Below are 144,179 nucleotides of genomic sequence, written 5' to 3' on the forward strand. Positions count from 1 at the left end.
AACTACTACTGGTCTTCTAGGGAACGATCAAAGCGTAGACTGTTAGAGACATTACTCCCATGGAGGAAAGTGCGCATGGTGACTGTTGTATTCAATCCCGATTCAATTTCTGTGTTTCATCAAGACTCTGATAATCCACAGATTACAGAATACCACCAGATGTGCACCGGAAACTACTACTGGTCTTCCAGGGAACGATCAAAGCGTAGATTGTTAGAGACATTACTTACATGGAGGAAAGTGCGCATGGTGACTGTTGTATTCAATCCCGATGCAATTTCTGTGTTTCATCGACACTCTGATAGTCTACAGATTACAGAATGCCACCAGATGTCCATCGGAAACTACTACTGGTCTTCCAGGGAACGATCAAAGCGTAGACTGTTAGAGACATTACTCCCATGGAGGAAAGTGCGCATGGAGACTGTTGTATTCAATCCCGAAGCAATATCTTTTTTTCATCAACTCTCTGATAGTCTACAGATTACAGAATGCCACCAGATGTGCATCGGAAACTACTACTGGTCTTCCAAGGGACGATCAAAGCGTAGAGTGTTTGAGACATTACTCCCATTGAGGAAAGTGTGCATGGTGACTGTTGTATTCAATCCCGATGAAATTTCTGTGCTTCATCAACACTCTGATAGTCCACAGCTTACGGAAAGCCTCCAGATGTGCATCGGAAAGTACTACTGGTCTTCCAGGGAACGATCAAAGCGTTGACTGTTAGAGACATTACTCCCATTGAGGAAAGTGCGCAAGGTGACTGTTGTATTCAATCCCGATGCAATGTCTGTGTTTCATTAACACTCTGAAGTCAACAGATTATAGAATGCCTCAAGATGTGCATCGGAATCTACTACTGGTCTCCCAGGGAACGATCAAAGAGTAGACTGTTTGAGACATTACTCCCATGGAGGAAAGTGAGCATGGTGACTGTTGTATTCAATCCCGATGCAATTTCTGTGCTTCATCACCACTCTGATAGTCCACAGTTTACGGAAAGCCTCCAGAAGTGCATCGGGAAGTACTACTGGTCTTCCAGTTAACGATCAAAGCGTAGACTGTTAGAGACATTACTCCCGTGGAGGAAAGTGCGCATGGTGACTGTTGTATTCAATCCCGATGCAATTTCTGTATTTCATCAACACTCTGATAGTCCACAGATTACAGTATGCCTCCAGATATGCATCGGAAACTACTACTGGTCTTCCAGGGAACGATCAATGCGTAAACTCTTTGAGACATTACTCCCACGGAGGGAAGTGCGCATGGTGACTGTTGTATTCAATCCCGATACAATTTCTGTGTTTCATCAACACTCTGATAGTCCACAGATAACAGAATGCCACCAGATGTGCATCGGAAACTGCTACTGGTCTTCCAGGGAACAATCAAAGCGTAGACTGTTTCAGACCTTACTCCCATGGAGGAAAGATCGGATGGTGACCGTTGTATTCAACCCGATGCAATTTCTGTGTTTCATCAACGCTCTGATAGTCCACAGATTACAGAGTGCCACCAGATGTGCACCGGAATCTACTACTGGTCTTCCAGGGAACGATCAAAGCGTAGACGATTTGAGAATTACACCCATGGAGGAAAGTGCGCATGGTGACTGTTGTATTCAATCCCGATGCAATTTCTGCGTTTCGTCAACACTCAGTTAGTCCACAGATATCAGAATGCCTCCAGATGTGCATCGGAAACTACTACTGGTCTTCCAGGGAACGATCAAAGCGTAGACTGTTTGAGACATAACTCCCATTAAGGAAAGTGCGCATGGTGACTGTTGAATTCAATTCCGATGCAATTTCTATGTTTCATCAACACTCTGATAGACCACAGATTACAGAATGCCACCATATGTGCATCGGCAACTACTACTGGTCTTCCAGGGAACGATCAAAGCGTAGACTGTTTGAGACATTATTCCCATGAAGGAAAGTGCGCATGGTGACTTTTGTATTCAATCCCGATGCAATTTCTGTGTTTCATCAACACTCTTATAGTCCACAGATTACAGAAAGAATCCAGATGTGCATCGGAAACTACTACTGGTCTTCTAGGGAACGATCAAAGCGTAGACTGTTAGAGACATTACTCCCATGGAGGAAAGTGCGCATGGTGACTGTTGTATTCAATCCCGATTCAATTTCTGTGTTTCATCAAGACTCTGATAATCCACAGATTACAGAATACCACCAGATGTGCACCGGAAACTACTACTGGTCTTCCAGGGAACGATCAAAGCGTAGATTGTTAGAGACATTACTTACATGGAGGAAAGTGCGCATGGTGACTGTTGTATTCAATCCCGATGCAATTTCTGTGTTTCATCGACACTCTGATAGTCTACAGATTACAGAATGCCACCAGATGTCCATCGGAAACTACTACTGGTCTTCCAGGGAACGATCAAAGCGTAGACTGTTAGAGACATTACTCCCATGGAGGAAAGTGCGCATGGAGACTGTTGTATTCAATCCCGAAGCAATATCTTTTTTTCATCAACTCTCTGATAGTCTACAGATTACAGAATGCCACCAGATGTGCATCGGAAACTACTACTGGTCTTCCAAGGGACGATCAAAGCGTAGAGTGTTTGAGACATTACTCCCATTGAGGAAAGTGTGCATGGTGACTGTTGTATTCAATCCCGATGAAATTTCTGTGCTTCATCAACACTCTGATAGTCCACAGCTTACGGAAAGCCTCCAGATGTGCATCGGAAAGTACTACTGGTCTTCCAGGGAACGATCAAAGCGTTGACTGTTAGAGACATTACTCCCATTGAGGAAAGTGCGCAAGGTGACTGTTGTATTCAATCCCGATGCAATTTCTGTGTTTCATCAACAATCTAATAATCCACAGATTACAGAATGCCTCCAGATGTGCATCGGAAACTACTACTGGTCTTCCAGGGAACGATCAAAGCGTAAACTCTTTGAGACTTTACTCCCATGGAGGGAAGTGCGCATCGTGACTGTTGTATCCAATCCCGATGCAATTTCTGTGTTTCATCAACACTCTGCTTGTCCACAGATTACAGAATGCCTTCAGATGTGCAACGGAAACTACTACTGGTCTTCCTAGGAGGAATCAAAGCGTAGACTGTTTGAGACATTATTCCCATGAAGAAAAGTGATCATGGTGACTGTTGTATTCAATCCCAAAGCAATTTCTGTGTTTCATCAACACTCTGATAGTCCACAGATTACAGAATCCAACCAGACATGCATCGGAAACTCCTACTGGTCTTCCACGAACGATCAAACCATAGACTGTTTGAGACATTACTCCCGTGGAGGAAAGTGCGCATGGTGACTGTTGTATTCAATTCCGATTCAATTTCTGTGTTTCATCAACACTCTGATTGTCAACATATTACAGAATGCCACCAGATGTGCATCGGAAACTACTACAGGTCTTCCAGGGACCGATCAAAGCGTAGACTGTTTGAGACAGTACTTCCATGGAGGAAAGTGCGCATGGTGACTGTTGTATTCAATCCCGATGCAATTTCTGTGTTTCATCAACACTCTGATAGTCCACAGATTACAGAATGCCACCAGATGTGCATCGGAAACTACTACTGGTCTTCCAGGGAACGATCAAGGCGTAGACTGTATGAGACATTACTCCCATGGAGGAAAGTGCGCATGGTGACTGTTGTATTCCATTCCGACTCAATTTCTGTGTTTCATCAACACTCTGATAGACCACAGATTACGGAATCCCACCAGATGTGCATCGGAAACTACTACTGGTCTTCCAGGGAACGATTAAAGCGTAGCCTGTTTGAGACATTATTCCCATGAAGGAAAGTGCGCATGGTGACTGTTGTTTTCAATCCCGACGCAATTTCTGTGTTTCGTCAACACTCAGTTAGTCCACAGATATCAGAATGCCTCCAGATGTGCATCGGAAACTACTACTGGTGTTCCAGGGAACAATCAAAGCGTAGACTGTTTGAGATATTACTCCCATGGAGGAAAGTGCGCATGGTGACGGTTGTATTCAATCCCGATGCAATTTCTGTGTTTCATCAACACCCTGATAGTCCACAGATTACAGAAATAATCCAGATGTGCATTGGAAACTACTACTGGTCTTCCAGGGAACGATCAAAGCGTAGACTGTTAGACACATTACTCCCATGGAGGAAAGTGCGCATGGCGACTGTTGTATTCAATCCCAATGCAATTTCTGTGTTTCATCAACACTCTGATAGTCCACAGATTACAGAATGGCACCAGATGAGCATCGGAAACTACTACTGGTCTTCCAGGGAACGATCAAAGCGTAGAGTGTTTGAGACATTACTCCCATGAAGGAAAGGGAGCATGGTGACTGTTGTATTCAATCCCGATGCAAGTTCTGTGTTTCATCAACTTTCTGATAGTCCACAGATTACAGAATGCTTCCAGATGTGCATCGGAAACCACTACTGGTCTTCCAGGGAACGATCAAAGCGTAGACTGTTTGAGACATTATCATATGGACGAAAGAGGGCATGGTGACAGTTGTATTCAATCCCGATGCAATTTCTGTGTTTCATCAACACTCTGATAGTCCACAAATTAAGGAAAGCCTCCATATGTGCATCGAAACTACTACTGGTCTTCCAGGGAACGATCAAAGCGTAGACTGTTAGAGACATTACTCCCATATAGGAATGTGCGCATGGTGACTGTTGTATTCAATCCCGATGCAATTTCTGTGTTCCATCAACACTCTGATAGTCCACTGATTACAGAATGCCACCAGATGTGCATGGGAAACTACTACTGGTCTTCCAGGGAACAATCAAAGCGTAGACTGTTTGAGACATTACTCCCATGGAGGAAAGTGCGCAAGGTGACTGTTGTATTCAATCCCGATGCAATGTCTGTGTTTCATTAACACTCTGAAGTCAACAGATTATAGAATGCCTCAAGATGTGCTTCGGAAACTACTACTGGTCTCCCAGGGAACGATCAAAGAGTAGACTGTTTGAGACATTACTCCCATGGAGGAAAGTGAGCATGGTGACTGTTGTATTCAATCCCGATGCAATTTCTGTGCTTCATCACCACTCTGATAGTCCACAGTTTACGGAAAGCCTCCAGAAGTGCATCGGGAAGTACTACTGGTCTTCCAGTTAACGATCAAAGCGTAGACTGTTAGAGACATTACTCCCGTGGAGGAAAGTGCGCATGGTGACTGTTGTATTCAATCCCGATGCAATTTCTGTATTTCATCAACACTCTGATAGTCCACAGATTACAGTATGCCTCCAGATATGCATCGGAAACTACTACTGGTCTTCCAGGGAACGATCAATGCGTAAACTCTTTGAGACATTACTCCCACGGAGGGAAGTGCGCATGGTGACCGTTGTATTCAACCCGATGCAATTTCTGTGTTTCATCAACGCTCTGATAGTCCACAGATTACAGAGTGCCACCAGATGTGCATCGGAATCTACTACTGGTCTTCCAGGGAACGATCAAAGCGTAGACGATTTGAGAATTACACCCATGGAGGAAAGTGCGCATGGTGACTGTTGTATTCAATCCCGATGCAATTTCTGCGTTTCGTCAACACTCAGTTAGTCCACAGATATCAGAATGCCTCCAGATGTGCATCGGAAACTACTACTGGTCTTCCAGGGAACGATCAAAGCGTAGACTGTTTGAGACATAACTCCCATTAAGGAAAGTGCGCATGGTGACTGTTGAATTCAATTCCGATGCAATTTCTATGTTTCATCAACACTCTGATAGACCACAGATTACAGAATGCCACCATATGTGCATCGGCAACTACTACTGGTCTTCCAGGGAACGATCAAAGCGTAGACTGTTTGAGACATTATTCCCATGAAGGAAAGTGCGCATGGTGACTGTTGTATTCAATGCCGATGCAATTTCTGTGTTTCATCAACACTCTTATAGTCCACAGATTACAGAAAGAATCCAGATGTGCATCGGAAACTACTACTGGTCTTCTAGGGAACGATCAAAGCGTAGACTGTTAGAGACATTACTCCCATGGAGGAAAGTGCGCATGGTGACTGTTGTATTCAATCCCGATTCAATTTCTGTGTTTCATCAAGACTCTGATAATCCACAGATTACAGAATACCACCAGATGTGCACCGGAAACTACTACTGGTCTTCCAGGGAACGATCAAAGCGTAGATTGTTAGAGACATTACTTACATGGAGGAAAGTGCGCATGGTGACTGTTGTATTCAATCCCGATGCAATTTCTGTGTTTCATCGACACTCTGATAGTCTACAGATTACAGAATGCCACCAGATGTCCATCGGAAACTACTACTGGTCTTCCAGGGAACGATCAAAGCGTAGACTGTTAGAGACATTACTCCCATGGAGGAAAGTGCGCATGGAGACTGTTGTATTCAATCCCGAAGCAATATCTTTTTTTCATCAACTCTCTGATAGTCTACAGATTACAGAATGCCACCAGATGTGCATCGGAAACTACTACTGGTCTTCCAAGGGACGATCAAAGCGTAGAGTGTTTGAGACATTACTCCCATTGAGGAAAGTGTGCATGGTGACTGTTGTATTCAATCCCGATGAAATTTCTGTGCTTCATCAACACTCTGATAGTCCACAGCTTACGGAAAGCCTCCAGATGTGCATCGGGAAGTACTACTGGTCTTCCAGGGAACGATCAAAGCGTTGACTGTTAGAGACATTACTCCCATTGAGGAAAGTGCGCAAGGTGACTGTTGTATTCAATCCCGATGCAATTTCTGTGTTTCATCAACAATCTAATAATCCACAGATTACAGAATGCCTCCAGATGTGCATCGGAAACTACTACTGGTCTTCCAGGGAACGATCAAAGCGTAAACTCTTTGAGACTTTACTCCCATGGAGGGAAGTGCGCATCGTGACTGTTGTATCCAATCCCGATGCAATTTCTGTGTTTCATCAACACTCTGCTTGTCCACAGATTACAGAATGCCTTCAGATGTGCAACGGAAACTACTACTGGTCTTCCTAGGAGGAATCAAAGCGTAGACTGTTTGAGACATTATTCCCATGAAGAAAAGTGATCATGGTGACTGTTGTATTCAATCCCAAAGCAATTTCTGTGTTTCATCAACACTCTGATAGTCCACAGATTACAGAATCCAACCAGACATGCATCGGAAACTCCTACTGGTCTTCCACGAACGATCAAACCATAGACTGTTTGAGACATTACTCCCGTGGAGGAAAGTGCGCATGGTGACTGTTGTATTCAATTCCGATTCAATTTCTGTGTTTCATCAACACTCTGATTGTCAACATATTACAGAATGCCACCAGATGTGCATCGGAAACTACTACAGGTCTTCCAGGGACCGATCAAAGCGTAGACTGTTTGAGACAGTACTTCCATGGAGGAAAGTGCGCATGGTGACTGTTGTATTCAATCCCGATGCAATTTCTGTGTTTCATCAACACTCTGATAGTCCACAGATTACAGAATGCCACCAGATGTGCATCGGAAACTACTACTGGTCTTCCAGGGAACGATCAAGGCGTAGACTGTATGAGACATTACTCCCATGGAGGAAAGTGCGCATGGTGACTGTTGTATTCCATTCCGACTCAATTTCTGTGTTTCATCAACACTCTGATAGACCACAGATTACGGAATCCCACCAGATGTGCATCGGAAACTACTACTGGTCTTCCAGGGAACGATTAAAGCGTAGCCTGTTTGAGACATTATTCCCATGAAGGAAAGTGCGCATGGTGACTGTTGTTTTCAATCCCGACGCAATTTCTGTGTTTCGTCAACACTCAGTTAGTCCACAGATATCAGAATGCCTCCAGATGTGCATCGGAAACTACTACTGGTGTTCCAGGGAACAATCAAAGCGTAGACTGTTTGAGATATTACTCCCATGGAGGAAAGTGCGCATGGTGACGGTTGTATTCAATCCCGATGCAATTTCTGTGTTTCATCAACACCCTGATAGTCCACAGATTACAGAAATAATCCAGATGTGCATTGGAAACTACTACTGGTCTTCCAGGGAACGATCAAAGCGTAGACTGTTAGACACATTACTCCCATGGAGGAAAGTGCGCATGGCGACTGTTGTATTCAATCCCAATGCAATTTCTGTGTTTCATCAACACTCTGATAGTCCACAGATTACAGAATGGCACCAGATGAGCATCGGAAACTACTACTGGTCTTCCAGGGAACGATCAAAGCGTAGGCTGTTAGAGACATTACTCCCATGGAGGAAAGTGCGCATGGTGACTGTTGTATTCAACCCCGAGGCAATTTCTGTGTATCATCGACACTCTGGTAGTCCACAGATTACAGAATGCCACCAGATGTGCATCGGAAACTATTACCGGTCTTCCAGGGAACGATCAAATCGTAGACGGTTTGAGAATTACACCCATGGAGGAATGTGCGCATGGTGACTGTTGTATTCAATCCCGACGCAATTTCTGTGTTTCGTCAACACTCAGTTAGTCCACAGATATCAGAATCCCACCAGATGTGCATCGGACACTACTACTGGTCTTCTAGGGAACGATCAAAGCGTAGTCTGTTAGAGACATTACTCCCATGGAGGAAAGTGCTCATGGTGACTGTTGTATTCAATCCCGATGCAATTTCTGTGTTTCATCAACACTCTGATAGTCTACAGATTACAGAATGCCACCAGATGTCCATCGGAAACTACTACTGGTCTTCCAGGGAGCGATCAAAGCGTAGAATGTTAGAGACATTACTCCCATGGAGGAAAGTGCGCATGGTGACTGTTGTATTCAATCCCGAAGCAATATCTTTTTTTCATCAACTCTCTGATAGTCTACAGATTACAGAATGCCACCAGATGTGCATCGGAAACTACTACTGGTCTTCCAAGGAACGATCAAAGCGTAGACTGTTAGAGACATTACTCCCATTGAGGGAATTGCGCAAGGTGACTTTTGTATTCAATCCCGATGCAATTTCTGTGTTTCATCAACAATCTAATAATCCACAGATTACAGAATGCCTCCAGATGTGCATCGGAAACTACTACTGGTCTTCCAGGGAACGATCAAAGCGTAAACTCTTTGAGACATTACTCCCATGGAGGGAAGTGCGCATGGTGACTGTTGTATTCAATCCCGATGCAATTTCTGTGTTTCATCAACACTCTGCTTGTCCACAGATTACAGAATGCCTTCAGATGTGCAACGGAAACTACTACTGGTCTTCCAGGGAACGATCAAAGCGTAGACGGTTTGAGAATTACACCCATGGAGGAAAGTGCGCATGGTGACTGTTGTATTCAATCCCGATGCAATTTCTGCGTGTCGTCAACACTCGGTTAGTCCACAGATATCAGAATGCCTCCAGATGTGCATCGGAAACTACTACTGGTCTTCCAGGGAACGATCAAAGCGTAGACAGTTTGAGACATTACTCCTATGGAGGAAAGTGCGCATGGTGACTGTTGTATTCAATCCCGACACAATTTCTGTGTTTCATCAACACTCTGATAGTCCACAGATAACAGAATGCCACCAGATGTGCATCGGAAACTACTACTGGTCTTCCAGGGAACGATCAAAGCGTAGACTGTTTCAGACCTTACTCCCATGGAGGAAAGTGCGGATGGTGACTGTTGTATTCAATCCCAATGCAATTTCTGTGTTTCATCAACACTCTGATAGTCCACAGATTACAGAATGGCACCAGATGAGCATCGGAAACTACTACTGGTCTTCCAGGGAACGATCAAAGCGTAGGCTGTTAGAGACATTACTCCCATGGAGGAAAGTGCGCATGGTGACTGTTGTATTCAACCGCGAGGCAATTTCTGTGTATCATCGACACTCTGGTAGTCCACAGATTACAGAATGCCACCAGATGTGCATCGGAAACTATTACCGGTCTTCCAGGGAACGATCAAATCGTAGACGGTTTGAGAATTACACCCATGGAGGAATGTGCGCATGGTGACTGTTGTATTCAATCCCGACGCAATTTCTGTGTTTCGTCAACACTCAGTTAGTCCACAGATATCAGAATCCCACCAGATGTGCATCGGACCCTACTACTGGTCTTCTAGGGAACGATCAAAGCGTAGTCTGTTAGAGACATTACTCCCATGGAGGAAAGTGCTCATGGTTACTGTTGTATTCAATCCCGATGCAATTTCTGTGTTTCATCAACACTCTGATAGTCTACAGATTACAGAATGCCACCAGATGTCCATCGGAAACTACTACTGGTCTTCCAGGGAACGATCAAAGCGTAGACTGTTAGAGACATTACTCCCATGGAGGAAAGTGCGCATGGTGACTGTTGTATTCAATCCCGAAGCAATATCTTTTTTTCATCAACTCTCTGATAGTCTACAGATTACAGAATGCCACCAGATGTGCATCGGAAACTACTACTGGTCTTCCAAGGAACGATCAAAGCGTAGACTGTTAGAGACATTACTCCCATTGAGGAAAGTGCGCAAGGTGACTTTTGTATTCAATCCCGATGCAATTTCTGTGTTTCATCAACAATCTAATAATCCACAGATTACAGAATGCCTCCAGATGTGCATCGGAAACTACTACTGGTCTTCCAGGGAACGATCAAAGCGTAAACTCTTTGAGACATTACTCCCATGGAGGGAAGTGCGCATGGTGACTGTTGTTTTCAATCCCGATGCAATTTCTGTGTTTCATCAACACTCTGCTTGTCCACAGATTACAGAATGCCTTCAGATGTGCAACGGAAACTACTACTGGTCTTCCAGGGAACGATCAAAGCGTAGACGGTTTGAGAATTACACCCATGGAGGAAAGTGCGCATGGTGACTGTTGTATTCAATCCCGATGCAATTTCTGCGTGTCGTCAACACTCAGTTAGTCCACAGATATCAGAATGCCTCCAGATGTGCATCGGAAACTACTACTGGTCTTCCAGGGAACGATCAAAGCGTAGACAGTTTGAGACATTACTCCTATGGAGGAAAGTGCGCATGGTGACTGTTGTATTCAATCCCGACACAATTTCTGTGTTTCATCAACACTCTGATAGTCCACAGATAACAGAATGCCACCAGATGTGCATCGGAAACTACTACTGGTCTTCCAGGGAACGATCAAAGCGTAGACTGTTTCAGACCTTACTCCCATGGAGGAAAGTGCGGATGGTGACTGTTGTATTCAATCCCGACGCAATTTCTGTGTTTCGTCAACACTCAGTTAGTCCACAGATATCAGAATCCCACCAGATGTGCATCGGACACTACTACTGGTCTTCTAGGGAACGATCAAAGCGTAGTCTGTTAGAGACATTACTCCCATGGAGGAAAGTGCGCATGGTGACTGTTGTATTCAATCCCGAAGCAATATCTTTTTTTCATCAACTCTCTGATAGTCTACAGATTAAAGAATGCCACCAGATGTGCATCGGAAACTACTACTGGTCTTCCAAGGAACGATCAAAGCGTAGAGTGTTTGAGACATTACTCCCATGGAGGAAAGTGTGCATGGTGACTGTTGTATTCAATCCCGATGCAATTTCTGTGCTTCATCAACACTCTGATAGTCCACAGTTTACGGAAAGCCTCCAGATGTGCATCGGGAAGTACTACTGGTCTTCCAGGGAACAATCAAAGCGTAGACTGTTAGAGACATTACTCCCATTGAGGAAAGTGCGCAAGGTGACTTTTGTATTCAATCCCGATGCAATTTCTGTGTTTCATCAACAATCTAATAATCCACAGATTACAGAATGCCTCCAGATGTGCATCGGAAACTACTACTGGTCTTCCAGAGAACGATCAAAGCGTAAACTCTTTGAGACATTACTCCCATGGAGGGAAGTGCGCATGGTGACTATTGTATTCAATCCCGATGCAATTTCTGTGTTTCATCAACACTCTGCTTGTCCACAGATTACAGAATGCCTTCAGATGTGCAACGGAAACTACTACTGGTCTTCCAGGGAACGATCAAAGCGTAGACGGTTTGAGGATTACACCCATGGAGGAAAGTGCGCATGGTGACTGTTGTATTCAATCCCGATGCAATTTCTGCGTGTCGTCAACACTCAGTTAGTCCACAGATATCAGAATGCCTCCAGATGTGCATCGGAAACTACTACTGGTCTTCCAGGGAACGATCAAAGCGTAGACTGTTTCAGACCTTACTCCCATGGAGGAAAGTGCGGATGGTGACTGTTGTATTCAATCCCGATGCAATTTCTGTGTTTCATCAACACTCTGATAGTCCACAGACTACAGAATGCCACCAGATGTGCATCGGAATCTACTACTTGTCTTCCAGGGAACGATCAAAGCGTAGACGGTTTGAGAATTACACCCATGGTGGAAAGTGCGCATGGTGACTGTTGTATTCAATCCCGATGCAAACTCTGCGTTTCGTCAACACTCAGTTAGTCCACTGACATCAGAATGCCTCCAGATGTGCATCGGAAACTACTACTGGTCTTCCAGGGAACGATCAAAGCGTAGACAGTTTGAGACATTACTCCCATGGAGGAAAGTGCGCATGGTGACTGTTGTATTCAATCCCGATGCAATTTCTGTGTTTCATCAACACTCTTATAGTCCACAGATTACAGAAAGAATCCAGATGTGCATCGGAAACTACTACTGGTCTTCTAGGGAACGATCAAAGCGTGGACTGTTAGAGACATTACTCCCGTGGAGGAATGTGCGCACGGTGACTGTTGTATTCAAACCCGATGCAATTTCTGTGTTTCATCAACACTCTGATAGTCTACAGATTACAGAATGGCACCAGATGTGCATCGGAAACTACTACTGGTCTTCCAGGGAACGATCAAAGCGTAGATTGTTAGAGACATTACTCCCATTGAGGAAAGTGCGCATGGTGACTGTTGTATTCAATCCCGATGCAATTTCTGTGTTTCATCAACACTCTGATAGTCTACAGATTACAGAATGCCACCAGATGTCCATCGGAAACTACTACTGGTCTTCCAGGGAACGATCAAAGCGTAGACTGTTAGAGACATTACTCCCATGGAGGAAAGTGCGCATGGTGACTGTTGTATTTAATCCCGAAGCAATATCTTTTTTTCATCAACTCTCTGATAGTCTACAGATTACAGAATGCCACCAGATGTGCATCGGGAACTACTACTGGTCTTCCAGGGAACGATAAAAGCGTAGAGTGTTTTAGACATTACTCCCATGGAGGAAAGTGTGCATGGTGACTGTTGTATTCAATCCTGATGCAATTTCTGTGCTTCATCAACACTCTGATAGTCCACAGTTTACGGAAAGCCTCCAGATGTGCATCGGGAAGTACTACTGGTCTTCCAGGGAACGATCAAAGCGTAGACAGTTTGAGACATTACTCCCATGGAGGAAAGTGCGCATGGTGACTGTTGTATTCAATCCGGATGCAATTTCTGTGTTTCATCAACACTCTTATAGTCCACAGATTACAGAAAGAATCCAGATGTGCATCGGAAACTACTACTGGTCTTCTAGGGAACGATCAAAGCGTAGACTGTTAGAGACATTACTCCCATGGAGGAAAGTGCGCATGGTGATTGTTGTATTCAATCCCGATGCAATTTCTGTGTTTCATCAACACTCTGATAGTCTACAGATTACAGAATGGCACCAGATGTGCATCGGAAACTACTACTGGTCTTCCAGGGAACGATCAAAGCGTAGATTGTTAGAGACATTACTCCCATTGAGGAAAGTGCGCATGGTGACTGTTGTATTCAATCCCGATGCAATTTCTGTGTTTCATCAACACTCTGATAGTCTACAGATTACAGAATGCCACCAGATGTCCATCGGAAACTACCACTGGTCCTCCAGGGAACGATCAAAGCGTAGACTATTAGAGACATTACTCCCATGGAGGAAAGTGCGCATGGTGACTGTTGTATTCAATCCCGAAGCAATATCTTTTTTTCATCAACTCTCTGATAGTCTACAGATTACAGAATGCCACCAGATGTGCATCGGGAACTACTACTGGTCTTCCAGGGAACAATCAAAGCGTAGACTGTTAGAGACATTACTCCCATTGAGGAAAGTGCGCAAGGTGACTTTTGTATTCAATCCCGATGCAATTTCTGTGTTTCATCAACAATCTAATAATCCACAGATTACAGAATGCCTCCAGATGTGCATCGGAAACTACTACTGGTCTTCCAGAGAACGATCAAAGCGTAAACTCTTTGAGACATTACTCCCATGGAGGGAAGTGCGCATGGTGACTATTGTATTCAATCCCGATGCAATTTCTGTGTTTCATCAACACTCTGCTTGTCCACAGATTACAGAATGCCTTCAGATGTGCAACGGAAACTACTACTGGTCTTCCAGGGAACGATCAAAGCGTAGACGGTTTGAGGATTACACCCATGGAGGAAAGTGCGCATGGTGACTGTTGTATTCAATCCCGATGCAATTTCTGCGTGTCGTCAACACTCAGTTAGTCCACAGATATCAGAATGCCTCCAGATGTGCATCGGAAACTACTACTGGTCTTCCAGGGAACGATCAAAGCGTAGACTGTTTCAGACCTTACTCCCATGGAGGAAAGTGCGGATGGTGACTGTTGTATTCAATCCCGATGCAATTTCTGTGTTTCATCAACACTCTGATAGTCCACAGACTACAGAATGCCACCAGATGTGCATCGGAATCTACTACTTGTCTTCCAGGGAACGATCAAAGCGTAGACGGTTTGAGAATTACACCCATGATGGAAAGTGCGCATGGTGACTGTTGTATTCAATCCCGATGCAAACTCTGCGTTTCGTCAACACTCAGTTAGTCCACTGACATCAGAATGCCTCCAGATGTGCATCGGAAACTACTACTGGTCTTCCAGGGAACGATCAAAGCGTAGACAGTTTGAGACATTACTCCCATGGAGGAAAGTGCGCATGGTGACTGTTGTATTCAATCCCGATGCAATTTCTGTGTTTCATCAACACTCTTATAGTCCACAGATTACAGAAAGAATCCAGATGTGCATCGGAAACTACTACTGGTCTTCTAGGGAACGATCAAAGCGTGGACTGTTAGAGACATTACTCCCGTGGAGGAATGTGCGCACGGTGACTGTTGTATTCAAACCCGATGCAATTTCTGTGTTTCATCAACACTCTGATAGTCTACAGATTACAGAATGGCACCAGATGTGCATCGGAAACTACTACTGGTCTTCCAGGGAACGATCAAAGCGTAGATTGTTAGAGACATTACTCCCATTGAGGAAAGTGCGCATGGTGACTGTTGTATTCAATCCCGATGCAATTTCTGTGTTTCATCAACACTCTGATAGTCTACAGATTACAGAATGCCACCAGATGTCCATCGGAAACTACTACTGGTCTTCCAGGAAACGATCAAAGCGTAGACTGTTAGAGACATTACTCCCATGGAGGAAAGTGCGCATGGTGACTGTTGTATTTAATCCCGAAGCAATATCTTTTTTTCATCAACTCTCTGATAGTCTACAGATTACAGAATGCCACCAGATGTGCATCGGGAACTACTACTGGTCTTCCAGGGAACGATAAAAGCGTAGAGTGTTTTAGACATTACTCCCATGGAGGAAAGTGTGCATGGTGACTGTTGTATTCAATCCTGATGCAATTTCTGTGCTTCATCAACACTCTGATAGTCCACAGTTTACGGAAAGCCTCCAGATGTGCATCGGGAAGTACTACTGGTCTTCCAGGGAACGATCAAAGCGTAGACAGTTTGAGACATTACTCCCATGGAGGAAAGTGCGCATGGTGACTGTTGTATTCAATCCGGATGCAATTTCTGTGTTTCATCAACACTCTTATAGTCCACAGATTACAGAAAGAATCCAGATGTGCATCGGAAACTACTACTGGTCTTCTAGGGAACGATCAAAGCGTAGACTGTTAGAGACATTACTCCCATGGAGGAAAGTGCGCATGGTGATTGTTGTATTCAATCCCGATGCAATTTCTGTGTTTCATCAACACTCTGATAGTCTACAGATTACAGAATGGCACCAGATGTGCATCGGAAACTACTACTGGTCTTCCAGGGAACGATCAAAGCGTAGATTGTTAGAGACATTACTCCCATTGAGGAAAGTGCGCATGGTGACTGTTGTATTCAATCCCGATGCAATTTCTGTGTTTCATCAACACTCTGATAGTCTACAGATTACAGAATGCCACCAGATGTCCATCGGAAACTACCACTGGTCCTCCAGGGAACGATCAAAGCGTAGACTGTTAGAGACATTACTCCCATGGAGGAAAGTGCGCATGGTGACTGTTGTATTCAATCCCGAAGCAATATCTTTTTTTCATCAACTCTCTGATAGTCTACAGATTACAGAATGCCACCAGATGTGCATCGGGAACTACTACTGGTCTTCCAGGGAACGATAAAGCGTAGAGTGTTTTAGACATTACTCCCATGGAGGAAAGTGTGCATGGTGACTGTTGTATTCAATCCTGATGCAATTTCTGTGCTTCATCAACACTCTGATAGTCCACAGTTTACGGAAAGCCTCCAGATGTGCATCGGGAAGTACTACTGGTCTTCCAGGGAACGATCAAACGTAGCCTGTTAGAGACATTACTCCCATTGAGGAAAGTGCGCAAGGTGACTGTTGTATTCAATCCCGATGCAATTTCTGTGTTTCATCAACAATCTGATACTCCACAGATTACAGAATGCCTCTAGATGTGCATCGGAAACTACTACTGGTCTTCCAGGGAACGATCAAGGCGTAGACTGTTTGAGACATTACTCCCAAGGAGGAAAGTGCGCATGGTGACTGTTGTATTCCATTCCGACTCAATTTCTGTGTTTCATCAACACTCTGATAGACCACAGATTACAGAATCCCACCAGATGTGCATCGGAAACTACTACTGGTCTTCCAGGGAACGATTAAAGCGTAGGCTGTTAGAGACATTACTCCCATGGAGGAAAGTGCGCATGGTGACTGTTGTATTCAATCCCGACACAATTTCTGTGTTTCATCAACACTCTGATAGTCCACAGATAACAGAATGCCACCAGATGTGCATCGGAAACTACTACTGGTCTTCCAGGGAACGATCAAAGCGTAGACTGTTTCAGACCTTACTCCCATGGAGGAAAGTGCGGATGGTGACTGTTGTATTCAATCCCAATGCAATTTCTGTGTTTCATCAACACTCTGATAGTCCACAGATTACAGAATGGCACCAGATGAGCATCGGAAACTACTACTGGTCTTCCAGGGAACGATCAAAGCGTAGGCTGTTAGAGACATTACTCCCATGGAGGAAAGTGCGCATGGTGACTGTTGTATTCAACCGCGAGGCAATTTCTGTGTATCATCGACACTCTGGTAGTCCACAGATTACAGAATGCCACCAGATGTGCATCGGAAACTATTACCGGTCTTCCAGGGAACGATCAAATCGTAGACGGTTTGAGAATTACACCCATGGAGGAATGTGCGCATGGTGACTGTTGTATTCAATCCCGACGCAATTTCTGTGTTTCGTCAACACTCAGTTAGTCCACAGATATCAGAATCCCACCAGATGTGCATCGGACACTACTACTGGTCTTCTAGGCAACGATCAAAGAGTAGTCTGTTAGAGACATTACTCCCATGGAGGAAAGTGCTCATGGTGACTGTTGTATTCAATCCCGATGCAATTTCTGTGTTTCATCAACACTCTGATAGTCTACAGATTACAGAATGCCACCAGATGTCCATCGGAAACTACTACTGGTCTTCCAGGGAACGATCAAAGCGTAGACTGTTAGAGACATTACTCCCATGGAGGAAAGTGCGCATGGTGACTGTTGTATTCAATCCCGAAGCAATATCTTTTTTTCATCAACTCTCTGATAGTCTACAGATTACAGAATGCCACCAGATGTGCATCGGAAACTACTACTGGTCTTCCAAGGAACGATCAAAGCGTAGACTGTTAGAGACATTACTCCCATTGAGGAAAGTGCGCAAGGTGACTTTTGTATTCAATCCCGATGCAATTTCTGTGTTTCATCAACAATCTAATAATCCACAGATTACAGAATGCCTCCAGATGTGCATCGGAAACTACTACTGGTCTTCCAGGGAACGATCAAAGCGTAAACTCTTTGAGACATTACTCCCATGGAGGGAAGTGCGCATGGTGACTGTTGTATTCAATCCCGATGCAATTTCTGTGTTTCATCAACACTCTGCTTGTCCACAGATTACAGAATGCCTTCAGATGTGCAACGGAAACTACTACTGGTCTTCCAGGGAACGATCAAAGCGTAGACGGTTTGAGAATTACACCCATGGAGGAAAGTGCGCATGGTGACTGTTGTATTCAATCCCGATGCAATTTCTGCGTGTCGTCAACACTCAGTTAGTCCACAGATATCAGAATGCCTCCAGATGTGCATCGGAAACTACTACTGGTCTTCCAGGGAACGATCAAAGCGTAGACAGTTTGAGACATTACTCCTATGGAGGAAAGTGCGCATGGTGACTGTTGTATTCAATCCCGACACAATTTCTGTGTTTCATCAACTCTCTGATAGTCTACAGATTACAGAATGCCACCAGATGTGCATCGGGAACTACTACTGGTCTTCCAGGGAACGATAAAAGCGTAGAGTGTTTTAGACATTACTCCCATGGAGGAAAGTGTGCATGGTGACTGTTGTATTCAATCCTGATGCAATTTCTGTGCTTCATCAACACTCTGATAGTCCACAGTTTACGGAAAGCCTCCAGATGTGCATCGGGAAGTACTACTGGTCTTCCAGGGAACGATCAAAGCGTAGACAGTTTGAGACATTACTCCCATGGAGGAAAGTGCGCATGGTGACTGTTGTATTCAATCCGGATGCAATTTCTGTGTTTCATCAACACTCTTATAGTCCACAGATTACAGAAAGAATCCAGATGTGCATCGGAAACTACTACTGGTCTTCTAGGGAACGATCAAAGCGTAGACTGTTAGAGACATTACTCCCATGGAGGAAAGTGCGCATGGTGATTGTTGTATTCAATCCCGATGCAATTTCTGTGTTTCATCAACACTCTGATAGTCTACAGATTACAGAATGGCACCAGATGTGCATCGGAAACTACTACTGGTCTTCCAGGGAACGATCAAAGCGTAGATTGTTAGAGACATTACTCCCATTGAGGAAAGTGCGCATGGTGACTGTTGTATTCAATCCCGATGCAATTTCTGTGTTTCATCAACACTCTGATAGTCTACAGATTACAGAATGCCACCAGATGTCCATCGGAAACTACCACTGGTCCTCCAGGGAACGATCAAAGCGTAGACTGTTAGAGACATTACTCCCATGGAGGAAAGTGCGCATGGTGACTGTTGTATTCAATCCCGAAGCAATATCTTTTTTTCATCAACTCTCTGATAGTCTACAGATTACAGAATGCCACCAGATGTGCATCGGGAACTACTACTGGTCTTCCAGGGAACGATAAAGCGTAGAGTGTTTTAGACATTACTCCCATGGAGGAAAGTGTGCATGGTGACTGTTGTATTCAATCCTGATGCAATTTCTGTGCTTCATCAACACTCTGATAGTCCACAGTTTACGGAAAGCCTCCAGATGTGCATCGGGAAGTACTACTGGTCTTCCAGGGAACGATCAAAGCGTAGCCTGTTAGAGACATTACTCCCATTGAGGAAAGTGCGCAAGGTGACTGTTGTATTCAATCCCGATGCAATTTCTGTGTTTCATCAACAATCTGATACTCCACAGATTACAGAATGCCTCTAGATGTGCATCGGAAACTACTACTGGTCTTCCAGGGAACGATCAAGGCGTAGACTGTTTGAGACATTACTCCCAAGGAGGAAAGTGCGCATGGTGACTGTTGTATTCCATTCCGACTCAATTTCTGTGTTTCATCAACACTCTGATAGACCACAGATTACAGAATCCCACCAGATGTGCATCGGAAACTACTACTGGTCTTCCAGGGAACGATTAAAGCGTAGGCTGTTAGAGACATTACTCCCATGGAGGAAAGTGCGCATGGTGACTGTTGTATTCAATCCCGACACAATTTCTGTGTTTCATCAACACTCTGATAGTCCACAGATAACAGAATGCCACCAGATGTGCATCGGAAACTACTACTGGTCTTCCAGGGAACGATCAAAGCGTAGACTGTTTCAGACCTTACTCCCATGGAGGAAAGTGCGGATGGTGACTGTTGTATTCAATCCCAATGCAATTTCTGTGTTTCATCAACACTCTGATAGTCCACAGATTACAGAATGGCACCAGATGAGCATCGGAAACTACTACTGGTCTTCCAGGGAACGATCAAAGCGTAGGCTGTTAGAGACATTACTCCCATGGAGGAAAGTGCGCATGGTGACTGTTGTATTCAACCGCGAGGCAATTTCTGTGTATCATCGACACTCTGGTAGTCCACAGATTACAGAATGCCACCAGATGTGCATCGGAAACTATTACCGGTCTTCCAGGGAACGATCAAATCGTAGACGGTTTGAGAATTACACCCATGGAGGAATGTGCGCATGGTGACTGTTGTATTCAATCCCGACGCAATTTCTGTGTTTCGTCAACACTCAGTTAGTCCACAGATATCAGAATCCCACCAGATGTGCATCGGACACTACTACTGGTCTTCTAGGGAACGATCAAAGAGTAGTCTGTTAGAGACATTACTCCCATGGAGGAAAGTGCTCATGGTGACTGTTGTATTCAATCCCGATGCAATTTCTGTGTTTCATCAACACTCTGATAGTCTACAGATTACAGAATGCCACCAGATGTCCATCGGAAACTACTACTGGTCTTCCAGGGAACGATCAAAGCGTAGACTGTTAGAGACATTACTCCCATGGAGGAAAGTGCGCATGGTGACTGTTGTATTCAATCCCGAAGCAATATCTTTTTTTCATCAACTCTCTGATAGTCTACAGATTACAGAATGCCACCAGATGTGCATCGGAAACTACTACTGGTCTTCCAAGGAACGATCAAAGCGTAGACTGTTAGAGACATTACTCCCATTGAGGAAAGTGCGCAAGGTGACTTTTGTATTCAATCCCGATGCAATTTCTGTGTTTCATCAACAATCTAATAATCCACAGATTACAGAATGCCTCCAGATGTGCATCGGAAACTACTACTGGTCTTCCAGGGAACGATCAAAGCGTAAACTCTTTGAGACATTACTCCCATGGAGGGAAGTGCGCATGGTGACTGTTGTATTCAATCCCGATGCAATTTCTGTGTTTCATCAACACTCTGCTTGTCCACAGATTACAGAATGCCTTCAGATGTGCAACGGAAACTACTACTGGTCTTCCAGGGAACGATCAAAGCGTAGACGGTTTGAGAATTACACCCATGGAGGAAAGTGCGCATGGTGACTGTTGTATTCAATCCCGATGCAATTTCTGTGTTTCATCAACACTCTGATAGTCTACAGATTACAGAATGCCACCAGATGTCCATCGGAAACTACTACTGGTCTTCCAGGGAACGATCAAAGCGTAGACTGTTAGAGACATTACTCCCATGGAGGAAAGTGCGCATGGTGACTGTTGTATTCAATCCCGAAGCAATATCTTTTTTTCATCAACTCTCTGATAGTCTACAGATTACAGAATGCCACCAGATGTGCATCGGAAACTACTACTGGTCTTCCAAGGAACGATCAAAGCGTAGACTGTTAGAGACATTACTCCCATTGAGGAAAGTGCGCAAGGTGACTTTTGTATTCAATCCCGATGCAATTTCTGTGTTTCATCAACAATCTAATAATCCACAGATTACAGAATGCCTCCAGATGTGCATCGGAAACTACTACTGGTCTTCCAGGGAACGATCAAAGCGTAAACTCTTTGAGACATTACTCCCATGGAGGGAAGTGCGCATGGTGACTGTTGTATTCAATCCCGATGCAATTTCTGTGTTTCATCAACACTCTGCTTGTCCACAGATTACAGAATGCCTTCAGATGTGCAACGGAAACTACTACTGGTCTTCCAGGGAACGATCAAAGCGTAGACGGTTTGAGAATTACACCCATGGAGGAAAGTGCGCATGGTGACTGTTGTATTCAATCCCGATGCAATTTCTGCGTGTCGTCAACACTCAGTTAGTCCACAGATATCAGAATGCCTCCAGATGTGCATCGGAAACTACTACTGGTCTTCCAGGGAACGATCAAAGCGTAGACAGTTTGAGACATTACTCCTATGGAGGAAAGTGCGCATGGTGACTGTTGTATTCAATCCCGACACAATTTCTGTGTTTCATCAACACTCTGATAGTCCACAGATAACAGAATGCCACCAGATGTGCATCGGAAACTACTACTGGTCTTCCAGGGAACGATCAAAGCGTAGACTGTTTCAGACCTTACTCCCATGGAGGAAAGTGCGGATGGTGACTGTTGTATTCAATCCCAATGCAATTTCTGTGTTTCATCAACACTCTGATAGTCCACAGATTACAGAATGGCACCAGATGAGCATCGGAAACTACTACTGGTCTTCCAGGGAACGATCAAAGCGTAGGCTGTTAGAGACATTACTCCCATGGAGGAAAGTGCGCATGGTGACTGTTGTATTCAACCGCGAGGCAATTTCTGTGTATCATCGACACTCTGGTAGTCCACAGATTACAGAATGCCACCAGATGTGCATCGGAAACTATTACCGGTCTTCCAGGGAACGATCAAATCGTAGACGGTTTGAGAATTACACCCATGGAGGAATGTGCGCATGGTGACTGTTGTATTCAATCCCGACGCAATTTCTGTGTTTCGTCAACACTCAGTTAGTCCACAGATATCAGAATCCCACCAGATGTGCATCGGACACTACTACTGGTCTTCTAGGGAACGATCAAAGCGTAGTCTGTTAGAGACATTACTCCCATGGAGGAAAGTGCGCATGGTGACTGTTGTATTCAATCCCGAAGCAATATCTTTTTTTCATCAACTCTCTGATAGTCTACAGATTACAGAATGCCACCAGATGTGCATCGGAAACTACTACTGGTCTTCCAAGGAACGATCAAAGCGTAGAGTGTTTGAGACATTACTCCCATGGAGGAAAGTGTGCATGGTGACTGTTGTATTCAATCCCGATGCAATTTCTGTGCTTCATCAACACTCTGATAGTCCACAGTTTACGGAAAGCCTCCAGATGTGCATCGGGAAGTACTACTGGTCTTCCAGGGAACAATCAAAGCGTAGACTGTTAGAGACATTACTCCCATTGAGGAAAGTGCGCAAGGTGACTTTTGTATTCAATCCCGATGCAATTTCTGTGTTTCATCAACAATCTAATAATCCACAGATTACAGAATGCCTCCAGATGTGCATCGGAAACTACTACTGGTCTTCCAGGGAACGATCAAAGCGTAAACTCTTTGAGACATTACTCCCATGGAGGGAAGTGCGCATGGTGACTGTTGTATTCAATCCCGATGCAATTTCTGTGTTTCATCAACACTCTGCTTGTCCACAGATTACAGAATGCCTTCAGATGTGCAACGGAAACTACTACTGGTCTTCCAGGGAACGATCAAAGCGTAGACGGTTTGAGGATTACACCCATGGAGGAAAGTGCGCATGGTGAATGTTGTATTCAATCCCGATGCAATTTCTGCGTGTCGTCAACACTCAGTTAGTCCACAGATATCAGAATGCCTCCAGATGTGCATCGGAAACTACTACTGGTCTTCCAGGGAACGATCAAAGCGTAGACTGTTTCAGACCTTACTCCCATGGAGGAAAGTGCGGATGGTGACTGTTGTATTCAATCCCGATGCAATTTCTGTGTTTCATCAACACTCTGATAGTCCACAGATTACAGAATGCCACCAGATGTGCATCGGAATCTACTACTTGTCTTCCAGGGAACGATCAAAGCGTAGACGGTTTGAGAATTACACCCATGGTGGAAAGTGCGCATGGTGACTGTTGTATTCAATCCCGATGCAAACTCTGCGTTTCGTCAACACTCAGTTAGTCCACTGATATCAGAATGCCTCCAGATGTGCATCGGAAACTACTACTGGTCTTCCAGGGAACGATCAAAGCGTAGACAGTTTGAGACATTACTCCCATGGAGGAAAGTGCGCATGGTGACTGTTGTATTCAATCCCGATGCAATTTCTGTGTTTCATCAACACTCTTATAGTCCACAGATTACAGAAAGAATCCAGATGTGCATCGGAAACTACTACTGGTCTTCTAGGGAACGATCAAAGCGTGGACTGTTAGAGACATTACTCCCGTGGAGGAATGTGCGCACGGTGACTGTTGTATTCAATCCCGATGCAATTTCTGTGTTTCATCAACACTCTGATAGTCTACAGATTACAGAATGGCACCAGATGTGCATCGGAAACTACTACTGGTCTTCCAGGGAACGATCAAAGCGTAGATTGTTAGAGACATTACTCCCATTGAGGAAAGTGCGCATGGTGACTGTTGTATTCAATCCCGATGCAATTTCTGTGTTTCATCAACACTCTGATAGTCTACAGATTACAGAATGCCACCAGATGTCCATCGGAAACTACTACTGGTCTTCCAGGGAACGATCAAAGCGTAGACTGTTAGAGACATTACTCCCATGGAGGAAAGTGCGCTTGGTGACTGTTGTATTCAATCCCGAAGCAATATCTTTTTTTCATCAACTCTCTGATAGTCTACAGATTACAGAATGCCACCAGATGTGCATCGGGAACTACTACTGGTCTTCCAGGGAACGATAAAGCGTAGAGTGTTTTAGACATTACTCCCATGGAGGAAAGTGTGCATGGTGACTGTTGTATTCAATCCTGATGCAATTTCTGTGCTTCATCAACACTCTGATAGTCCACAGTTTACGGAAAGCCTCCAGATGTGCATCGGGAAGTACTACTGGTCTTCCAGGGAACGATCAAAGCGTAGCCTGTTAGAGACATTACTCCCATTGAGGAAAGTGCGCAAGGTGACTGTTGTATTCAATCCCGATGCAATTTCTGTGTTTCATCAACAATCTGATACTCCACAGATTACAGAATGCCTCCAGATGTGCATCGGAAACTACTACTGGTCTTCCAGGGAACGATCAAGGCGTAGACTGTTTGAGACATTACTCCCAAGGAGGAAAGTGCGCATGGTGACTGTTGTATTCCATTCCGACTCAATTTCTGTGTTTCATCAACACTCTGATAGACCACAGATTACAGAATCCCACCAGATGTGCATCGGAAACTACTACTGGTCTTCCAGGGAACGATTAAAGCGTAGGCTGTTAGAGACATTACTCCCATGGAGGAAAGTGCGCATGGTGACTGTTGTATTCAATCCCGATGCAATTTCTGTGTTTCATCAACACCCTGATAGTCCACAGCTTACAGAAAGAATCCAGATGTGCATTGGAAACTACTACTGGTCTTCCAGGGAACGATCAAAGCGTAGACTGTTAGAGACATTACTCCCATGGAGGAAAGTGCGCATGGTGACTGTTGTATTCAATCCCAATGCAATTTCTGTGTTTCATCAACACTCTGATAGTCCACAGATTACAGAATGGCACCAGATGTGCATCGGAAACTACAACTGGTCTTCCAGGGAACGGTCAAAGCGTAGGCTGTTAAAGACATTACTCCCATGAAGGAAAGTGCGCATGGTGACTGTTGTATTCAACCCCGAGGCAATTTCTGTGTATCATCGACACTCTGATAGTCCACAGATTACAGAATGCCACCAGATGTGCATCGGAAACTACTACTGGTCTTCCAGGGAACGATCAAAGCGTAGACGGTTTGAGAATTACATCCATGGAGGAATGTGCGCATGGTGACTGTTGTATTCAATCCCGACGCAATTTCTGTGTTTCGTCAACACTCAGTTAGTCCACAGATATCAGAATCCCACCAGATGTGCATCGGAAACTACTACTGGTCTTCCAGGGAACGTTCAAATCGTAGACTGCTTGAGACATTACTCCCATGGAGGAATGTGCGCATGGTGACTGTTGTATTCCATTCCGACTCAATTTCTGTGTTTCATCAACACTCTGATAGTCTACAGATTACAGAATGCCATCAGATGTCCATCGGAAACTACTACTGGTATTCCAGGGAACGATCAAAGCGTAGACTGTTAGAGACATTTTTCCCATGGTTGAAAGTGCGGATGGTGACTGTTGTATTCAATCCCGAAGCAATATCTTTGTTTCATCAACACCCTGATAGTCTACAGATTACAGAATGCCACCAGATGTGCATCGGAAACTACTATTAGTCTTCCAGGGAACGATCAAAGCGTAGACTGTTTGAGACATTACTCACATGGAGGAAACTGCGCATGGATACTGTTGTATTCAATCCCGATGCAATTTCTGTGTTTCATCAAAACTCTGATAGTTCACAGATTACAGAAAGCATCCAGATGTCCATCGGAAACTACTACTGGTCTTCCAGGGAACGATTAAAGCGTAGACTCTTAGAGACACTACTACCATCGAGGAAAGTGCTCATGGTGACTCTTGTATTCAATCTCGATGCAATTTCTGTGTTTCATCAACACTCTGATAGTACACAGATTACAGAATGCCACCAGATGTGCATCGGAAACTACTACTGGTCTTCCAGGGAACGATCAAAGCGTAGACTGTTTGAGAATTACTAGCATGGAGGAAAGTTCGCATGGTGACTGTTGTATTCAATCCCGATGCCATTTCTGTGTTTCATCAACACTCTGATACTCCACAGATTAGAGAATGTCTCCAGATGTGCATCGGAACTACTACTGGTCTTCCAGGGAACGATCAAATCGTAGACTGTTTGAGACATTACTCCCATGGAATAAAGTACGCATGGTGACAGTTGTATTCAATCCCGATGCAGTTTCTGTGTTTCATCAACACTCTGATAGTCCACAGATTACAGAATGCCTCCACATCTGCATCGGAAACTACTACTGGTCTTCCAGGGAACGATCAAAGCGTAGAGAGTTTGAGACATTACTCCCATGAAGGAAAGGGAGCATGGTGACTGTTGTATTCAATCCCGATGCAATTTCTGTGTTTCATCAACACTCTGATACTCCACAGATTACAGAATGCTTCCAGATGTGCATCGGAAACCACTACTGGTCTTCCAGGGAACGATCAAAGCGTAGACTGTTTGAGACATTATCATATGGACGAAAGAGGGCATGGTGACAGTTGTATTCAATCCCGATGCAATTTCTGTGTTTCATCAACACTCTGATAGTCCACAAATTAAGGAAAGTCTCCATATATGCATCGAAACTACTACTGGTCTTGCAGGGAACGATCAAAGCGTAGACTGTTAGAGACATTACACCCATATAGGAAGGTGCGCATGGTGACTGTTGTATTCAAGCCCGATGCAACTTCTGTGTTTTATCAACACTCTGATAGTCCACAGATTACAGAATGCCACCAGATGTGCATCGGAAACTACTACTGGTCTTCCAGGGAACGATCAAAACGTAGAGTGTTTGAGACATTACTCCCATGAAGGAATGTAAGCATGGTGACTGTTGTATTCAATCCCGATGCAATTTCTGTGTTTCATCAACACTCTGATAGTCAACAGATTATACAATGCCTCCAGATGTGAATCGGAAACTACTACTGGTCTCTCAGGGAACGATCAAAGAGTAGACTGTTTGAGACATTACCCCCATGGAGGAAAGTGAGCATGGTGACTGTTGTATTCAATCCCGATGCAATTTCTGTGCTTCATCAACACTCTGATAGTCCACAGTTTACGGAAAACCTCCAGATGTGCATCGGAAAGTACTGCTGGTCTTCCAGGTAACGATTAAAACGTAGACTGTTAGAGACATTACTCCCATATAGGAAAGTGCGCATGGTGACTGTTGTATTCAATCCCGATGCAATTTCTGTGTTTCATCAACTCTCTGATAGTCCACAGATTACAGAATGTTACCAGATGTGCATCGGAAACTACTACTGGTCTTCCAGGGAAGGATCAAAGCGTAGGCTGTTTGAGACATTATTCCCATGAAGGAAAGTGCGCATGTTGACTGTTGTATTTAATCCCGATGCAATTTCTGTGTTTCATCAACACTCTGATAGTCCACAGATTACAGAATGCCACCAGATATGCATCGGAAACTACTACTGGTCTTCCAGGGAACGATCAAAGCGTAGACTGTTAGAGACATTACTCCCATGGAGGAAAGAGCGCATGGTGACTGTTGTATTCAATCCCGATGCAATTTTTGTGTTTCATCAACACTGTGATAGTCTACAGATTACAGAATGCCACCAGATGTCCATCGGAAACTACTACTGGTTTTCCAGGGAACGATCAAAGCGTAGACTGTTTGAGACATTACTCACGTGCAGGAAAGTGCGCATGGTGACTGTTGTATTCAATTCCGATTCCATTTCTGTGTTTCATCAACACTCTGATTGTCAACAGATTACAGAATGCCACCAAATGTGCATCGGAAACTACTACAGGTCTTCCAGTGACCGATCAAAGCGTAGACTGTTTGAGACAGTACTCCCATGGAGGAAAGTGCGCATGGTGACTGTTGTATTCAATCCCGATGCAATTTCTGTGTTTCATCAACACTCTGATAGACCACAGATTACAGAATGCCACCAGATGTGCATCGGAAACTACTACTGGTCTTCCAGGGAACAACCAAAGCGTAGCCTGTTTGAGAAATTATTTCCATGAAGGAAAGTTCGTATGGTGACTGTTGTTTTCAATCCCGACGCAATTTCTGTGTTTCGTCAACACGCAGGTAGTCCACAGATATCAGAATGCCTCCAGATGTGCATCGGAAACTACTACTGGTCTTCCAGGGAACAATCAAAGCGTAGACTGTTTGAGATATTACTCCCATGGAGGAAAGTGCGCATGGTGACTGTTGCATTCAATCCGGATTCAATTTCTGTGTTTCATCAACACCCTGATAGTCCACAGATTACAGAAAGAATCCAGATGTGCATTGGAAACTACTACTGGTCTTCCAGGGAACGATCAAAGCGTTGACTGTTAGAGACATTACTCCCGCGGAGGAGAGTGCGCATGGTGACTGTTGTATTCAATTACGATTCAAATTCTGTGTTTCATCAACACTCTGATAGTCCACAGATTACACAAAGAATCCAGATGTGCATCGGAAACTTCTACTGGTCTTCCAGGGAACGATCAAAGCGTAGACTGTTATAGACATTTCTCCCATTGAGGAAAGTGCGCATGTTGACTGTTGTATTTAATCCCGATGCAATTTCTGTGTTTCATCAACACTCTGATTGTCCACAGATTACAGAATGCCACCAGATATGCATCGGAAACTACTACTGGTCTTCCAGGGAACGATCAAAGCGTAGACTGTTAGAGACATTACTCCCATGGAGGAAAGAGCGCTTGGTGACTGTTGTATTCTATCCCGATGCAATTTTTGTGTTTCATCAACACTGTGATAGTCTACAGATTACAGAATGCCACCAGATGTCCATCGGAAACTACTACTGGTTTTCCAGGGAACGATCAAAGCGTAGACTGTTTGAGACATTACTCACGTGCAGGAAAGTGCGCATGGTGACTGTTGTATTCAATTCCGATTCCATTTCTGTGTTTCATCAACACTCTGATTGTCAACAGATTACAGAATGCCACCAAATGTGCATCGGAAACTACTACAGGTCTTCCAGTGACCGATCAAAGCGTAGACTGTTTGAGACAGTACTCCCATGGAGGAAAGTGCGCATGGTGACTGTTGTATTCAATCCCGATGCAATATCTGTGTTTCATCAACACTCTGATAGACCACAGATTACAGAATGCCACCTGATGTGCATCGGAAACTACTACTGGTCTTCCAGGGAACGACCAAAGCGTAGCCTGTTTGAGACATTATTTCCATGAAGGAAAGTTCGTATGGTGACTGTTGTTTTCAATCCCGACGCAATTTCTGTGTGTCGTCAACACGCAGGTAGTCCACAGATATCAGAATGCCTCCAGATGTGCATCGGAAACTACTACTGGTCTTCCAGGGAACAATCAAAGCGTAGACTGTTTGAGATATTACTCCCATGGAGGAAAGTGCGCATGGTGACTGTTGTATTCAATCCCGATGCAATTTCTGTGTTTCATCAACACCCTGATAGTCCACAGATTACAGAAAGAATCCAGATGTGCATTGGAAACTACTACTGGTCTTCCAGGGAACGATCAAAGCGTTGACTGTTAGAGACATTACTCCCATGGAGGAAAGTGCGCATGGTGACTGTTGTATTCAATCCCAATGCAATTTCTGTGTTTCATCAACACTCTGATAGGCTACAGATTACAGAATGCCACCAGATGAGCATCGGAAACTACTACTGGTCTTCCAGGGAACGATCAAAGCATAGGCTGTTAGAGACATTACTCCCATGGAGGAAAGTGCGCATGGTGACTCTTGTATTCAACCCCGAGGCAATTTCTGTGTATCATCAACACTCTGATAGTCCACAGATTACAGAATGCCTCCAGATGTGCATCGGAAACTACTACTGGTCTTCCAGGGAACGATCAAAGCGTAGACGGTTTCAGAATTACACCCATGGAGGAAAGTGGGCATGGTGATTGTTGTATTCAATCCCGAAGCAATTTCTGTGTTTCGTCAACACTCTGTTAGTCCACAGATATCAGAATCCCACCAGATGTGCATCGGAAACTACTACTGGTCTTCCAGGGAACGATCAAAGCGTAGACTGTTTGAGACATTACTCCCATGGAGGTAAGTGCGCATGGTGACTGTAGTATTCCATTCCGACTCAATTTCTGTGTTTCATCAACACTCTGATAGTCTACAGATTACAGAATGCCACCAGATGTGCATCGGAAACTACTACTGGTGTTCCAGGGAACGATCAAAGCGTAGACTGTTTGAGACATTACTCACATGGAGGAAACAGCGCATGGATACTGTTGTATTCAATCCCGATGCAATTTCTGTGTTTCATCAAAACTCTGATACTCCACAGATTACAGAAAGCATCCAGATGTGCATCGGAAACTACTACTGGTCTTCCAGGGAACGATTAAAGCGTAGACTCTTAGAGGCACTACTACCATCGAGGAAAGTGCTCATGGTGACTCTTGTATTCAATCCCGATGCAATTTCTGTGTTTCATCAACACTCTGATAGTACACAGATTACAGAATGCCACCAGATGTGCATCGGAAACTACTACTGGTCTTCCAGGGAACGATCAAAGCGTAGACTGTTTGAGAATTACTCCCATGGAGGAAAGTTCGCATGGTGACTGTTGTATTCAATCCCGATGCGATTTCTGTGTTTCATCAACACTCTGATACTCCACAGATCACAGAATGCCTCCAGATGTGCATCGGAACTACTACTGGTCTTCCAGGGAACGATCAAATCGTAGACTGTTTGAGGCATTACTCCCATGGAATAAAGTGCGCATGGTGACTGTTGTATTCAATGCCGATGCAGTTTCTGTGTTTCATCAACACTCTGATAGTCCACAGATTACAGAATGCCTCCAGATGTGCATCGGAAACTACTAATGGTCTTCCAGGGAACGATCAAAGCGTAGAGTGTTTGAGACATTACTCCCATGAAGGAAAGGGAGCATGGTGACTGTTGTATTCAATCCCGATGCGATTTCTGTGTTTCATCAACACTCTGATACTCCACAGATCACAGAATGCCTCCAGATGTGCATCGGAACTACTACTGGTCTTCCAGGGAACGATCAAATCGTAGACTGTTTGAGGCATTACTCCCATGGAATAAAGTGCGCATGGTGACTGTTGTATTCAATGCCGATGCAGTTTCTGTGTTTCATCAACACTCTGATAGTCCGCAGATTACACAAAGAATCCAGATGTGCATCGGAAACTACAACTGGTCTTCCAGGGAACGATCAAAGCGTAGACTGTTAGAGACATTACTCCCATGGAGGAAAGTGCGCATGTTGACTGTTGTATTTAATCCCGATGCAATTTCTGTGTTTCATCAACATTCTGATAGTCCACAGATTACAGAATGCCACCAGATATGCATCGGAAACTACTACTGGTCTTCCAGGGAACGATCAAAGCGTAGACTGTTAGAGACATTACTCCCATGGAGGAAAGAGCGCATGGTGACTGTTGTATTCAATCCCGATGCAATTTTTGTGTTTCATCAACACTGTGATAGTCTACAGATTACAGAATGCCACCAGATGTCCATCGGAAACTACTACTGGTTTTCCAGGGAACGATCAAAGCGTAGACTGTTTGAGACATTACTCACGTGCAGGAAAGTGCGCATGGTGACTGTTGTATTCAATTCCGATTCCATTTCTGTGTTTCATCAACACTCTGATTGTCAACAGATTACAGAATGCCACCAAATGTGCATCGGAAACTACTACAGGTCTTCCAGTGACCGATCAAAGCGTAGACTGTTTGAGACAGTACTCCCATGGAGGAAAGTGCGCATGGTGACTGTTGTATTCAATCCCGATGCAATTTCTGTGTTTCATCAACACTCTGATAGACCACAGATTACAGAATGCCACCAGATGTGCATCGGAAACTACTACTGGTCTTCCAGGGAACAACCAAAGCGTAGCCTGTTTGAGAAATTATTTCCATGAAGGAAAGTTCGTATGGTGACTGTTGTTTTCAATCCCGACGCAATTTCTGTGTTTCGTCAACACGCAGGTAGTCCACAGATATCAGAATGCCTCCAGATGTGCATCGGAAACTACTACTGGTCTTCCAGGGAACAATCAAAGCGTAGCCTGTTTGAGATATTACTCCCATGGAGGAAAGTGCGCATGGTGACTGTTGCATTCAATCCGGATGCAATTTCTGTGTTTCATCAACACCCTGATAGTCCACAGATTACAGAAAGAATCCAGATGTGCATTGGAAACTACTACTGGTCTTCCAGGGAACGATCAAAGCGTTGACTGTTAGAGACATTACTCCCGCGGAGGAGAGTGCGCATGGTGACTGTTGTATTCAATTACGATTCAAATTCTGTGTTTCATCAACACTCTGATAGTCCACAGATTACACAAAGAATCCAGATGTGCATCGGAAACTTCTACTGGTCTTCCAGGGAACGATCAAAGCGTAGACTGTTATAGACATTTCTCCCATTGAGGAAAGTGCGCATGTTGACTGTTGTATTTAATCCCGATGCAATTTCTGTGTTTCATCAACACTCTGATTGTCCACAGATTACAGAATGCCACCAGATATGCATCGGAAACTACTACTGGTCTTCCAGGGAACGATCAAAGCGTAGACTGTTAGAGACATTACTCCCATGGAGGAAAGAGCGCATGGTGACTGTTGTATTCAATCCCGATGCAATTTTTGTGTTTCATCAACACTGTGATAGTCTACAGATTACAGAATGCCACCAGATGTCCATCGGAAACTACTACTGGTTTTCCAGGGAACGATCAAAGCGTAGACTGTTTGAGACATTACTCACGTGCAGGAAAGTGCGCATGGTGACTGTTGTATTCAATTCCGATTCCATTTCTGTGTTTCATCAACACTCTGATTGTCAACAGATTACAGAATGCCACCAAATGTGCATCGGAAACTACTACAGGTCTTCCAGTGACCGATCAAAGCGTAGACTGTTTGAGACAGTACTCCCATGGAGGAAAGTGCGCATGGTGACTGTTGTATTCAATCCCGATGCAATATCTGTGTTTCATCAACACTCTGATAGACCACAGATTACAGAATGCCACCTGATGTGCATCGGAAACTACTACTGGTCTTCCAGGGAACGACCAAAGCGTAGCCTGTTTGAGACATTATTTCCATGAAGGAAAGTTCGTATGGTGACTGTTGTTTTCAATCCCGACGCAATTTCTGTGTGTCGTCAACACGCAGGTAGTCCACAGATATCAGAATGCCTCCAGATGTGCATCGGAAACTACTACTGGTCTTCCAGGGAACAATCAAAGCGTAGACTGTTTGAGATATTACTCCCATGGAGGAAAGTGCGCATGGTGACTGTTGTATTCAATCCCGATGCAATTTCTGTGTTTCATCAACACCCTGATAGTCCACAGATTACAGAAAGAATCCAGATGTGCATTGGAAACTACTACTGGTCTTCCAGGGAACGATCAAAGCGTTGACTGTTAGAGACATTACTCCCATGGAGGAAAGTGCGCATGGTGACTGTTGTATTCAACCCCGAGGCAATTTCTGTGTATCATCAACACTCTGATAGTCCACAGATTACAGAATGCCTCCAGATGTGCATCGGAAACTACTACTGGTCTTCCAGGGAACGATCAAAGCGTAGACGGTTTCAGAATTACACCCATGGAGGAAAGTGGGCATGGTGATTGTTGTATTCAATCCCGAAGCAATTTCTGTGTTTCGTCAACACTCTGTTAGTCCACAGATATCAGAATCCCACCAGATGTGCATCGGAAACTACTACTGGTCTTCCAGGGAACGATCAAAGCGTAGACTGTTTGAGACATTACTCCCATGGAGGTAAGTGCGCATGGTGACTGTAGTATTCCATTCCGACTCAATTTCTGTGTTTCATCAACACTCTGATAGTCTACAGATTACAGAATGCCACCAGATGTGCATCGGAAACTACTACTGGTGTTCCAGGGAACGATCAAAGCGTAGACTGTTTGAGACATTACTCACATGGAGGAAACAGCGCATGGATACTGTTGTATTCAATCCCGATGCTATTTCTGTGTTTCATCAAAACTCTGATACTCCACAGATTACAGAAAGCATCCAGATGTGCATCGGAAACTACTACTGGTCTTCCAGGGAACGATTAAAGCGTAGACTCTTAGAGACACTACTACCATCGAGGAAAGTGCTCATGGTGACTCTTGTATTCAATCCCGATGCAATTTCTGTGTTTCATCAACACTCTGATAGTACACAGATTACAGAATGCCACCAGATGTGCATCGGAAACTACTACTGGTCTTCCAGGGAACGATCAAAGCGTAGACTGTTTGAGAATTACTCCCATGGAGGAAAGTTCGCATGGTGACTGTTGTATTCAATCCCGATGCGATTTCTGTGTTTCATCAACACTCTGATACTCCACAGATCACAGAATGCCTCCAGATGTGCATCGGAACTACTACTGGTCTTCCAGGGAACGATCAAATCGTAGACTGTTTGAGGCATTACTCCCATGGAATAAAGTGCGCATGGTGACTGTTGTATTCAATGCCGATGCAGTTTATGTGTTTCATCAACACTCTGATAGTCCACAGATTACAGAATGCCTCCAGATGTGCATCGGAAACTACTACTGGTCTTCCAGGGAACGATCAAAGCGTAGAGTGTTTGAGACATTACTCCCATGAAGGAAAGGGAGCATGGTGACTGTTGTATTCAATCCCGATGCAATTTCTGTGTTTCATCAACACTCCGATTGTCCACAGATTACAGAATGCTTCCAGATGTGCATCGGAAACCACTACTGGTCTTCCAGGGAACGATCAAAGCGTAGACTGTTTGAGACATTATCATATGGACGAAAGAGGACATGGTGACAGTTGTATTCAATCCCGATGCAATTTCTGTGTTTCATCAACACTCTGATAGTCCACAAATTAAGGAAAGCCTCCATATGTGCATCGAAACTACTACTGGTCTTCCAGGGAACGATCAAAGCGTAGACTGTTAGAGACATTACACCCATATAGGAAGGTGCGCATGGTGACTGTAGTATTCAAGCCCGATGCAATTTCTGTGTTTTATCAACACTCTGATAGTCCACAGATTATACAATGCCTCCAGATGTGAATCGGAAACTACTACTGGACTCTCGGGGAACGATCAAAGAGTAGACTGTTTGAGACATTACTCCCATAGAGGAAAGTGAGCATGGTGACTGTTGTATTCAATCCCGATGCAATTTCTGTGCTTCATCAACACTCTGATAGTCCACAAATTAAGGAAAGCCTCCATATGTGCATCGAAACTACTACTGGTCTTCCAGGGAACGATCAAAACGTAGAGTGTTTGAGACATTACTCCCATGAAGGAATGTGCGCATGGTGACTGTTTTATTCAATCCCGATGCAATTTCAGTGTTTCATCAACACTCTGATAGTCAACAGATTATACAATGCCTCCAGATGTGAATCGGAAACTACTACTGGACTCTCGGGGAACGATCAAAGAGTAGACTGTTAGAGACATTACTCCCATGGAGGAAAGTGCGCATGGTGACTGTTGTATTCAATCCCGAGGCAATTTCTGTGTTTCATTAACACTCTGATAGTCCACAGATTACAGAATCCAACCAGACGTGCATCGGAAACTACTACTGGTCTTCCAGGAACGATCAAAGCGTAGACTGTATGAGACATTACTCCCGTGGAGGAGAGTGCGCATGGTGACTGTTGTATTCAATTACGATTCAAATTCTGTGTTTCATCAACACTCTGATAGTCCACAGATTACACAAAGAATCCAGATGTGCATCGGAAACTACTACTGGTCTTCCAGGGAACGATCAAAGCGTAGACTGTTAGAGACATTACTCCCATGGAGGAAAGTGCGCATGGTGACTGTTGTATTCAATCCCGAAGCAATATCTTTTTTTCATCAACTCTCTGATAGTCCACAGCTTACAGAAAGAATCCAGATGTGCATTGGAAACTACTACTGGTCTTCCAGGGAACGATCAAAGCGTAGACTGTTAGAGACATTACTCCCATGGAGGAAAGTGCGCATGGTGACTGTTGTATTCAATCCCAATGCAATTTCTGTGTTTCATCAACACTCTGATAGTCCACAGATTACAGAATACCACCAGATGAGCATCGGAAACTACAACTGGTCTTCCAGGGAACGGTCAAAGCGTAGGCTGTTAAAGACATTACTCCCATGAAGGAAAGTGCGCATGGTGACTGTTGTATTCAACCCCGAGGCAATTTCTGTGTATCATCGACACTCTGATAGTCCACAGATTACAGAATGCCACCAGATGTGCATCGGAAACTACTACTGGTCTTCCAGGGAACAATCAAAGCGTAGACGGTTTGAGAATTACATCCATGGAGGAATGTGCGCATGGTGACTGTTGTATTCAATCCCGACGCAATTTCTGTGTTTCGTCAACACTCAGTTAGTCCACAGATATCAGAATCCCACCAGATGTGCATCGGAAACTACTACTGGTCTTCCAGGGAACGTTCAAATCGTAGACTGCTTGAGACATTACTCCCATGGAGGAAAGTGCGCATGGTGACTGTTGTATTCCATTCCGACTCAATTTCTGTGTTTCATCAACACTCTGATAGTCTACAGATTACAGAATGCCATCAGATGTCCATCGGAAACTACTACTGGTATTCCAGGGAACGATCAAAGCGTAGACTGTTAGAGACATTTCTCCCATGGTTGAAAGTGCGGATGGTGACTGTTGTATTCAATCCCGAAGCAATATCTTTGTTTCATCAACACCCTGATAGTCTACAGATTACAGAATGCCACCAGATGTGCATCGGAAACTACTATTAGTCTTCCAGGGAACGATCAAAGCGTAGACTGTTTGAGACATTACTCACATGGAGGAAACTGCGCATGGATACTGTTGTATTCAATCCCGATGCAATTTCTGTGTTTCATCAAAACTCTGATAGTTCACAGATTACAGAAAGCATCCAGATGTCCATCGGAAACTACTACTGGTCTTCCAGGGAACGATTAAAGCGTAGACTCTTAGAGACACTACTACCATCGAGGAAAGTGCTCATGGTGACTCTTGTATTCAATCTCGATGCAATTTCTGTGTTTCATCAACACTCTGATAGTACACAGATTACAGAATGCCACCAGATGTGCATCGGAAACTACTACTGGTCTTCCAGGGAACGATCAAAGCGTAGACTGTTTGAGAATTACTAGCATGGAGGAAAGTTCGCATGGTGACTGTTGTATTCAATCCCGATGCCATTTCTGTGTTTCATCAACACTCTGATACTCCACAGATTAGAGAATGTCTCCAGATGTGCATCGGAACTACTACTGGTCTTCCAGGGAACGATCAAATCGTAGACTGTTTGAGACATTACTCCCATGGAATAAAGTACGCATGGTGACAGTTGTATTCAATCCCGATGCAGTTTCTGTGTTTCATCAACACTCTGATAGTCCACAGATTACAGAATGCCTCCACATCTGCATCGGAAACTACTACTGGTCTTCCAGGGAACGATCAAAGCGTAGAGAGTTTGAGACATTACTCCCATGAAGGAAAGGGAGCATGGTGACTGTTGTATTGAATCCCGATGCAATTTCTGTGTTTTATCAACACTCTGATAGTCCACAGATTACAGAATGCTTCCAGATGTGCATCGGAAACCACTACTGGTCTTCCAGGGAACGATCAAAGCGTAGACTGTTTGAGACATTATCATATGGACGAAAGAGGGCATGGTGACAGTTGTATTCAATCCCGATGCAATTTCTGTGTTTCATCAACACTCTGATAGTCCACAAATTAAGGAAAGTCTCCATATATGCATCGAAACTACTACTGGTCTTGCAGGGAACGATCAAAGCGTAGACTGTTAGAGACATTACACCCATATAGGAAGGTGCGCATGGTGACTGTTGTATTCAAGCCCGATGCAATTTCTGTGTTTTATCAACACTCTGATAGTCCACAGATTACAGAATGCCACCAGATGTGCATCGGAAACTACTACTGGTCTTCCAGGGAACGATCAAAACGTAGAGTGTTTGAGACATTACTCCCATGAAGGAATGTAAGCATGGTGACTGTTGTATTCAATCCCGATGCAATTTCTGTGTTTCATCAACACTCTGATAGTCAACAGATTATACAATGCCTCCAGATGTGAATCGGAAACTACTACTGGTCTCTCAGGGAACGATCAAAGAGTAGACTGTTTGAGACATTACCCCCATGGAGGAAAGTGAGCATGGTGACTGTTGTATTCAATCCCGATGCAATTTCTGTGCTTCATCAACACTCTGATAGTCCACAGTTTACGGAAAACCTCCAGATGTGCATCGGAAAGTACTGCTGGTCTTCCAGGTAACGATTAAAACGTAGACTGTTAGAGACATTACTCCCATATAGGAAAGTGCGCATGGTGACTGTTGTATTCAATCCCGATGCAATTTCTGTGTTTCATCAACTCTCTGATAGTCCACAGATTACAGAATGTTACCAGATGTGCATCGGAAACTACTACTGGTCTTCCAGGGAACGATCAAAGCGTAGACTGTTAGAGACGTTACTCCCATGGAGGAAAGAGCGCATGGTGACTGTTGTATTCAATCCCGATGCAATTTTTGTGTTTCATCAACACTGTGATAGTCTACAGATTACAGAATGCCACCAGATGTCCATCGGAAACTACTACTGGTTTTCCAGGGAACGATCAAAGCGTAGACTGTTTGAGACATTACTCACGTGCAGGAAAGTGCGCATGGTGACTGTTGTATTCAATTCCGATTCCATTTCTGTGTTTCATCAACACTCTGATTGTCAACAGATTACAGAATGCCACCAAATGTGCATCGGAAACTACTACAGGTCTTCCAGTGACCGATCAAAGCGTAGACTGTTTGAGACAGTACTCCCATGGAGGAAAGTGCGCATGGTGACTGTTGTATTCAATCCCGATGCAATTTCTGTGTTTCATCAACACTCTGATAGACCACAGATTACAGAATGCCACCAGATGTGCATCGGAAACTACTACTGGTCTTCCAGGGAACGACCAAAGCGTAGCCTGTTTGAGACATTATTTCCATGAAGGAAAGTTCGTATGGTGACTGTTGTTTTCAATCCCGACGCAATTTCTGTGTTTCGTCAACACGCAGGTAGTCCACAGATATCAGAATGCCTCCAGATGTGCATCGGAAACTACTACTGGTCTTCCAGGGAACAATCAAAGCGTAGACTGTTTGAGATATTACTCCCATGGAGGAAAGTGCGCATGGTGACTGTTGCATTCAATCCGGATGCAATTTCTGTGTTTCATCAACACCCTGATAGTCCACAGATTACAGAAAGAATCCAGATGTGCATTGGAAACTACTACTGGTCTTCCAGGGAACGATCAAAGCGTTGACTGTTAGAGACATTACTCCCGCGGAGGAGAGTGCGCATGGTGACTGTTGTATTCAATTACGATTCAAATTCTGTGTTTCATCAACACTCTGATAGTCCACAGATTACACAAAGAATCCAGATGTGCATCGGAAACTTCTACTGGTCTTCCAGGGAACGATCAAAGCGTAGACTGTTATAGACATTTCTCCCATTGAGGAAAGTGCGCATGTTGACTGTTGTATTTAATCCCGATGCAATTTCTGTGTTTCATCAACACTCTGATTGTCCACAGATTACAGAATGCCACCAGATATGCATCGGAAACTACTACTGGTCTTCCAGGGAACGATCAAAGCGTAGACTGTTAGAGACATTACTCCCATGGAGGAAAGAGCGCATGGTGACTGTTGTATTCAATCCCGATGCAATTTTTGTGTTTCATCAACACTGTGATAGTCTACAGATTACAGAATGCCACCAGATGTCCATCGGAAACTACTACTGGTTTTCCAGGGAACGATCAAAGCGTAGACTGTTTGAGACATTACTCACGTGCAGGAAAGTGCGCATGGTGACTGTTGTATTCAATATCGATTCCATTTCTGTGTTTCATCAACACTCTGATTGTCAACAGATTACAGAATGCCACCAAATGTGCATCGGAAACTACTACAGGTCTTCCAGTGACCGATCAAAGCGTAGACTGTTTGAGACAGTACTCCCATGGAGGAAAGTGCGCATGGTGACTGTTGTATTCAATCCCGATGCAATATCTGTGTTTCATCAACACTCTGATAGACCACAGATTACAGAATGCCACCTGATGTGCATCGGAAACTACTACTGGTCTTCCAGGGAACGACCAAAGCGTAGCCTGTTTGAGACATTATTTCCATGAAGGAAAGTTCGTATGGTGACTGTTGTTTTCAATCCCGACGCAATTTCTGTGTGTCGTCAACACGCAGGTAGTCCACAGATATCAGAATGCCTCCAGATGTGCATCGGAAACTACTACTGGTCTTCCAGGGAACAATCAAAGCGTAGACTGTTTGAGATATTACTCCCATGGAGGAAAGTGCGCATGGTGACTGTTGTATTCAATCCCGATGCAATTTCTGTGTTTCATCAACACCCTGATAGTCCACAGATTACAGAAAGAATCCAGATGTGCATTGGAAACTACTACTGGTCTTCCAGGGAACGATCAAAGCGTTGACTGTTAGAGACATTACTCCCATGGAGGAAAGTGCGCATGGTGACTGTTGTATTCAATCCCAATGCAATTTCTGTGTTTCATCAACACTCTGATAGTCTACAGATTACAGAATGCCACCAGATGAGCATCGGAAACTACTACTGGTCTTCCAGGGAACGATCAAAGCGTAGACTGTTTGAGACATTACTCCCATGGAGGTAAGTGCGCATGGTGACTGTAGTATTCCATTCCGACTCAATTTCTGTGTTTCATCAACACTCTGATAGTCTACAGATTACAGAATGCCACCAGATGTGCATCGGAAACTACTACTGGTCTTCCAGGGAACGATCAAAGCGTAGACGGTTTCAGAATTACACCCATGGAGGAACGTGGGCATGGTGATTGTTGTATTCAATCCCGAAGCAATTTCTGTGTTTCGTCAACACTCTGTTAGTCCACAGATATCAGAATCCCACCAGATGTGCATCGGAAACTACTACTGGTCTTCCAGGGAACGATCAAAGCGTAGACTGTTTGAGACATTACTCCCATGGAGGTAAGTGCGCATGGTGACTGTAGTATTCCATTCCGACTCAATTTCTGTGTTTCATCAACACTCTGATAGTCTACAGATTACAGAATGCCACCAGATGTGCATCGGAAACTACTACTGGTGTTCCAGGGAACGATCAAAGCGTAGACTGTTTGAGACATTACTCACATGGAGGAAACAGCGCATGGATACTGTTGTATTCAATCCCGATGCAATTTCTGTGTTTCATCAAAACTCTGATACTCCACAGATTACAGAAAGCATCCAGATGTGCATCGGAAACTACTACTGGTCTTCCAGGGAACGATTAAAGCGTAGACTCTTAGAGACACTACTACCATCGAGGAAAGTGCTCATGGTGACTCTTGTATTCAATCCCGATGCAATTTCTGTGTTTCATCAACACTCTGATAGTACACAGATTACAGAATGCCACCAGATGTGCATCGGAAACTACTACTGGTCTTCCAGGGAACGATCAAAGCGTAGACTGTTTGAGAATTACTCCCATGGAGGAAAGTTCGCATGGTGACTGTTGTATTCAATCCCGATGCGATTTCTGTGTTTCATCAACACTCTGATACTCCACAGATCACAGAATGCCTCCAGATGTGCATCGGAACTACTACTGGTCTTCCAGGGAACGATCAAATCGTAGACTGTTTGAGGCATTACTCCCATGGAATAAAGTGCGCATGGTGACTGTTGTATTCAATGCCGATGCAGTTTCTGTGTTTCATCAACACTCTGATAGTCCACAGATTACAGAATGCCTCCAGATGTGCATCGGAAACTACTACTGGTCTTCCAGGGAACGATCAAAGCGTAGAGTGTTTGAGACATTACTCCCATGAAGGAAAGGGAGCATGGTGACTGTTGTATTCAATCCCGATGCAATTTCTGTGTTTCATCAACACTCCGATTGTCCACAGATTACAGAATGCTTCCAGATGTGCATCGGAAACCACTACTGGTCTTCCAGGGAACGATCAAAGCGTAGACTGTTTGAGACATTATCATATGGACGAAAGAGGACATGGTGACAGTTGTATTCAATCCCGATGCAATTTCTGTGTTTCATCAACACTCTGATAGTCCACAAATTAAGGAAAGCCTCCATATGTGCATCGAAACTACTACTGGTCTTCCAGGGAACGATCAAAGCGTAGACTGTTAGAGACATTACACCCATATTGGAAGGTGCGCATGGTGACTGTTGTATTCAAGCCCGATGCAATTTCTGTGTTTTATCAACACTCTGATAGTCCACAGATTACAGAATGCCACCAGATGTGCATCGGAAACTACTACTGGTCTTCCAGGGAACGATCAAAACGTAGAGTGTTTGAGACATTACTCCCATGAAGGAATGTGCGCATGGTGACTGTTTTATTCAATCCCGATGCAATTTCAGTGTTTCATCAACACTCTGATAGTCAACAGATTATACAATGCCTCCAGATGTGAATCGGAAACTACTACTGGACTCTCGGGGAACGATCAAAGAGTAGACTGTTTGAGACATTACTCCCATAGAGGAAAGTGAGCATGGTGACTGTTGTATTCAATCCCGATGCAAATTCTGTGCTTCATCAACACTCTGATAGTCCACAGTTTACGGAAAACCTCCAGAGGTGCATCGGAAAGTACTACTGGTCTTCCAGGTAACGATTAAAGCGTAGACTGTTAGAGACATTACTCCCATATAGGAAAGTGCGCATGGTGACTGTTGTATTCAATCCCGATGCAATTTCTGTGTTTCATCAACTCTGTGATAGTCCACAGATTACAGAATGCCACCAGATGTGCATCGGAAACTACTACTGGTCTTCCAGGGAAGGATCAAAGCGTAGGCTGTTTGAGACATTATTCCCATGAAGGAAAGTGCGCATGGTGAATGTTGTATTCAATCCCGAGGCAATTTCTGTGTTTCATTAACACTCTGATAGTCCACAGATTACAGAATCCAACCAGACGTGCATCGGAAACTACTACTGGTCTTCCAGGAACGATCAAAGCGTAGACTGTATGAGACATTACTCCCGTGGAGGAGAGTGCGCATGGTGACTGTTGTATTCAATTACGATTCAAATTCTGTGTTTCATCAACACTCTGATAGTCCACAGATTACACAAAGAATCCAGATGTGCATCGGAAACTACTACTGGTCTTCCAGGGAACGATCAAAGCGTAGACTGTTAGAGACATTACTCCCATGGAGGAAAGAGCGCATGGTAACTGTTGTATTCAATCCCGATGCAATTTCTGTGCTTCATCAACACTGTGATAGTCTACAGATTACAGAATGCCACCAGATGTCCATCGGAAACTACTACTGGTTTTCCAGGGAACGATGAAAGCGTAGACTGTTTGAGACATTACTCACGTGCAGGAAAGTGCGCATGGTGACTGTTGTATTCAATTCCGATTCCATTTCTGTGTTTCATCAACACTCTGATTGTCAACAGATTACAGAATGCCACCAAATGTGCATCGGAAACTACTACAGGTCTTCCAGTGACCGATCAAAGCGTAGACTGTTTGAGACAGTACTCCCATGGAGGAAAGTGCGCATGGTGACTGTTGTATTCAATCCCGATGCAATATCTGTGTTTCATCAACACTCTGATAGACCACAGATTACAGAATGCCACCTGATGTGCATCGGAAACTACTACTGGTCTTCCAGGGAACGACCAAAGCGTAGCCTGTTTGAGACATTATTTCCATGAAGGAAAGTTCGTATGGTGACTGTTGTTTTCAATCCCGACGCAATTTCTGTGTGTCGTCAACACGCAGGTAGTCCACAGATATCAGAATGCCTCCAGATGTGCATCGGAAACTACTACTGGTCTTCCAGGGAACAATCAAAGCGTAGACTGTTTGAGATATTACTCCCATGGAGGAAAGTGCGCATGGTGACTGTTGTATTCAATCCCGATGCAATTTCTGTGTTTCATCAACACCCTGATAGTCCACAGATTACAGAAAGAATCCAGATGTGCATTGGAAACTACTACTGGTCTTCCAGGGAACGATCAAAGCGTTGACTGTTAGAGACATTACTCCCATGGAGGAAAGTGCGCATGGTGACTGTTGTATTCAATCCCAATGCAATTTCTGTGTTTCATCAACACTCTGATAGTCTACAGATTACAGAATGCCACCAGATGAGCATCGGAAACTACTACTGGTCTTCCAGGGAACGATCAAAGCGTAGACTGTTTGAGACATTACTCCCATGGAGGTAAGTGCGCATGGTGACTGTAGTATTCCATTCCGACTCAATTTCTGTGTTTCATCAACACTCTGATAGTCTACAGATTACAGAATGCCACCAGATGTGCATCGGAAACTACTACTGGTCTTCCAGGGAACGATCAAAGCGTAGACGGTTTCAGAATTACACCCATGGAGGAAAGTGGGCATGGTGATTGTTGTATTCAATCCCGAAGCAATTTCTGTGTTTCGTCAACACTCTGTTAGTCCACAGATATCAGAATCCCACCAGATGTGCATCGGAAACTACTACTGGTCTTCCAGGGAACGATCAAAGCGTAGACTGTTTGAGACATTACTCCCATGGAGGTAAGTGCGCATGGTGACTGTAGTATTCCATTCCGACTCAATTTCTGTGTTTCATCAACACTCTGATAGTCTACAGATTACAGAATGCCACCAGATGTGCATCGGAAACTACTACTGGTGTTCCAGGGAACGATCAAAGCGTAGACTGTTTGAGACATTACTCACATGGAGGAAACAGCGCATGGATACTGTTGTATTCAATCCCGATGCAATTTCTGTGTTTCATCAAAACTCTGATACTCCACTGATTACAGAAAGCATCCAGATGTGCATCGGAAACTACTACTGGTCTTCCAGGGAACGATTAAAGCGTAGACTCTTAGAGACACTACTATAATCGAGGAAAGTGCTCATGGTGACTCTTGTATTCAATCCCGATGCAATTTCTGTGTTTCATCAACACTCTGATAGTACACAGATTACAGAATGCCACCAGATGTGCATCGGAAACTACTACTGGTCTTCCAGGGAACGATCAAAGCGTAGACTGTTTGAGAATTACTCCCATGGAGGAAAGTTCGCATGGTGACTGTTGTATTCAATCCCGATGCGATTTCTGTGTTTCATCAACACTCTGATACTCCACAGATCACAGAATGCCTCCAGATGTGCATCGGAACTACTACTGGTCTTCCAGGGAACGATCAAATCGTAGACTGTTTGAGGCATTACTCCCATGGAATAAAGTGCGCATGGTGACTGTTGTATTCAATGCCGATGCAGTTTCTGTGTTTCATCAACACTCTGATAGTCCACAGATTACAGAATGCCTCCAGATGTGCATCGGAAACTACTACTGGTCTTCCAGGGAACGATCAAAGCGTAGAGTGTTTGAGACATTACTCCCATGAAGGAAAGGGAGCATGGTGACTGTTGTATTCAATCCCGATGCAATTTCTGTGTTTCATCAACACTCCGATTGTCCACAGATTACAGAATGCTTCCAGATGTGCATCGGAAACCACTACTGGTCTTCCAGGGAACGATCAAAGCGTAGACTGTTTGAGACATTATCATATGGACGAAAGAGGACATGGTGACAGTTGTATTCAATCCCGATGCAATTTCTGTGTTTCATCAACACTCTGATAGTCCACAAATTAAGGAAAGCCTCCATATGTGCATCGAAACTACTACTGGTCTTCCAGGGAACGATCAAAGCGTAGACTGTTAGAGACATTACACCCATATTGGAAGGTGCGCATGGTGACTGTTGTATTCAAGCCCGATGCAATTTCTGTGTTTTATCAACACTCTGATAGTCCACAGATTACAGAATGCCACCAGATGTGCATCGGAAACTACTACTGGTCTTCCAGGGAACGATCAAAACGTAGAGTGTTTGAGACATTACTCCCATGAAGGAATGTGCGCATGGTGACTGTTTTATTCAATCCCGATGCAATTTCAGTGTTTCATCAACACTCTGATAGTCAACAGATTATACAATGCCTCCAGATGTGAATCGGAAACTACTACTGGACTCTCGGGGAACGATCAAAGAGTAGACTGTTTGAGACATTACTCCCATAGAGGAAAGTGAGCATGGTGGCTGTTGTATTCAATCCCGATGCAAATTCTGTGCTTCATCAACACTCTGATAGTCCACAGTTTACGGAAAACCTCCAGAGGTGCATCGGAAAGTACTACTGGTCTTCCAGGTAACGATTAAAGCGTAGACTGTTAGAGACATTACTCCCATATAGGAAAGTGCGCATGGTGACTGTTGTATTCAATCCCGATGCAATTTCTGTGTTTCATCAACTCTGTGATAGTCCACAGATTACAGAATGCCACCAGATGTGCATCGGAAACTACTACTGGTCTTCCAGGGAAGGATCAAAGCGTAGGCTGTTTGAGACATTATTCCCATGAAGGAAAGTGCGCATGGCGAATGTTGTATTCAATCCCGAGGCAATTTCTGTGTTTCATTAACACTCTGATAGTCCACAGATTACAGAATCCAACCAGACGTGCATCGGAAACTACTACTGGTCTTCCAGGAACGATCAAAGCGTAGACTGTATGAGACATTACTCCCGTGGAGGAGAGTGCGCATGGTGACTGTTGTATTCAATTACGATTCAAATTCTGTGTTTCATCAACACTCTGATAGTCCACAGATTACACAAAGAATCCAGATGTGCATCGGAAACTACTACTGGTCTTCCAGGGAACGATCAAAGCGTAGACTGTTAGAGACATTACTCCCATGGAGGAAAGAGCGCATGGTAACTGTTGTATTCAATCCCGATGCAATTTCTGTGCTTCATCAACACTGTGATAGTCTACAGATTACAGAATGCCACCAGATGTCCATCGGAAACTACTACTGGTTTTCCAGGGAACGATGAAAGCGTAGACTGTTTGAGACATTACTCACGTGGAGGCAAGTGCGCATGTTGACTGTTGTATTCAATCCCGATGCAATTTCTTAGTTTCGTCAACACTCTGATACTCCACAGATTACAGAATGCCTCCAGATGTGCATCGGTAACTACTACTGGTCTTCCAGGGAACGATCAAAGCGTAGACTGTTAGAGACATTTCTCCCATATAGGAAAGTGCACATGGTGACTGTTGTATTCAATCCCTAAGCAATATCTTTGTTTCATCAACACTCTGATAGTCTACAGATTACAGAATGCCACCAGATGTGCATCGGAAACTACTACTGGTCTTCCAGGGAACGATCAAATCGTAGACTGTTTGAGACATTGCTCCCATGAAGGAAAGGGAGCATGGTGACTGTTGTATTCAATCCCGATGCAATTTCTGTGTTTCATCAACACTCTGATAGTCCACAGATTACAGAATCCATCCAGACGTGCATCGGAAACTACTACTGGTCTTCCAGGAACGATCAAAGCGTATACTGTTTGAGACATTACTCCCGTGGAGGCAAGTGTGCATGGTGACTGTTGTATTCAATTACTTTTCAATTTCAGTGTTTCATCAACACTCTGATAGTCCTCAGATTACACAAAGAATCCAGATGTGCATCGGATACTACTACTGGTCTTCCAGGGAACGATCAAAGCGTAAACTCTTTGAGACATTACTCCCATGGAGGAAAGTGCGCATGTTGACTGTTGTATTCAATCCCGATGCAATATCTGTGTTTATCAACACTCTGATAGTCCACAGATTACAGAATGCCACCAGATATGCATCGGAAACTACTACTGGTCTTCCAGGGAACGATCAAAGCGTAGACTGTTAGAGACATTACTCCCATGGAGAAAAGAGCGCATGGTGACTGTTGTATTCAATTCCGATGCAATTTCTGTGTTTCATCAACACTGTGATAGTCTACAGATTACAGAATGCCACCAGATGTCCATCGGAAACTACTACTGGTTTTCCAGGGAACGATCAAAGCGTAGACTGTTTGAGACATTACTCACGTGGAGGAATGTGCGCATGGTGACTGTTGTATTCAATCCCGATGCAATTTCTTAGCTTCATCAACACTCTTATGGTCCACAGATTACAGAATGCCTCCAGATGTGCATCGGAAACTACTACTGGTCTTCCAGGGAACGATCAAAGCGTAGACTGTTTCAGACATTACTCCCATGGAGGAAACTGCTCATGTAGACTTTTGTATTTAATCCCGATGCAATTTCGGTGTTTCATCGACACTCTGATAGTAGACAGATTACAGAATGCCTACACATGTGCATCGGAAACCACTACTCGTCTTCCAGGGAACGATCAAAGCGTAGACTGCTTGAGACATTACTCTCATGGAGGAAACTGCGCGTGGAGACTGTTGTATTCAATCCCGATGCAATTTCTGTGTTTCATCAACACTCTGATAGCCCACAGATTACAGAAAACATCCAGATGTGCATTGGAAACTAGTACTGGTCTTCCAGGGAACGATCAAAGCGTAGACTCTTAGAGACATTACTCCCTTGGAGGAAAGTGCTCATGGTGACTGTTGTATTCAATCCCGATGCAATATCTTTGTTACATCAACACTCTGTTAGTCTACAGATTACAGAATTCTTAAGATGTGCACCGGAAACTACTACTGGTCTTCCAGGGAACGTTCAAAGCGGAGAGTGTTTGAGACATTACTCCCATGAAGGAAAGTGAGCATGATGATTGTTGTGTTCAATCCCGATGCAATTTCTGTGTTTCATCAACATTCTGATAGTCCAGAGATTACAGAGTGCCTTCAGATGTGGATCGCAAACTACTACTGGTCTTCCAGCGAACGATCAAAGCGTAGACTGTTTGAGACATTACTCCCATGGAGGAAAGTGCGCATGGTGACTGTTGTATTCAATTCCGATTCAATTTCTGTGTTTCATCAACACTCTGATAGACCACAGATTACAGAATGGCACCAGATGTGCATCGGAAACTACTACTGGTCTTCCAGGGAACGTTCAAGTCATAGACTGTTTGAGAATTACTCCCATGGAGGAAAGTTGGCATGCTGACTGTTGTATTCAATCCCGATGCAATTTCCGTGTTTCATCAACACTCTGATACTCCACAGATTACAGAATGCCTCCAAATGTGCATCGGACGGTACTACTGGTCTTCCGGGGACGATCAAAGCGTAAACTCTTTGAGACATTACTCCCATGGAGGAAAGTGCGCATGGTGACTGTTGTATTCAATCCCGATGCAATTTCTGTGTTTCATCAACACTCTGATAGTCCACAGATTACAGAATGACTTCAGATGTGCATCGGACACTACTACTGGTCTTCCTGGGAACGATCAAGGCGTAGACTGTTTGAGACATTATTCCCATGAAGGAAAGTGCTCATGGTGACTGTTGTATTCAATCCCGAGGCAATTTCTGTGTTTAATCACCACTCTGATACTCCACAGATTACAGAATGACACCAGATGTGCATCGGGAACTACTACTGGTCTTTCAGGGAACTATTAATGCATAGACTCTTAGAGACGTTATTCCCATGGAGGAAAGTGCGCATGGTGACTCTTGTATTCAATCCCGATGCAATTTCTGTGTTTCATCAACACTCCGATAGTCCACAGATTACAGAATGACCCAGATGTGCATCGGAAACTACTACTTGTCTTCCAGGGAACGATCAAAGCGTTGACTGTTTAAGACATTACTCCATGGAGGAAAGTGCGCGTGGTGACTGTTGTATTCAACACCGATGCAATTTCTGTGTTTCATCAACACTTTGAAGCTGCACAGATTACAGAATGCCTCCAGATGTGAATCGGGAACTACTACTGGTCTTCCAGTGAACGATCAAAGCGTAGACTGTTTGAGACATTACTCCCACGGAGGAAAGTGCGCATGGTGACTCTTGTATTAATCCCCATGGAATTTCTGTATTTCATCAACACTTTGATAGTCCACACATTACAGAATGCCTCCAGATGTGCATCGGACACTACTACTGGTCTTCCAGGGACGATCAAAGCGTAAACTCTTTGAGACATTACTCCCATGGAGGAAAGTGCGCATGGTGACTGTTGTATTCAATCCCGATGCAATTTCTGTGTTTCATCAACACTCTGATAGTCCACAGATTACAGAATGACTTCAGATGTGCATCGGACACTACTACTGGTCTTCCTGGGAACGATCAAAGCGTAGACTGTTTGAGACATTATTCCCATGAAGGAAAGTGCTCATGGTGACTGTTGTATTCAATCCCGAGGCAATTTCTGTGTTTCATCATCACTCTGATAGTATACAGATTACAGAATGCAACCAGACGTGCATCGGAAACTACTACTGGTCTTCCAGGAACGATCAAAGCGTGGACTGTTTGAGACATTACTCCCGTGGAGGAAAGTGCGCATGGTGACTGTTGTATTCAATCCCGATGCAATTTCTGTGTTTCATCAACACTCCGATAGTCCACAGATTACAGAATGACCCCAGATGTGCATCGGAAACTACTACTTGTCTTCCAGGGAACGATCAAAGCGTACACTGTTTGAGACATTACTCCCATTTAGGAAAATTTCGCATGGTGACTGTTGTATTCAATCGCGATGCTGTTTCTGTGTTTCATCAACACTCTGATACACCACAGATTACAGAATGCCTCCAGATGTGCATCGGAAACTACTACTGGTCTTCCAGGGAACGATCAAATCATTGACCGTTTGAGACATTACTCCCATGGAGGAAATTGCGCATGGTGACTGTTGTATTCAGTCCCGCGGCAATTTCTGTGTTTCATCAACACTCTGATAGTCCACTGATTACAGAATGCCACCAGATATGCATCGGAAACTACTACTGGTCTTCCAGGAACGATCAAAGCGTATACTGTTTGAGACATTACTCCCGTGGAGGCAAGTGTGCATGGTGACTGTTGTATTCAATTACTTTTCAATTTCAGTGTTTCATCAACACTCTGATAGTCCTCAGATTACACAAAGAATCCAGATGTGCATCGGATACTACTACTGGTCTTCCAGGGAACGATCAAAGCGTAAACTCTTTGAGACATTACTCCCATGGAGGAAAGTGCGCATGTTGACTGTTGTATTCAATCCCGATGCAATATCTGTGTTTATCAACACTCTGATAGTCCACAGATTACAGAATGCCACCAGATATGCATCGGAAACTACTACTGGTCTTCCAGGGAACGATCAAAGCGTAGACTGTTAGAGACATTACTCCCATGGAGAAAAGAGCGCATGGTGACTGTTGTATTCAATTCCGATGCAATTTCTGTGTTTCATCAACACTGTGATAGTCTACAGATTACAGAATGCCACCAGATGTCCATCGGAAACTACTACTGGTTTTCCAGGGAACGATCAAAGCGTAGACTGTTTGAGACATTACTCACGTGGAGGAATGTGCGCATGGTGACTGTTGTATTCAATCCCGATGCAATTTCTTAGCTTCATCAACACTCTTATGGTCCACAGATTACAGAATGCCTCCAGATGTGCATCGGAAACTACTACTGGTCTTCCAGGGAACGATCAAAGCGTAGACTGTTTCAGACATTACTCCCATGGAGGAAACTGCTCATGTAGACTTTTGTATTTAATCCCGATGCAATTTCGGTGTTTCATCGACACTCTGATAGTAGACAGATTACAGAATGCCTACACATGTGCATCGGAAACCACTACTCGTCTTCCAGGGAACGATCAAAGCGTAGACTGCTTGAGACATTACTCTCATGGAGGAAACTGCGCGTGGAGACTGTTGTATTCAATCCCGATGCAATTTCTGTGTTTCATCAACACTCTGATAGCCCACAGATTACAGAAAACATCCAGATGTGCATTGGAAACTAGTACTGGTCTTCCAGGGAACGATCAAAGCGTAGACTCTTAGAGACATTACTCCCTTGGAGGAAAGTGCTCATGGTGACTGTTGTATTCAATCCCGATGCAATATCTTTGTTACATCAACACTCTGTTAGTCTACAGATTACAGAATTCTTAAGATGTGCACCGGAAACTACTACTGGTCTTCCAGGGAACGTTCAAAGCGGAGAGTGTTTGAGACATTACTCCCATGAAGGAAAGTGAGCATGATGATTGTTGTGTTCAATCCCGATGCAATTTCTGTGTTTCATCAACATTCTGATAGTCCAGAGATTACAGAGTGCCTTCAGATGTGGATCGCAAACTACTACTGGTCTTCCAGCGAACGATCAAAGCGTAGACTGTTTGAGACATTACTCCCATGGAGGAAAGTGCGCATGGTGACTGTTGTATTCAATTCCGATTCAATTTCTGTGTTTCATCAACACTCTGATAGACCACAGATTACAGAATGGCACCAGATGTGCATCGGAAACTACTACTGGTCTTCCAGGGAACGTTCAAGTCATAGACTGTTTGAGAATTACTCCCATGGAGGAAAGTTGGCATGCTGACTGTTGTATTCAATCCCGATGCAATTTCCGTGTTTCATCAACACTCTGATACTCCACAGATTACAGAATGCCTCCAAATGTGCATCGGACGGTACTACTGGTCTTCCGGGGACGATCAAAGCGTAAACTCTTTGAGACATTACTCCCATGGAGGAAAGTGCGCATGGTGACTGTTGTATTCAATCCCGATGCAATTTCTGTGTTTCATCAACACTCTGATAGTCCACAGATTACAGAATGACTTCAGATGTGCATCGGACACTACTACTGGTCTTCCTGGGAACGATCAAGGCGTAGACTGTTTGAGACATTATTCCCATGAAGGAAAGTGCTCATGGTGACTGTTGTATTCAATCCCGAGGCAATTTCTGTGTTTAATCACCACTCTGATACTCCACAGATTACAGAATGACACCAGATGTGCATCGGGAACTACTACTGGTCTTTCAGGGAACTATTAATGCATAGACTCTTAGAGACGTTATTCCCATGGAGGAAAGTGCGCATGGTGACTCTTGTATTCAATCCCGATGCAATTTCTGTGTTTCATCAACACTCCGATAGTCCACAGATTACAGAATGACCCAGATGTGCATCGGAAACTACTACTTGTCTTCCAGGGAACGATCAAAGCGTTGACTGTTTAAGACATTACTCCATGGAGGAAAGTGCGCGTGGTGACTGTTGTATTCAACACCGATGCAATTTCTGTGTTTCATCAACACTTTGAAGCTGCACAGATTACAGAATGCCTCCAGATGTGAATCGGGAACTACTACTGGTCTTCCAGTGAACGATCAAAGCGTAGACTGTTTGAGACATTACTCCCACGGAGGAAAGTGCGCATGGTGACTCTTGTATTAATCCCCATGGAATTTCTGTATTTCATCAACACTTTGATAGTCCACACATTACAGAATGCCTCCAGATGTGCATCGGACACTACTACTGGTCTTCCAGGGACGATCAAAGCGTAAACTCTTTGAGACATTACTCCCATGGAGGAAAGTGCGCATGGTGACTGTTGTATTCAATCCCGATGCAATTTCTGTGTTTCATCAACACTCTGATAGTCCACAGATTACAGAATGACTTCAGATGTGCATCGGACACTACTACTGGTCTTCCTGGGAACGATCAAAGCGTAGACTGTTTGAGACATTATTCCCATGAAGGAAAGTGCTCATGGTGACTGTTGTATTCAATCCCGAGGCAATTTCTGTGTTTCATCATCACTCTGATAGTATACAGATTACAGAATGCAACCAGACGTGCATCGGAAACTACTACTGGTCTTCCAGGAACGATCAAAGCGTGGACTGTTTGAGACATTACTCCCGTGGAGGAAAGTGCGCATGGTGACTGTTGTATTCAATCCCGATGCAATTTCTGTGTTTCATCAACACTCCGATAGTCCACAGATTACAGAATGACCCCAGATGTGCATCGGAAACTACTACTTGTCTTCCAGGGAACGATCAAAGCGTACACTGTTTGAGACATTACTCCCATTTAGGAAAATTTCGCATGGTGACTGTTGTATTCAATCGCGATGCTGTTTCTGTGTTTCATCAACACTCTGATACACCACAGATTACAGAATGCCTCCAGATGTGCATCGGAAACTACTACTGGTCTTCCAGGGAACGATCACAGCGTAGACTGTTTCAGACATTACTACCATGGAGGAAACTGCTCATGTAGACTGTTGTATTTAATCCCGATGCAATTTCTGTGTTTCATCAACACTCTGATAGTCCACAGATTACAGAATGCCTCCACATGTGCATCGGAAACCACTATTGGTCTTCCAGGGAACGATCAAAGCGTAGACTGCTTGAGACATTACTCTCATGGAGAAACTGCACGTGGAGACTGTTGTATTCAATCCCGATGCAATTTCCGTGTTTCATCAACACTCTGATAGCCCACATATTACAGAAAGCATCCAGATGTGCATCGGAAACTAGTACTGGTCTTCCAGGGAACGATCAAAGCGTAGACTCTTAGTGACATTACTCCCATGGAGGAAAGTGCTCATGGTGACTGTTGTATTCAATCCCGATGCAATATCTTTGTTACATCAACACTCTGATAGTCTACAGATTATAGAATTCCTAAAGATGTGCACCGGAAACTACTACTGGTCTTCCAGGGAACGTTCAAAGCGGAGAGTGTTTGAGACATTACTCCCATGAAGGAAAGTGAGCATGGTGATTGTTGTATTCAATCCCGATGCAATTTCTGTGTTTCATCAACACTCTGATAGTCCAGACATTACAGAGTGCCTTCAGATGTGGATCGGAAACTACTACTGGTCTTCCAGGGAACGATCAAAGCGTAGACTGTTTGAGACATTACTCCCATGGAGGAAAGTGCGCATGGTGACTGTTGTATTCAATTCCGATTCAATTTCTGTGTTTCATCAACACGTTGAAGTTCCACAGATTACAGAATGGATCCAGATGTGCATCGGAAAATACTACTGGTCTTCCAGGAATCGATCAAAGCGTAGACTGTTTGAGACATTTCTCCCATGGAGGAAAGTGCGCATAGTGACTGTTGTATTCAATCCCGATGCAATTTCTGTGTTTCATCAACACTCTGATAGTACACAGATTACAGAATGCCTCCAGATGTGCATTGGACACTACTACTGGTCTTCTGGGGACGATCAAAGCGTAAACTCTTTGAGACATTACTCCCATGGGGGAAAGTGCGCATGGTTACTGTTGTATTCAATCCCGATGCAATTTCTGTGTTTCATCAACACTCTGATAGTCCACAGATTACAGAATGACTTCAGATGTGCATCGGACACTACTACTGGTCTTCCTGGGAACGATCAAAGCGTAGACTGTTTGAGACATTATTCCCGTGAAGGAAAGTGCTAATGGTGACTGTTGTATTCAATCCCGAGGCAATATCTGTGTTTCATCAACACTCTGATAGTCCACAGATTACAGAATCCAACCAGACGTGCATCGGAAACTACTACTGGTCTTCCAGGAACGATCAAAGCGTGGACTGTTTGAGACACTACTCCCATGGAGGAAAGTGCGCATGGTGACTGTTGTATTCAATCACGATGCAATTTCTGTGTTTAATCACCACTCTGATACTCCACAGATTACAGAATGACACCAGATGTGCATCGGGAACTACTACTGGTATTCCAGGGAACGATTAAAGCATAGACTCTTTGAGACATTATTCCCATATAGGAAAGTGCGCATGGTGACTGTTGTATTCAATCCGGATGCAATTTCTGTGTTTCATCAACACTCCGATAGTCCACAGATTACAGAATGACCCTAGATGTGCATCGGAAACTACTACTTGTCTTCCAGGGAACGATCAAAGCGTAGACTGTTTAAGACATTACTCCATGGAGGAAAGTGCGCGTGGTGACTGTTGTATTCTACCCCGATGCAATTTCTGTGTTTCATCAACACTTTGAAGCTGCACAGATTACAGAATGCCTCCAGATGTGAATCGGGAACTACTACTGGTCTTCCAGTGAACGATCAAAGCGTAGACTGTTTGAGACATTACTCCCACGGAGGAAAGTGCGCATGGTGACTGTTGTATTTAATCCCCATGGAATTTCTGTATTTCATCAACACTTTGATAGTCCACACATTACAGAATGCCCCCAGATGTGCATCGGAAACTACCACTGGTCTTCCAGGGAAAGATCAAAGCGTAAACTGTTTAAGACATTACTCCCTTGGAGGAAAGTGCACATGGTGACTGTTGTATTAAATCCTGATGCAATTTCTGTGTTTCATCAACACTCTGATAGTCCACAGATTACAGAATGCACCAGATGTGCTTCGGAAACTGCTACTGGTCTTCCAGGGAACGTTCAAATCATAGACTGTTTGAGAATTACTCCCATGGAGGAAAGTTCGCATGCTGACTGTTGTATTCAATCCCGATGCAATTTCGGTGTTTCATCAACACTCTGATACTCCACAGATTACAGAATGCCTCCAGATGTGCATCGGACACTACTACTGGTCTTCCCGGGACGATCAAAGCGTAAACTCTGTGAGACATTACTCCCATGGAGGAAAGTGCGCATGGTGACTGTTGTATTCAATCCCGATGCAATTTCTGTGTTTCATCAACACTCTGATAGTCCACAGATTACAGAATGACTTCAGATGTGCACCGGACACTACTACTGGTCTTCCTGGGAACGATCAAAGCGTAGACTGTTTGAGACATTATTCCCATGAAGGAAAGTGCTCATGGTGACTGTTTTATTCAATCCCGAGGCAATTTCTGTGTTTCATCAACACTCTGATAGTATACAGATTACAGAATGCAACCAGACGTGCATCGAAAACTACTACTGGCCTTCCAGGAACGATCAAAGCGTGGACTGTTTGAGACATTACTCCCGTGGAGGAAAGTGCGCATGGTGACTGTTGTATTCAATCCCGATGCAATTTCTGTGTTTCATCAACACTCTGATACTCCACAGATTACAGGATGACACCAGATGTGCATCGGGAACTACTACTGGTCTTCCAGGGAACGATTAAAGCATAGACTCTTTGAGACATTATTCCCATATAGGAAAGTGCGCATGGTGACTGTTGTATTCAATCCGGATGCAATTTCTGTGTTTCATCAACACTCCGATAGTCCACAGATTACAGAATGACCCCAGATGTGCATCGGAAACTACTACTTGTCTTCCAGGGAACGATCAAAGCGTAGACTGTTTAAGACATTACTCCATGGAGGAAAGTGCGCGTGGTGACTGTTGTATTCAACCCCGATGCAATTTCTGTGTTTCATCAACACTTTGAAGCTGCACAGATTACAGAATGCCTCCAGATGTGAATCGGGAACTACTACTGGTCTTCCAGTGAACGATCAAAGCGTAGACTGTTTGAGACATTACTCCCACGGAGGAAAGTGCGCATGGTGACTGTTGTATTTAATCCCCATGGAATTTCTGTATTTCATCAACACTTTGATAGTCCACACATTACAGAATGCCCCCAGATATGCATCGGAAACTACCACTGGTCTTCCAGGGAAAGATCAAAGCGTAAACTGTTTAAGACATTACTCCCTTGGAGGAAAGTGCACATGGTGACTGTTGTATTCAATCCTGATGCAATTTCTGTGTTTCATCAACACTCTGATAGTCCACAGATTACAGAATGCAGCAGATGTGCTTCGGAAACTGCTACTGGTCTTCCAGGGAACGTTCAAATCATAGACTGTTTGAGAATTACTCCCATGGAGGAAAGTTCGCATGCTGACTGTTGTATTCAATCCCGATGCAATTTCGGTGTTTCATCAACACTCTGATACTCCACAGATTACAGAATGCCTCCAGATGTGCATCGGACACTACTACTGGTCTTCCCGGGACGATCAAAGCGTAAACTCTGTGAGACATTACTCCCATGGAGGAAAGTGCGCATGGTGACTGTTGTATTCAATCCCGATGCAATTTCTGTGTTTCATCAACACTCTGATAGTCCACAGATTATAGAATGACTTCAGATGTGCACCGGACACTACTACTGGTCTTCCTGGGAACGATCAAAGCGTAGACTGTTTGAGACATTATTCCCATGAAGGAAAGTGCTCATGGTGACTGTTGTATTCAATCCCGAGGCAATTTCTGTGTTTCATCAACACTCTGATAGTATACAGATTACAGAATGCAACCAGACGTGCATCGAAAACTACTACTGGTCTTCCAGGAACGATCGAAGCGTGGACTGTTTGAGACATTACTCCCGTGGAGGAAAGTGCGCATGGTGACTGTTGTATTCAATCCCGATGCAATTTCTGTGTTTAATCACCACTCTGATACTCCACAGATTACAGAATGACACCAGATGTGCATCGGGAACTACTACTGGTCTTCCAGGGAACGATTAAAGCATAGACTCTTTGACACATTATTCCCATTTAGGAAAGTGCGCATGGTGACTGTTGTATTCAATCCGGATGCAATTTCTGTGTTTCATCAACACTCCGATAGTCCACAGATTACAGAATGACCCCAGATGTGCATCGGAAACTACTACATGTCTTCCAGGGAACGATCAAAGCGTAGACTGTTTAAGACATTACTCCATGGAGGAAAGTGCGCGTGGTGACTGTTGTATTCAACCCCGATGCAATTTCTGTGTTTCATCAACACTTTGAAGCTGCACAGATTACAGAATGCCTCCAGATGTGAATCGGGAACTACTACTGGTCTTCCAGTGAACGATCAAAGCGTAGACTGTTTGAGACATTACTCCCACGGAGGAAAGTGCGCATGGTGACTGTTGTATTTAATCCCCATGGAATTTCTGTATTTCATCAACACTTTGATAGTCCACACATTACAGAATGCCCCCAGATGTGCATCGGAAACTACCACTGGTCTTCCAGGGAAAGATCAAAGCGTAAACTGTTTAAGACATTACTCCCTTGGAGGAAAGTGCACATGGTGACTGTTGTATTCAATCCTGATGCAATTTCTGTGTTTCATCAACACTCTGATAGTCCACAGATTACAGAATGCACCAGATGTGCTTCGGAAACTGCTACTGGTCTTCCAGGGAACGTTCAAATCATAGACTGTTTGAGAATTACTCCCATGGAGGAAAGTTCGCATGCTGACTGTTGTATTCAATCCCGATGCAATTTCGGTGTTTCATCAACACTCTGATACTCCACAGATTACAGAATGCCTCCAGATGTGCATCGGACACTACTACTGGTCTTCCCGGGACGATCAAAGCGTAAACTCTGTGAGACATTACTCCCATGGAGGAAAGTGCGCATGGTGACTGTTGTATTCAATCCCGATGCAATTTCTGTGTTTCATCAACACTCTGATAGTCCACAGATTATAGAATGACTTCAGATGTGCACCGGACACTACTACTGGTCTTCCTGGGAACGATCAAAGCGTAGACTGTTTGAGACATTATTCCCATGAAGGAAAGTGCTCATGGTGACTGTTGTATTCAATCCCGAGGCAATTTCTGTGTTTCATCAACACTCTGATAGTATACAGATTACAGAATGCAACCAGACGTGCATCGAAAACTACTACTGGTCTTCCAGGAACGATCAAAGCGTGGACTGTTTGAGACATTACTAACGTGGAGGAAAGTGCGCATGGTGACTGTTGTATTCAATCCCGATGCAATTTCTGTGTTTAATCACCACTCTGATACTCCACAGATTACAGAATGACACCAGATGTGCATCGGGAACTACTACTGGTCTTCCAGGGAACGATTAAAGCATAGACTCTTTGAGACATTATTCCCATATAGGAAAGTGCGCATGGTGACTGTTGTATTCAATCCGGATGCAATTTCTATGTTTCATCAACACTCCGATAGTCCACAGATTACAGAATGACCCCAGATTTGCATCGGAAACTACTACTTGTCTTCCAGGGAACGATCAAAGCGTAGACTGTTTAAGACATTACTCCATGGAGGAAAGTGCGCGTGGTGACTGTTGTATTCAACCCTGATGCGATTTCTGTGTTTAATCAACACTTTGAAGCTGCACAGATTACAGAATGCCTCCAGATGTGAATCGGGAACTACTACTGGTCTTCCAGTGAACGATCAAAGCGTAGACTGTTTGAGACATTACTCCCACGGAGGAAAGTGCGCATGGTGACTGTTGTATTTAATCCCCATGGAATTTCTGTATTTCATCAACACTTTGATAGTCCACACATTACAGAATGCCCCCAGATGTGCATCGGAAACTACTACTGGTCTTCCAGGGAAAGATCAAAGCGTAAACTGTTTAAGACATTACTCCCTTGGAGGATAGTGCACATGGTGATTGTTGTATTCAATCCTGATGCAATTTCTGTGTTTCATCAACACTCTGATAGTCCACAGATTACAGAATGCAACCAGATGTGCTTCGGAAACTACTACTGGTCTTCCAGGGAACGTTCAAATCATAGACTGTTTGAGAATTACTCCCATGGAGGAAAGTTCGCATGCTGACTGTTGTATTCAATCCCGATGCAATTTCGGTGTTTCATCAACACTCTGATACTCCACAGATTACAGAATGCCTCCAGATGTGCATCGGACACTACTACTGGTCTTCCGGGGACGATCAAAGCGTAAACTCTTTGAGACATTACTCCCATGGAGGAAAGTGCGCATGGTGACTGTTGTATTCAATCCCGATGCAATTTCTGTGTTTCAACTACACTCTGATAATCCACAGATTACAGATTGACTCCAGATGTGCATCGGAAACTACTACTTTTCTTCCAGGGAACGATCAAAGCGTAGACTGTTTGAGACATTACTCCCATGTAGGAAAGTGCGCATGGTGACTGTTGTATTCAATCCCGATGCAATTTCTGTGTTTTAACAACACTCTGATAGTCCACAGATTACAGAATGCCTCCAGATGTGCTTCGGAAACTACTACTTGTCTTCCAGGGAACGATCACAGCGTAGACTGTTTGAGACATAACTAAAATTTAGGAAAATTTCGCATGGTGACTGTTGTATTCAATCCCGATGCAGTTTCTGTGTTTCATCAACACTCTGATACACCACAGATTACAGAATGCCTCCAGATGTGCATCGGAAACTACTACTGGTCTTCCGGGGACGATCAAAGCGTAAACTCTTTGAGACATTACTACCATGGAGGAAAGTGCGCATGGTGACTGTTGTATTCAATCCCGATGCAATTTCTGTGTTTCATCAACACTCTGATAGTCCACAGATTACAGAATGACTTCAGATGTGCACCGGACACTACTACTGGTCTTCCTGGGAACGATCAAAGCGTAGACTGTTTGAGACATTATTCCCATGAAGGAAAGTGCTCATGGTGACTGTCGAATTCAATCCCGAGGCAATTTCTGTGTTTCATCAACACTCTGATAGTATACAGATTACAGAATGCAACCAGACGTGCATCGGAAACTACTACTGGTCTTCCAGGAACGATCAAAGCGTGGACTCTTTGAGATATTACTCCCGTGGAGGAAAGTGCGCATAATGACTGTTGTATTCAATCCCGATGCAATTTCTGTGTTTAATCACCACTCTGATACTCCACAGATTACAGAATGACACCAGATGTGCATCGGGAACTACTACTGGTCCTCCAGGGAACGATTAAATCATAGACTCTTTGAGACATTATTCCCATATAGGAAAGTGCGCATGGTGACTGTTGTATTCAATCCGGATGCAATTTCTGTGTTTCATCAACACTCCGATAGTCCACAGATTACAGAATGACCCCAGATTTGCATCGGAAACTACTACTTGTCTTCCAGGGAACGATCAAAGCGTAGACTGTTTAAGACATTACTCCATGGAGGAAAGTGCGCGTGGTGACTGTTGTATTCAACCCCGATGCAATTTCTGTGTTTCATCAACACTTTGAAGCTGCACAGATTACAGAATGCCTCCAGATGTGAATCGGGAACTACTACTGGTCTTCCAGGGAAAGATCAAAGCGTAAACTGTTTAAGACATTACTCCCTTGGAGGAAAGTGCACATGGTGACTGTTGTATTCAATCCTGATGCAATTTCTGTGTTTCATCAACACTCTGATAGTCCACAGATTACAGAATGCACCAGATGTGCTTCGGAAACTGCTACTGGTCTTCCAGGGAACGTTCAAATCATAGACTGTTTGAGAATTACTCCCATGGAGGAAAGTTCGCATGCTGACTGTTGTATTCAATCCCGATGCAATTTCGGTGTTTCATCAACACTCTGATACTCCACAGATTACAGAATGCCTCCAGATGTGCATCGGACACTACTACTGGTCTTCCCGGGACGATCAAAGCGTAAACTCTGTGAGACATTACTCCCATGGAGGAAAGTGCGCATGGTGACTGTTGTATTCAATCCCGATGCAATTTCTGTGTTTCATCAACACTCTGATAGTCCACAGATTATAGAATGACTTCAGATGTGCACCGGACACTACTACTGGTCTTCCTGGGAACGATCAAAGCGTAGACTGTTTGAGACATTATTCCCATGAAGGAAAGTGCTCATGGTGACTGTTGTATTCAATCCCGAGGCAATTTCTGTGTTTCATCAACACTCTGATAGTATACAGATTACAGAATGCAACCAGACGTGCATCGAAAACTACTACTGGTCTTCCAGGAACGATCAAAGCGTGGACTGTTTGAGACATTACTCCCGTGGAGGAAAGTGCGCATGGTGACTGTTGTATTCAATCCCGATGCAATTTCTGTGTTTAATCACCACTCTGATACTCCACAGATTACAGAATGACACCAGATGTGCATCGGGAACTACTACTGGTCTTCCAGGGAACGATTAAAGCATAGACTCTTTGAGACATTATTCCCATATAGGAAAGTGCGCATGGTGACTGTTGTATTCAATCCGGATGCAATTTCTTTGTTTCATCAACACTCCGATAGTCCACAGATTACAGAATGACCCCAGATTTGCATCGGAAACTACTACTTGTCTTCCAGGGAACGATCAAAGCGTAGACTGTTTAAGACATTACTCCATGGAGGAAAGTGCGCGTGGTGACTGTTGTATTCAACCCTGATGCGATTTCTGTGTTTAATCAACACTTTGAAGCTGCACAGATTACAGAATGCCTCCAGATGTGAATCGGGAACTACTACTGGTCTTCCAGTGAACGATCAAAGCGTAGACTGTTTGAGACATTACTCCCACGGAGGAAAGTGCGCATGGTGACTGTTGTATTTAATCCCCATGGAATTTCTGTATTTCATCAACACTTTGATAGTCCACACATTACAGAATGCCCCCAGATGTGCATCGGAAACTACTACTGGTCTTCCAGGGAAAGATCAAAGCGTAAACTGTTTAAGACATTACTCCCTTGGAGGATAGTGCACATGGTGATTGTTGTATTCAATCCTGATGCAATTTCTGTGTTTCATCAACACTCTGATAGTCCACAGATTACAGAATGCAACCAGATGTGCTTCGGAAACTACTACTGGTCTTCCAGGGAACGTTCAAATCATAGACTGTTTGAGAATTACTCCCATGGAGGAAAGTTCGCATGCTGACTGTTGTATTCAATCCCGATGCAATTTCGGTGTTTCATCAACACTCTGATACTCCACAGATTACAGAATGCCTCCAGATGTGCATCGGACACTACTACTGGTCTTCCGGGGACGATCAAAGCGTAAACTCTTTGAGACATTACTCCCATGGAGGAAAGTGCGCATGGTGACTGTTGTATTCAATCCCGATGCAATTTCTGTGTTTCAACTACACTCTGATAATCCACAGATTACAGATTGACTCCAGATGTGCATCGGAAACTACTACTTTTCTTCCAGGGAACGATCAAAGCGTAGACTGTTTGAGACATTACTCCCATGTAGGAAAGTGCGCATGGTGACTGTTGTATTCAATCCCGATGCAATTTCTGTGTTTTAACAACACTCTGATAGTCCACAGATTACAGAATGCCTCCAGATGTGCTTCGGAAACTACTACTTGTCTTCCAGGGAACGATCACATCGCAGACTGTTTGAGACATAACTCCAATTTAGGAAAATTTCGCATGGTGACTGTTGTATTCAATCCCGATGCAGTTTCTGTGTTTCATCAACACTCTGATACACCACAGATTACAGAATGCCTCCAGATGTGCATCGGAAACTACTACTGGTCTTCCGGGGACGATCAAAGCGTAAACTCTTTGAGACATTACTCCCATGGAGGAAAGATCGGATGGTGACTGTTGTATTCAATCCCGATGCAATTTCTGTGTTTCATCAACACTCTGATAGTCCACAGATTATAGAATGACTTCAGATGTGCACCGGACACTACTACTGGTCTTCCTGGGAACGATCAAAGCGTAGACTGTTTGAGACATTATTCCCATGAAGGAAAGTGCTCATGGTGACTGTTGTATTCAATCCCGAGGCAATTTCTGTGTTTCATCAACACTCTGATAGTATACAGATTACAGAATGCAACCAGACGTGCATCGAAAACTACTACTGGTCTTCCAGGAACGATGAAAGCGTGGGCTGTTTGAGACATTACTCCCGTGGAGGAAAGTGCGCATGGTGACTGTTGTATTCAATCCCGATGCAATTTCTGTGTTTAATCACCACTCTGATACTCCACAGATTACAGAATGACACCAGATGTGCATCGGGAACTACTACTGGTCTTCCAGGGAACGATTAAAGCATAGACTCTTTGAGACATTATTCCCATATAGGAAAGTGCGCATGGTGACTGTTGTATTCAATCCGGATGCAATTTCTATGTTTCATCAACACTCCGATAGTCCACAGATTACAGAATGACCCCAGATTTGCATCGGAAACTACTACTTGTCTTCCAGGGAACGATCAAAGCGTAGACTGTTTAAGACATTACTCCATGGAGGAAAGTGCGCGTGGTGACTGTTGTATTCAACCCTGATGCGATTTCTGTGTTTAATCAACACTTTGAAGCTGCACAGATTACAGAATGCCTCCAGATGTGAATCGGGAACTACTACTGGTCTTCCAGTGAACGATCAAAGCGTAGACTGTTTGAGACATTACTCCCACGGAGGAAAGTGCGCATGGTGACTGTTGTATTTAATCCCCATGGAATTTCTGTATTTCATCAACACTTTGATAGTCCACACATTACAGAATGCCCCCAGATGTGCATCGGAAACTACTACTGGTCTTCCAGGGAAAGATCAAAGCGTAAACTGTTTAAGACATTACTCCCTTGGAGGATAGTGCACATGGTGATTGTTGTATTCAATCCTGATGCAATTTCTGTGTTTCATCAACACTCTGATAGTCCACAGATTACAGAATGCAACCAGATGTGCTTCGGAAACTACTACTGGTCTTCCAGGGAACGTTCAAATCATAGACTGTTTGAGAATTACTCCCATGGAGGAAAGTTCGCATGCTGACTGTTGTATTCAATCCCGATGCAATTTCGGTGTTTCATCAACACTCTGATACTCCACAGATTACAGAATGCCTCCAGATGTGCATCGGACACTACTACTGGTCTTCCGGGGACGATCAAAGCGTAAACTCTTTGAGACATTACTCCCATGGAGGAAAGTGCGCATGGTGACTGTTGTATTCAATCCCGATGCAATTTCTGTGTTTCAACTACACTCTGATAATCCACAGATTACAGAATGACTTCAGATGTGCACCGGACACTACTACTGGTCTTCCTGGGAACGATCAAAGCGTAGACTGTTTGAGACATTATTCCCATGAAGGAAAGTGCTCATGGTGACTGTTGAATTCAATCCCGAGGCAATTTCTGTGTTTCATCAACACTCTGATAGTATACAGATTACAGAATGCAACCAGACGTGCATCGGAAACTACTACTGGTCTTCCAGGAACGATCAAAGCGTGGACTGTTTGAGATATTACTCCCGTGGAGGAAAGTGCGCATAATGACTGTTGTATTCAATCCCGATGCAATTTCTGTGTTTAATCACCACTCTGATACTCCACAGATTACAGAATGACACCAGATGTGCATCGGGAACTACTACTGGTCCTCCAGGGAACGATTAAATCATAGACTCTTTGAGACATTATTCCCATATAGGAAAGTGCGCATGGTGACTGTTGTATTCAATCCGGATGCAATTTCTGTGTTTCATCAACACTCCGATAGTCCACAGATTACAGAATGACCCCAGATTTGCATCGGAAACTACTACTTGTCTTCCAGGGAACGATCAAAGCGTAGACTGTTTAAGACATTACTCCATGGAGGAAAGTGCGCGTGGTGACTGTTGTATTCAACCCCGATGCAATTTCTGTGTTTCATCAACACTTTGAAGCTGCACAGATTACAGAATGCCTCCAGATGTGAATCGGGAACTACTACTGGTCTTCCAGGGAAAGATCAAAGCGTAAACTGTTTAAGACATTACTCCCTTGGAGGAAAGTGCACATGGTGACAGTTGTATTCAATCCTGATGCAATTTCTGTGTTTCATCAACACTCTGATAGTCCACAGATTACAGAATGCAACCAGATGTTCTTCGGAAACTACTACTGGTCTTCCAGGGAACGTTCAAATCATAGACTGTTTGAGAATTACTCCCATGGAGGAAAGTTCGCATGCTGACTGTTGTATTCAACCCCGATGCAATTTCTGTGTTTCATCAACACTTTGATAGTCCACACATTACAGAATGCCCCCAGATGTGCATCTGAAACTACTACTGGTCTTCAAGGGAAAGATCAAAGCGTAAACTGTTTACGACATTACTCCCTTGGAGGAAAGTGCACATGGTGACTGTTGTATTCAATCCTGATGCAATTTCTGTGTTTCATCAACACTCTGATAGTCCACAGATTACAGAATGCAACCAGATGTGCTTCGGAAACTACTACTGGTCTTCCAGGGAACGTTCAAATCATAGACTGTTTGAGAGTTACTCCCATGGAGGAAAGTTCGCATGCTGACTGTTGTATTCAATCCCGATGCAATTTCGGTGTTTCATCAACACTCTGATACTCCACAGATTACAGAATGCCTCCAGATGTGCATCGGAAACTACTACTGGTCTTCCAGGGAACGATCAAAGCGTAATCTGTTTGAGACATTACTCCCATGGAGGAAAGTGCGCATGGTGACTGTTGTATTCAATCCCGATGCAATTTCTGTGTTTCATCAACAGTCTGATAGTCCACAGATTACAGATTTACTCCAGATGTGCATCGGAAACTACTACTGGTCTTCCAGAAAACGATCAAATCGTAGACAGTTTGAGACATTAGTCCCATGGAGGAACGTGCGAATGGTGACTGTTGTATTCAATCCCGATGCAATTTCTGTGTTTCAACTACACTCTGATAATCCACAGATTACAGATTGACTCCAGATGTGCATCGGAAACTACTACTTTTCTTCCAGGGAACGATCAAAGCGTAGACTGTTTAGACATTACTCCCATGGAGGAAAGTGCGCATGGTGACTGTTGTATTCAATCCCGATGCAATTTCAGTGTTTTAACAACTCTCTGATAGTCCACAGATTACAGAATGCCTCAGGATGTGCTTCGGAAACTACTACTTGTCTTCCAGGGAACTATCACAGCGTAGACTGTTTGAGACATTACTCCAATTTAGGAAAATTTCGCATGGTGACTGTTGTATTCAATCCCGATGCAGTTTCTGTGTTTCATCAACACTCTGATACACCACAGATTACAGAATGCCTCCAGATGTGCATCGGAAACTACTACTGGTCTTCCGGGGACGATCAAAGCGTAAACTCTTTGTGACATTACTCCCATGGAGGAAAGTGCGCATGGTGACTGTTGTATTCAATCCCGATGCAATATCTGTGTTTCATCAACACTTTGAAGCTGCACAGATTACAGAATGCCTCCAGATGTGAATCGGGAACTACTACTGGTCTTCCAGTGAACGATCAAAGCGTAGACTGTTTGAGACATTACTCCCACGGAGGAAAGTGCGCATGGTGACTGTTGTATTTAATCCCCATGGAATTTCTGTGTTTTAACAACACTCTTATAGTCCACAGATTACAGAATGACTTCAGATGTGCACTGGACACTACTACTTTTCTTCCAGGGAACGATCAAAGCGTAGACTGTTTGAGACATTACTCCCATGGAGGAAAGTGCGCATGGTGACTGTTGTATTCAATCCCGATGCAATTTCTCTGTTTTAACAACACTCTGATAGTCCACAGATTACAGAATGCCTCCAGATGTGCTTCGGAAACTACTACTTGTCTTCCAGGGAACGATCACAGCGTAGACTGTTTGAGACATTACTCCCATTTAGGAAAATTTCGCATGGTGACTGTTGTATTCAATCCCGATGCAGTTTCTGTGTTTCATCAACACTCTGATACACCACAGATTACAGAATGCCTCCAGATGTGCATCGGAAACTACTACTGGTCTTCCGGGGACGATCAAAGCGTAAACTCTTTGAGACATTACTACCATGGAGGAAAGTGCGCATGGTGACTATTGTATTCAATCCCGATGCAATTTCTGTGTTTCATCAACACTCTGATAGTCCACAGATTACAGAATGACTTCAGATGTTCACCGGACACTACTACTGGTCTTCCTGGGAACGATCAAAGCGTAGACTGTTTGAGACATTATTCCCATGAAGGAAGGTGCTCATGGTGACTGTTGTATTCAATCCCGAGGCAATTTCTGTGTTTCATCAACACTCTGATAGTATACAGATTACAGAATGCAACCAGACGTGCATCGGATACCACTACTGGTCTTCCAGGAACGATCAAAGCGTGGACTGATTGAGACATTACTCCCGTGGAGGAAAGTGCGCATGGTGACTGTTGTATTCATTCCCGATGCAATTTCTGTGTTTAATCACCTCTCTGATACTCCACTGATTACAGAATGACACCAGATGTGCATCGGGAACTACTACTGGTCTTCCAGGGAACGATTAAAGCATAGACTCTTTGAGACATTACTCCCATATAGGAAAGTGCGCATGGTGACTGTTGTATTCAATCCGGATGCAATTTCTGTGTTTCATCAACACTCCGATAGTCCACAGATTACAGAATGACCCCAGATTTGCATCGGAAACTACTACTTGTCTTCCAGGGAACGATCAAAGCGTAGACTGTTTAAGACATTACTCCATGGAGGAAAGTGCGCGTGGTGACTGTTGTATTAAACCCCGATGCAATTTCTGTGTTTCATCAACACTTTGAAGCTGCACAGATTACAGAATGCCTCCAGATGTGAATCGGGAACTACTACTGGTCTTCCAGTGAACGATCAAAGCGTAGACTGTTTGAGACATTACTCCCACGGAGGAAAGTGCGCATGGTGACTGTTGTATTTAATCCCCATGGAATTTCTGTATTTCATCAACACTTTGATAGTCCACACATTACAGAATGCCCCCAGATGTGCATAGGAAACTACTACTGGTCTTCCAGGGAAAGATCAAAGCGTAAACTGTTTAAGACATTACTCCCTTGGAGGAAAGTGCACATGGTGACTGTTGTATTCAATCCTGATGCAATTTCTGTGTTTCATCAACACTCTGATTGTCCACAGATTACAGAATGCAACCAGATGTGCTTCGGATACTACTACTGGTCTTCCAGGGAACGTTCAAATCATAGACTGTTTGAGAATTACTCCCATGGAGGAAAGTTCGCATGCTGACTGTTGTATTCAATCCCGATGCAATTTCTGTGTTTCATCAACACTTTGAAGCTGCACAGATTACAGAATGCCTCCACATGTGAATCGGGAATTACTACTGGTCTTCCAGTGAACGATCAAAGCGTAGATTGTTTGAGACATTACTCCCACGGAGGAAAGTGCGCATGGTGACTGTTGTATTTAATCCCCATGGAATTTCTGTATTTCATCAACACTTTGATAGTCCACACATTACAGAATGCCCCCAGATGTGCATCGGAAACTACTACTGGTCTTCCAGGGAAAGATCAAAGCGTAAACTGTTTAAGACATTACTCCCTTGGAGGAAAGTGCACATGGTGACTGTTGTATTCAATCCTGATGCAATTTCTGTGTTTCATCAACACTCTGATAGTCCACAGATTACAGAATGCAACCAGATGTGCTTCGGAAACTACTACTGGTCTTCCAGGGAACGTTCAAATCATAGACTGTTTGAGAATTACTCCCATGGAGGAAAGTTCGCATGCTGACTGTTGTATTCAATCCCGATGCAATTTCGGTGTTTCATCAACATTCTGATACTCCACAGATTACAGAATGCCTCCAGATGTGCATCGGACACTACTACTGGTCTTCTGGGGACGTTCAAATCGTAAACTCTTTGAGACATTACTCCCATGGAGGAAAGTGCGCATGGTGACTGTTGTATTCAATCCCGATATAATTTCTGTGTTTCAACTACACTCTGATAATCCACAGATTACAGATTGACTCCAGATGTGCATCGGAAACTACTACTTTTCTTCCAGGGAACGATCAAAGCGTAGACTGTTTGAGACATTACTCCCATGGAGGAAAGTGCGCATGGTGACTGTTGTATTCAATCCCGATGCAATTTCTGTGTTTTAACAACACTCTGATCGTCCACAGATTACAGAATGCCTCCAGATGTGCTTCGGAAACTACTACTTGTCTTCCAGGGAACGCTCACAGCGTAGACTGTTTGAGACATTACTCCCATTTAGGAAAATTTCGCATGGTGACTGTTGTATTCAATCCCGATGCAGTTTCTGTGTTTCATCAACACTCTGATACACCACAGATTACAGAATGCCCCCAGATGTGCATCGGAAACTACTACTGGTCTTCCGGGGACGATCAAAGCGTAAACTCTTTGAGACATTACTCCCATGGAGGAAAGTGCGCATGGTGACTGTTGTATTCAATCCCGATGCAATTTCTGTGTTTCATCAACACTCTGATAGTCCACAGATTACAGAATGACTTCAGATGTGCACCGGACACTACTACTGGTCTTCCTGGGAACGATCAAAGCGTAGACTGTTTGAGACATTATTCCCATGAAGGAAAGTGCTCGTGGTGACTGTTGTATTCAATCCCGAGGCAATTTCTGTGTTTCATCAACACTCTGATAGTATACAGATTACAGAATGCAACCAGACGTGCATCGGATACCACTACTGGTCTTCCAGGAACGATCAAAGCGTGGACTGATTGAGACATTACTCCCGTGGAGGAAAGTGCGCATGGTGACTGTTGTATTCATTCCCGATGCAATTTCTGTGTTTAATCACCTCTCTGATACTCCACTGATTACAGAATGACACCAGATGTGCATCGGGAACTACTACTGGTCTTCCAGGGAACGATTAAAGCATAGACTCTTTGAGACATTACTCCCATATAGGAAAGTGCGCATGGTGACTGTTGTATTCAATCCGGATGCAATTTCTGTGTTTCATCAACACTCCGATAGTCCACAGATTACAGAATGACCCCAGATTTGCATCGGAAACTACTACTTGTCTTCCAGGGAACGATCAAAGCGTAGACTGTTTAAGACATTTCTCCATGGAGGAAAGTGCGCGTGGTGACTGTTGTATTAAACCCCGATGCAATTTCTGTGTTTCATCAACACTTTGAAGCTGCACAGATTACAGAATGCCTCCAGATGTGAATCGGGAACTACTACTGGTCTTCCAGTGAACGATCAAAGCGTAGACTGTTTGAGACATTACTCCCACGGAGGAAAGTGCGCATGGTGACTGTTGTATTTAATCCCCATGGAATTTCTGTATTTCATCAACACTTTGATAGTCCACACATTACAGAATGCCCCCAGATGTGCATAGGAAACTACTACTGGTCTTCCAGGGAAAGATCAAAGTGTAAACTGTTTAAGACATTACTCCCTTGGAGGAAAGTGCACATGGTGACTGTTGTATTCAATCCTGATGCAATTTCTGTGTTTCATCAACACTCTGATTGTCCACAGATTACAGAATGCAACCAGATGTGCTTCGGATACTACTACTGGTCTTCCAGGGAACGTTCAAATCATAGACTGTTTGAGAATTACTCCCATGGAGGAAAGTTCGCATGCTGACTGTTGTATTCAATCCCGATGCAATTTCTGTGTTTCATCAACACTTTGAAGCTGCACAGATTACAGAATGCCTCCACATGTGAATCGGGAACTACTACTGGTCTTCCAGTGAACGATCAAAGCGTAGATTGTTTGAGACATTACTCCCACGGAGGAAAGTGCGCATGGTGACTGTTGTATTTAATCCCCATGGAATTTCTGTATTTCATCAACACTTTGATAGTCCACACATTACAGAATGCCCCCAGATGTGCATCGGAAACTACTACTGGTCTTCCAGGGAAAGATCAAAGCGTAAACTGTTTAAGACATTACTCCCTTGGAGGAAAGTGCACATGGTGACTGTTGTATTCAATCCTGATGCAATTTCTGTGTTTCATCAACACTCTGATAGTCCACAGATTACAGAATGCAACCAGATGTGCTTCGGAAACTACTACTGGTCTTCCAGGGAACGTTCAAATCATAGACTGTTTGAGAATTACTCCCATGGAGGAAAGTTCGCATGCTGACTGTTGTATTCAATCCCGATGCAATTTCGGTGTTTCATCAACATTCTGATACTCCACAGATTACAGAATGCCTCCAGATGTGCATCGGACACTACTACTGGTCTTCTGGGGACGTTCAAATCGTAAACTCTTTGAGACATTACTCCCATGGAGGAAAGTGCGCATGGTGACTGTTGTATTCAATCCCGATATAATTTCTGTGTTTCAACTACACTCTGATAATCCACAGATTACAGATTGACTCCAGATGTGCATCGGAAACTACTACTTTTCTTCCAGGGAACGATCAAAGCGTAGACTGTTTGAGACATTACTCCCATGGAGGAAAGTGCGCATGGTGACTGTTGTATTCAATCCCGATGCAATTTCTGTGTTTTAACAACACTCTGATCGTCCACAGATTACAGAATGCCTCCAGATGTGCTTCGGAAACTACTACTTGTCTTCCAGGGAACGCTCACAGCGTAGACTGTTTGAGACATTACTCCCATTTAGGAAAATTTCGCATGGTGACTGTTGTATTCAATCCCGATGCAGTTTCTGTGTTTCATCAACACTCTGATACACCACAGATTACAGAATGCCCCCAGATGTGCATCGGAAACTACTACTGGTCTTCCGGGGACGATCAAAGCGTAAACTCTTTGAGACATTACTCCCATGGAGGAAAGTGCGCATGGTGACTGTTGTATTCAATCCCGATGCAATTTCTGTGTTTCATCAACACTCTGATAGTCCACAGATTACAGAATGACTTCAGATGTGCACCGGACACTACTACTGGTCTTCCTGGGAACGATCAAAGCGTAGACTGTTTGAGACATTATTCCCATGAAGGAAAGTGCTCGTGGTGACTGTTGTATTCAATCCCGAGGCAATTTCTGTGTTTCATCAACACTCTGATAGTATACAGATTACAGAATGCAACCAGACGTGCATCGGAAACTACTACTGGTCTTCCAGGAACGATCAAAGCGTGGACTGTTTGAGACATTACTCCCGTGGAGGAAAGTGCGCATGGTGACTGTTGTATTCAATCCCGATGCAATTTCTGTGTTTAATCACCACTCTGATACTCCACAGATTACTGAATGAAACCAGATGTGCATCGGGAACTACTACTGGTCTTCCAGGGAACGATTAAAGCAAAGACTCTTTGAGACATTATTCCCACGGAGGAAGGTGCGCATGGTGACTGTTGTATTCAATCCCGATGCAATTTCTGTGTTTCATCAACACTCCGATAGTCCACAGATTACAGAATGACCCCAGATGTGCATCGGAAACTACTACTTGTCTTCCAGGGAACGATCAAAGCGTAGACTGTTTAAGACATTACTCCATGGAGGAAAGTGCGCGTGGTGACTGTTGTATTCAACCCCGATGCAATTTCTGTGTTTCATCAACACTTTGAAGCTGCACAGATTACAGAATGCCTCCAGATGTGAATCGAGAACTACTACTGGTCTTCCAGTGAACGATCAAAGCGTAGACTCTTTGAGACATTACTCCCACGGAGGAAAGTGCGCATGGTGACTGTTGTATTTAATCCCCATGGAATTTCTGTATTTCATCAACACTTTGATAGTCCACACATTACAGAATGCCCCCAGATGTGCATCGGAAACTACTACTGGTCTTCCAGGGAAAGATCAAAGCGAAAACTGTTTAAGACATTACTCCCTTGGAGGAAAGTGCGCATGGTGACTGTTGTATTCAATCCCGATGCAATTTCTGTGTTTCATTAACACTCTGATAGTCCACAGATTACAGAATGCCTCCAGATGTGCATCGGAAACTACTACTGGTCTTCCAGGGAACGATCAAAGCGTAGACTGTTTCAGACATTACTCCCATGGAGGAAACTGCTCATGTAGACTGTTGTATTTAATCCCGATGCAGTTTCTGTGTTTCATAAACACTCTGATAGTCCACAGATTACAGAATGCCTCCACATGTGCATCGGAAACCACTACTGGTTTTCCAGGGAACGATCAAAGCGTAGACTGCTTGAGACATTACTCTCATGGAGGAAACAGCGCGTGGAGACTGTTGTATTCAATCCCGATGCAATTTCTGTGTTTCATCAACACTCTGATAGTCCACAGATTACAGAATGACTTCAGATGTGCACCGGACACTACTACTGGTCTTCCTGGGAACGATCAAAGCGTAGACTGTTTGAGACATTATTCCCATGAAGGAAAGTGCTCATGGTGACTGTTGAATTCAATCCCGAGGCAATTTCTGTGTTTCATCAACACTCTGATAGTATACAGATTACAGAATGCAACCAGACGTGCATCGGAAACTACTACTGGTCTTCCAGGAACGATCAAAGCGTGGACTGTTTGAGATATTACTCCCGTGGAGGAAAGTGCGCATGATGACTGTTGTATTCAATCCCGATGCAATTTCTGTGTTTAATCACCACTCTGATACTCCACAGATTACAGAATGACACCAGATGTGCATCGGGAACTACTACTGGTCCTCCAGGGAACGATTAAATCATAGACTCTTTGAGACATTATTCCCATATAGGAAAGTGCGCATGGTGACTGTTGTATTCAATCCGGATGCAATTTCTGTGTTTCATCAACACTCCGATAGTCCACAGATTACAGAATGACCCAGATTTGCATCGGAAACTACTACTTGTCTTCCAGGGAACGATCAAAGCGTAGACTGTTTAAGACATTACTCCATGGAGGAAAGTGCGCGTGGTGACTGTTGTATTCAACCCCGATGCAATTTCTGTGTTTCATCAACACTTTGAAGCTGCACAGATTACAGAATGCCTCCAGATGTGAATCGGGAACTACTACTGGTCTTCCAGGGAAAGATCAAAGCGTAAACTGTTTAAGACATTACTCCCTTGGAGGAAAGTGCACATGGTGACAGTTGTATTCAATCCTGATGCAATTTCTGTGTTTCATCAACACTCTGATAGTCCACCGATTACAGAATGCAACCAGATGTTCTTCGGAAACTACTACTGGTCTTCCAGGGAACGTTCAAATCATAGACTGTTTGAGAATTACTCCCATGGAGGAAAGTTCGCATGCTGACTGTTGTATTCAACCCCGATGCAATTTCTGTGTTTCATCAACACTTTGATAGTCCACACATTACAGAATGCCCCCAGATGTGCATCTGAAACTACTACTTATCTTCAAGGGAAAGATCAAAGCGTAAACTGTTTACGACATTACTCCCTTGGAGGAAAGTGCACATGGTGACTGTTGTATTCAATCCTGATGCAATTTCTGTGTTTCTTCAACACTCTGATAGTCCACAGATTACAGAATGCAACCAGATGTGCTTCGGAAACTACTACTGGTTTTCCAGGGAACGTTCAAATCATAGACTGTTTGAGAGTTACTCCCATGGAGGAAAGTTCGCATGCTGACTGTTGTATTCAATCCCGATGCAATTTCGGTGTTTCATCAACACTCTGATACTCCACAGATTACAGAATGCCTCCAGATGTGCATCGGAAACTACTACTGGTCTTCCAGGGAACGATCAAAGCGTAATCTGTTTGAGACATTACTCCCATGGAGGAAAGTGCGCATGGTGACTGTTGTATTCAATCCCGATGCAATTTCTGTGTTTCATCAACAGTCTGATAGTCCACAGATTACAGATTTACTCCAGATGTGCATCGGAAACTACTACTGGTCTTCCAGAAAACGATCAAATCGTAGACAGTTTGAGACATTAGTCCCATGGAGGAACGTGCGAATGGTGACTGTTGTATTCAATCCCGATGCAATTTCTGTGTTTCAACTACACTCTGATAATCCACAGATTACAGATTGACTCCAGATGTGCATCGGAAACTACTACTTTTCTTCCAGGGAACGATCAAAGCGTAGACTGTTTGAGACATTACTCCCATGGAGGAAAGTGCGCATGGTGACTGTTGTATTCAATCCCGATGCAATTTCAGTGTTTTAACAACTCTCTGATAGTCCACAGATTACAGAATGCCTCAGGATGTGCTTCGGAAACTACTACTTGTCTTCCAGGGAACTATCACAGCGTAGACTGTTTGAGACATTACTCCAATTTAGGAAAATTTCGCATGGTGACTGTTGTATTCAATCCCGATGCAGTTTCTGTGTTTCATCAACACTCTGATACACCACAGATTACAGAATGCCTCCAGATGTGCATCGGAAACTACTACTGGTCTTCCGGGGACGATCAAAGCGTAAACTCTTTGAGACATTACTCCCATGGAGGAAAGTGCGCATGGTGACTGTTGTATTCAATCCCGATGCAATATCTGTGTTTCATCAACACTTTGAAGCTGCACAGATTACAGAATGCCTCCAGATGTGAATCGGGAACTACTACTGGTCTTCCAGTGAACGATCAAAGCGTAGACTGTTTGAGACATTACTCCCACGGAGGAAAGTGCGCATGGTGACTGTTGTATTTAATCCCCATGGAATTTCTGTGTTTTAACAACATTCTGATAGTCCACAGATTACAGAATGACTTCAGATGTGCACCGGACACTACTACTTTTCTTCCAGGGAACGATCAAAGCGTAGACTGTTTGAGACATTACTCCCATGGAGGAAAGTGCGCATGGTGACTGTTGTATTCAATCCCGATGCAATTTCTCTGTTTTAACAACACTCTGATAGTCCACAGATTACAGAATGCCTCCAGATGTGCTTCGGAAACTACTACTTGTCTTCCAGGGAACGATCACAGCGTAGACTGTTTGAGACATTACTCCCATTTAGGAAAATTTCGCATGGTGACTGTTGTATTCAATCCCGATGCAGTTTCTGTGTTTCATCAACACTCTGATACACCACAGATTACAGAATGCCTCCAGATGTGCATCGGAAACTACTACTGGTCTTCCGGGGACGATCAAAGCGTAAACTCTTTGAGACATTACTACCATGGAGGAAAGTGCGCATGGTGACTGTTGTATTCAATCCCGATGCAATTTCTGTGTTTCATCAACACTCTGATAGTCCACAGATTACAGAATGACTTCAGATGTTCACCGGACACTACTACTGGTCTTCCTGGGAACGATCAAAGCGTAGACTGTTTGAGACATTATTCCCATGAAGGAAGGTGCTCATGGTGACTGTTGTATTCAATCCCGAGGCAATTTCTGTGTTTCATCAACACTCTGATAGTATACAGATTACAGAATGCAACCAGACGTGCATCGGATACCACTACTGGTCTTCCAGGAACGATCAAAGCGTGGACTGATTGAGACATTACTCCCGTGGAGGAAAGTGCGCATGGTGACTGTTGTATTCATTCCCGATGCAATTTCTGTGTTTAATCACCTCTCTGATACTCCACTGATTACAGAATGACACCAGATGTGCATCGGGAACTACTACTGGTCTTCCAGGGAACGATTAAAGCATAGACTCTTTGAGACATTACTCCCATATAGGAAAGTGCGCATGGTGACTGTTGTATTCAATCCGGATGCAATTTCTGTGTTTCATCAACACTCCGATAGTCCACAGATTACAGAATGACCCCAGATTTGCATCGGAAACTACTACTTGTCTTCCAGGGAACGATCAAAGCGTAGACTGTTTAAGACATTACTCCATGGAGAAAAGTGCGCGTGGTGACTGTTGTATTAAACCCCGATGCAATTTCTGTGTTTCATCAACACTTTGAAGCTGCACAGATTACAGAATGCCTCCAGATGTGAATCGGGAACTACTACTGGTCTTCCAGTGAACGATCAAAGCGTAGACTGTTTGAGACATTACTCCCACGGAGGAAAGTGCGCATGGTGACTGTTGTATTTAATCCCATTGGAATTTCTGTATTTCATCAACACTTTGATAGTCCACACATTACAGAATGCCCCCAGATGTGCATAGGAAACTACTACTGGTCTTCCAGGGAAAGATCAAAGCGTAAACTGTTTAAGACATTACTCCCTTGGAGGAAAGTGCACATGGTGACTGTTGTATTCAATCCTGATGCAATTTCTGTGTTTCATCAACACTCTGATTGTCCACAGATTACAGAATGCAACCAGATGTGCTTCGGATACTACTACTGGTCTTCCAGGGAACGTTCAAATCATAGACTGTTTGAGAATTACTCCCATGGAGGAAAGTTCGCATGCTGGCTGTTGTATTCAATCCCGATGCAATTTCTGTGTTTCATCAACACTTTGAAGCTGCACAGATTACAGAATGCCTCCACATGTGAATCGGGAACTACTACTGGTCTTCCAGTGAACGATCAAAGCGTAGATTGTTTGAGACATTACTCCCACGGAGGAAAGTGCGCATGGTGACTGTTGTATTTAATCCCCATGGAATTTCTGTATTTCATCAACACTTTGATAGTCCACACATTACAGAATGCCCCCAGATGTGCATCGGAAACTACTACTGGTCTTCCAGGGAAAGATCAAAGCGTAAACTGTTTAAGACATTACTCCCTTGGAGGAAAGTGCACATGGTGACTGTTGTATTCAATCCTGATGCAATTTCTGTGTTTCATCAACACTCTGATAGTCCACAGATTACAGAATGCAACCAGATGTGCTTCGGAAACTACTACTGGTCTTCCAGGGAACGTTCAAATCATAGACTGTTTGAGAATTACTCCCATGGAGGAAAGTTCGCATGCTGACTGTTGTATTCAATCCCGATGCAATTTCGGTGTTTCATCAACATTCTGATACTCCACAGATTACAGAATGCCTCCAGATGTGCATCGGACACTACTACTGGTCTTCTGGGGACGTTCAAATCGTAAACACTTTGAGACATTACTCCCATGGCGGAAAGTGCGCATGGTGACTGTTGTATTCAATCCCGATATAATTTCTGTGTTTCAACTACACTCTGATAATCCACAGATTACAGATTGACTCCAGATGTGCATCGGTAACTACTACTTTTCTTCCAGGGAACGATCAAAGCGTAGACTGTTTGAGACATTACTCCCATGGAGGAAAGTGCGCATGGTGACTGTTGTATTCAATCCCGATGCAATTTCTGTGTTTTAACAACACTCTGATCGTCCACAGATTACAGAATGCCTCCAGATGTGCTTCGGAAACTACTACTTGTCTTCCAGGGAACGCTCACAGCGTAGACTGTTTGAGACATTACTCCTATTTAGGAAAATTTCGCATGGTGACTGTTGTATTCAATCCCGATGCAGTTTCTGTGTTTCATCAACACTCTGATACACCACAGATTACAGAATGCCCCCAGATGTGCATCGGAAACTACTACTGGTCTTCCGGGGACGATCAAAGCGTAAACTCCTTGAGACATTACTCCCATGGAGGAAAGTGCGCATGGTGACTGTTGTATTCAATCCCGATGCAATTTCTGTGTTTCATCAACACTCTGATAGTCCACAGATTACAGAATGACTTCAGATGTGCACCGGACACTACTACTGGTCTTCCTGGGAACGATCAAAGCGTAGACTGTTTGAGACATTATTCCCATGAAGGAAAGTGCTCGTGGTGACTGTTGTATTCAATCCCGAGGCAATTTCTGTGTTTCATCAACACTCTGATAGTATACAGATTACAGAATGCAACCAGACGTGCATCGGAAACTACTACTGGTCTTCCAGGAACGATCAAAGCGTGGACTGTTTGAGACATTACTCCCGTGGAGGAAAGTGCGCATGGTGACTGTTGTATTCAATCCCGATGCAATTTCTGTGTTTAATCACCACTCTGATACTCCACAGATTACAGAATGAAACCAGATGTGCATCGGGAACTACTACTGGTCTTCCAGGGAACGATTAAAGCAAAGACTCTTTGAGACATTATTCCCACGGAGGAAGGTGCGCATGGTGACTGTTGTATTCAATCCCGATGCAATTTCTGTGTTTCATCAACACTCCGATAGTCCACAGATTACAGAATGACCCCAGATGTGCATCGGAAACTACTACTTGTCTTCCAGGGAACGATCAAAGCGTAGACTGTTTAAGACATTACTCCATGGAGGAAAGTGCGCGTGGTGACTGTTGTATTCAACCCCGATGCAATTTCTGTGTTTCATCAACACTTTGAAGCTGCACAGATTACAGAATGCCTCCAGATGTGAATCGGGAACTACTACTGGTCTTCCAGTGAACGATCAAAGCGTAGACTGTTTGAGACATTACTCCCACGGAGGAAAGTGGGCATGGTGACTGTTGTATTTAATCCCCATGGAATTTCTGTATTTCATCAACACTTTGATAGTCCACACATTACAGAATGCCCCCAGATGTGCATCGGAAACTACTACTGGTCTTCCAGGGAAAGATCAAAGCGAAAACTGTTTAAGACATTACTCCCTTGGAGGAAAGTGCGCATGGTGACTGTTGTATTCAATCCCGATGCAATTTCTGTGTCTCATTAACACTCTGATAGTCCACAGATTACAGAATGCCTCCAGATGTGCATCGGAAACTACTACTGGTCTTCCAGGGAACGATCAAAGCGTAGACTGTTTCAGACATTACTCCCATGGAGGAAACTGCTCATGTAGACTGTTGTATTTAATCCCGATGCAGTTTCTGTGTTTCATAAACACTCTGATAGTCCACAGATTACAGAATGCCTCCACATGTGCATCGGAAACCACTACTGGTTTTCCAGGGAACGATCAAAGCGTAGACTGCTTGAGACATTACTCTCATGGAGGAAACAGCGCGTGGAGACTGTTGTATTCAATCCCGATGCAATTTCTGTGTTTCATCAACACTCTGATAGCCCACAGATTACAGAAAACATCCAGATGTGCATCGGAAACTGGTACTGGTCTTCCAGGGAACGATCAAAGCGTAGACTCTTAGAGACATTACTCCCATGGAGGAAAGTGCGCATGGTGACTGTTGTATTCAATCTCGATGCAATTTCTGTGTTTCATCAACACTCTGATAGTCCACAGATTACAGAATGGCCCCAGTTGTGCATCGGAAACTACTACTGGTCTTCGAGGGAACGATCAGAGCGTAGGCTGTTTGAGATATTACTCGCATTGAGGAAAGTGCGCATGGTGACTGTTGTATTCAATCCCGATGCGATAACTGTGTTTCATCAACACTCTGATAGTCCACAGATTAGAGAATGCTTCCAGATGTGCATCGCAAACTACTACTGGTCTTCCAGGGAACGACCAATGCGTAAACTGTTTGAGACATTACTCCCATGAAGTAAAGTGCGCATGGTGACTATTGTATACAATACCGATGCTATTTCTGTTTTGATCAACAGTCTGATGGTCCACAGATCACAGAATGCCTCCAGATGTGCATCGGAAACTACTACTGGTCTTCCGCGGAACGACCAATGCGTAAACTCTTTGAGACATTACTCCCATGGTGGAAAGTGCGCATGGTGACTGTTGAATTCAATCCCGATGCAATTTATGTGTTTCATCAACACTTTCCAGGTCCACAGATTACAGAATGCCTCCAGATGTGCATTGGAAACTACTAGTGGTCTTCCAGGGAACGATCAAAGCGTAGACACTTTGAGACATTACTCCCATGGAGGAAAGTGCGCCTGGTGACTGTTGTATTCAATCCCGATGCAATTTCTTTGTTTTATCAACACTCAGACAGTCCACAGATTACAGCATGCCTCCTGATGTGCATCGGAAATTACTACTGGTCCTCCAGGGAACGATCAAAGCGTAGTCTCTTTGAGACATTACCCCATGGAGGAAAGTGCGCATGGTGACTGTTGAATTCAATCCCGATACAATTTCTGTGTTTCATCAACACTCTGATAGTCCACAGATTCCAGAATGGCTCCAGATGTGCATCGGAAACTACTACTGGTCTTCGAGGGAACGATCAAATCGTAGGAAGTTTGATATATTACTCGCATGGAGAAAACTGCGCATGGTGAGTGTTGTATTCAATCCCGATGCGATAACTGTGTTTCATCAACACTCTGATAGTCCACAGATTACCGAATGCGTCCAGATGTGCATTGGTAACTACTACTGGTCTTCCAGGGAACGTTTAAAGCGTAAAGAGTTGGAGACATTACACCCATGGAGTCAAGTGCGCATGGTGAATGTTGTATTCAATCCCGATGCAATTACTGTGTTTCATCAACACTCAGATATTCCACAGATTACAGAATGCCTCCAGATGTGCATCGGAAACTACTACTGGTCTTCCAGGGAACGATCAAAGCGTAGTCGCTTTGAGACATTACTCCCATGGAGGAAAGTGCGCATGGTGACTGTAGAATTCAATCCCGATGCAATTTCTGTGTTTCATCAACACTCTGATAGTCCACAGATTACAGAATGGCACCAGATGTGCATCGGAAACTACTACTGGTCTTCGAGGGAACGATCAAATCGTAGGCTGTTTGAGATATAACTCGCATTGAGGAAAGTGCTCATGGTGACTGTTGTATTCAATCCCGATGCGATAACTGTGTTTCATCAACACTCTGATAGTCCACAGATAAGAGAATGCTCCCAGATGTGCATCGGAATTAACGTGGTCTTCTAGGGAACGATCAAAGTGTAGACTGTTTGAAACATTACTCCCATGGTGGAAAGTGAGCATGGTGACTGTTGTATTCAATCCCGATGCAATTTCTGTGTTTCATCAACACTCTGATAGTCAACACATTACAGATTGCCTCCAGATGTGCATCGGAAACTACTACTGGTCTTCCAGGGAACGATCAAAGCGTAGACTGTTTGAGACATTACTCCCATGGAGGAAAGTGCGCATGGTGAATGTTGTATTCAATCTCGATGCAATTTCTGTGTTTCATCCACACTCTGATAGTCCACAGATTACAGAATGCCTCCAGATGTGCATCGGAAACTACTACTGGTCTTCCAGGGAACGACCAATGCGTAAACTGTTTGAGACATTACTCCCATGGAGGAAAGTGCGCATGGTGACTGTTGTATTCAATCCCGATGCAATTTCTGCTTTCATAAACACTCTGATAGTCCACAGATTACAGAATGCCTCCAGATGTGCATCGGAAACTACTACTGGTCTTCCAGGGAACGTTAAAAGCGTAAACTGTTTGAGACATTACTCCCATGGACGAAACTGCGCATGGTGACTGTTGAATTCAATCCCGATACAATTTCTGTGTTTCATCAACACTCTGATAGTCCACAGATTACAGAATGGCTCCAGATGTGCATCGGAAACTACTACTGGTCTTCGAGGGAACGATCAAATCGTAGGCTGTTTGATATATTACTCGCATGGAGGAAACTGCGCATGGTGACTGTTGTATTCAATCCCGAAGCAATTTCTGTGTTTCATCAACACTCTGATAGTCCACTGATTACAGAATGCCTCCAGATGTGCATCGGTAACTACTAGTGGTCTCCCAGGGAACGATGAAATCGTAGACGCTTTAAGACATTACTACCATGGAGGAAAGTGCGCCTGGTGACTGTTGTATTCAATCCCGATGCGATAACTGTGTTTCATCAACACTCTGATAGTCCACAGATTAGACAATGCTTCCAGATGTGCATCGGAAACTACTAGTGGTGTTCCAGGTAACGATCAAAGGGTAGACTGTTTGAGAAATTACTCCCATTGTGGAAAGTGCGCATGGTGACTGTTGTATTCAATCCCGATGCAATTTCTTTGTTTTATCAACACTCAGACAGTCCACAGATTACAGCATGCCTCCTGATGTGCATCGGAAATTACTACTGGTCCTCCAGGGAACGATCAAAGCGTAGTCTCTTTGAGACATTACCCCATGGAGGAAAGTGCGCATGGTGACTGTTGAATTCAATCCCGATACAATTTCTGTGTTTCATCAACACTCTGATAGTCCACAGATTCCAGAATGGCTCCAGATGTGCATCGGAAGCTACTAGTGGTCTTCCAGGGAACGATCAAAGCGTAGACTGTTTGAGACATTACTCCCATGGAGGAAAGTGCGCATGGTGACTGTTGTATTATATCCCGATGCGATAACTGTGTTTCATCAACACTCTGATAGTCCACAGATTAGAGAATGCTTCCAGATGTGCATCGGAAACTACTAGTGGTGTTCCAGGTAACGATCAAAGGGTAGACTGTTTGAGAAATTACTCCCATGGAGGAAAGTGCGCATGGTGACTGTTGTATTCAATCCCGATGCAATTTCTGTGTTTCATCAACACCCTCATAGTCCACAGTTTACAGATTGCCTCCAGATATGCATCGGAAACTATTACTGGTCTTCCAGGGAACGATCAAAGCGTAGACTGTTAGAGACATTACTCCCATGGAGGAAAGTGCGCATGGTGGCTGTTGTATTCAATCTCGATGCAATTTCTGTGATTCATCCACACTCTGATAGTCCACAGATTACAGAATGGCTCCAGATGTGCATCGCAAACTACTACTGGTCTTCCAGGGAACGACCAATGCGAAAACTCTTTGAGACATTACTCCCATGGAGGAAAGTGCGCATGGTGAATGTTATATTCAATCCCGATGCAATTTCTGTTTACATCAACTCTCTGATCGTCCACTGATTACAGAATGCTTCCAGATGTGCATCGGAAACTACTAGTGGTGTTACAGGTAACGATCAAAGGGTAGACTGTTTGAGAAATTACTACCATGATGGAAAGTGCGCATGGTGACTGTTGTATTCAATCCCGATGAAATTTCTGTCTTTCATCAACACTCTGATAGTCCACAGTTTACAGATTGCCTCCACATATGCATCGGAAACTATTACTGGTCTTCCAGGGAACGATCAAAGCGTAGACTGTTTGAGACATTACTCCCATGGAGGAAAGTGCGCATGGTGACTGTTGTATTCAATCCCGATGCGATAACTGTGTTTCGTCAACACTCTGATAGTCCAGAGATTAGAGAATGGCTCCAGATGTGCATCGGAAACTACTACTGGTCTTCCTGGAAAAGATCAATGCGTAGACTGTTTAGGACATTACTCCCATGGAGGAAAGTGTGCATGGTGACTGTTGTATTCAATCCCGAAGCAATTTCTGTGTTTCATCAACACTCTGATAGTCCACAGATTAAAGAATGCCTCCAGATGTGCATCTCAAACTACTACTGGTCATCGAGGGAACGACCAATGCGTAAACTCTTTGAGACATTACTCCCATGGAGGAAAGTGCGCATGGTGACTGTTGTATTCAATCCCGATGCAATTTCTGTGTTTTATCAACACTCAGAATGTCCACAGATTACAGAATGCCTATAGATGTGCATCGGAAATTACTAATGGTCTTCCAGGGAACGATCAAAGCGTAGTCTCTTTGAGACATTACCCCCATGGAGGAAAGTGCGCATGGTGACTGTTGAATTCAATCCAGATACAATTTCTGTGTTTCATCAACACTCTGATAGTCCACAGATTACAGAATGGCTCCAGATGTGCATCGGAAACTACTACTGGTCTTCGAGGGAACGATCAAATCGTAGGCTGTTTGATATATTACTCGAATGGAGGAAACTGCGCATGGTGAGTGTTGTATTCAATCCCGATGCGATAACTGTGTTTCATCAACACTCTGATAGTCCACAGATTACCGAATGCGTCCAGATGTGCATTGGTAACTACTACTGGTCTTCCAGGGAACGATCAAAGCGTAAAGAGTTTGAGACATTACACCCATGGAGTCAAGTGCGCATGGTGAATGTTGTAATTAATCCCGATGCAATTTCTGTGTTTCATCAACACTCAGATAGTCCACAGATTACAGAATGCCTCCAGATGTGCATCGGAAACTACTACTGGTCTTCCAGGGAACGATCAAAGCGTAGACTGTTTGAGACATTACTCCCATGGAGGAAAGTGCGCATGGTGACTGTTGTATTCAATCCCAATGCAATTTCTGTTTTCATCAACTCTCTGATCGTCCACAGATTACAGAATGCCTCCAGATGTGTTTCGGAAACTACTACTGGTCTTCCAGGGAACGATGACAGCGTAGACTGTTAGAGACATTACTCCCATGGAGGAAAGTGCGCATGGTGGCTGTTGTATTCAATCTCGATGCAATTTCTGTGTTTCATCAACACTTTGAAGGTCCACAGATTAGAGAATGGCTCCAGATGTGCATCGGCAACTACTACTGGTCTTCCAGGGAAGGATCAAAGCGTAGACTGTTTGAGACATTACTCCTATGGAGGAAAGTGCGCATGGTGACTGTTGTATTAAATCCCGATGCGATAACTGTGTTTCTTCAACACTCTGATAGTCCAGAGATTAGAGAATGGCTCCAGATGTGCATCGCAGACTACTACTGGTCTTCCTGGAAAAGATCAACGCGTAGACTGTTTAGGACATTACTCCGATGGAGGAAAGTGTGCATGGTGACTGTTGTATTCAATCCCGAAGCAATTTCTGTGTTTCATCAACACTCTGATAGTCCACTGATTACAGAATGCCTCCAGATGTGCATCGGAATCTGATACTGGTCTTCCAGGGAACGACCAATGCGTAAACTCTTTGAGACATTACTCCCATGGAGGGAAGTGTGCATGGTGACTGTTGTATTCAATCTCGATGCAGTTTCTGTGTTTCATCAACACTCTGATAGTCCACAGATTAAAGAATGCCTCCAGATGTGCCTCGGAAACTACTAATGGTCTTCCAGGGAACGACCAATGCGTAAACTCTTTGAGACATTACTCCCATGGAGGAAAGTGCGCATGGTGACTGTTGAATTCAATCCCGATGCAATTTCTGTGTTTCATCAACACTTTGCAGGTCCACAGATTACAGAATGCCTCCAGATGTGCATCGGAAACTACTAGTGGTCTTCCAGGGAACGATCAAAGCGTAGACACTTTGAGACATTACTCCCATGGAGGAAAGTGCGCCTGGTGACTGTTGTATTCAATCCCGATGCAATTTCTGTGTTTTATAAACACTCAGACAGTCCACAGATTACAGAATGCCTCCAGATGTGCATCGGAAATTACTACTGGTCTTCCAGGGAACGATCAAAGCGTAGTCTCTTTGAGACATTACCTCCACGGAGGAAAGTGCGCATGGTGACTGTTGACTTCAATCCCGACACAATAACTGTGTTTCATTTACACTCTGATAGTCCGCAGATTACAGAATGGCTCCAGATGTGCATCGGAAACTACTACTGGTCTTCGAGGGAACGATCAAATCGTAGGCTGTTTGATATATTACTCGCATGGAGGAAACTGCGCATTGTGAGTGTTGTATTCAATCCCGATGCGATAACTGTGTTTCATCAACACTCTGATAGTCCACAGATTACCGAATGCGTCCAGATGTGCATTGGTAACTACTACGTGTCTTCCAGGGAACGATCAAAACGTAAAGAGTTTGAGACATTACACCCATGGAGTCAAGTGCGCATGGTGAATGTTGTATTCAATCCCGATGCAATTTCTGTGTTTCATCAACACTCAGATAGTCCACAGATTACAGAATGGCTCCAGATGTGCATCGGAAACTACTACTGGTCTTCGAGGGAACGATCAAAGCATAGGCTGTTTGAGATATTACTCGCATGGAGGAAAGTGCGCATGGTGACTGTTGTATTCAATCCCGATGCGATAACTGTGTTTCATCAACACTCTGATAGTCCACAGATTAGAGAATGCTTCCAGATGTACATCGGAAACTACTACTGGTCTTCCAGGGAACGACCAATGCGTAAACTGTTTGAGACATTACTCCCATGGAGGAAAGTGCGCATGGTGACTATTGTATACAATCTCGATGCTATTTCTGTTTTCATCAACAGTCTGATGGTCCACAGATCACAGAATGCCTCCAGATGTGCATCGGAAACTACTACTGGTCTTCCACGGAACGACCAATGCGTAAACTCTTTGAGACATTACTCCCATGGAGGAAAGTGCGCATGGTGACTGTTGAATTCAATCCCGATGCAATTTCTGTGTTTCATCAACACTTTGCAGGTCCACAGATTACAGAATGCCTCCAGATGTGCATCGGAAACTACTAGTGGTCTTCCAGGGAACGATCAAAGCGTAGACACTTTGAGACAATACTCCCATGGAGGAAAGTGCGCCTGATGACTGTTGTATTCAATCCCGATGCAATTTCGGTGTTTTATCAACACTCAGACAGTCCACAGATTACAGCATGCCTCCTGATGTGCATCGGAAATTACTACTGGTCTTCCAGGGAACGATCAAAGCGTAGTCACTTTGAGACATTACCCCCATGGAGGAAAGTGCGCATGGTGACTGTTGAATTCAATCCCGATACAATTTCTGTGTTTTATCAACACTCTGATAGTCCACAGATTACAGAATGGCTCCAGATGTGCATCGGAAACTACTACTGGTCTTCGAGGGAACGATCAAATCGTAGGAAGTTTGATATATTACTCGCATCTAGGAAACTGCGCATGGTGAGTGTTGTATTCAATCCCGATGCGATAACTGTGTTTCATCAACACTCTGATAGTCCACAGATTACCGAATGCGTCCAGATGTGCATTGGTAACTACTACTGGTCTTCCAGGGAACGATCAAAGCGTAAAGAGTTTGAGACATTACACACATGGAGTCAAGTGCGCATGGTGAATGTTGTATTCGATCCCGATGCAATTTCTGTGTTTCATCAACACTCAGATAGTCCACAGATTACAGAATGCCTCCAGATGTGCATCGGAAACTACTACTGGTCTTCCAGGGAACGATCAAAGCGTAGTCTCTTTGAGACATTACTCCCATGGAGGAAAGTGCGCATGGTGACTGTTGTATTCAATCCCGATGAAATTTCTGTCTTTCATCAACACTCTGATAGTCCACAGTTTACAGATTGCCTCCAGATATGCATCGGAAACTATTACTGGTCTTCCAGGGAACGATCAAAGCGTAGACTGTTTGAGACATTACTCCCATGGAGGAAAGTGCGCATGGTGGCTGTTGTATTCAATCTCGATGCAATTTCTGTATTTCATCCACACTCTGATAGTCCACAGATTACAGAATGGCTCCAGATGTGCATCGCAAACCACTACTGGTCTTCCAGGGACGACCAATGCGAAAACTCTTTTTGACATTACTCCCATGGAGGAAAGTGCGCATGGTGACTGTTGTATTAAATCCCGATGCAATTTCTGTTTACATCAACTCTCTGATCGTCCACAGATTACAGAATGCCTCCAGATGTGCATCGGAAACTACTACTGGTGTTCCAGGGAACGACCAATGCGTAAACTCTTTGAGACATTACTCCCATGGAGGGAAGTGCGCATGGTGACTGTTGTATTCAATCTCGATGCAATTTCTGTGTTTCATCAACACTCTGATAGTCCACAGATTAAAGAATGCCTCCAGATGTGCATCGGAAACTACTACTGGTCATCCAGGGAACGACCAATGCGTAAACTCTTTGAGACATTACTCCCATGGAGGAAAGTGCGCATGGTGACTGTTGAATTCAATCCCGATGCAATTTCTGTGTTTCATCAACACTTTGCAGGTCCACAGATTACAGAATGCCTCCAGATGTGCATCGGAATCTACTAGTGGTCTTCCAGGGAACGATCAAAGCGTAGACACATTGAGACATTCCTCCCATGGAGGAAAGTGCGCCTGGTGACTGTTGTATTCAATCCCGATGCAATTTCTGTGTTTTATCAACACTCAGAATGTCCACAGATTACAGAATGCCTATAGATGTGCATCGGAAATTACTAATGGTCTTCCAGGGAACGATCAAAGCGTAGTCTCTTTGAGACATTACCCCCATGGAGGAAAGTGCGCATGGTGACTGTTGAATTCAATCCAGATACAATTTCTGTGTTTCATCAACACTCTGATAGTCCACAGATTACAGAAGGGCACCAGATGTGCATCGGAAACTACTACTGGTCTTCGAGGGAACGATCAAATCGTAGGCTGTTTGAGATATAACTCGCATTGAGGAAAGTGCTCATGGTGACTGTTGTATTCAATCCCGATGCGATAACTGTGTTTCATCAACACTCTGATAGTCCACAGATAAGAGAATGCTCCCAGATGTGCATCGGAAATTAACGTGGTCTTCTAGGGAACGATCAAAGTGTAGACTGTTTGAAACATTACTCCCATGGTGGAAAGTGAGCATGGTGACTGTTGTATTCAATCCCGATGCAATTTCTGTGTTTCATCAACACTCTGATAGTCAACACATTACAGATTGCCTCCAGATGTGCATCGGAAACTACTACTGGTCTTCCAGGGAACGATCAAAGCGTAGACTGTTTGAGACATTACTCCCATGGAGGAAAGTGCGCATGGTGAATGTTGTATTCAATCTCGATGCAATTTCTGTGTTTCATCAACACTCTGATAGTCCACAGATTACAGAATGCCTCCAGATGTGCATCGGAAACTACTACTGGTCTTCCAGGGAACGACCAATGCGTAAACTGTTTGAGACATTACTCCCATGGAGGAAAGTGCGCATGGTGACTGTTGTATTCAATCCCGATGCAATTTCTGCTTTCATAAACACTCTGATAGTCCACAGATTACAGAATGCCTCCAGATGTGCATCGGAAACTACTACTGGTCTTCCAGGGAACGTTAAAAGCGTAAACTGTTTGAGACATTACTCCCATGGACGAAACTGCGCATGGTGACTGTTGAATTCAATCCCGATACAATTTCTGTGTTTCATCAACACTCTGATAGTCCACAGATTACAGAATGGCTCCAGATGTGCATCGGAAACTACTACTGGTCTTCGAGGGAACGATCTAATCGTAGGCTGTTTGATATATTACTCGCATGGAGGAAACTGCGCATGGTGACTGTTGTATTCAATCCCGAAGCAATTTCTGTGTTTCATCAACACTCTGATAGTCCACTGATTACAGAATGGCTCCAGATGTGCATCGCAAACTACTACTGGTCTTCCAGGGAACGACCAATGCGAAAACTCTTTGAGACATTACTCCCATGGAGGAAATTGCGCATGGTGACTGTTGAATTCAATCCCGACGCAATTTCTGTGTATCATCAACACTTTGCAGGTCCACAGATTACAGAATGCCTCCAGATGTGCATCGGAAACTACTAGTGGTCTCCCAGGGAACGATCAAAGCGTAGACGCTTTGAGACATTACTACCATGGAGGAAAGTGCGCCTGGTGACTGTTGTATTCAATCCCGATGCGATAACTGTGTTTCATCAACACTCTGATAGTCCACAGATTAGACAATGCTTCCAGATGTGCATCGGAAACTACTACTGGTCTTCCAGGGAACGATCAAAGGGTAGACTGTTTGAGAAATTACTCCCATTATGGAAAGTGCGCATGGTGACTGTTGTATTCAATCCCGATGCAATTTCTGTGTTTCATCAACACTCTGATAGTCCACAGTTTACAGAATGCCTCCAGATGTGCATCGGAAACTATTACTGGTCTCCCAGGGAACGATCAAAGCGTAGACTGTTTGAGACATTACTCCCATGGAGGATAGTGCTCATGGTGGCTGTTGTATTCAATCTCGATGCAATTTCTGTGTTTCATCCACACTCTGATAGACCACAGATTACAGAATGGCTCCAGATGTGCATCGCAAACTACTACTGGTCTTCCAGGGAACGACCAATGCGAAAACTCTTTGAGACATTACTCCCATGGAGGAAAGTGCGCATGGTGACTGTTATATTCAATCCCGATGCAATTTCTGTTTACATCAACTCTCTGATCGTCCACTGATTACAGAATGCTTCCAGATGTGCATCGGAAACTACTAGTGGTGTTCCAGGTAACGATCAAAGGGTAGACTGTTTGAGAAATTACTACCATGATGGAAAGTGCGCATGGTGACTGTTGTATTCAATCCCGATGAAATTTCTGTCTTTCATCAACACTCTGATAGTCCACAGTTTACAGATTGCCTCCAGATATGCATCGGAAACTATTACTGGTCTTCCAGGGAACGATCAAAGCGTAGACTGTTTGAGACATTACTCCCATGGAGGAAAGTGCGCATGGTGACTGTTGTATTCAATCCCGATGCAATTTCTGTTTACATCAACTCTCTGATCGTCCACAGATTACAGAATGCCTCCAGATGTGCATCGGAAACTACTACTGGTCTTCCAGGGAACGATGAAAGCGTAGACTGTTTGAGACATTACTCCCATGGAGGAAATTGCGCATGGTGACTGTTGTATTCAATCTCGATGCAATTTCTGTGTTTCATCAACACTTTGAAGGTCCACAGATTACAGAATGCCTCCAGATATCCATCGGAAACTACTACTGGTCTTCCAGGGAATGATCAAAGCGTAGACTGTTTGAGACATTACTCCTTTGGAGGAAAGTGCGCATGGTGACTGTTGTATTCAATCCCGATGCGATAACTGTGTTTCATCAACACTCTGATAGTCCAGAGATTAGAGCATGGCTCCAAATGTGCATCGGAAACTATTACTGGTCTTCCTGGAAAAGATCAACGCGTAGACTGTTTGAGACATTACTCCCATGGAGGAAAGTGCGCATGGTGACTGTTGTATTCAATCCCGATGCAATTTCTGTTTACATCAACTCTCTGATCGTCCACAGATTACAGAATGCCTCCAGATGTGCATCGGAAACTACTACTGGTCTTCCAGGGAACGATGAAAGCGTAGACTGTTTGAGACATTACTCCCATGGAGGAAAGTGCGCATGGTGACTGTTGAATTCAATCCCGATGCAATTTCTGTGTTTCATCAACACTTTTGAGGTACACAGATTACAGAATGCCTCCAGATGTCCATCGGAAACTACTAGTGGTCTTCCAGGGAACGATCAAAGCGTAGACAGTTTGAGACATTACTCCCATGGAGGAAAGTGCGCCTGGTGACTGTTGTATTCAATCCAGATGCAATTTCTGTGTTTCATCAACACTTTCCTGGTCCACAGAATACAGAATGCCTCCAGATGTGCATCGGAAGCTACTAGTGGTCTTCCAGGGAACGATCAAAGCGTAGACTGTTTGAGACATTACTCCCATGGAGGAAAGTGCGCATGGTGACTGTTGTATTATATCCCGATGCGATAACTGTGTTTCATCAACACTCTGATAGTCCACAGATTAGAGAATGCTTCCAGATGTGCATCGGAAACTACTAGTGGTTTTCCAGGTAACGATCAAAGGGTAGACTGTTTGAGAAATTACTCCCATGGAGGAAAGTGCGCATGGTGACTGTTGTATTCAATCCCGATGCAATTTCTGTGTTTCATCAACACCCTCATAGTCCACAGTTCACAGATTGCCTCCAGATATGCATCGGAGACTATTACTGGTCTTCCAGGGAACGATCAAAGCGTAGACTGTTTGAGACATTACTCCCATGGAGGAAAGTGCGCATGGTGACTGTTGTATTCAATCCCGATGCGATAACTGTGTTTCGTCAACACTCTGATAGTCCAGAGATTAGAGAATGGCTCCAGATGTGCATCGGAAACTACTACTGGTTTTCCTGGAAAAGATCAATGCGTAGACTGTTTAGGACATTACTCCGATGGAGGAAAGTGTGCATGGTGACTGTTGCATTCAATCCCGAAGCAATTTCTGTGTTTCATCAACACTCTGATAGTCCACTGATTACAGAATGCCTCCAGATGTGCATCGGAAACTACTACTGGTCTTCCAGTGAACGACCAATGCGTAAACTCTTTGAGACATTACTCCCGTGGAGGGAAGTGCGCATGGTGACTGTTGTATTCAATCTCGATGCAATTTCTGTGTTTCATCAACACTCTGATAGTCCACAGATTAAAGAATGCCTCCAGATGTGCATCGGAAACTACTACTGGTCATCCAGGGAACGACCAATGCGTAAACTCTTTGAGACATTACTCCCATGGAGGAAAGTGCGCATGGTGACTGTTGAATTCAATCCCGATGCAATTTCTGTGTTTCATCAACACTTTGCAGGTCCACAGATTACAGAATGCCTCCAGATGTGCATCGGAATCTACTAGTGGTCTTCCAGGGAACGATCAAAGCGTAGACACATTGAGACATTCCTCCCATGGAGGAAAGTGCGCCTGGTGACTGTTGTATTCAATCCCGATGCAATTTCTGTGTTTTATCAACACTCAGAATGTCCACAGATTACAGAATGCCTATAGATGTGCATCGGAAATTACTAATGGTCTTCCAGGGAACGATCAAAGCGTAGTCTCTTTGAGACATTACCCCCATGGAGGAAAGTGCGCATGGTGACTGTTGAATTCAATCCAGATACAATTTCTGTGTTTCATCAACACTCTGATAGTCCACAGATTACAGAAGGGCACCAGATGTGCATCGGAAACTACTACTGGTCTTCGAGGGAACGATCAAATCGTAGGCTGTTTGAGATATAACTCGCATTGAGGAAAGTGCTCATGGTGACTGTTGTATTCAATCCCGATGCGATAACTGTGTTTCATCAACACTCTGATAGTCCACAGATAAGAGAATGCTCCCAGATGTGCATCGGAAATTAACGTGGTCTTCTAGGGAACGATCAAAGTGTAGACTGTTTGAAACATTACTCCCATGGTGGAAAGTGAGCATGGTGACTGTTGTATTCAATCCCGATGCAATTTCTGTGTTTCATCAACACTCTGATAGTCAACACATTACAGATTGCCTCCAGATGTGCATCGGAAACTACTACTGGTCTTCCAGGGAACGATCAAAGCGTAGACTGTTTGAGACATTACTCCCATGGAGGAAAGTGCGCATGGTGAATGTTGTATTCAATCTCGATGCAATTTCTGTGTTTCATCAACACTCTGATAGTCCACAGATTACAGAATGCCTCCAGATGTGCATCGGAAACTACTACTGGTCTTCCAGGGAACGACCAATGCGTAAACTGTTTGAGACATTACTCCCATGGAGGAAAGTGCGCATGGTGACTGTTGTATTCAATCCCGATGCAATTTCTGCTTTCATAAACACTCTGATAGTCCACAGATTACAGAATGCCTCCAGATGTGCATCGGAAACTACTACTGGTCTTCCAGGGAACGTTAAAAGCGTAAACTGTTTGAGACATTACTCCCATGGACGAAACTGCGCATGGTGACTGTTGAATTCAATCCCGATACAATTTCTGTGTTTCATCAACACTCTGATAGTCCACAGATTACAGAATGGCTCCAGATGTGCATCGGAAACTACTACTGGTCTTCGAGGGAACGATCTAATCGTAGGCTGTTTGATATATTACTCGCATGGAGGAAACTGCGCATGGTGACTGTTGTATTCAATCCCGAAGCAATTTCTGTGTTTCATCAACACTCTGATAGTCCACTGATTACAGAATGGCTCCAGATGTGCATCGCAAACTACTACTGGTCTTCCAGGGAACGACCAATGCGAAAACTCTTTGAGACATTACTCCCATGGAGGAAATTGCGCATGGTGACTGTTGAATTCAATCCCGACGCAATTTCTGTGTATCATCAACACTTTGCAGGTCCACAGATTACAGAATGCCTCCAGATGTGCATCGGAAACTACTAGTGGTCTCCCAGGGAACGATCAAAGCGTAGACGCTTTGAGACATTACTACCATGGAGGAAAGTGCGCCTGGTGACTGTTGTATTCAATCCCGATGCGATAACTGTGTTTCATCAACACTCTGATAGTCCACAGATTAGACAATGCTTCCAGATGTGCATCGGAAACTACTACTGGTCTTCCAGGGAACGATCAAAGGGTAGACTGTTTGAGAAATTACTCCCATTATGGAAAGTGCGCATGGTGACTGTTGTATTCAATCCCGATGCAATTTCTGTGTTTCATCAACACTCTGATAGTCCACAGTTTACAGAATGCCTCCAGATGTGCATCGGAAACTATTACTGGTCTCCCAGGGAACGATCAAAGCGTAGACTGTTTGAGACATTACTCCCATGGAGGATAGTGCTCATGGTGGCTGTTGTATTCAATCTCGATGCAATTTCTGTGTTTCATCCACACTCTGATAGACCACAGATTACAGAATGGCTCCAGATGTGCATCGCAAACTACTACTGGTCTTCCAGGGAACGACCAATGCGAAAACTCTTTGAGACATTACTCCCATGGAGGAAAGTGCGCATGGTGACTGTTATATTCAATCCCGATGCAATTTCTGTTTACATCAACTCTCTGATCGTCCACTGATTACAGAATGCTTCCAGATGTGCATCGGAAACTACTAGTGGTGTTCCAGGTAACGATCAAAGGGTAGACTGTTTGAGAAATTACTACCATGATGGAAAGTGCGCATGGTGACTGTTGTATTCAATCCCGATGAAATTTCTGTCTTTCATCAACACTCTGATAGTCCACAGTTTACAGATTGCCTCCAGATATGCATCGGAAACTATTACTGGTCTTCCAGGGAACGATCAAAGCGTAGACTGTTTGAGACATTACTCCCATGGAGGAAAGTGCGCATGGTGACTGTTGTATTCAATCCCGATGCAATTTCTGTTTACATCAACTCTCTGATCGTCCACAGATTACAGAATGCCTCCAGATGTGCATCGCAAACTACTACTGGTCTTCCAGGGAACGACCAATGCGAAAACTCTTTGAGACATTACTCCCATGGAGGAAATTGCGCATGGTGACTGTTGAATTCAATCCCGACGCAATTTCTGTGTATCATCAACACTTTGCAGGTCCACAGATTACAGAATGCCTCCAGATGTGCATCGGAAACTACTAGTGGTCTCCCAGGGAACGATCAAAGCGTAGACGCTTTGAGACATTACTACCATGGAGGAAAGTGCGCCTGGTGACTGTTGTATTCAATCCCGATGCGATAACTGTGTTTCATCAACACTCTGATAGTCCACAGATTAGACAATGCTTCCAGATGTGCATCGGAAACTACTACTGGTCTTCCAGGGAACGATGAAAGCGTAGACTGTTTGAGACATTACTCCCATGGAGGAAATTGCGCATGGTGACTGTTGTATTCAATCTCGATGCAATTTCTGTGTTTCATCAACACTTTGAAGGTCCACAGATTACAGAATGCCTCCAGATATCCATCGGAAACTACTACTGGTCTTCCAGGGAATGATCAAAGCGTAGACTGTTTGAGACATTACTCCTTTGGAGGAAAGTGCGCATGGTGACTGTTGTATTCAATCCCGATGCGATAACTGTGTTTCATCAACACTCTGATAGTCCAGAGATTAGAGAATGGCTCCAAATGTGCATCGGAAACTATTACTGGTCTTCCTGGAAAAGATCAACGCGTAGACTGTTTAGGACATTACTCCCATGGAGGAAAGTGTGCATGGTGACTGTAGTATTCAATCCCGAAGCAATTTCTGTGTTTCATCAACAGTCTGATGCTCCAGAGATTACAGAATGCCTCCAGATGTGCATCGGAAACTACTACTGGTCTTCCGGTGAATGATCAAAGCGTAGTCTCTTTGAGACATTACTCCCATGGAGGAAAGTGCGCATGGTGACTGTTGAATTCAATCCCGATGCAATTTCTGTGTTTCATCAACACTTTTGAGGTACACAGATTACAGAATGCCTCCAGATGTCCATCGGAAACTACTAGTGGTCTTCCAGGGAACGATCAAAGCGTAGACAGTTTGAGACATTACTCCCATGGAGGAAAGTGCGCCTGGTGACTGTTGTATTCAATCCAGATGCAATTTCTGTGTTTCATCAACACTTTCCTGGTCCACAGAATACAGAATGCCTCCAGATGTGCATCGGAAGCTACTAGTGGTCTTCCAGGGAACGATCAAAGCGTAGACTGTTTGAGACATTACTCCCATGGAGGAAAGTGCGCATGGTGACTGTTGTATTATATCCCGATGCGATAACTGTGTTTCATCAACACTCTGATAGTCCACAGATTAGAGAATGCTTCCAGATGTGCATCGGAAACTACTAGTGGTTTTCCAGGTAACGATCAAAGGGTAGACTGTTTGAGAAATTACTCCCATGGAGGAAAGTGCGCATGGTGACTGTTGTATTCAATCCCGATGCAATTTCTGTGTTTCATCAACACCCTCATAGTCCACAGTTCACAGATTGCCTCCAGATATGCATCGGAGACTATTACTGGTCTTCCAGGGAACGATCAAAGCGTAGACTGTTTGAGACATTACTCCCATGGAGGAAAGTGCGCATGGTGACTGTTGTATTCAATCCCGATGCGATAACTGTGTTTCGTCAACACTCTGATAGTCCAGAGATTAGAGAATGGCTCCAGATGTGCATCGGAAACTACTACTGGTTTTCCTGGAAAAGATCAATGCGTAGACTGTTTAGGACATTACTCCGATAGAGGAAAGTGTGCATGGTGACTGTTGCATTCAATCCCGAAGCAATTTCTGTGTTTCATCAACACTCTGATAGTCCACTGATTACAGAATGCCTCCAGATGTGCATCGGAAACTACTACTGGTCTTCCAGTGAACGACCAATGCGTAAACTCTTTGAGACATTACTCCCGTGGAGGGAAGTGCGCATGGTGACTGTTGTATTCAATCTCGATGCAATTTCTGTGTTTCATCAACACTCTGATAGTCCACAGATTAAAGAATGCCTCCAGATGTGCATCGGAAACTACTACTGGTCATCGAGGGAACGACCAATGCGTAAACTCTTTGAGACATTACTCCCATGGAGGAAAGTGCGCATGGTGACTGTTGTATTCAATCCCGATGCAATTTCTGTGTTTTATCAACACTCAGAATGTCCACAGATTACAGAATGCCTATAGATGTGCATCGGAAATTACTAATGGTCTTCCAGGGAACGATCAAAGCGTAGTCTCTTTGAGACATTACCCCCATGGAGGAAAGTGCGCATGGTGACTGTTGAATTCAATCCAGATACAATTTCTGTGTTTCATCAACACTCTGATAGTCACAGATTACAGAATGGCTCCAGATGTGCATCGGAAACTACTACTGGTCTTCGAGGGAACGATCAAATCGTAGGCTGTTTGATATATTACTCGAATGGAGGAAACTGCGCATGGTGAGTGTTGTATTCAATCCCGATGCGATAACTGTGTTTCATCAGCACTCTGATAGTCCACAGATTACCGAATGCGTCCAGATGTGCATTGGTAACTACTACTGGTCTTCCAGGGAACGATCAAAGCGTAAAAAGTTTGAGACATTACACCCATGGAGTCAAGTGCGCGTGGTGAATGTTGTATTTAATCCCGATGCAATTTCTGTGTTTCATCAACACTCAGATAGTCCACAGATTACAGAATGCCTCCAGATGTGCATCGGAAACTACTACTGGTCTTCCAGGGAACGATCAAAGCGTAGACGTTTGAGACATTACTCCCATGGAGGAAAGTCCGCAAGGTAACTGTTGTATTCAATCCCGATGCAATTTCTGTGTTTCATCAACACTCTGATAGTCCACAGATTACAGAATGCCTCCAGATGTGCATCGGAAACTACTACTGGTCTTCCAGGGATCGATCAAAGCGTAGACTGTTTGAGACATTACTCCCATGGAGGAAAGTGCGCATGGTGACTGTTGTATTCAATCCCAATGCAATTTCTGTTTTCATCAACTCTCTGATCGTCCACAGATTACAGAATGCCTCCAGATGTGTTTCGGAAACTACTACTGGTCTTCCAGGGAACGATGACAGCGTAGACTGTTTGAGACATTACTCCCATGGAGCAAAGTGCGCATGGCGACTGTTGTATTCAATCTCGATGCAATTTCTGTGTTTCATCAACACTTTGAAGGTCCACAGATTAGAGAATGGCTCCAGATGTGCATCGGCAACTACTACTGGTCTTCCAGGGAAGGATCAAAGCGTAGACTGTTTGAGACATTACTCCTATGGAGGAAAGTGCGCATGGTGACTGTTGTATTAAATCCCGATGCGATAACTGTGTTTCTTCAACACTCTGATAGTCCAGAGATTAGAGAATGGCTCCAGATGTGCATCGCAGACTACTACTGGACTTCCTGGAAAAGATCAACGCGTAGACTGTTTAGGACATTACTCCGATGGAGGAAAGTGTGCATGGTGACTGTTGTATTCAATCCCGAAGCAATTTCTGTGTTTCATCAACACTCTGATAGTCCACTGATTACAGAATGCCTCCAGATGTGCATCGGAATCTGATACTGGTCTTCCAGGGAACGACCAATGCGTAAACTCTTTGAGACATTACTCCCATGGAGGGAAGTGCGCATGGTGACTGTTGTATTCAATCTCGATGCCGTTTCTGTGTTTCATCAACACTCTGATAGTCCACAGATTAAAGAATGCCACCAGATGTGCCTCGGAAACTACTAATGGTCTTCCAGGGAACGACCAATGCGTAAACTCTTTGAGACATTACTCCCATGGAGGAAAGTGCGCATGGTGACTGTTGAATTCAATCCCGATGCGATTTCTGTGTTTCATCAACACTTTGCAGGTCCACAGATTACAGAATGCCTCCAGATGTGCATCGGAAACTACTAGTGGTCTTCCAGGGAACGATCAAAGCGTAGACACTTTGAGACATTACTCCCATGGAGGAAAGTGCGCCTGGTGACTGTTGAATTCAATCCCGATGCAATTTCTGTGTTTTATAAACACTCAGACAGTCCACAGATTACAGAATGCCTCCAGATGTGCATCGGAAATTACTACTGGTCTTCCAGGGAACGATCAAAGCGTAGTCTCTTTGAGACATTACCTCCATGGAGGAAAGTGCGCATGGTGACTGTTGAATTCAATCCCGATACAATAACTGTGTTTCATTTACACTCTGATAGTCCGCAGATTACAGAATGGCTCCAGATGTGCATCGGAAACTACTACTGGTCTTCGAGGGAACGATCAAATCGTAGGCTGTTTGATATATTACTCGCATGGAGGAAACTGCGCATGGTGAGTGTTGTATTCAATCCCGATGCGATAACTGTGTTTCATCAACACTCTGATAGTCCACAGATTACCGAATGCGTCCAGATGTGCATTGGTAACTACTACGTGTCTTCCAGGGAACGATCAAAACGTAAAGAGTTTGAGACATTACACCCATGGAGTCAAGTGCGCATGGTGAATGTTGTATTCAATCCCGATGCAATTTCTGTGTTTCATCAACACTCAGATAGTCCACAGATTACAGAATGGCTCCAGATGTGCATCGGAAACTACTACTGGTCTTCGAGGGAACGATCAAAGCATAGGCTGTTTGAGATATTACTCGCATGGAGGAAAGTGCGCATGGTGACTGTTGTATTCAATCCCGATGCGATAACTGTGTTTCATCAACACTCTGATAGTCCACAGATTAGAGAATGCTTCCAGATGTGCATCGGAAACTACTACTGGTCTTCCAGGGAACGACCAATGCGTAAACTGTTTGAGACATTACTCCCATGGAGGAAAGTGCGCATGGTGACTATTGTATACAATCTCGATGCTATTTCTGTTTTCATCAACAGTCTGATGGTCCACAGATCACAGAATGCCTCCAGATGTGCATCGGAAACTACTACTGGTCTTCCACGGAACGACCAATGCGTAAACTCTTTGAGACATTACTCCCATGGAGGAAAGTGCGCATGGTGACTGTTGAATTCAATCCCGATGCAATTTCTGTGTTTCATCAACACTTTGCAGGTCCACAGATTACAGAATGCCTCCAGATGTGCATCGGAATCTACTAGTGGTCTTCCAGGGAACGATCAAAGCGTAGTCTCTTTGAGACATTACCCCCATGGAGGAAAGTGCGCATGGTGACTGTTGAATTCAATCCCGATACAATTTCTGTGTTTTATCAACACTCTGATAGTCCACAGATTACAGAATGGCTCCAGATGTGCATCGGAAACTACTACTGGTCTTCGAGGGAACGATCAAATCGTAGGAAGTTTGATACATTACTCGCATCTAGGAAACTGCGCATGGTGAGTGTTGTATTCAATCCCGATGCGATAACTGTGTTTCATCAACACTCTGATAGTCCACAGATTACCGAATGCGTCCAGATGTGCATTGGTAACTGCTACTGGTCTTCCAGGGAACGATCAAAGCGTAAAGAGTTTGAGACATTACACACATAGAGTCAAGTGCGCATGGTGAATGTTGTATTCGATCCCGATGCAATTTCTGTGTTTCATCAACACTCAGATAGTCCACAGATTACAGAATGCCTCCAGATGTGCATCGGAAACTACTACTGGTCTTCCAGGGAACGATCAAAGCGTAGTCTCTTTCAGACATTACTCCCATGGAGGAAAGTGCGCATGGTGACTGTTGTATTCAATCTCGATGCAATTTCTGTATTTCATCCACACTCTGATAGTCCACAGATTACAGAATGGCTCCAGATGTGCATCGCAAACCACTACTGGTCTTCCAGGGACGACCAATGCGAAAACTCTTTTTGACATTACTCCCATGGAGGAAAGTGCGCATGGTGACTGTTGTATTAAATCCCGATGCAATTTCTGTTTACATCAACTCTCTGATCGTCCACAGATTACAGAATGCCTCCAGATGTGCATCGGATACTACTACTGGTCTTCCAGGGAAGGATCAAAGCGTAGTCTCTTTGAGACATTACTCCCATGGAGGAAAGTGCGCATGGTGACTGTAGTATTCAATCCCGATGCGATAACTGTGTTTCGTCAACACTCTGATAGTCCAGAGATTAGAGAATGGCTCCAGATGTGCATCGGAAACTACTAATGGTCTTCCTGGAAAAGATCAACGCGTAGACTGTTTAGGACATTACTCCGATGGTGGAAATTGTGCATGGTGACTGTTGTATTCAATCCCGAAGCAATTTCTGTGTTTCATCAACACTCTGATAGTCCACTGATTACAGAATGCCTCCAGATGTGCATCGGAAACTACTACTGGTCTTCCAGGGAACGACCAATGCGTAAACTCTTTGAGACATTACTCCCATGGAGGGAAGTGCGCATGGTGACTGTTGTATTCAATCTCGATGCAATTTCTGTGTTTCATCAACACTCTGATAGTCCACAGATTAAAGAATGCCTCCAGATGTGCATCGGAAACTACTACTGGTCATCCAGGGAACGACCAATGCGTAAACTCTTTGAGACATTACTCCCATGGAGGAAAGTGCGCATGGTGACTGTTGAATTCAATCCCGATGCAATTTCTGTGTTTCATCAACACTTTGCAGGTCCACAGATTACAGAATGCCTCCAGATGTGCATCGGAATCTACTAGTCGTCTTCCAGGGAACGATCAAAGCGTAGACACATTGAGACATTCCTCCCATGGAGGAAAGTGCGCCTGGTGACTGTTGTATTCAATCCCGATGCAATTTCTGTGTTTTATCAACACTCAGAATGTCCACAGATTACAGAATGCCTATAGATGTGTATCGGAAATAACTAATGGTCTTCCAGGGAACGATCAAAGCGTAGTCTCTTTGAGACATTACACCCATGGAGGAAAGTGCGCATGGTGACTGTTGAATTCAATCCAGATACAATTTCTGTGTTTCATCAACTCTCAGATAGTCCACAGATTACAGAATGGCTCCAGATGTGCATCGGAAACTACTACTGGTCTTCCAGGGAAGGATCAAAGCGTAGGCTGTTTGATATATTACTCGAATGGAGGAAACTGCGCATGGTGAGTGTTGTATTCAATCCCGATGCGATAACTGTGTTTCATCAACACTCTGATAGTCCACAGATTACCGAATGCGTCCAGATGTGCATTGGTAACTACTACTGGTCTTCCAGGGAACGATCAAAGCGTAAAGAGTTTGAGACATTACACCCATGGAGTCAAGTGCGCATGGTGAATGTTGTATTTAATCCCGATGCAATTTCTGTGTTTCATCAACACTCAGATAGTCCACAGATTACAGAATGCCTCCAGATGTGCATCGGAAACTACTACTGGTCTTCCAGGGAACGATCAAAGCGTAGACTGTTTGAGACATTACTCCCATGGAGGAAAGTGCGCATGGCGACTGTTGTATTCAATCTCGATGCAATTTCTGTGTTTCATCAACACTTTGAAGGTCCACAGATTACAGAATGGCTCCAGATGTGCATCGGCAACTACTACTGGTCTTCCAGGGAAGGATCAAAGCGTAGACTGTTTGAGACATTACTCCTATGGAAGAAAGTGCGCATGGTGACTGTTGTATTAAATCCCGATGCGATAACTGTGTTTCTTCAACACTCTGATAGTCCAGAGATTAGAGAGTGGCTCCAGATGTGCATCGCAGACTACTACTGGTCTTCCTGGAAAAGATCAACGCGTAGACTGTTTAGGACATTACTCCGATGGAGGAAAGTGTGCATGGTGACTGTTGTATTCAATCCCGAAGCAATTTCTGTGTTTCATCAACACTCTGATAGTCCACTGATTACAGAATGCCTCCAGATGTGCATCGGAATCTGCTACTGGTCTTCCAGGGAACGACCAATGCGTAAACTCTTTGAGACATTACTCCCATTTAGGGAAGTGCGCATGGTGACTGTTGTATTCAATCTCGATGCAGTTTCTGTGTTTCATCAACACTCTGATAGTCCACAGATTAAAGAATGCCTCCAGATGTGCCTCGGAAACTACTAATGGTCTTCCAGGGAACGACCAATGCGTAAACTCTTTGAGACATTACTCCCATGGAGGAAAGTGCGCATGGTGAATGTTGAATTCAATCCCGATGCAATTTCTGTGTTTCATCAACACTTTGCAGGTCCACAGATTACAGAATGCCTCCAGATGTGCATCGGAAACTACTAGTGGTCTTCCAGGGAACGATCAAAGCGTAGACACTTTGAGACATTACTCCCATGGAGGAAAGTGCGCCTGGTGACTGTTGTATTCAATCCCGATGCAATTTCTGTGTTTTATAAACACTCAGACAGTCCACAGATTACAGAATGCCTCCAGATGTGCATCGGAAATTACTACTGGTCTTCCAGGGAACGATCAAAGCGTAGTCTCTTTGAGACATTACCTCCATGGAGGAAAGTGCGCATGGTGACTGTTGAATTCAATCCCGATGCAATTTCTGTGTTTCATCAACACTTTGCAGGTCCACAGATTACAGAATGCCTCCAGATGTGCATCGGAATCTACTAGTGGTCTTCCAGGGAACGATCAAAGCGTAGACACATTGAGACATTCCTCACATGGAGGAAAGTGCGCCTGGTGACTGTTGTATTCAATCCCGATGCAATTTCTGTGTTTTATCAACACTCAGAATGTCCACAGATTACAGAATGCCTATAGATGTGCATCGGAAATTACCAATGGTCTTCCAGGGAACGATCAAAGCGTAGTCTCTTTGAGACATTACCCCCATGGAGGAAGTGCGCATGGTGACTGTTGAATTCAATCCAGATACAATTTCTGTGTTTCATCAACACTCAGATAGTCCACAGATTACAGAATGGCTCCAGATGTGCATCGGAAACTACTACTGGTCTTCGAGGGAACGATCAAATCGTAGGCTGTTTGATATATTACTCGAATGGAGGAAACTGCGCATGGTGAGTGTTGTATTCAATCCCGATGCGATAACTGTGTTTCATCAACACTCTGATAGTCCACAGATTACCGAATGCGTCCAGATGTGCATTGGTAACTACTACTGGTCTTCCAGGGAACGATCAAAGCGTAAAGAGTTTGAGACATTACACCCATGGAGTCAAGTGCGCATGGTGAATGTTGTATTTAATCCCGATGCAATTTCTGTGTTTCATCAACACTCAGATAGTCCACAGATTACAGAATGCCTCCAGATGTGCATCGGAAACTACTACTGGTCTTCCAGGGAACGATCAAAGCGTAGACTGTTTGAGACATTACTCCCATGGAGGAAAGTGCGCATGGTGACTGTTGTAATCAATCCCAATGCAATTTCTGTTTTCATCAACTCTCTGATCGTCCACAGATTACAGAATGCCTCCAGATGTGTTTCGGAAACTACTACTGGTCTTCCAGGGAACGATGACAGCGTAGACTGTTTGAGACTTTACTCCCATGGAGGAAAGTGCGCATGGCGACTGTTGTATTCAATCTCGATTCAATTTCTGTGTTTCATCAACACTTTGAAGGTCCACAGATTACAGAATGGCTCCAGATGTGCATCGGCAACTACTACTGGTCTTCCAGGGAAGGATCAAAGCGTAGACTGTTTGAGACATTACTCCTATGGAGGAAAGTGCGCATGGTGACTGTTGTATTAAATCCCGATGCGATAACTGTGTTTCTTCAACACTCTGATAGTCCAGAGATTAGAGAATGGCTCCAGATGTGCATCGCAGACTACTACTGGTCTTCCTGGAAAAGATCAACGCGTAGACTGTTTAGGACATTACTCCGATGGAGCAAAGTGTGCATGGTGACTGCTGTATTCAATCCCGAAGCAATTTCTGTGTTTCATCAACACTCTGATAGTCCACTGATTACAGAATGCCTCCAGATGTGCATCGGAATCTGCTACTGGTCTTCCAGGGAACGACCAATGCGTAGACTCTTTGAGACATTACTCCCATTTAGGGAAGTGCGCATGGTGACTGTTGTATTCAATCTCGATGCAGTTTCTGTGTTTCATCAACACTCTGATAGTCCACAGATTAAAGAATGCCTCCAGATGTGCCTCGGAAACTACTAATGGTCTTCCAGGGAACGACCAATGCGTAAACTCTTTGAGACATTACTCCCATGGAGGAAAGTGCGCATGGTGAATGTTGAATTCAATCCCGATGCAATTTCTGTGTTTCATCAACACTTTGCAGGTCCACAGATTACAGAATGCCTCCAGATGTGCATCGGAAACTACTAGTGGTCTTCCAGGGAACGATCAAAGCGTAGACACTTTGAGACATTACTCCCATGGAGGAAAGTGCGCCTGGTGACTGTTGTATTCAATCACGATGCAATTTCTGTGTTTTATAAACACTCAGACAGTCCACAGATTACAGAATGCCTCCAGATGTGCATCGGAAATTACTACTGGTCTTCCAGGGAACGATCAAAGCGTAGTCTCTTTGAGACATTACCTCCATGGAGGAAAGTGCGCATGGTGACTGTTGAATTCAATCCCGATACAATAACTGTGTTTCATTTACACTCTGATAGTCCGCAGATTACAGAATGGCTCCAGATGTGCATCGGAAACTACTACTGGTCTTCGAGGGAACGATCAAATCGTAGGCTGTTTGATATATTACTCGCATGGAGGAAACTGCGCATGGTGAGTGTTGTATTCAATCCCGTTGCGATAACTGTGTTTCATCAACACTCTGATAGTCCACAGATTACCGAATGCGTCCAGATGTGCATTGGTAACTACTACTCGTCTTCCAGGGAACGATCAAAACGTAAAGAGTTTGAGACATTACACGCATGGAGTCAAGTGCGCATGGTGAATGTTGTATTCAATCCCGATGCAATTTCTGTGTCTCATCAACACTCAGATAATCCACAGATTACAGAATGCCTCCAGATGTGCATCGGAAACTGCTACTGGTCTTCCAGGGAACGATCAAAGCGTGGTCTCTTTGAGACATTACTCCCATGGAGGAAAGTGCGCATGGTGACTGTTGAATTCAATCCCGATGCAATTTCTGTGTTTCATCAACACTCTGATAGTCCACAGATTACAGAATGGCACCAGATGTGCATCGGAAACTATTACTGGTGTTTGAGGGAACGATCAAATCGTAGGCTGTTTGAGATATTACTCGCATTGAGGAAAGTGCTCATGGTGACTGTTGTATTCAATCCCGATGCGATAACTGTGTTTGATCAACACTCTGATAGTCCACACATTACAGAATGCCTCCAGATGTGCATCGGATACTACTACTGGTCTTCCAGGGAACGATCAAAGCGTAGACTGTTTGAGACATTACTCCCATGGAGGAAAGTGCGCCTGATGACTGTTGTATTCAATCCCGATGCAAATTCTGTGTTTTATCAACACTCAGACAGTCCACAGATTACAGCATGCCTCCTGATGTGCATCGGAAATTACTACTGGTCTTCCAGGGAACGATCAAAGCGTAGTCTCTTTGAGACATTACCCCCATGGAGGAAAGTGCGCATGGTGACTGTTGAATTCAATCCCGATACAATTTCTGTGTTTTATCAACACTCTGATAGTCCACAGATTACAGAATGGCTCCAGATGTGCATCGGAGACTACTACTGGTCTTCCAGGGAACGATCAAAGCGTGGTCTCTTTGAGACATTACTCCCATGGAGGAAAGTGCGCATGGTGACTGTTGAATTCAATCCCGATGCAATTTCTGTGTTTCATCAACACTCTGATAGTCCACAGATTACAGAATGGCACCAGATGTGCATCGGAAACTACTACTGGTCTTCGAGGGAACGATCAAATCGTAGGCTGATTGAGATATTACTCGCATTGAGGAAAGTGCTCATGGTGACTGTTGTATTCAATCCCGATGCGATAACTGTGTTTCATCAACACTCTGATAGTCCACAGATTAGAGAATGCTTCCAGATGTGTATCGGAAACTACTCGTGGTCTTCTAGGGAACGATCAAAGGGTAGACTGTTTGAAACATTACTCCCATGGTGGAAAGTGAGCATGGTGACTGTTGTATTCAATCCCGATGCAATTTCTGTGTTTCATCAACACTCTGATAGTCAACACATTACAGATTGCCTCCAGATGTGCATCGGAAACTACTACTGGTCTTCCAGGGAACGATAAAAGCGTAGACTGTTTGAGACATTACTCCCATGGAGGAAAGTGCGCATGGTGACTGTTGTATTCAATCTCGATGCAATTTCTGTGTTTCATCAACACTCTGATAGTCCACAGATTACAGAATGCCTCCAGATGTGCATCGGAAACTACTACTGGTCTTCCAGGGAACGACCAATGCGTAAACTGTTTGAGACATAACTCCCATGGAGGAAAGAGCGCATTTTGACTGTTGTATTCAATCCCGATGCAATTTCTGCTTTCATCAACACTCTGATAGTCCACAGATTACAGAATGCCTCCAGATGTGCATCGGAAACTACTACTGGTCTTCCAGGGAACGTTAAAAGCGTAAACTGTTTGAGACATTACTCCCATGGACGAAACTGCGCATGGTGACTGTTGAATTCAATCCCGATACAATTTCTGTGTTTCATCAACACTCTGATAGTCCACAGAATACAGAATGGCTCCAGATGTGCATCGGAAACTACTACTGGTCTTCGAGGGAACGATCAAATAGCAGGCTGTTTGATATATTACTCGCATGGAGGAAACTGCGCATGGTGACTGTTGTATTCAATCTCGATGCAATTTCTGTGTTTCATCAACACTCTGATAGTCCACAGATTACAGAATGCCTCCAGATGTGCATCGGAAACTACTACTGGTCTTCCAGGGAACGATCAAAGCGTAGTCTCTTTGAGACATTACTCCCATGGAAGAAAGTGCGCATGGTGACTGTTGAGTTCAATCCCGATGCAATTTCTGTGTTTCTTCAACACTCTGATAGTCCACAGATTACAGAATGGCACCAGATGTGCATCGGAAACTACTACTGGTCTTCGAGGGAACGATCAAATCGTAGGCTGTTTGAGATATTACTCGCATTGAGGAAAGTGCTCATGGTGACTGTTGTATTCAATCCCGATGCGATAACTGTGTTTCATCAACACTCTGATAGTCCACAGATAAGAGAATGCTTCCAGATGTGCATCGGAAACTATTCGTGGTCTTCTAGGGAACGATCAAAGGGTAGACTGTTTGAAACATTACTCCCATGGTGGAAAGTGAGCATGGTGACTGTTGTATTCAATCCCGATGCAATTTCTGTGTTTCATCAACACTCTGATAGTCAACACATTACAGATTGCCTCCAGATGTACATCGGAAACTACTACTGGTCGTCCAGGGAACGATCAAAGCGTAGACTGTTTGAGACATTACTCCCATGGAGGAAAGTGCGCATGGTGACTGTTGTATTCAATCTCGATGCAATTTCTGTGTTTCATCAACACTCTGATAGTCCACAGATTACAGAATGCCTCCAGATGTGCATCGGAAACTACTACTGGTCTTCCAGGGAACGACCAATGCGTAAACTGTATGAGACATTACTCCCATGGAGGAAAGTGCGCATTTTGACTATTGTATTCAATCCCGATACAATTTCTGCTTTCATCAACACTCTGATATTCCACAGATTACAGAATGCCTCCAGATGTGCATCAGAAACTACTACTGGTCTTCCAGGGAACGTTAAAAGCGTAAACTGTTTGAGACATTACTCCCATGGACGAAACTGCGCATGGTGACTGTTGAATTCAATCCCGATACAATTTCTGTGTTTCATCAACACTCTCATAGTCCACAGATTACAGAATGGCACCAGATGTGCATCGGAAACTACTACTGGTCTTCGAGGGAACGATCAAATCGTAGGCTGTTTGAGATATTACTCGCATTGAGGAAAGTGCTCATGGTGACTGTTGTATTCAATCGCGATGCGATAACTGTGTTTCATCAACACTCTGATAGTCCACAGATAAGAGAATGCTTCCAGATGTGCATCGGAAACTATTCGTGTTCTTCTAGGGAACGATCAAAGGGTAGACTGTTTGAAACATTACTCCCATGGTGGAAAGTGAGCATGGTGACTGTAGTATTCAATCCCGATGCAATTTCTGTGTTTCATCAACACTCTGATAGTCAACACATTACAGATTGCCTCCAGATGTGCGTCGGAAACTACTAGTGGTCTTCCAGGGAACGATCAAAGCGTAGACACTTTGAGACAATACTCCCATGGAGGAAAGTGCGCCTAGTGACTGTTGTATTCAATCCCGATGCAATTTCTGTGTTTTATCAACACTCAGACAGTCCACAGATTACAGCATGCCTCCTGATGTGCATCGGAAATTACTACTGGTCTTCCAGGGAATGATCAAAGCGTAGTCTCTTTGAGACATTACCCCCATGGAGGAAAGTGCGCATGGTGACTGTTGAATTCAATCCCGATACAACTTCTGTGTTTTATCAACACCTTGATAGTCCACAGATTACAGAATGGCTCCAGATGTGCATCGGAAACTACTACTGGTCTTCGAGGGAACGATCAAATCGTAGGAAGTTTGATATATTACTCGCATCTAGGAAACTGCGCATGGTGAGTGTTGTATTCAATCTCGATGCGATAACTGTGTTTCATCAACACTCTGATAGTCCACAGATTACCGAATGCGTCCAGATGTGCATTGGTAACTACTACTGGTCTTCCAGGGAACGATCAAAGCGTAAAGAGTTTGAGACATTACACCCATGGAGTCAAGTGCGCATGGTGAATGTTGTATTCAATCCCGATGCAATTTCTGTGTTTCATCAACACTCAGATAGTCCACAGATTACAGAATGCCTCCAGATGTGCATCGGAAACTACTACTGGTCTTCCAGGGAACGATCAAAGCGTAGTCTCTTTGAGACATTACTCCCATGGAGGAAAGTGCGCATGGTGACTGTTGAATTCAATCCCGATGCAATTTCTGTGTTTCATCAACACTCTGATAATCCACAGATTACAGAATGGCACCAGATGTGCATCGGAAACTACTACTGGTCTTCGAGGGAACGATCAAATCGTAGGCTGTTTGAGATATTACTCGCATTGAGGAAAGTGCTCATGGTGACTGTTGTATTCAATCCCGATGCGATAACTGTGTTTCATCAACACTCTGATAGTCCACAGATTAGAGAATGCTTCCAGATGTGTATCGGAAACTACTCGTGGTCTTCTAGGGAACGATCAAAGGGTAGACTGTTTGAAACATTACTCCCATGGTGGAAAGTGAGCATGGTGACTGTTGTATTCAATCCCGATGCAATTTCTGTGTTTCATCAACACTCTGATAGTCAACACATTACAGATTGCCTCCAGATGTGCATCGGAAACTACTACTGGTCTTCCAGGGAACGATAAAAGCGTAGACTGTTTGAGACATTACTCCCATGGAGGAAAGTGCGCATGGTGACTGTTGTATTCAATCTCGATGCAATTTCTGTGTTTCATCAACACTCTGATAGTCCACAGATTACAGAATGCCTCCAGATGTGCATCGGAAACTACTACTGGTCTTCCAGGGAACGACCAATGCGTAAACTGTTTGAGACATAACTCCCATGGAGGAAAGAGCGCATTTTGACTATTGTATTCAATCCCGATGCAATTTCTGCTTTCATCAACACTCTGATAGTCCACAGATTACAGAATGCCTCCAGATGTGCATCGGAAACTACTACTGGTCTTCCAGGGAACGTTAAAAGCGTAAACTGTTTGAGACATTACTCCCATGGACGAAACTGCGCATGGTGACTGTTGAATTCAATCCCGATACAATTTCTGTGTTTCATCAACACTCTGATAGTCCACAGAATACAGAATGGCTCCAGATGTGCATCGAAAACTACTACTGGTCTTCGAGGGAACGATCAAATAGCAGGCTGTTTGATATATTACTCGCATGGAGGAAACTGCGCATGGTGAGTGTTGTATTAAATCCCGAAGCAATTTCTGTGTTCCATCAACACTCTGATAAACCACTGATTACAGAATGCCTTCAGATGTGCATCGGAAACTACTACTGGTCTTCCAGGGAACGACCAATGCGTAAACTCTTTGAGACATTACTCCCACGGAGGAAAGTGCGCATGGTGACTGTTGTATTCAATCTCGATGCAATTTCTGTGTTTCATCAACACTCTGATAGTCCACAGATTACAGAATGCCTCCAGATGTGCATCGGAAACTACTACTGGTCTTCCAGGGAACGATCAAAGCGTAGTCTCTTTGAGACATTACTCCCATGGAAGAAAGTGCGCATGGTGACTGTTGAGTTCAATACCGATGCAATTTCTGTGTTTCTTCAACACTCTGATAGTCCACAGATTACAGAATGGCACCAGATGTGCATCGGAAACTACTACTGGTCTTCGAGGGAACGATCAAATCGTAGGCTGTTTGAGATATTACTCGCATTGAGGAAAGTGCTCATGGTGACTGTTGTATTCAATCCCGATGCGATAACTGTGTTTCATCAACACTCTGATAGTCCACAGATAAGAGAATGCTTCCAGATGTGCATCGGAAACTATTCGTGGTCTTCTAGGGAACGATCAAAGGGTAGACTGTTTGAAACATTACTCCCATGGTGGAAAGTGAGCATGGTGACTGTTGTATTCAATCCCGATGCAATTTCTGTGTTTCATCAACACTCTGATAGTCAACACATTACAGATTGCCTCCAGATGTGCATCGGAAACTACTACTGGTCGTCCAGGGAACGATCAAAGCGTAGACTGTTTGAGACATTACTCCCATGGAGGAAAGTGCGCATGGTGACTGTTGTATTCAATCTCGATGCAATTTCTGTGTTTCATCAACACTCTGATAGTCCACAGATTTCAGAATGCCTCCAGATGTGCATCGGAAACTACTACTGGTCTTCCAGGGAACGACCAATGCGTAAACTGTATGAGACATTACTCCCATGGAGGAAAGTGCGCATTTTGACTATTGTATTCAATCCCGATACAATTTCTGCTTTCATCAACACTCTGATATTCCACAGATTACAGAATGCCTCCAGATGTGCATCGGAAACTACTACTGGTCTTCCAGGGAACGTTAAAAGCGTAAACTGTTTGAGACATTACTCCCATGGACGAAACTGCGCATGGTGACTGTTGAATTCAATCCCGATACAATTTCTGTGTTTCATCAACACTCTGATAGTCCACAGATTACAGAATGGCTCCAGATGTGCATCGGAAACTACTACTGGTCTTCGAGGGAACGATCAAATCGTAGGCTGTTTGATATATTACTCGCATGGAGGAAACTGCGCATGGTGAGTGTTGTATTAAATCCCGAAGCAATTTCTGTGTTTCATCAACACTCTGATAGTCCACCGATTACAGAATGCCTCCAGATGTGCATCGGAAACTACTACTGGTCTTCCAGGGAACGACCAATGCGTAAACTCATTGAGACATTACTCCCATTGAGGGAAGTGCGCATGGTGACTGTTGTATTCAATCTCGATGCACTTTCTGTGTTTCATCAACACTCTGATAGTACACAGATTAATGAATGCCTCCAGATGTGCATCGGAAACTGTACTGGTCTTCCAGGGAACGACCAATGCGTAAACTCTTTGAGACATTACTCCCATGGAGGAAAGTGCGCATGGTGACTGTTGTATTCAATCCCGATGCAATTTCTGTGTTTCATCAACACTCTGATAGCCCACAGTTTACAGAATGCCTCCAGATGTGCATCGGAAACTATTACTGGTCTTCCAGGGAACGATCAAAGCGTAGACTGTTTGAGACATTACTCCCATGGAGGAAAGTGCGCATGGTGGCTGTTGTATTCAATCTCGATGCAATTTCTGTGTTTCATCCACACTCTGATAGTCCACAGATTACAGAATGGCTCCAGATGTGCATCGCAAACTCGTACTGGTCTTCCAGGGAACGACCAAGGCGAAAACTCTTTGAGACATTACGCCCATGGAGGAAAGTGCGCATGGTGACTGTTGTATTCAATCCCGATGCAATTTCTGTTTACATCAACTCTCTGATCGTCCACAGATTACAGAATGCCTCCAGATGTGCATCGGAATCTACTACTGGTGTTCCAGGGAACGATGAAAGCGTAGACTCTTTGAGACATTACTCCCATGGAGTAAAGTGCGCATGGTGACTGTTGAATTCAATCCCGATGCAATTTCTGTGTTTCATCAACACTTTGCAGGTACACAGATTACAGAATGCCTCCAGATGTCCATCGGAAACTACTAGTGGTCTTCCAGGGAACGATCAAAGCGTAGACACTTTGAGACATTACTCCCATGGAGGAAAGTGCGTCTGGTGACTGTTGTATTCAATCCAGATACAATTTCTGTGTTTCATCAACACTTTCCTCGTCCACAGAATACAGAATGCATCCAGATGTGCATCGGAAGCTATTAGTGGTCTTCCAGGGAACGATCAAAGCGTAGACTGTTTGAGACATTACTCCCATGGAGGAAAGTGCGCATGGTGACTGTTGTATTCAATCCCGATGCGATAACTGTGTTTCATCAACACTCTGATAGTCCACAGATTAGAGAATGCTTCCAGATGTGCATCGGAAACTACTAGTGGTGTTCCAGGTAACGATCAAAGGGTAGACTGTTAGAGAAATTACTCCCATGATGGAAAGTGCGCATGGTGACTGTTGTATTCAATCCCGATGCAATTTCTGTGTTTCATCAACACTCTGAAAGTCCACAGTTTACAGATTGCCTCCAGATATGCATCGGAAACTATTACTGGTCTTCCAGGGAACGATCAAAGCGTTGACTGTTTGAGACATTACTCCCATGGAGGAAAGTGCGCATGGTGGCTGTTGTATTCAATCTCGATGCAATTTCTGTGTTTCATCAACACTCTGATAGTCCACAGATTACAGAATGGCTCCAGATGTGCATCGGAAACTACTACTGGTCTTCGAGGGAACGATCAAATCGTAGGCTGTTTGATATATTACTCGCATGGATTAAACTGCGCATGGTGAGTGTTGTATTCAATCCCGAAGCAATTTCTGTGTTTCATCAACACTCTGATAGTCCACTGATTACAGAATGCCTCCAGATGTGCATCGGAAACTACTACTGGTCTTCCAGGGAACGACCAATGCGTAAACTCTTTGAGACATTACTCCCATGGAGGGAAGTGCGCATGGTGACTGTTGTATTCAATCTCGATGCAATTTCTGTGTTTCATCAACACGCTGATAGTCCACAGATTAAAGAATGCCTCCAGATGTGCATCGGAAACTACTACTGGTCTTCCAGGGAACGACCAATGCGTAAACTCTTTGAGACATTACTCCCATGGAGGAAAGTGCGCATGGTGACTTTTCAATTCAATCCCGATGCAATTTCTGTGTTTCATCAACACTTTGCAGGTCCACAGATTACAGAATGCATCCACATGTGCAACGGTAACTACTAGTGGTCTCCCAGGGAACGATCAAAGCGTAGACGCTTTGAGACATTACTCCCATGGAGGAAAGTGCGCCTGGTGACTGTTGTAATCAATCCCGATGCAATTTCTGTGTTTTGTCAACACTCAGACAGTCCACAGATTACAGAATGCCTCCTGATGTGCATCGGAAATTACTACTGGTCTTCCAGGGAACGATCAAAGCGTAGTCTCTTTGAGACATTACCCCCACGGAGGAAAGTGCGCATGGTGAATGTTGAATTCAATCCCGATGCAATTTCTGTGTTTCATCAACACTCTGATAGTCCACAGATTACAGAATGGCTCCAGATGTGCATCGGAAACTACTACTGGTCTTCGAGGGAACGATCATATCGTAGGCTATTTGATATATTACTCGCATGGAGGAAACTGCGCATGGTGAGTGTTGTATTCAATCCCGATGCGATAACTGTGTTTCATCAACACTCTGATAGTCCACAGATTAGAGAATGCTTCCAGATGTGCATCGGAAACTATTACTGGTCTTCTAGGGAACGATCAAAGGGTAGACTGTTTGAAACATTACTCCCATGGTGGAAAGTGCGCATGGTGACTGTTGTATTCAATCCCGATGCAATTTCTGTGTTTCATCAACACTCTGATAGTCAACACATTACAGATTGCCTCCAGATGTGCATCGGAAACTACTACTGGTCTTCCAGGGAACGATCAAAGCGTAGACTGTTTGAGACATTGTTCCTATGGAGGAATGTGTGCATGGTGACTGTTGTATTCAATCCCGATGCAATTTCTGTGTTTCATCAACACTCTGATAGTCCACAGATTAGAGAATGCTTCCAGATGTGCATCGGAAACTACTAGTGGTGTTCCAGGTAACGATCAAAGGGTAGACTGTTTGAGAAATTACTCCCATGGTGGAAAGTGCGCATGGTGACTGTTGTATTCAATCCCGATGCAATTTCTGTGTTTCATCAACCATCTGATAGTCCACAGTTTACAGAATGCCTCCAAATGTGCATCGGAAATTATTACTGGTCTTCCAGGGAACGATCAAAGCGTAGACAGTTTGAGACATTACTCCCATGGAGGAAAGTGCGCCTTGTGACTGTTGTATTCAATCCCGATGCAATTTCTGTGTTTTATCAACACTCAGACAGTCCACAGATTACGGTATGCCTCCAGATGTGCATCGAAAACTACTACTGGTCTTCCAGAGAACGATCAAAGCGTAGTCTCTTTGAGACCTTACTCCCATGGAGGAAAGTGCGCATGGTGACTGTTGTATTCAATCCCGATGCAATTTCTGTGTTTCATCAACACTCTGATAGTCCACAGACTACATGATGCCTCCAGATGTGCATCGGAAACTACTTCTGGTCTTGCAGGGAACGATTAAAGCGTAGACTGTTTAAGACATTACTCTCATGGAGGAAAGTGCGCATGGTGACTGTTGTATTCAATCCCGATGCGATAACTGTGTTTCATCAACACTCTGATAGTCCACAGATTAGAGAATGCTTCCAGATGTGCATCGGAAACTACTAGTGGTGTTCCAGGTAACGATCAAAGGGTAGACTGTTAGAGAAATTACTCCCATGATGGAAAGTGCGCATGGTGACTGTTGTATTCAATCCCGATGCAATTTCTGTGTTTCATCAACACTCTGAAAGTCCACAGTTTACAGATTGCCTCCAGATATGCATCGGAAACTATTACTGGTCTTCCAGGGAACGATCAAAGCGTTGACTGTTTGAGACATTACTCCCATGGAGGAAAGTGCGCATGGTGGCTGTTGTATTCAATCTCGATGCAATTTCTGTGTTTCATCAACACTCTGATAGTCCACAGATTACAGAATGGCTCCAGATGTGCATCGGAAACTACTACTGGTCTTCGAGGGAACGATCAAATCGTAGGCTGTTTGATATATTACTCGCATGGATTAAACTGCGCATGGTGAGTGTTGTATTCAATCCCGAAGCAATTTCTGTGTTTCATCAACACTCTGATAGTCCACTGATTACAGAATGCCTCCAGATGTGCATCGGAAACTACTACTGGTCTTCCAGGGAACGACCAATGCGTAAACTCTTTGAGACATTACTCCCATGGAGGGAAGTGCGCATGGTGACTGTTGTATTCAATCTCGATGCAATTTCTGTGTTTCATCAACACGCTGATAGTCCACAGATTAAAGAATGCCTCCAGATGTGCATCGGAAACTACTACTGGTCTTCCAGGGAACGACCAATGCGTAAACTCTTTGAGACATTACTCCCATGGAGGAAAGTGCGCATGGTGACTTTTCAATTCAATCCCGATGCAATTTCTGTGTTTCATCAACACTTTGCAGGTCCACAGATTACAGAATGCATCCACATGTGCAACGGTAACTACTAGTGGTCTCCCAGGGAACGATCAAAGCGTAGACGCTTTGAGACATTACTCCCATGGAGGAAAGTGCGCCTGGTGACTGTTGTAATCAATCCCGATGCAATTTCTGTGTTTTGTCAACACTCAGACAGTCCACAGATTACAGAATGCCTCCTGATGTGCATCGGAAATTACTACTGGTCTTCCAGGGAACGATCAAAGCGTAGTCTCTTTGAGACATTACCCCCACGGAGGAAAGTGCGCATGGTGAATGTTGAATTCAATCCCGATGCAATTTCTGTGTTTCATCAACACTCTGATAGTCCACAGATTACAGAATGGCTCCAGATGTGCATCGGAAACTACTACTGGTCTTCGAGGGAACGATCATATCGTAGGCTATTTGATATATTACTCGCATGGAGGAAACTGCGCATGGTGAGTGTTGTATTCAATCCCGATGCGATAACTGTGTTTCATCAACACTCTGATAGTCCACAGATTAGAGAATGCTTCCAGATGTGCATCGGAAACTATTACTGGTCTTCTAGGGAACGATCAAAGGGTAGACTGTTTGAAACATTACTCCCATGGTGGAAAGTGCGCATGGTGACTGTTGTATTCAATCCCGATGCAATTTCTGTGTTTCATCAACACTCTGATAGTCAACACATTACAGATTGCCTCCAGATGTGCATCGGAAACTACTACTGGTCTTCCAGGGAACGATCAAAGCGTAGACTGTTTGAGACATTACTCCTATGGAGGAATGTGTGCATGGTGACTGTTGTATTCAATCCCGATGCAATTTCTGTGTTTCATCAACACTCTGATAGTCCACAGATTAGAGAATGCTTCCAGATGTGCATCGGAAACTACTAGTGGTGTTCCAGGTAACGATCAAAGGGTAGACTGTTTGAGAAATTACTCCCATGGTGGAAAGTGCGCATGGTGACTGTTGTATTCAATCCCGATGCAATTTCTGTGTTTCATCAACCATCTGATAGTCCACAGTTTACAGAATGCCTCCAAATGTGCATCGGAAATTATTACTGGTCTTCCAGGGAACGATCAAAGCGTAGACAGTTTGAGACATTACTCCCATGGAGGAAAGTGCGCCTTGTGACTGTTGTATTCAATCCCGATGCAATTTCTGTGTTTTATCAACACTCAGACAGTCCACAGATTACGGTATGCCTCCAGATGTGCATCGGAAACTACTACTGGTCTTCCAGAGAACGATCAAAGCGTAGTCTCTTTGAGACCTTACTCCCATGGAGGAAAGTGCGCATGGTGACTGTTGTATTCAATCCCGATGCAATTTCTGTGTTTCATCAACACTCTGATAGTCCACAGACTACATGATGCCTCCAGATGTGCATCGGAAACTACTTCTGGTCTTGCAGGGAACGATTAAAGCGTAGACTGTTTAAGACATTACTCTCATGGAGGAAAGTGCGCATGGCGTCTGTTGTATTCAATCCCGATGCAATTTCTGTGTTTCATCAACACTCTGATACACCACACATTACAGAATGCCACAGATGTGCATCGGAAATTACCACTGGTCTTCCAGGGAACGATCAAAGCGTAGACTGTTTGGGACATTACTCCCATGGACAAAACTGCGCATTTTGACTGTTGTATTCAATCCCGATGCAATTTTTGTGTTTCATCAACACTTTAAAGGTCCACAGATTACAGAAAGCCTCCAGATGTGCATCGGAAACTACAACTGGTCTTCCAGGGAACGATCAAAGCGTAAACTGTTTGAGGCATTACTCCCATGGAGGAAAGTGCGCATGGTGACTGCTGTATTCAATCCCGATGCAATTCCTGTGTTTCATCAGCACATTGAAGGAAAACAGATTACAGAATGCCTCCAGATGTGCATCGGAAACTACTACTTGTCTTGCAGGGAACGATCAAAGCGTTGACTGTTTGAGACATTACTCCCATGGAGAAAAGTGCGGATGGTGACTGTTGTATTCAATCCCGATGCAATTTCTGTGTTTCATCAACACTCTGATAGTCCACACATTACACAATGCCCCCAGAAGTGCATCGGAAACTACTACTGGTTTTCCAGGGAAAGATCAAAGCGTAATTTGTTTGAGACATTACTCCAATGTAGGAAAGTGCGGATGGTGACTGTTGTATTCAATCCCGATGCAATTTCTATGTTTCATCAACATTCTGATAGTCCACAGATTACAGCATGACATCAGATGTGCATCAGTCTTCCCGGGAACGATCAAAGCGTAGACTGTTTGAGACATTACTCTCATGGAGAAAAGTGCGCATGGTGACTGTTGTATTCACTCACGATGCAATTTCTGTGTTTCATCAACACTTTGAAGGTACACAGATTACAGAATGCCTCCAGCTGTGCATCGAGAAACTACTACTGGTCTTCCAGGAAACGATCAAAGCGTAGACTGTTTGAGACATTACTCCCATGGAGGAAACTGCGCATGGTGACTGTTGTATTCACTCCCGATGCAATTTCTGTGTTTCATCAACACTTTGAAGGTACACAGATTACAGAATGCCTCCAGCTGTGCATCGAGAAACTACTACTGGTCTTCCAGGAAATGATCAAAGCGTAAACAGTTTGAGACATTACTCCTATGTCGGAAAGTGCGCATGGTGACTGTTATATTCAATCCCGATGCAATTTCTGTGTTTGAACAACACTCTGATAGTTTACAGATTACAGAATGCCTCCAGATTTGCATCGGAAACTACTGCTGGTCTTCCAGGGAACGATCAAAGCGTAGACAGTTTAAGACATTACTCCCATGGAGGAAAGTGCGCATGCTGACTGTTCTATTCAATCACGAAGCAATTTCTGGGTTTCATCAACACTTTGAAGATCCACAGATGACAGAATGCCTTTAGATGTGCATCGGAAACTACTACTGGTCTTGCAGGGAACGATCAAAGCGTAGACTATTTGAGACATTACTACCATGGAGGAAAGTGCGCATGGTGGCTGTTGTATCCAATCCCGATGCAATTTCTGTGTTTCATCAACACTCTGATAGCCCACACATTACAGAATGCGCCCAGATGTGCATCGTAAACTACTACTGGCCTTCCAGGGAACGATCAAAGCGTAAACTGTTTGAGACACTACTCATACGGAGGAAAGTTCGCATGGTGAATGTTGTATTCAATCCCGATGCAATTTCTACGTTTCATCAACATTCTGATGTTCAAAAGATTACAGAATGCCTCCAGATGTGCATTTGAAACTACTACTGGTCTTCCATCGAACGATCAAAGCGTATACTGTTTGAGACATTACTCCCATGGAGGAACGTGCGCATGGTGACTGCTGTATTCAATCCCTATGCAATTTCTGTGTTTCATCAACACTCTGATAGTTCACAGACTATAGAATGCCTCCAGATGTGCATCCGAAACTACTACTGGCCTTGCAGTGAATGATCAAAGCGTAGACTATTTGTGACATTACACCAATGGAGGAAATTGGGCATGGTGTCTGTTGTATCAATCACTATGCAATTTCTGTGTTTCATCAACACTCTGATAGTCCACACTTTACAGAATGCCCCCAGATGTGCATCGGAAACTACTACTGGTCTTCCAGGGAACGATCAAAGCGTATACTGTTTGAGACATTTCTCCTATGGAGGAACGTGCGCATGGTGACTGCTGTATTCAATCCCGATGCAATTTCTGTGTTTCATCAACACTCTGATTGTCCACAGACTACAGAATGCCTCCAGATGTGCATCGGAAACTACTACTGGCCTTCCAGGGAACGATCAAAGCGTAAACTGTTTGAGACATTACTCCCATGGAAGAAAGTGCGCATGGTGGCTGTTGTAATCAATCCCGATGCAATTTCTGTGCTTCATCAACACTCAGATAGTCCACAGATTACAGAATGCTTCCAGATTAGCATCGGAAACTACTACCAGTCTTGCAGGGAACGATCAAAGCCTACACTGTTTGAGACATTACTACCAATGACAAAAGTGCGCATGGTGACTGTTGTATTCAATCCCGATGCAATTTCTGTGTTTCATCAACACTTTGAAGGTCCACAGATTACAGAATGCCCCAAGTTGTGCATCGTAAACTACTACTGGCCTTCCAGGGAACGATCAAAGCGTAAACTGTTTGAGACACTACTCCCATCGAGGAAAGTGCGCATGGTGAATGTTGTATTCAATCCCGATGCAATTTCTACGTTTCATCAACATTCTGATGTTCCACAGATTACAGAATGCCTCCAGATGTGCATTTGAAACTACTACTGGTCTTCCATCGAACGATCAAATCGTAGACTGTTTGAGACATTACTCCCATGGAGGAAAGTGGGCATGGTTTCTGTTGTATCAATCACTATGCAATTTCTGTGTTTCATCAACACTCTGATAGTCCACACTTTACAGAATGCCCCCAGATGTGCATCGGAAACTACTACTGGTCTTCCAGGGAACGATCAAAGCGTAGACTGTATGAGACATTTCTCTCATGGAGGAACGTGCGCATGGTGACTGCTGTATTCAATCCCGATGCAATTTCTTTGTTTCATCAACACTCTGATAGTCCACAGACTACAGAATGCCTCGAGATGTGCATCGGAAACTTCTACTGGTCTTCCAGGGAACGATCAAAGCGTAGTCTCTTTGAGACATTACTCCCATGGAGGAAAGTGCGCATGGTTACTGTTGAATTCAATCCCGATGCAATTTCTGTGTTTCATCAACACTCTGATAGTCCACAGATTACAGAATGGCACCAGATGTGCATCGGAAACTACTACTGGTCTTCGAGGGAACGATCAAATCGTAGGCTGTTTGAGATATTACTCGCATTGAGGAAAGTGCTCATGGTGACTGTTGTATTCAATCCCGATGCGATAACTGTGTTTCATCAACACTCTGATAGTCCACAGATTGGAGAATGCTTCCAGATGTTCATCCGAAACTATTACTGGTCTTCTAGGGAACGATCAAAGGGTAGACTGTTTGAAACATTACTCCCATGGTGGAAAGTGCGCATGGTGACTGTTGTATTCAATCCCGATGCAGTTTCTGTGTTTCATCAACACTCTGATAGTCAACACATTACAGATTGCCTCCAGATGTGCATCGGAAACTACTACTGGTCTTCCAGGGAACGATCAAAGCGTAGACTGTTTGAGACATTACTCCTATGGAGGAATGTGCGCATGGTGACTGTTGTATTCAATCCTGATGCAATTTCTGTGTTTCATCAACACTCTGATAGTCCACAGATTAGAGAATGCTTCCAGATGTGCATCGGAACCTACTAGTGGTGTTCCAGGTAACGATCAAATGGTAGACTGTTTGAGAAATTACTCCCATGGTGGAAAGTGCGCATGGTGACTGTTGTATTCAATCCCGATGCAATTTCTGTGTTTCATCAACACTCTGATAGTCCACAGTATACAGAATGCCTCCAGATGTGCATCGGAAACTATTACTGGTCTTCCAGGGAACGATCAAAGCGTAGACTGTTTGAGACATTACTCCCATGGAGGAAAGTGCGCATGGTGGCTGTTGTATTCAATCTCGATGCAACTTCTGTGTTTCATCCACACTCTGATAGTCCACAGATTACAGAATGGCTCCAGATGTGCATCGCAAACTACTACTCGTCTTCCAGGGAAGGATCAAAGCGTAGACAGTTTGAGACATTACTCCCATGGAGGAAAATGCTTATGGTGACTTTTGTGTTCAATACCAAGGCAATATCTGTGATTCATCAACACTTTGAAGGTCAGCAGATTATGGAATTTTTCCAGAGGTGCATCGGAAACAACTACTGGTCTTGCAGGGAACGATCAAAGCTTTGACTGTTTGAGACAATACTCCCATGGAGGAAAGTGCGCATGATGACTGTTGTATTCACTCCCGATGCAATTTCTGTGTTTCATCAACACATTGAAGGTCCACAGATTACAGAATGCCCCAAGTTGTGCATCGTAAACTACTACTGACCTTCCAGGGAACGATCAAAGCGTAAACTGTTTGAGACACTACTCCCATCGAGGAAAGTGCGCATGGTGAATGTTGTATTCAATCCCGATGCAATTTCTACGTTTCGTCAACATTCTGATGTTCCACAGATTACAGAATGCCTCCAGATGTGCATTTGAAACTACTACTGGTCTTCCATCGAACGATCAAATCGTAGACTGTTTGAGACATTACTCCCATGGAGGAAAGTGGGCATGGTTTCTGTTGTATCAATCACTATGCAATTTCTGTGTTTCATCAACACTCTGATAGTCCACACTTTACAGAATGCCCCCAGATGTGCATCGGAAACTACTACTGGTCTTCCAGGGAACGATCAAAGCGTAGACTGTATGAGACATTTCTCCCATGGAGGAACGTGCGCATGGTGACTGCTGTATTCAATCCCGATGCAATTTCTTTGTTTCATCAACACTCTGATAGTCCACAGGCTCCAGAATGCCTCCAGATGTGCATCCGAAACTACTACAGGTCTTGCAGGGAACCATCAAAGCGTAGACTGTTTGAGACATTACTCCCATGGAGGAAAGTGGGCATGGTGTCTGTTGTATCAATCACTATGCAATTTCTGTGTTTCATCAACACTCTGATAGTCCACACTTTACAGAATGCCCCAAGATGTGCATCGGAAACTACTACTGGTCTTCCAGGGAACGATCAAAGCGTAGACAGTTTGAGACATTTCTCCCATGGAGGAACGTGCGCATGGTGACTGCTGTATTCAATCCCGATGCAATTTCTGTGTTTCATCAACAATCTGATAGTCCACAGACTACAGAATGCCTCCAGATGTGCATCCGAAACTACTACAGGTCTTGCAGGGAACGATCAAAGCGTAGACTGTTTGAGACATTACTCCCATGGAGGAAAGTGGGCATGGTGTCTGTTGTATTCAATCCCAATGCAATTTCTGTGTTTCATCAACACTCTGATAGTCCACAGACTACAGAATGCCTCTAGATGTGCATCGGAAACTACTACTGGTCTTCCAGGGAACGATCAAAGCGTAGTCTCTTTGAGACATTACTCCCATGGAGGAAAGTGCGCATGGTTACTGTTGAATTCAATCCCGATGCAATTTCTGTGTTTCATCAACACTCTGATAGTCCACAGATTACAGAATGGCACCAGATGTGCATCGGAAACTACTACTGGTCTTCGAGGGAATGATCAAATCGTAGGCTGTTTGAGATATTACTCGCATTGAGGAAAGTGCTCATGGTGACTGTTGTATTCAATCCCGATGCGATAACTGTGTTTCATCAACACTGTGATAGTCCACAGATTAGAGAATGCTTCCAGATGTTCATCCGAAACTATTACTGGTCTTCTAGGGAACGATCAAAGGGTAGACTGTTTGAAACATTACTCCCATGGTGGAAAGTGCGCATGGTGACTGTTGTATTCAATCCCGATGCAATTTCTGTGTTTCATCAACACTCTGATAGTCAACACATTACAGATTGCCTCCAGATGTGCATCGGAAACTACTACTGGTCTTCCAGGGAACGATCAAAGCGTAGACTGTTTGAGACATTACTCCTATGGAGGAATGTGCGCATGGTGACTGTTGTATTCAATCCCGATGCAATTTCTGTGTTTCATCAACACTCTGATAGTCCACAGATTAGAGAATGCTTCCAGATGTGCATCGGAACCTACTAGTGGTGTTCCAGGTAACGATCAAATGGTAGACTGTTTGAGAAATTACTCCCATGGTGGAAAGTGCGCATGGTGACTGTTGTATTCAATCCCGATGCAATTTCTGTGTTTCATCAACACTCTGATAGTCCACAGTATACAGAATGCCTCCAGATGTGCATCGGAAACTATTACTGGTCTTCCAGGGAACGATCAAAGCGTAGACTGTTTGAGACATTACTCCCATGGAGGAAAGTGCGCATGGTGGCTGTTGTATTCAATCTCGATGCTATTTCTGTGTTTCATCCACACTCTGATAGTCCCCAGATTACAGAATGGCTCCAGATGTGCATCGCAAACTACTACTCGTCTTCCAGGGAAGGATCAAAGCGTAGACTGTTTGAGACATTACTCCTTTGGAGGAAAGTGTGCATGGTGACTGTTGTATTCAATCCCGAAGCAATTTCTGTGTTTCATCAACAGTCTGATGCTCCAGAGATTACTGAATGCATCCAGATGTGCATCGGAAACTACTACTGCTCTTCCGGTGAATGATCAAAGCGTAGTCTCTTTGAGACATTACTCCCATGGAGGAAAGTGCGCATGGTGACTGTTGAATTCAATCCCGATGCAATTTCTGTGTTTCATCAACACTTTGCAGGTACACAGATTACAGAATGCCTCCAGATGTCCATCGGAAACTACTAGTGGTCTTCCAGGGAACGATCAAAGCGTAGACAGTTTGAGACATTACTCCCATGGAGGAAAGTGCGCCTTGTGACTGTTGTATTCAATCCAGATGCAATTTCTGTGTTTTATCAACACTCAGACAGTCCACAGATTACGGAATGCTTCCAGATGTGCATCGGCAGTTACCACTGGTCTTCCAGGGAACGATCAAATCGTAGTCTGTTTGAGATATTACTCGCATCGAGGAAAGTGCTCATGGTGACTGTTGTATTCAATCCCGATGCGATAACTGTGTTTCATCAACACTCTGATAGTCCACAGATTACAGAATGCCTCCAGATGTCCATCGGAAACTACTACTGGTCTTCCAGGGAACGATCAAAGCGTAGACTGTTTGAGACATTACTCCTATGGAGGAATGTGCGCATGGTGACTGTTGTATTCAATCCCGATGCAATTTCTGTGTTTCATCAACACTCTGATAGTCCACAGATTAGAGAATGCTTCCAGATGTGCATCGCAAACTACTACTGGTCTTCCAGGGAACAATCAAAGCGTAGTCTCTTTGAGACATTACTCCCATGGAGGAAAGTGCGCATGGTGACTGTTGTATTCAATCCCGATGCAATTTCTGTGTTTCATCAACACTCTGATAGTCCACAGACTACATGATGCCTCCAGATGTGCATCGGAAACTACTACTGTTCTTGCAGGGAACGATTAAAGCGTAGACTGTTTAAGACATTACTCCCATGGAGGAAAGTGCGCATGGTGGCTGTTGTATTCAATCTCGATGCAACTTCTGTGTTTCATCCACACTCTGATAGTCCACAGATTACAGAATGGCTCCAGATGCGCATCGCAAACTACTACTCGTCTTCCAGGGAAGGATAAAAGCGTAGACAGTTTGAGACATTACTCCCATGGAGGAAAATGCTTATGGTGACTTTTGTGTTCAATACCAAGGCAATATCTGTGATTCATCAACACTTTGAAGGTCAGCAGATTATGGAATTTTTCCAGAGGTGCATCGGAAACAACTACTGGTCTTGCAGGGAACGATCAAAGCTTTGACTGTTTGAGACAATACTCCCATGGAGGAAAGTGCGCATGATGACTGTTGTATTCACTCCCGATGCAATTTCTGTGTTTCATCAACACATTGAAGGTCCACAGATTACAGAATGCCCCAAGTTGTGCATCGTAAACTACTACTGGCCTTCCAGGGAACGATCAAAGCGTAAACTGTTTGAGACACTACTCCCATCGAGGAAAGTGCGCATGGTGAATGTTGTATTCAATCCCGATGCAATTTCTACGTTTCGTCAACATTCTGATGTTCCACAGATTACAGAATGCCTCCAGATGTGCATTTGAAACTACTACTGGTCTTCCATCGAACGATCAAATCGTAGACTGTTTGAGACATTACTCCCATGGAGGAAAGTGGGCATGGTTTCTGTTGTATCAATCACTATGCAATTTCTGTGTTTCATCAACACTCTGATAGTCCACACTTTACAGAATGCCCCCAGATGTGCATCGGAAACTACTACTGGTCTTCCAGGGAACGATCAAAGCGTAGACTGTATGAGACATTTCTCCCATGGAGGAACGTGCGCATGGTGACTGCTGTATTCAATCCCGATGCAATTTCTTTGTTTCATCAACACTCTGATAGTCCACAGGCTACAGAATGCCTCCAGATGTGCATCCGAAACTACTACAGGTCTTGCAGGGAACCATCAAAGCGTAGACTGTTTGAGACATTACTCCCATGGAGGAAAGTGGGCATGGTGTCTGTTGTATCAATCACTATGCAATTTCTGTGTTTCATCAACACTCTGATAGTCCACACTTTACAGAATGCCCCAAGATGTGCATCGGAAACTACTACTGGTCTTCCAGGGAACGATCAAAGCGTAGACAGTTTGAGACATTTCTCCCATGGAGGAACGTGCGCATGGTGACTGCTGTATTCAATCCCGATGCAATTTCTGTGTTTCATCAACAATCTGATAGTCCACAGACTACAGAATGCCTCCAGATGTGCATCCGAAACTACTACAGGTCTTGCAGGGAACGATCAAAGCGTAGACTGTTTGAGACATTACTCCCATGGAGGAAAGTGGGCATGGTGTCTGTTGTATTCAATCCCAATGCAATTTCTGTGTTTCATCAACACTCTGATAGTCCACAGACTACAGAATGCCTCGAGATGTGCATCGGAAACTACTACTGGTCTTCCAGGGAACGATCAAAGCGTAGTCTCTTTGAGACATTACTCCCATGGAGGAAAGTGCGCATGGTTACTGTTGAATTCAATCCCGATGCAATTTCTGTGTTTCATCAACACTCTGATAGTCCACAGATTACAGAATGGCACCAGATGTGCATCGGAAACTACTACTGGTCTTCGAGGGAATGATCAAATCGTAGGCTGTTTGAGATATTACTCGCATTGAGGAAAGTGCTCATGGTGACTGTTGTATTCAATCCCGATGCGATAACTGTGTTTCATCAACACTCTGATAGTCCACAGATTAGAGAATGCTTCCAGATGTTCATCCGAAACTATTACTGGTCTTCTAGGGAACGATCAAAGGGTAGACTGTTTGAAACATTACTCCCATGGTGGAAAGTGCGCATGGTGACTGTTGTATTCAATCCCGATGCAATTTCTGTGTTTCATCAACACTCTGATAGTCAACACATTACAGATTGCCTCCAGATGTGCATCGGAAACTACTACTGGTCTTCCAGGGAACGATCAAAGCGTAGACTGTTTGAGACATTACTCCTATGGAGGAATGTGCGCATGGTGACTGTTGTATTCAATCCCGATGCAATTTCTGTGTTTCATCAACACTCTGATAGTCCACAGTATACAGAATGCCTCCAGATGTGCATCGGAAACTATTACTGGTCTTCCAGGGAACGATCAAAGCGTAGACTGTTTGAGACATTACTCCCATGGAGGAAAGTGCGCATGGTGGCTGTTGTATTCAATCTCGATGCAATTTCTGTGTTTCATCCACACTCTGATAGTCCCCAGATTACAGAATGGCTCCAGATGTGCATCGCAAACTACTACTCGTCTTCCAGGGAAGGATCAAATCGTAGACTGTTTGAGACATTACTCCTTTGGAGGAAAGTGTGCATGGTGACTGTTGTATTCAATCCCGAAGCAATTTCTGTGTTTCATCAACAGTCTGATGTTCCAGAGATTACTGAATGCATCCAGATGTGCATCGGAAACTACTACTGCTCTTCCGGTGAATGGTCAAAGCGTAGTCTCTTTGAGACATTACTCCCATGGAGGAAAGTGCGCATGGTGACTGTTGAATTCAATCCCGATGCAATTTCTGTGTTTCATCAACACTTTGCAGGTACACAGATTACAGAATGCCTCCAGATGTCCATCGGAAACTACTAGTGGTCTTCCAGGGAACGATCAAAGCGTAGACAGTTTGAGACATTACTCCCATGGAGGAAAGTGCGCCTTGTGACTGTTGTATTCAATCCAGATGCAACTTCTGTGTTTTATCAACACTCAGACAGTCCACAGATTACGGAATGCTTCCAGATGTGCATCGGAAATTACCACTGGTCTTCCAGGGAACGATCAAATCGTAGTCTGTTTGAGATATTACTCGCATTGAGGAAAGTGCTCATGGTGACTGTTGTATTCAATCCCGATGCGATAACTGTGTTTCATCAACACTCTGATAGTCCACAGATTACAGAATGCCTCCAGATGTCCATCGGAAACTACTACTGGTCTTCCAGGGAACGATCAAAGCGTAGACTGTTTGAGACATTACTCCTATGGAGGAATGTGCGCATGGTGACTGTTGTATTCAATCCCGATGCAATTTCTGTGTTTCATCAACACTCTGATAGTCAACACATTACAGATTGCCTCCAGATGTGCATCGGAAACTACTACTGGTCTTCCAGGGAACGATCAAAGCGTAGACTGTTTGAGACATTACTCCTATGGAGGAATGTGCGCATGGTGACTGTTGTATTCAATCCCGATGCAATTTCTGTGTTTCATCAACACTCTGATAGTCCACAGTATACAGAATGCCTCCAGATGTGCATCGGAAACTATTACTGGTCTTCCAGGGAACGATCAAAGCGTAGACTGTTTGAGACATTACTCCCATGGAGGAAAGTGCGCATGGTGGCTGTTGTATTCAATCTCGATGCAATTTCTGTGTTTCATCCACACTCTGATAGTCCCCAGATTACAGAATGGCTCCAGATGTGCATCGCAAACTACTACTCGTCTTCCAGGGAAGGATCAAATCGTAGACTGTTTGAGACATTACTCCTTTGGAGGAAAGTGTGCATGGTGACTGTTGTATTCAATCCCGAAGAAAATTTCTGTGTTTCATCAACAGTCTGATGCTCCAGAGATTACTGAATGCATCCAGATGTGCATCGGAAACTACTACTGCTCTTCCGGTGAATGGTCAAAGCGTAGTCTCTTTGAGACATTACTCCCATGGAGGAAAGTGCGCATGGTGACTGTTGAATTCAATCCCGATGCAATTTCTGTGTTTCATCAACACTTTGCAGGTACACAGATTACAGAATGCCTCCAGATGTCCATCGGAAACTACTAGTGGTCTTCCAGGGAACGATCAAAGCGTAGACAGTTTGAGACATTACTCCCATGGAGGAAAGTGCGCCTTGTGACTGTTGTATTCAATCCAGATGCAATTTCTGTGTTTTATCAACACTCAGACAGTCCACAGATTACGGAATGCTTCCAGATGTGCATCGGAAATTACCACTGGTCTTCCAGGGAACGATCAAATCGTAGTCTGTTTGAGATATTACTCGCATTGAGAAAAGTGCTCATGGTGACTGTTGTATTCAATCCCGATGCGATAACTGTGTTTCATCAACACTCTGATAGTCCACAGATTACAGAATGCCTCCAGATGTCCATCGGAAACTACTACTGGTCTTCCAGGGAACGATCAAAGCGTAGACTGTTTGAGACATTACTCCTATGGAGGAATGTGCGCATGGTGACTGTTGTATTCAATCCCGATGCAATTTCTGTGTTTCATCAACACTCTGATAGTCCACAGATTAGAGAATGCTTCCAGATGTGCATCGCAAACTACTACTGGTCTTCCAGGGAACAATCAAAGCGTAGTCTCTTTGAGACATTACTCCCATGGAGGAAAGTGCGCATGGTGACTGTTGTATTCAATCCCGATGCAATTTCTGTGTTTCATCAACACTCTGATAGTCCACAGACTACATGATGCCTCCAGATGTGCATCGGAAACTACTACTGGTCTTGCAGGGAACGATTAAAGCGTAGACTGTTTAAGACATTACTCCCATGGAGGAAAGTGCGCATGGTGTCTGTTGTATTCAATCCCGATGCAATTTCTGTGTTTCATCAACACTCTGATACACCACTCATTACAGAATGCCCCAGATGTGCATCGGAAATTACCACTGGTCTTCCAGGGAACGATCAAAGCGTAGACTGTTTGGGACATTACTCCCATGGACAAAAGTGCGCATTTTGACTGTTGTATTCAATCCCGATGCAATTTCTGTGTTTCATCAACACTTTAAAGGTCCACAGATTACAGAAAGCCTCCAGATGTGCTTCGGAAACTACAACTGGTCTTCCAGAGAACGATCAAAACGTGAACTGTTTGAGACATTATTCCCATGGAGGAAAGTGCGCATGGTGACTGCTGTATTCAATCCCGATGCAATTTCTGTGTTTCATCAGCACATTGAAGGAAAACAGATTACAGAATGCCTCCAGATGTGCATCGGAAACTACTACTTGTCTTGCAGGGAACGATCAAAGCGTTGACTGTTTGAGACATTACTCCCACGGAGAAAAGTGCGGATGGTGACTGTTGTATTCAATCCCGATGCAATTTCTGTGTTTCATCAACACTCTGATAGTCCACACATTACACATTGCCCCCAGAAGTGCATCGGAAACTACTACTGGTCTTCCAGGGAAAGATCAAAGCGTAATTTGTTTGAGACATTACTCCCATGGAGGAAAGTGCGCATGGTGACTGTTGTATTCAATCTCGATGCAATTTCTGTGTTTCATCAACACTCTGATAGTCCACAGATTACAGAATGCCTCCAGATGTGCATCGGAAACTACTACTGGTCTTCCAGGGAACGTTAAAAGCGTAAACTGTTTGAGACATTACTCCCATGGACGAAACTGCGCATGGTGACTGTTGAATTCAATCCCGATACAAATTCTGTGTTTCATCAACACTCTGATAGTCCACAGATTACAGAATGGCTCCAGATGTGCATCGGAAACTACTACTGGTCTTCGAGGGAACGATCCAATCGTAGGCTGTTTGATATATTACTCGCATGGAGGAAACTGCGCATGGTGAGTGTTGTATTAAATCCCGAAGCAATTTCTGTGTTTCATCAACACTCTGATAAACCACTGATTACAGAATGCCTCCAGATGTGCATCGGAAACTACTACTGGTCTTCCAGGGAACGACCAATGCGTAAACTCTTTGAGATATTACTCCCATGGAGGGAAGTGCGCATGGTGACTGTTGTATTCAATCTCGATGCAATTTCTGTGTTTCATCAACACTCTGATAGTCCACAGATTACAGAATGCCTCCAGATGTGCATCGGAAACTACTACTGGTCTTCCAGGGAACGATCAAAGCGTAGTCTCTTTGAGACATTACTCCCATGGAAGAAAGTGCGCATGGTGACTGTTGAATTCAATACCGATGCAATTTCTGTGTTTCATCAACACTCTGATAGGCCACAGATTACAGAATGGCACCAGATGTGCATCGGAAACTACTACTGGTCTTCGAGGGAACGATCAAATCGTAGTCTGTTTGAGATATTACTCGCATTGAGGAAAGTGCTCATGGTGACTGTTGTATTCAATCCCGATGCGATCACTGTGTTTCATCAACACTCTGATAGTCCACAGATAAGAGAATGCTTCCAGATGTGCATCGGAAACTACTCGTGGTCTTCTAGGGAACGATCAAAGGGTAGACTGTTTGAAACATTACTCACATGGTGGAAAGTGAGCATGGTGACTGTTGTATTCAATCCCGATGCTATTTCTGTGTTTCATCAACACTCTGATAGTCAACACATTACAGATTGCCTCCAGATGTGCATCGGAAACTACTATGGCCTTCCAGGGAACGACCAATGCGTAAACTGTTTGAGACATTACTCCCATGGAGGAAAGTGCGCATTTTGACTATTGTATTCAATCCCGATACAATTTCTGCTTTCATCAACACTCTGATAGTCCACAGATTACAGAATGCCTCCAGATGTGCATCGGAAACTACTACTGGTCTTCCAGGGAACGTTAAAAGCGTAAACTGTTTGAGACATTATTCCCATGGACGAATCTGCGCATGGTGACTGTTGTATTCAATCCCGAAGCAATTTCTGTGTTTCATCAACAGTCTGATGCTCCAGAGATTACTGAATGCATCCAGATGTGCATCGGAAACTACTACTGCTCTTCCGGTGAATGATCAAAGCGTAGTCTCTTTGAGACATTACTCCCATGGAGGAAAGTGCGCATGGTGACTGTTGAATTCAATCCCGATGCAATTTCTGTGTTTCATCAACACTTTGCAGGTACACAGATTACAGAATGCCTCCAGATGTCCATCGGAAACTACTAGTGGTCTTCCAGGGAACGATCAAAGCGTAGACAGTTTGAGACATTACTCCCATGGAGGAAAGTGCGCCTTGTGACTGTTGTATTCAATCCAGATGCAATTTCTGTGTTTTATCAACACTCAGACAGTCCACAGATTACGGAATGCTTCCAGATGTGCATCGGAAATTACCACTGGTCTTCCAGGGAACGATCAAATCGTAGTCTGTTTGAGATATTACTCGCATTGAGGAAAGTGCTCATGGTGACTGTTGTATTCAATCCCGATGCGATAACTGTGTTTCATCAACACTCTGATAGTCCACAGATTACAGAATGCCTTCAGATGTCCATCGGAAACTACTACTGGTCTTCCAGGGAACGATCAAAGCGTAGACTGTTTGAGACATTACTCCTATGGAGGAATGTGCGCATGGTGACTGTTGTATTCAATCCCGATGCAATTTCTGTGTTTCATCAACACTCTGATAGTCCACAGATTAGAGAATGCTTCCAGATGTGCATCGCAAACTACTACTGGTCTTCCAGGGAACAATCAAAGCGTAGTCTCTTTGAGACATTACTCCCATGGAGGAAAGTGCGCATGGTGACTGTTGTATTCAATCCCGATGCAATTTCTGTGTTTCATCAACACTCTGATAGTCCACAGACTACATGATGCCTCCAGATGTGCATCGGAAACTACTACTGGTCTTGCAGGGAACGATTAAAGCGTAGACTGTTTAAGACATTACTCCCATGGAGGAAAGTGCGCATGGTGTCTGTTGTATTCAATCCCGATGCAATTTCTGTGTTTCATCAACACTCTGATACACCACTCATTACAGAATGCCCCAGATGTGCATCGGAAATTACCACTGGTCTTCCAGGGAACGATCAAAGCGTAGACTGTTTGGGACATTACTCCCATGGACAAAAGTGCGCATTTTGACTGTTGTATTCAATCCCGATGCAATTTCTGTGTTTCATCAACACTTTAAAGGTCCACAGATTACAGAAAGCCTCCAGATGTGCTTCGGAAACTACAACTAGTCTTCCAGAGAACGATCAAAGCGTGAACTGTTTGAGACATTATTCCCATGGAGGAAAGTGCGCATGGTGACTGCTGTATTCAATCACGATGCAATTTCTGTGTTTCATCAGCACATTGAAGGAAAACAGATTACAGAATGCCTCCAGATGTGCATCGGAAACTACTACTTGTCTTGCAGGGAACGATCAAAGCGTTGACTGTTTGAGACATTACTCCCACGGAGAAAAGTGCGGATGGTGACTGTTGTATTCAATCCCGATGCAATTTCTGTGTTTCATCAACACTCTGATAGTCCACACATTACACATTGCCCCCAGAAGTGCATCGGAAACTACTACTGGTCTTCCAGGGAAAGATCAAAGCGTAATTTGTTTGAGACATTACTCCCATGGAGGAAAGTGCGCATGGTGACTGTTGTATTCAATCTCGATGCAATTTCTGTGTTTCATCAACACTCTGATAGTCCACAGATTACAGAATGCCTCCAGATGTGCATCGGAAACTACTACTGGTCTTCCAGGGAACGTTAAAAGCGTAAACTGTTTGAGACATTACTCCCATGGACGAAACTGCGCATGGTGACTGTTGAATTCAATCCCGATACAAATTCTGTGTTTCATCAACACTCTGATAGTCCACAGATTACAGAATGGCTCCAGATGTGCATCGGAAACTACTACTGGTCTTCGTGGGAACGATCCAATCGTAGGCTGTTTGATATATTACTCGCATGGAGGAAACTGCGCATGGTGTGTGTTGTATTAAATCCCGAAGCAATTTCTGTGTTTCATCAACACTCTGATAAACCACTGATTACAGAATGCCTCCAGATGTGCATCGGAAACTACTACTGGTCTTCCAGGGAACGACCAATGCGTAAACTCTTTGAGATATTACTCCCATGGAGGGAAGTGCGCATGGTGACTGTTGTATTCAATCTCGATGCAATTTCTGTGTTTCATCAACACTCTGATAGTCCACAGATTACAGAATGCCTCCAGATGTGCATCGGAAACTACTACTGGTCTTCCAGGGAACGATCAAAGCGTAGTCTCTTTGAGACATTACTCCCATGGAAGAAAGTGCGCATGGTGACTGTTGAATTCAATACCGATGCAATTTCTGTGTTTCATCAACACTCTGATAGTCCACAGATTACAGAATGGCACCAGATGTGCATCGGAAACTACTACTGGTCTTCGAGGGAACGATCAAATCGTAGTCTGTTTGAGATATTACTCGCATTGAGGAAAGTGCTCATGGTGACTGTTGTATTCAATCCCGATGCGATCACTGTGTTTCATCAACACTCTGATAGTCCACAGATAAGAGATTGCTTCCAGATGTGCATCGGAAACTACACGTGGTCTTCTAGGGAACGATCAAAGGGTAGACTGTTTGAAACATTACTCACATGGTGGAAAGTGAGCATGGTGACTGTTGTATTCAATCCCGATGCTATTTCTGTGTTTCATCAACACTCTGATAGTCAACACATTACAGATTGCCTCCAGATGTGCATCGGAAACTACTACTGGTCTTCCAGGGAACGATCAAAGCGTAGACTGTTTGAGAAATTACTCCCATGGTGGAAAGTGCGCATGGTGACTGTTGTATTCAATCCCGATGCAATTTCTGTGTTTCATCAACACTCTGATAGCCCACAGTTTACAGAATGCCTCCAGATGTGCATCGGAAACTATTACTGGTCTTCCAGGGAACGATCAAAGCGTAGACTGTTTGAGACATTACTCCCATGGAGGAAAGTGCGCATGGTGGCTGTTGTATTCAATCTCGATGCAATTTCTGTGTTTCATCAACACTCTGATAGTCCACAGATTACAGAATGGCTCCAGATGTGCATCGGAAACTACTACTGGTCTTCGGGGGAACGATCAAATCGTAGGCTGTTTGATATATTACTCGCATGGATTAAACTGCGCATGGTGAGTGTTGTATTCAATCCCGAAGCACTTTCTGTGTTTCATCAACACTCTGATAGTCCACTGATTACAGAATGCCTCCAGATGTGCATCGGAAACTACTACTGGTCTTCCAGGGAACGACCAATGCGTAAACTCTTTGAGACATTACTCCCATGGAGGGAAGTGCGCATGGTGACTGTTGTATTCAATCTCGATGCAATTTCTGTGTTTCATCAACACTCTGATACTCCACAGATTACAGAATGCCTCCAGATGTGCATCGGTAACTACTAGTGGTCCTCTCAGGGAACGATCAAAGCGTAGACGCTTTGAGACATTACCCCCACGGAGGAAAGTCCGCATGGTGAATGTTGAATTCAATCCCGATACAAATTCTGTGTTTCATCAACACTCTGATAGTCCACAGATTACAGAATGGCTCCAGATGTGCATCGGAAACTACTACTGGTCTTCGAGGGAACGATCATATCGTAGGCTATTTGATATATTACTCACATGGAGGAAACTGCGCATGGTGAATGTTGTATTAAATCCCGATGCGATAACTGTGTTTCATCAACACACTGATAGTCCACAGATTAGAGAATGCTTCCAGATGTGCATCGGAAACTATTACTGGTCTTCTAGGGAACGATCAAAGGGTAGACTGTTTGAAACATTACTCCCATGGTGGAAAGTGCGCATGGTGACTGTTGTATTCAATCCCGATGTAATTTCTGTGTTTCATCAACACTCTGATAGTCAACACATTACAGATTGCCTCCAGATGTGCATCGGAAACTACTACTGGTCTTCCAGGGAACAATCAAAGCGTAGACTGTTTGAGACAGTACTCCTGTGGAGGAATGTGCGCATGGTGACTGTTGTATTCAATCCCGATGCAATTTCTGTGTTTCATCAACACTCTGATAGTCCACAGATTAGAGAATGCTTCCAGATGTGCATCGGAAACTACTAGTGGTGTTCCAGGTAACGATCAAAGGGTAGACTGTTTGAGAAATTACTCCCATGGTGGAAAGTGCGAATGGTGACTGTTGTATTCAATCCCGATGCAATTTCTGTGTTTCATCAACACTCTGATAGTCCACAGTTTACAGAATGCCTCCAGATGTGCATCGGAAACTATTACTGGTCTTCCAGGGAACGATCAAAGCGTAGACTGTTTGAGACATTACTCCCATGGAGGAAAGTGCGCATGGTGGCTGTTGTATTCAATCTCGATGCAATTTCTTTGTTTCATCCACACTCTGACAGTCCACAGATTACAGAATGGCTCCAGATGTGCATCGCAAACTACTACTGGTCTTCCGGTGAATGATCAAAGCGTAGTCTCTTTGAGACATTACTCCCATGGAGGGAAGTGCGCATGGTGACTGTTGAATTCAATCCCGATGCAATTTCTGTGTTTCATCAACACTTTGCAGGTACACAGATTACAGAATGCCTCCAGATGTCCATCGGAAACTACTAGTGGTCTTCCAGGGAACGATCAAAGCGTAGACAGTTTGAGACATTACTCCCATGGAGGAAAGTGCGCCTTGTGACTGTTGTATTCAATCCAGATGCAATTTCTGTGTTTTATCAACACTCAGACAGTCCACAGATTACGGAATGCCTCCAGATGTGCATCGGAAACTACTACTGGTCTTCCAGGGAACGATCAAACCGTAGTCTCTTTGAGACATTACTCCCATGGAGGAAAGTGCGCATGGTGACTGTTGTATTCAATCCCGATGCAATTTCTGTATTTCATCAACACTCTGATAGTCCACAGACTACATGATGCCTCCAGATGTGCATCGGAAACTACTACTGGTCTTGCAGTTAACGATTAAAGCGTAGACTGTTTAAGACATTACTCCCATGGAGGAAAGTGCGCATGGTGTCTGTTGTATTCAATCCCGATGCAATTTCTGTGTTTCATCAACACTCTGATACACCACACATTACAGAATGCCCCAGATGTGCATCGGAAATTACCACTGGTCTTCCAGGGAACGATCAAAGCGTAGACTGTTTGGGACATTACTCCCATGGACAAAAGTGCGCATTTTGACTGTTGTATTCAATCCCGATGCAATTTCTGTGTTTCATCAACACTTTAAAGGTCCACAGATTACAGAAAGCCTCCAGATGTGCATCGGAAACTACAACTGGTCTTCCAGGAAACGATCAAAGCGTAGACTGTTTGAGACATTACTCCCATGCAGGAAAGTGCGCATGGTGACTGTTGTATTCACTCCCGATGCAATTTCTGTGTTTCATCAACACTTCGAAGGTACACAGATTACAGAATGCCTCCAGCTGTGCATCGAGAAACTACTACTGGTCTTCCAGGAAACGATCAAAGCGTAGACTGTTTGAGACATTACTCAAATGGAGGAAAGTGGGCATGGTGTCTGTTGTATTCAATCCCAATGCAATTTCTGTGCTTCATCAACACTCTGATAGTCCACACATTACAGAATGAACCCATATGTGCATCGGAAACTACTACTGGCCTTCCAGGGAACGATCAAAGCGTAAACTGTTTGAGACATTACTCCCATGGAAGAAAGTGCGCATGGTGACTGTTGTAATCAATCCCGATGCAATTTCTGTGCTTCATCAACACTCAGATAGTCCACAGATTACAGAATGCTTCCAGATTAGCATCGGAACCTACTACCGGTCTTGCAGGGAACGATCAAAGCGTAGACTGTTTGAGACATTACTACCATAGACAAAAGTGCGCATGGTGACTGTTGTATTCAATCCCGATGCAATTTCTGTGTTTCATCAACACTTTGAAGGTCCACAGATTACAGAATGCCTCCAGATGTGCATCGGAAAACACTACTGGTCTTCCAGGGAACGATCAAACCGTAGACTGTTTGAGACATTACTCCCATGGACAAAAGAGCGGATTTTGACTGTTGTATTCAATCCCTGTGCAATTTCTGTGTTTCATCAACACTTTGAAGGTCCACGGATTACAGAATGCCTCCAGATGTGCATCGGAAACTAAAACTGGTCTTAAAGGGAACGATCAAAGCGTAGACTGTTTGAGACATTACTCCCATGGAGGAAAGTGCGCATGGTGACTGTTGTATTCAATCCCGATGCAATTTCTGTGTTTCATCAAGACTCTGATAGTTCACAGACTACAGAATGCCTCCAGATGTGCATCCGAAACCACTACTGGTCTTGCAGGGAACGATCAAAGCATAGACTGTTTGAGACATTACTCCCATGGAGGAAAATGCGCATGGTGACTTTTGTGTTCAATACCAAGGCAATATCTGTGATTCATCAACACTTTGAAGGTCATCAGATTATAGAATTTTTCCAGATGTGCATCGGAAACTACTACTGGTCTTGCAGGGAACGATCAAAGCTTTGACTGTTTGAGACAATACTCCCACGGAGGAAAGTGCGCATGATGACTGTTGTATTCAATCCCGATGCAATTTCTGAGTTTCATCAACACTTTGAAGGTCCACAGATTACAGAATGCCCCAAGTTGTGCATCGTAAACTACTACTGGCCTTCCAGGGAACGATCAAAGCGTAAACTGTTTGAGACACTACTCCCATCGAGGAAAGTGCGCATGGTGAATGTTGTATTCAATCCCGATGCAATTTCTTCGTTTCATCAACATTCTGATGTTCCACAGATTACAGAATACCTCCAGATGTGCATTTGAAACTACTACTGGTCTTCCATCGAACGATCAGAGCGTAGACTGTTTGAGACATTACTCCCATGGAGGAAAGTGGGCATGGTGTCTGTTGTATCAATCACTATGCAATTTCTGTGTTTCATCAACACTCTGATAGTCCTCACTTTACAGAATGCCCCCAGATGTGCATCGGAAACTACTACTGGTCTTCCAGGGAACGATCAAAGCGTAGACTGTATGAGACATTTCTCCCATGGAGGAACGTGCGCATGGTGACTGCTGTATTCAATCCCGATGCAATTTCTGTGTTTCATCAACACTCTGATACTCCACAGACTACAGAATGCCTCCAGATGTGCATCCGAAACTACTACAGGTCTTGTAGGGAACGATCAAAGCGTAGACTGTTTGAGACATTACTCCCATGGAGGAAAGTGGGCATGGTGTCTGTTGTATCAATCACTATGCAATTTCTGTGTTTCATCAACACTCTGATAGTTCACACTGTACAGAATGCCCCCAGATGTGCATCGGAAACTACTACTGGTCTTCCAGGGAACGATCAAAGCGTAGACTGTTTGAGACATTTCTCCCATGGAGGAACGTGCGCATGGTGACTGCTGTATTCAATCCCGATGCAATTTCTGTGTTTCATCAACACTCTGATAGACCACAGACTACAGAATGCCTCCAGATGTGCATCCGAAACTACTACAGGTCTTGCAGGGAACGATCAAAGCGTAGACTGTTTGAGACATTACTCCCATGGAGGGAAGTGGGCATGGTGTCAGTTGTATTCAATCCCAATGCAATTTCTGTGTTTCATCAACACTCTGATAGTCCACAGATTACAGAATGCCTCCAGATGTGCATCGGAAACTACTACTGATCTTCCAGGGAACGATCAAAGCGTAGTCTCTTTGAGACATTACTCCCATGGAGGAAAGTGCGCATGGTTACTGTTGAATTCAATCCCGATGCAATTTCTGTGTTTCATCAACACACTGATAGTCCACAGATTACAGAATGGCACCAGATGTGCATCGGAAACTACTACTGGTCTTCGAGGGAACGATCAAATCGTAGGCTGTTTGAGATATTACTCGCATTGAGGAAAGTGCTCATGGTGACTGTTGTATTCAATCCCGATGCGATAACTGTGTTTCATCAACACACTGATAGTCCACAGATTAGAGAATGCTTCCAGATGTGCATCGGAAACTATTACTGGTCTTCTAGGGAACGATCAAAGGGTAGACTGTTTGAAACATTACTCCCATGGTGGAAAGTGCGCATGGTGACTGTTGTATTCAATCCCGATACAATTTCTGTGTTTCATCAACACTCTGATAGTCAACACATTACAGATTGCCTCCAGATGTGCATCGGAAACTACTACTGGTCTTCCAGGGAACAATCAAAGCGTAGACTGTTTGAGACAGTACTCCTATGGAGGAATGTGCGCATGGTGACTGTTGTATTCAATCCCGATGCAATTTCTGTGTTTCATCAACACTCTGATAGTCCACAGATTAGAGAATGCTTCCAGATGTGCATCGGAAACTACTAGTGGTGTTCCAGGTAACGATCAAAGGGTAGACTGTTTGAGAAATTAC

This window comes from Schistocerca gregaria, chromosome 1 (genome assembly GCF_023897955.1).
Source record: "Schistocerca gregaria isolate iqSchGreg1 chromosome 1, iqSchGreg1.2, whole genome shotgun sequence".
Classification (NCBI taxonomy): domain Eukaryota; kingdom Metazoa; phylum Arthropoda; class Insecta; order Orthoptera; family Acrididae; genus Schistocerca; species Schistocerca gregaria.